Source organism: Amblyomma maculatum, chromosome 3, assembly GCF_055883805.1.
Source record: "Amblyomma maculatum isolate TAMU_Amacu chromosome 3, ASM5588380v1, whole genome shotgun sequence".
In the NCBI taxonomy this organism is placed as follows: Eukaryota; Metazoa; Arthropoda; class Arachnida; order Ixodida; family Ixodidae; genus Amblyomma; species Amblyomma maculatum.
The window spans coordinates 67470869-67615047 of NC_139346.1; the positions used below are offsets into that span (position 1 = coordinate 67470869).

Genomic DNA, 144179 nt, shown 5'->3' on the forward strand with positions numbered 1-144179 from the left:
TGAGACGCTCAAGCTTCGCTGAAGACTATACGCAGTAGCACCTTTATTATCGCCTTTTTATTGTTACCTTTTGTAATTTCTGAATCTGGATTGTTTGAAATTACCGCGCTATATCATCTGGTTGCGAGATCATGAACCTGTTGACTAATCAGGAGTTTTTCCGACCGCAGTCTTCGGTGCCGTCTTGGGGGGCTTTTCGGCGGATCGAGGCTGCTCTGCTGTGAGAATATAGGAACAAATCAGGCAGAATTCATGCCATGCCTCGCGTGCGAATATTTCAAAGCGCGCGCATCGGTTGTGGCTGAACGCTTCCTTCTGTTTTAATGCGAAAGAATTACTTCGCTACGTTGACAGATTTCTGTCCGCAGAACGCGTCCGCATACCGCGTCCGCAGACCGTGTCCACAACCGCGTCCGCACACCGCGTCCGCAGTCCACCTCCGAAGAACGTGTTCGTAAAATTGTGTCCGCAGCAGTTGGTTGTGAGTAATTGAGAAGTGGTAGAGGTTAATGAGTGACGTCAATCGATAGGGGGTGACGTAATGTTGGGTCCGAGAAAGCTATTAGGCCGATAAATTAATTAGGTAATGAATTAAAGGCGAAAATTTTAAAAGTAAAGGCGGAACAGGTCTCATTAGCCAATGGCTTGGCTCCACAGTTGAATGCATCAAAAATACTGAAATAGTTAAGTCAGTCAATTAGGGTGGCGTGAAGGTGTATCAAATACTAAATAGTTAATTAAATCAGTCAAATAATGTGACGCCAAGGATGTGCGTCACGCAACCTGAAGTCGAGCCAAAAGAGGGCATAGGAAGGAATTGGCGCGCAATTTGAAAGTACCGAAGTCTAAAATAGTCAAGTTAATCAGTTAGGGTGATGTCAAGAATGTGACGCCACGCAACCGGAAGTAGAGCCGAAAAAGGGCAGAGGAATAAGGACTTGGCGTGCAATTTGAAAGTGCCAAGGGCTAAAATGAGTAAACAAGAAGTGAAGTAAGCAAGTGGAAGCAACTAGAAGCAACCAGAAGCAACCAACAAGAGCATCCGTACTTTCGCATTACTCCAATGCAGATTCTGCAGTACTCGGTATTGTTATTTTTTTTAGTGGGGTTCAACGTCCCAAAGCAACTGAGACTATGAGAGACGCCGTAGTGGATGACTCCGGAAATTTCAACCATCTGGTGTTCTTCAACCTGCACTGGCATCGTACAGCACACGAGTGCCTTGCTTGTCTCGAAAAGCAGCCGCCGAGGCCGGGATTCGATCCCGCATCCTCGGGCACAGTAGTCGAGTGCCGTAACCACTGCGCCAACCCGGCGGGGGCCTCTGCTTTTTTGTTTTTCTGTTATGCGTGAATAGTAATTCCACACTTTGCCACCTTTTCGCCCTGCAGAGCGCTGTATCCGCTTCCTTTCCCCCTTCCGCGTTGGCAGCAACAGCGGGCATAACGCGGCAGACTGCGTTTACTAATTGAGTGAACATGAGAAAGCGTGCGGTGTAAACATATCATGTGCAGCTCTCAACTTCCGAGCTAATTGACCAGCCTTCCCTTATGTGGAACCTTGTATGTTTATACGCTCATGAGTGTCTGTCCGCGAGGAGTGTCACACTTCTCGAAAGTCCGCGTGATACAGCGAGATTGTGCCGTCATCACCTGGCGATGCCATCGACCATGCCGGGATGTGACGTCATCATGACGGAACATCCGGTCACGTATAATAACCTGAACTGATGTCCTCGTGACGTCACATTCGGTCATCACCGAAGACGTCACCAGGCGATTCACGCATATAAAAAAGCTGACCTCGCCGGGCGTCCTATCCAGATAGCCATCCATGCTCTTCCTCGCATATGGCGCTTCCTCGAACCCCGCACAGCGCAGCATACTGAAGCGCACGCATTAAAGCAGAAATAAGCGGTGTTTTAAACAACGGCACACGCATTCTATTCTTTTTTTTTTTTTTTTTTTTTTTTTTTACCAAGCCATTCCCTGCTTTGAGAAGTCGGACAGTTACATTGAGTGAGCAAACGCCATCTCTCTGTTATTGCATTGCGGAATGCGCTAACAACTTGCCTGACTGTGCTAGATGAAAGACACGTTCGTTGTCGGAATCTAGGGCTTGCTGCACCTGTGCTGCATTCACGGAGGCTCACAAGCGTGCTTTTATGTTGCTCTTATGGCTTTTGTAGAGTAGCACAACCACCTAAATAGAAGTTTCCATAGAATTTGAAGCGAGAATTCGTTCAGTCCTAGACATCTAAACTCATTCCACGTATTCGAAATTTATTTTTACAGATGCGGTGTTACCAGATCATGCCTTTTAGTGTGGTATAGTGTACGTTCCTCAGTTTCTAAGCAGTCTGCAATCAGGAAATACAGATAATTATAGTACACTCTTCGTCATTAAATTAGTTCATGTCCTGGTTAACGTCCTGGTTATAAGGGGTACTCTTCGGCATGCCCCTTTGAGGGAAAGATATATTGAAATGTTACTTAACGAAATATATTTGTGACGGTTTTTATTTTGGAATTGAGCATTTAAACGGTTGCTACGCCCTGGTGCAAACCGATGCGATGGCGGTACGAGGTATTTCATTTGTTTGAGAAATAAAGATTTCGATTTCTTAGGTGCTGCGTGGTGGTTACCAGAGATTGAAAAAGAAAGCCGCTTCTCGGGTTCTTAGCATGAGTAATGCATTATGTTGTGCTTCATGGCGCACCACCAACGGCCACATATAATGCGTCAGGACTGCATGCGTTTCCATCGGATGATAGTAGTGCTGCACTATGCGAGAATGTAAAGGGAACTCCAAAGTGCAGCGAGAGGTTTTCGCCACCGTTTCGCCGAGCAAATGACAGGTCTGGTATACGACTGTTGCATGTGTAGAATGAAGACACCTGTACAGGCTGTCCCAGCCAAGATGGACCGGCAATGTGGAAAAAAAGAAAAGCAAAATTAATGTAACCAAAGCAATCAGCTTGAGCGTAGTGTGATGTACCGACCGGTATTTCTTTGTCTTCAGTGTACTTAATTAGGGAATATTAATTCCCTTCTTTTCAAATGATTGCTTTAAACGCTCCGACGTGAATGACAGAGAAAGAAGATGGTACGAGCTGCGCAAACACCAGAACCGGCGGCGAGGCTAAATGCTGACCTCAATTGAAAACGTATTAAATGCGATGTTCAACCAGAACATCGTGCCGCTTTCGCCAGACCATTGGTTTAATCATTGTTAAAACTGCCAATACACTTTACACCGAAATTAAAAACAGAGTTACGCTAAACATCGCTAGTCGCAATTGATTCAGTAGAAATTCTCACAACAATAGACAACTCACTATTGATACCTAGGCGTTCAGGCAATTTTTGATGGTTGGTTAAAAAATGTAGCCTAATTACATATAACTCCAAACAGTGGTCGATGCTTAACTTATTATCTAAGTAAATTTACTGGATTTGAATACGAAAAAAAAAGCTATTTTGAAGAGCGTTAGCTCTTACTACTTACGTCTCTGCATTTCATGTCCATCTGAACGATTCAAGATGGCGGCCACAATCACCACAGGTTAGCCAGATAGATACAATGTGTGACGTTATGACCTACCCATAACACGAGACCACGTGCGCACGGCCATCTGGCCGGGCACAGGAGCCAGTTTACCTCTATATGCTGTCGTTCCGCTATATGTATGCTCTAGGCGGGTGCAAGGATTAGTACACTTAAGCCGCGTTCAGACTACGTGCGCAACGCACGTATCGTTCGTAAGGATCGTAAGCGTAAGCGCAAAAAACGTAACGTGTCTGTTCAGACTGCTGTCGTATTGAGCGTAAAATGCGCAACGTACGCAGCAAGCGTGGGCGTAAATGTAGGAGGACCCGCGACTTTTACGACTATTACAGATACGTCTGTTACGCGCGACCAATGCGCACAGCCGTTTCGGTTTTCCCTTTCCGGTCACGGGGCTTCCGGTCCTTTCAGATTTCGCGCGCAAACCCGCAAACCACTAGTAGGCGGCATCATCCAACGCTCCTACTCTGCTGCAGTGTCTCGGCTCGCCGGTGTTGTGTTTTGTCGGTGATTGTGTCTGTGTCGGTGATTGTGTCTGTCCGCAGCTTGATCATGTGCAGTGCGGAATCTTCGCTGTGGAATTATCAGCCTCTCATAAAAAAAGTTCGGCAGAGGCTGGCTCTCTACTGTCTCTACTACGAGTAGCTGAAATCGCACAGAGAGAAGTGCAAACAAATTGCCAGTGCGCTGAGTCAAAGTAGTAAGTGGTTTATCAATCCGTTTTTTCATGCGCGAACAAGCTCTCAACAAGCAAATGTTTCCTCTAGCTTAGAAAAGTGAGGTTATGGAGGCGGGGGATATGCCCGCTTCATCCCCGTGCATTCTCGCAGCCCATCGGCTCCGTTGACAAGTGAGGAAACAGTTGGCCTGCAGCGAAAGGCCGATGCGGGGAGACGTTGCGGTCGGGCAGCAGAACGGAGCTGGTGCGGATTCGTCGAAGTTTGAAAGAAGCTCACCGTAAAAGAGAAAAAGAAAACAGCATTTTCTGAGGGGGGACGGGGTTCCGCTGACGTTTCCGAGTCTGCCGCGCGCCCCGGCTCATTGTTTGGAGTCAGTAGTACGGCCTTTGAGTCACCGCCCCGGCCCGTCTCCAAGATCGCTCCGGGGCACTGGTAAAATCGCAAGCAGGGATGCAGGCGGACCGTACGCCTGTTTTGGTGCGAGAGAGTGCGATCACGGGACACCGAGCAGGAGTGCGCAGTACGTCGGCAATGATAGCGGGCGCGTGAAATGTGCGAAGGAGTGAGCGGTACGTCAACACGGTGAGCGGACGTTTGAAAACTGTGTGCGAACGTGCGTGTGTGAAACGAAGTGTATTTATAATCGAGTTGTTAATTGTTAATATACCCATTGTTCTTTTTCGTATTTTATTTGTGTGTCCAGTCTTTTCTTTCACATCTCATTTTGAGCTTGAAGAGCCCAGACCTCCGCTATCAGCCGCTTGCTAACCAGCGCCATGTTGAGAGCGCTGATTGGCCGGTCGTAAAGAACGCATCTTACCGAACGGCCCAGTGTGAACATGCGCGGTCGCAAGCTACGTAAACGGGAGTTCCAGCCACTATGCGCACTGCGATAAATACGATACTTACGACGGATGCGCACGTAGTCTGAACGCGGCTTTAGAGCCGCAATTGGTGACCGAATTATGGCCCACCCGCCTGACGCAGAGGGTTCGGAATGGTTGTAGACGAATCGGCACGATACGGCGCACAAATTAATAGTTCAGTTGGAGCCTGGTGCGCGCGACGGATTCCCACCGACATTTGATCTTCAAAACGATACTGGGGGCGAGATTCGGGGACATATGGTGGGCAAACCAATGGTCATAAAGGGACGCGGGTGGCGCCAAACGAATCGTTGTTCGGTGGTGTACACGTTAGTATCCGAATTTGGGACCTGGGATTTCGGAGCGAAAATGTTTGTTTGGAAAACTAGGAGGCGTTGGTAGATGAGCGGACGTGTGATGCATGAGCTCCGTTGAAATAATCTGTTTTGGCGGATTGGAGCTGTGCATCATCAAATGTTCATGATCAGCGGGCTCCCTTCTGCACCCGGCATCGCCAGGAACCTCCAGCGAGCGTGTGAGTGACTATTTTCGGCGTTGAACCTGTTGGACTCTTCGTAAAGCGGGACAAGTGCTAACCCTAACAGCCGTGGAGACGCAGGGTAGCGACTGCGGATGCGCGGCGTGGAGTTCGCGCAAAGCTGAGCAGCGTTCGCTCAAAGCCAGCCTGTAGCTCTGCCAATGGAGCCTTCCGGGGCGTCTCGCGGCAGGGCTCGCAAAAGCAAGGCTGAGGTCACCACAGCCAGGAGAGCCCTGAGCGCGTGCCGCCCGGCGATTGAAGAGTGCTCCGATCTGCTTCAGCAGTTCCTTGTCGCTGCCCAACGGAAGATGCTGGCGACCCAGTCAGCGGAGGCCGCCAAGAACGCACTCCGCTCTTTGCGCTCGTCCAACATCCCGTCTGCTATCGTCACGCGACACGGGCTAAGTGCATGCGCCCCCGATCAAGCCTTGCGCGGCGCACCAGAAACAGAAAAGGCACAACCAGACACTGTAGTTCCCACTTCAGTGCACAACATGGCGTCCCAAGACGAAGACGCAGGTTCCGCAATTGATACTTCCGTGTTGCGCAAGAGGCGGCGTTCGCCCAGCCCCAGACGAAGCGACACTGACAGTCTAGAGGCAGCAGGTGGCAAGAAGGAGGCCCACCGGCCCCCTGATTCTGGCTCCTTCTCCCGCTTTACCCCACCGGAGGGACTTGCAGGCCCAGTAGAAGCCGCTCCAGTCATGGGCATATCCAGCACCCTGCCTGCTGGAGCGATGCCTTTGGTGCAGCAGGAGCGACCGGCAACCTCCAGCACCTGCTCCACGGCGGAGACCAGCACAGAACGGCAGCTGCCTAGCGCGTGTGTCCAGGCAGCAGTGGACCCCACCAACCTGGTGCCATGGACAATCAAGACAACCAAGGCCCAGCGGCGCCGTCAGGCGGCCCTCCGTAGGGCTGCGTCGGCTGTGGTGGCCCCCACCGCGCTGCCACACAAGACGGTGCTTTTCCGCCCTGCAGTCCGGGGTACTGGGTTCACCAGAGAACAAGGCTGGGACCTGGCGGAGGAGCTTCATCCACGTTCTGGCGTGCTAGCAGTGCGCGTGAACACGCGTCGCAACGTAGTGGCCGTGGACGTGGCCGACGAGGGCAATTTCAATGCCCTCTTGGCCACAACGGTCATCCGTGGCCTGCCCGTGCGGGCCAAGGAACCAGCCCCGCTGAACGAGTGCAGCGGGCTGGTATTTGGTGTCGACACCCGCCGCACGGCCGAACAGCTCCTTGCAGCGGTGGACTCTGCTGTGACAGTGAAAGCGGCCTCATTGGACGGCAGCACCCTGAGGCTCAGGTTCGCCGCTACTGCCCCGCCGCCACATATATCCATCCACGGCCGGGTCTTGCCGGTCCGACCATGTCGTCCTCGTCCACTACAGTGTGCTCGGTGTTTTAGCCTGGCCCACGCAACCGAAGCCTGTCTCGCCATGGAGCGTTGTGCCCGTTGCGGCGGGCCACATCCAAGTGCGGAATGTGCCAGAGCCAAGCCACGGTGCTCAAACTGTGGAGGCCGCCATGCTGCCACGAATCCAGTCTGCCCTGCGTGGCAGAGAGAGAGGCACGTGGCCACTATCCTCGCGACGTCAGAAGTGCCCCTCTCCCGGCGGGCCGTTCGCGCGGTTGTCTGTGAGGGAACTACTCCTTCGGGTGGCCAGAAGCACCAGCGTGCTCCCAGCTATGCGCAAATGGCCTCCCGTGGCGTGCACCAGCGCCCGCCCCAGCAGCCCCGACAGGACCAGGGACCGCGCCAGCAGCAGGGGCGTCAGCAGCGGCCATGCCAGCAGCAACGCCAGCAGCACCCCGGGGGCTCCCAGACCACAGCTCGCACCGCACAACCCATTTTCGGTGCGGGCAACATCCACACCACCTCTCCGGACGAGCGAGATAAAAAGATCGAGCAGCTGATGGCTGCAATTCGCGTCCTCGCCCGGTATATCCCGGAGGACTCTCCCGACAGGCGCGTCTGCTTAGAAGCAGCAGGCGCCTCCTTACAGGATGTCCAACATCATGGCTAGTCGCCGGACACCTCCCCGAATTCCTTCCATCCTGCAGTGGAACGTACGTTCTCTTGCCGCGCGCTATTCAGAGCTGCGCTTACGAGTGTCTAACGAGTCTCCTGAGGTTGTAGCGCTGCAGGAGACGTACGTTCGTGCACAAGAGGGGGACCCTCAAATGCGGCTGCCCGGCTACGTCGGATACCACTCCCCGACAACCTGTGAGGAGGTTACATGTGCTGCAGTGCCGTGCAGTGATCCCCAGCACAAACCAGGGAAATCTCGGTGCGCGGTTTATGTGCGGCGCGATGTCCAACATGTCCTCGTTGACTCGGCGGCGGCGACGAGTGATGTGCAGGAGTGTGTTGTTGTTACAGTCCGCATACGTGGTGTGGACACGTCTGTGGCTAGTGTTTACGTGCGTCCAGCTGTGCAGTGGAATGCCCAGTGGTTCAGTGCAGTCTCTTCGTGTTGTGCCACCCGACAAATCATCCTCGGAGATTTCAATGCCCATCATTGCGCGTGGGGAAGTGCCCGAAACACCGCGCGAGGAGACGACCTACACGCCATGGTAACACAGCTGGGACTCACACCGCTGAACACCGGCGAGCCCACCTTCCGGCGACGCGGCACACCCGGCTCCTGCATAGACGTCGCGTTCGCGTCCAGCGGCATCGAGGCGACCTGGAATCGCGCACCATCACTTTGGGGCTCTGATCACTTCTCTATCCTCATTGAGCCCACTGCCAAGGAAGCTCGCGCCACGCGCACTTACTCCATTGTCAACTGGAACCACTTCCGCAGCGAAGTAGAAGCCGCAGCTACGTCCGGCGCGGATTTCTTCTCCAGTCTCGTCCGTAGCGCGTTCGCAGCCACTCGCCGCGTAGAGGTTCGGGCAGGGCAACCAACGCCCGACAACAAGCTGCTCGACCTGAGACAAAAACGCGACAAAGCTGAGCGACGAGCACGGCGGACGGACCGACCAACTGACTGGACAGTATACAATCGGCTGGACGCAGCAGCGAGGCGGCATTCCAACAAACTTGACCGCCGGCAGTGGGCATCGCTCTGCAGGAAGATGGAGGAGGACTGTAGCTCGCGGCGGCTCTTTACCACCCTGCGACGCATCACAACGCCACAAGCGAACCCGCAGCCTCTGGCCGCTCTCGCCATCTCTAGCGGCCTTAGCTACGAGGAGCTAGCTGAGCGGTTCGCGGACCGCTTTGCGCCGCAAAGCCCCGTGAACGCAGGCAGCCAAACTTCACCTCTGAGTCCCGGAGACAGAGCCAGCGCTCCTACCCCTGGTGACCCTTGTGATGCCCTCTTCACAGTGACAGAGCTCAACAATGCGCTACAGCGCTGCCACCGTCGCTCGGCGCCAGGGCCGGATGGGGTGACCTACCAGATGCTGCGCAACCTGGACGCAGATCAACGGCTGGTTCTCCTGCAGCAGATCAACCTAGTGTGGGAACGCGGGACCCTCCCGGAGGACTGGCGCACGGCAGTCGTCTGCCCCATCCTCAAGCCAGGACGCCCACCAACCCAGCTCGCGGGATACCGTCCAGTGGCGCTAACATCTGCGGCTGGTAAGCTCATGGAACACATGGCTTTACATCGCCTTAACGAGCAGGCTGCGGCGGCGGATTTGTTTGATGAGCGGCAGACGGGCTTTCGCGGAATGCGGTGCGCTGCGGATTCCATCTCCGATGTTGTCAGCGCGCTCGAGCACGCGAAGGCAGTGAGGCAGGTTGCGTTGCTTCTACTGCTGGACGTGTCGGGCGCGTTTGATAACGTCTGCCGCGCTCCCATTCTCGCGACGCTTGAGAGGGCTGGCGTGGGCGGACGCTTGCTACAATACATCATCATCATCATCAGCTTGATTATACCCACTGCAGGGCGAAGGCCTCTCCCATATTTCTCCACTTAACCCGGTTCTGTGCTAGCTGCATCCACTTGACCCCTGCGAACTTCTTAATCTCATCCGCCCACCTAACTTTCTGCCGCCCCCTGCTACGCTTTCCTTCCCTTGGAATCCAGTTTGTTACCCTCAGCGACCATCGGTTATCCTCTCTTCGCCCTACGTGTCCTGCCCATGTCCATTTCTTCTTCTTAATTTCCACTAGAATGTCGGTAACTTGAGTTATTTCTCTGACCCACTCTGCACGCTTTCTATCTCTTAATGTTACCCCTACCATTTTTCGTTCCATAGCCCTCTGGGTTGTCCTCAACTTAAGTAGAACTCTCTTGGTTAGCCTCCACGTTTCAGCCCCATAGGTGAGTACAGGCAAGATGCAACTGTTGTATACTTTCCTCTTGAGCGATGCCGGTAAGCTGCTAGTCATAATCTGCGAGTGCTTGCCAAATGCGCACCATCCCAATCTTATTCTTCTTGTTATTTCCTTTTCATGGTCCGGATCTGCGGTTACTACCTGTCCTAAGTAGACATATTCGCCTACTACTTCCAGTATTTCGCTACCTAATGTAAACTGCTGTTCCTTCCCGAGGCTGTTGAACATTACCTTAGTCTTCTGCATATTGATTTTCAAGCCTACCTTTCTACTTTTTCTGTCTAGGTCATCAATCATTATTTGCAGTTCATCCCCGGAGTTGCTTAGCAAGGCAATGTCATCAGCAAATCGCAGATTACTGAGGTATTCTCCATCTACCCTTATCCCTAACTGCTCCCATTCCAAGTCTCTGAATACTTCCTCTAAACAAGCTGTGAATAGTACTGGGGAGATTGTGTCTCCTTGCCTAACACCTTTCTCTATGGGAATTTTGTTACTTTCTTTATGCAGAACTATGGTTGCTGTGCAGCCACTATATATATCTTCCAGCACTTTCACGTACGGCTCGTCTACCCCCTGATTTTGCAATGCCTGTATCACCGCCGAGGTTTCAACTGAGTCAAATGCTTTTTCGTAATCAATGAATGCTATGTATAAGGGCTGGTTATACTCCCAGCATTTTTCTATCACCTGGTTGATGGTATGGATATGATCGATAGTAGAGTACCGTTTCCGAAACCCTGCTTGATCCTTTGATTGATTGCAGTCTAAGGTTGTCCTGATTCTATTAGCGATTACCTTAGTAAATACCTTATACGTAACAGACAGTAAGCTGATTGGTCTGTAATTTTTAAGGTCCTTAGATTCCCCTTTCTTGTGAATGAGGATAATGTGAATGCTACAATAAATTCGGAGCTTTTTCCAGGCGCGCTCCATGCGCGTTCGCGTGGGGGGTGCTCTCTCGGCGCCTCGCCCGGTCGGGCTAGGCGTGCCGCAGGGCTCTGTCCTGTCACCTTTTCTGTTCAATGTGGCGATGTCGGTGGCGCCGGGCTGCCTGCCTGCAGGCTGCCGGCATCATGTGTACATCTCCATATACGCAGATGACATTGCTCTGTGGTGCCTGGGACCGCCGGGCGAGACAGCACGGGTGCGCGCGTGCCTGCAGGCAGCTCTGACGGCGGTGAGCGACTGTTTGCGCGGCCTAGGTCTCTCGCTCAGCGCGGACAAATCCGTCGCAATGGCCTGTGTTCCGAGCTCGCGCAAACGACCACCGCCGCTCACACTGGACGGGACCCTCTTGCCGTGGCGACGTTCGGTGCGGTACCTGGGGTTGGACATAGACCAGCGCCTTTCCTTCCGACCCGCGGCGATCAAGGCCTGCCTGCAGATGAAGAGAACCACCGCCGCCGTACACAGGCTCACTGCTCGAGGCCAGGGCATCTCCCAGCAAGCAGCGTTACGGCTGTACAACTCCGCGGCTCTGGGGGCAATACTCTACGCGCTACCGCTCGTCACACTTCGCAAACCATGCTGGAAGAAGCTAGAGGTCGAGCATCGCAAGGCGCTCCGCATTTGCCTCGGCCTTCCTCAGAACTCTCAATGCGCAGCTACTTTGGCCGAGGCAGGTGCGTGGCCTTTACAACTTCAGGCCACGCGGCGGGCGCTCCGACACATCGATCGCCTACAGCGCGCAAAGGACGGCGGCCCGCTATTACATCGGTTGCGACATCATCGCCACTCACGCATGGGAGCGGCGCTGCTCGAGTACGAGCAGCTCACCAATGCAACGCCCCCCTACGACCTCTTCTCGCCCTGGCCCGCTGCTACGGAGGTTCAGCGAGAGATTGTCGGAATCGCGGGGAAACGCACCACACCGCCCTGTGCAGTGCAGCAGCTGACCAGAGCCGTCATCTACGAGGAACTCCAACACCCCCTCCTCGTTTACACCGACGGCTCCGTGGCCAGAGACAGTTGCTCGCTAGCAGCGGCGGCTACCATCCCCGCCCTGCAACTGCACAGACAGCTGCACCTGTCATACCTGGGTTCTTCCACCACGGCGGAGCTGCTGGGCCTACGCCTAGGCCTGGATCTACTGCTTGAACTGACTCCGCCGCCACCCAGGTGTGCCGTGCTATGTGACTCCCGCGCTGCCCTCAGCCGCCTTCGAACCACCGGCCGGGGAACTCCGCTGCTGTGCCAGATTCGCGCACGTCTCAAGCACTTGGCGGAGCGTGGCTGCGCTATACGGGCACAGTGGATCCCCGGGCACTGCGGCATAGAGGGAAACGAACGTGCCGACGAGCTCGCGACCGCAGCACATGAACTCCCTCCTAGCCACGAGCAACTCGCTTTGGAGGATGTGCGTGCGGTAATCGACGATCACCTCCGGACGCAGCACCCCGACCCACGCATCGCAAGAGGTGAGCGCATTCACAGTGTCAGCGGCCGCTCGCTGACTCGGCTGCAACGCGCGATGATCCTCCGTGCACGCAATGGATGTGTGTGGCCTGGGGAACGACGGATGCGCCACGGACTTGCCAATAGTGACGTGTGTGACGGCTGTGGCGAGGTAGAAACCCTCGAACATCTACTGCGCTGCACCGCGTTAGCCGAACCACGACGTGAGTTGCTGGCGGCTTACAGAGCGCAGGGGGTAATCCCGGACAGCGTAGCTGTGCTCCTGTGGCCGCCGGGCTGTGCGCGCGCCCGCGAGCGAGCTCACGTGAGCTTGTGTGAGTACATCGAACAGGCGGGCTTGATGACCCGCCTATTTCACCTCGCCAGATAGTGCGCGCTGGGACTGAACGCTCCACGTGTGCTATTTCCCACAATAACGGCTGATAGCCCACGACAGCCGTCAGTGTTTTGTACAGTGTGCAAGTGCGTGCGTAGTGAACAGTTGCCTGGACGTGGAGCTATTGCGGAGGCCCGCCCGACGTGCCGAGTACTCAGTGACCTAAGACATTTGCGGGTGGGCCTCATGCAAACTACTGTATACTGTACCATAGTGTATATATTTCTTTTATTTTTACCTACTCTTTTCTTTCTCCCTATCACTCACCTCTTTGATTTCCTCTACCTTCTCCTCGCTATCCCTTTATTTCCACCGCCCCAGTTCAGGTGCTTCAGATATAAGATAGCAGATACCGGGGCTGGCAAACATCTTTTCTTTCCTTTTGTACATACAATAAATAACCACTACAACAACAACCTGGGATTTCAACTCAGATAGAACCAATGTGAGCCTCGGATATAACGACGGTTGTTGTGAGCTGAGTTTTGTAAATTTTACGAGAGGCGGCTGCGTTTCGATGGAGGCGAAACGAAGTGGCGTCCGTGTGCTGTGCGATGTCAGCGCACGTTAAAGATCCCCAGGTGGTCGAAATTACTCCGTAGCCCTCCACTACGGCTCCTCTTTCTCTCTTTCCACTTTCATTCCCACCTTCCTCCCTTCCCTTACGGCGCGGTTCGGGTGTCCACAGAGCAAGTGTGACAGTTACTGCGCCTTTCCCTTCCTGTGAACCAATTTAATTTAATTTAAGCAGCATCGTTTATTAAACGATTATCAAACGAAAATGTTTATACTAACGCTCTACATCGTACGCCGATCGGCGGTCACAGCATTTCTTTTTTTTTTTTTAAGTCCTTGTCATATCTCGCAGAGCCTGTATAGTGAAAAACACCCTGAAAGTGAGCTCGCGACTTTTGGACACTGATTATGTTGCACTTTAAGAGCACGCTTTCCCTCTTTCTGAGCATTCGATGTGCCTCTGATTGGTTAAGACGTTCAGCTCCCTTCCGCGCGGCCGGATGTTCAACTCGAGAGGCGACGACGCGGCGGCAGCTCCGTGTACGGCTAACTCCTTTGTTGGTGAAATGCGGCGGTGTAAGACAACACTTCGATATTTCGCCGCGCCGGACAACCACTTCAACGTCGGTGCCTTAGTTCTCACGGCTTGAATCAAGGCCGGATACTGATGATGAACACGTATGACGTTATCAGCTCAGCGAAGGTTGCCTGGGTTGTGCGGTGAGAACGCAGGCTCGACGTCCGGTCGAGTAATTGCACTCGTGTTGTGTCGCCAGCCAAGATGGTGTTCTGCCGGACTGGTATGCTCACAATCAAGGCCTGGAACCGTGAATCCGATGCACCCAGCCGGCGCCAAGTCTGAATCGCGGCCCGTGACTGCAAGTAGCCATAATATCTCCGAGACTGCCACATCTCCGAGATCGCCACAACATCCCCGAAATAGCCACAACATCTTTTGCGATATCATCAGCCGGGTCGAACATGTGTCTCCTGGACAAACGATGTGTGTGTGTGATGAATCACGAGGTGAGTGGAGCCTAAGTGGCTCGAAGGCTATTGGACGATGAAGAAGCAGTTGAAGTGCCCAACTCTAGGGATCTGGGGACGACGGACTGTATTTAAGCAGCCCACGGGCGGATTTTTGATATGCTCTATTGTATGCTCTGAATATGTCCCTCTTATGACTTTCCTGTACTCTTGTAAACACGTAGATAAATCTCTTGCAATGTCTTTTCTGCCGTAAGCATCTGCCCATTCTTGCAAACCCCCTACTGCTCACCAGCTCTTCGGGACGGAACCTGAGGGGATAGACCAGAGTGAGAGCCGAACCGAGGGTCCCACATCTAACAGCTTGCTGTGCCATCTGGCGTTGGGCTACCACTTTTCGCGTTTGGGCTTTGCGTTTAATCTGAGCGGCTGCATGAAGGTGTTATAAAGGATTCCGCCATAGTAAATGGCACGACGCGACAAGCAGGCGAAACACTGGGGCCATTTTTTATCCCACACCAGCTACACTAGAGTGGCTAAAAACCATTGAAGGTATGAAAACTTTCTACACATGGTGTAGCTAGTGTTGGTTAAAACAATGGCCCTACTGATGGCACATTTTTAACTCGCGTCATCATAGCTCTTATCAAAAGCCACGTCCCAGCAGGCGGGCAGGATGGTGGCCAAGCGTTTTCATTAAATTGCTGAGTCAGCTCATCGGTGCCAGAGCGTGCCGCCGCCAAAGAGAGTCGCAGAGCAAGGTACCGCTGCTATTCTGAAAGCGATAACCTCGAGTTTAACGTACATACCAGCGCACAAGACGATCGACACACGTTGATGGGTGACATTAAGTGCGGGTGACAGCATACGAAGCGAACTAGAGGTAAAGCGGTTCCTGGGCAGGCTAAATTGCAAATTCAAAGGTATACAGAAACCTTTTGTATTTGCGGTGCGCTGAAGCCGTTTCTGTAGAGGGATGTTTTCGTATTTCGATCTAAAATTAGTTGTATGGGGCCGCTGCAACTACTGAGACAGCTTTGAGTGTGACGGCTGTTCTCGGTCCACCGATGATTCTCACCAGCCAGCTGCGCCTTACCAAGAGTATTGGCACGCATACTGCGGACATAGCTCAGTACACCACGCTCGCATCGGCAAGGCTCTTTTCGCTTTGTCTCTGGTTGTTATACTATGTTTTTATGCTTGTTTACTGACTGCAAAGAACTCTACATATGATGATGGGAAACCGACACATGTGGTTTCGAAATAATAAGTGTTCGCCCATTGGTTTTATTCCGTACTTCAGTGAGGGTAATAATGAAAAGAAGGCGATAAAGAGCCTAGCATGGCCAAAAAGCAGTTGCAATCGTTATTAACTAAAAAAAATCCTAATGGTACAGGAATCTGATATCGGCGCATCAATTTAATCTAACGCTCTTGAGATGCTGACCGATACAACAGAGGCGTAAGGTCGTATCTGGAACGTTACACGATTATCAGTCCAAATCCTCAAACTCGCAGCAGATAAAACCGTTAGGAAACACTCTCAGCACTCAGCATAAAAATGGCTTTGCGGGGTTGCTTCGGACGAAGCTGAACGACAATCCGACGACGCTGCCTCGAGCAGCACCAACATTGCGCGTGTTCGTTCTTTCTCCCAATTTCAGCTGTGCTTCGACTCGAAGCCACTGTGTTACACTTTGTCTTCCGGCTTTATTTCTGTTGCCTGTGCAGTTTTTCTCTGTGCATAAAATGCGGGGACTGTTCGTAATCCTATGATCTGCATTTGTGTTGCACTTTGCGCATGATACGAGTAGTACCTAAAGAGAAAGTATCGACCTGGCAGAAACAAACTCGCAATAAGTTGTAAAATAAAAGTAAAATGTAAACCGATTGACGCTTCGGGGCATATATGGGTGCTTTGAACACAATCAAGGAACGGACGGGAAGGTTAATTGTGCCCAGTCGATATACATTGCACTCGCCAGACGGGGTTCCATCGAGCCCTGGGTTTCATTGATCTTCGTGAAAGTATAATCAAACTTCCCGTACTTCGCTCCATTGTGATCAAAGCACTTGTATAAGCACCGAAATGTCAACTGCTCTTCATTTTCTTTTTTCCTTGTACAACTTTTGACGAGGGTAGATTTTTGTCAAGTCAGGATGAATTTCCCATACCAGACGGAATACTGTCGAACCCTATACAATTATTTAAAGAGGAGTGCGCTTAAACGTTATATGTAGGCTTATGGCGCTTAAGCAACTATGGTTATCATGCTCTAAACGCAAGATTAAACATTCTATTTTGTCAAGCCATTTCATTTTGATATCAAAAGAACAATTAAGACGCTGACTTTTTTAATAGACAAACCTGAAATACTAAGTGCTTCTTCACCTAATAGCAACATTGGATACAATGTGATGTATTGAATTAAAATAAACAAAATTAGTTTTGTTTCACTTCTCCTTACTACTTCGAGTTTTGTGCATAAAAATGAAACGTAGTGTACTGTGAGTTCTTCAGTGTGTGTTTCATATTTTGTTCTTTTTATTTTGTTATCGAAAATTTGTCTGTAAGGTATATTACCCCTGAGCATACACGGCATTAAATTACTTGAATAAAACGTTGCTGATGTGGGCAAGACTTTAATTCTTCTAAGATAGCCTTTCCCGAATGCAGTTGTTGTTTACTGCACTTTTCCAAGCAATGTGCCTTTTAGCTCTCTTACAGCTGTGTACTAACCCCGAGCGACTTTTTTGTGGCGTCTTCACTTGCTTTATGTTTCTGCTTCTCGTTCGTGCAGCACAAAGTTTGCTCTCTCGCGTTCGCCCTCATCTCAGCGTGATACGCGCCAATTCATTCTCACAAGTAACAACAAATGGTCACGCGTTCTAAAGTTCTTATTGTTTCAAGTTATACTTAGAGAAGCATGGATGTCTCCCGCTAGATGTGATTACCGCCCAAGAAAATATGCGTACCCATCTCCGACATGTCCTCCAAGGGACGAAACACTTCTAACACCATGTCCACCTAACTGACTGCAACTCTGCTTTGGTCAAGCTGTGCAGTTTCTGCACCCCCCCCCCCCCCACACTGTTATACAGCCATGAAATCTACTACCGCTCACCTTTCCACCATGTACATTATCGTCTGTAAAGGTGAATATGTCTAATACCCAGAAATGTAGCGCAATAGACACATTTAAGGGTATTATACAGCACCAACTAACCCTTCAAGCCGTTATTTTGTGAATATGTCTGTTTCTGGTGGGTATTCGAAGAGCCGCATACCACAGGCATAACTCTGCAAGCCGCTCTCGCCAAGGATATACGCAGCACATCCACATAATTCGCCGACGATTCAACTGCTCACGACACTTCTTCCTGTGGCCTTTATGTGCCCTCAACAAACCATGTCCTGTCTTGCCAGCTGCAGCGGAAGACATCATCTACGACAGCTGTGCTCCATGGCATTAAAGAAGTTGTTTCTTATATCCTGCGCCAAACTCCTGGACGATGGGTTAACTCCAGAGCATCTCTGCAAATCCTGAATAACCTGCTGAAGAAACCCAATCAGCCTGTTTCCCTTGACATCGGGCATCTACATCATTTGGCTATTGCTGCAGGTCAGTGCATAACATTTTATTTATTATTTATTTATTTATTATTTATTTCCATATACTACATATATTACATATATTGAGTGGATACCAGCTCACTGTGGCATTAAAGCTAATGAAAAAGCAGATGAAGCGGCTCGTAAAGACAACAGCAAAGATGCATCTTCGCGAAATCTGATGCATCCCAACTGGCTAAAAAAATTTCTGGCGTCAGACCGCTACGCCAACCACAACGAGACGGCACACGCCGAGGCGCGCCCGCGCTACCGGACCGCGTCTCGGTCGACTGGCCGCTGTGGTTCAGCACCAAAGACCGAATGACCGACTACAACGAAATAACCAAGGTGTTCCGCCTAGCTCGCAGAACTCTTCCACCCCCTTTCTCGGGGCTCAGTAGAGAGCAAGCCGTTTTATACCCCAGTCACACGGCACTTCTCCAAGGTCTTTACTGAAAAGGAGCTGTATTGCATTAAAGGAGTAAAACCAAAAAGGAGAAGCACTGCAGCTACACGGCAAGTGCAAAGGAGATAGATGGCGATGATGACGATAATTCGGTTATTCTCCGTGAGCGTCACCTGTCGAGCGGCAATCACAACGGCTGTCAACCGCTGCGCTTGAAATGGCGCTAGTAGCAACTACCAAAATTTAAGTAGACGATATCTTTCATCCTAAGTGATAAGTGAACAAGACTGGCCTTGTTTATGTTAGGAAAAGTAACCGACCCATAAATATAGAAAGATTCAGAAGGTTTGATGAAGGGTTGAAGCCGATGTTTAGTTACAAGTTTTTCCTTTTTCCTTTCCATTCTGACCACGGTAGACACGCACTCTTCAGTCCGCATGGTTCCGCATGCTCGCGTGCAAAGCATACTTTACTTGTGTGAATTTCAAATAAATTTTGTTCTATCAACGTAATCAACGTGTGAGTTACAACTATGAGCGACGAGAACCACCTGCCGAATGGCGCCTTACGGACAACGAGGCTTGGGAGATCGCGGTCTCCAGCTCAGAACCGGCTCCACAAAGGAGGCTGGTCGACTGGGCTGAAGCGGTCGCCGTCAGGCACTGCCTGCTGGCCACCACCTGTGATCAGGAGCCGGCCCAGCCCTTGTAACGAGTATTTCGCGGCTCCACTAAATAACGTTTTTCACCACCACCACTCAGGACGTGAAAGCAAACTGCGCAATCACAAGGAGACATCGTATGTCGACGCGGCTGCGGAACCTTTCGAGCTCAGAATTCTATCAACACTCGGAGATTTTTAAAGTACATTGAAATGCAAAGTTAACGCCAAAAATGCCACCCCATGGAGCGAACTTTCTCTGCGAACTTCATGCGGTGCGGCGGAACGCCGACGCACCGTCGCCGTGCCGTACCACATGCAGCGAAAAACTGGCGGCGTCGGCGCCCGAGTGAGAAAACGCACGAGCTGGTCCGCTTCAACAACGCACTTTTCACACTAAATGACATTTCAAGAGCGACACATAAAATAGGCAGCGTCTAAAATGGCGCCCGACAGCGCTTGCATACAGCCTTCGAGTACGCCCGACGCCGCAACAGCGTACTGCAGGCGCGACGCTTTGCAGCAGAGTTTGAGCGAGTGTTGTTGAGCGGAACGTCGAAAAAGGTCCTGCTTCAACTCTATTATCAGAGCAGGCAAAATCGCAACGCTTACAGCACCTTATGACGCGACCTTACCAAAGCGGTGCAGGCCGATAGCGCGGCGAACAACAGTGCTCTGGCCGTGCGCTGCTCCCTAGTCGTCGCTAGGCCTGTTTTGTTTCGCATCGATGGCACACAAAACAACTCTATAAAATTCCTTCGTGCTATAGTAAATGGTCTACTCATAAAATTGCCAAACTCTCAGTTCCATTCTCTAGTAATCAAAGCAAATTGTGATTAATTTCGGCTCATTTTTAACGGAGCTGGGGTGCAAGCGGGCCGCAGCAGCCGCGCCGCAACGGCGGCAGCTGGCGGTGAGCAGAAACTTGCTTGCAAGTTGTCGCTTTTATACCAGTGACCCGGTATGGCTCAGCGATCTTCAAGAAGGCCTCAGTTTTGACATTCGACTTATTTGCGGCAACAGCAAAATTTATCAGACTTTTTCTGAGTTTTTTTTTTGTACCTCCGGCACGCACGACTCCAAGCAGTAGCCGGCTTGGTCAGCGGCGAACGGCCGCCGAGCGGCTGTTCTCATGGTTTGCTGTGGGAAAATCGCTCCATGTGGGTTAGCCTTAAGTAGCGTCAATTAGGCTTAAATATAATGTTAAAAATTATATTTGTGTAAGCTTTCTTTTTTCTTTTTTTTTTAAGTCCACTCCGTGGCGTTCATGTTCGGGCTGCTCCTTTACGAAGCTGAAGGCCACTAACGACCGCTTTTCCCGCTACGTGCCTTTATCGCAAAGGGCCCACGACTTTCCCGTGTAGCTGCGCGTCAACCGCCTTTAGAGCAAAGAACCTTAATTTTCAAGGCCTTACAAGTGCCCGTGTGACAGGGGTATTATTCAGACAGCTACAGACGGGCTCACACCCCAGCCCGTCGCCGATGCATAGAATGTATCCCGAGACGCACCCGACAGACAAATGTAGAGTCTGCCGAACGGAGACGGCCGGCTTCGCACACATGCTGTGGAATTGTAGCAAGTACCAGGAAGAAGCTAAGTCTGTGAGGATCCCGCTGCGACTGGAAACAGCCGCAGGGAGCGACAATCAAGAGGAACAACTCTGGGCCGTCCAGCAGGTAATCAAGGCGCTGGCCCGGCAGGGAACCAGCGAGCCGGCAACGGCGAGCGGGGACCCAGGCCGCGCGGCCGGTGCCCAGAGGTCGACGTAAGCCCCGTCTGGAGCGCGCGCGCGTGAGCGCGCGTTCTACTGCAGGCCCCGAATAAACGTTTTACCGATCCAATTCCGAAACAAAGTATCAACTTTGAGCTTGTCGGCATATTACTACCTATTTCTTTACTCAGTTGACCCACATCTAGGATCAAGACTCCCTCCGAAATTTCCTCGCCAACTATACTCCGTTCCATACATCAGGTGCAACGCAGCGAAAGCTGCGCAAGCAGTCCGCAAGAAAAAGAAAAAAAGGAGGTGTATCACTACGCGCTCGTTTCGTGGCCGAATGGTTTCGGCGGAAACGGGCTTTATTCCGAGCATGCACGTTTGCAATGAATTGCTTCGTGTGCCTGGATATCTTCGCAGTGCGGATCTTATAGAAAAACTTCGCTCAGAAGAAGCATTCGAGGTCACCGCGTTGCGCAGCGGGAGGGCACCGCTGGCAGGGTTGCGGGCAGCGAAAACACGACACGAACGAAAATGGCAAAGAAAACATACAAATTAACCGAATCCGATTTGTTCTCCCTAAAAAACGGTGCTTTTTATGGAGTTGATGGCAAATGTAAGATGTATTAAGATTGCCAGACTAAGCAACTATTATTTGCTCTCGTCAGGAGCAGGCACTATTTTCTATCGCGGATCCGTGGAGCACAACAAGAGCTCCAGCTTTGGCAGTGCTGCACTTGATGCATGAAACGGAGTATAGAAACTCTTTACCATCGATTTCGCCTGAACTGTGCATATACGAATGGCTTGCGATACCGCTTCGGTCAAATGAACAGTCCGCATTGTGACAACTATGGCTCAATTGAAACTGTGGAACATATCCTATACTTCAGTGCCCTGCATACGCTGACGAGCGTGCGTACTATGAACATCGCATGAAGCTCTCCCTTGTGCTTTTAACAATGGACATTGTTTTAGGTCCCTTAGCCTGGCCTAGGCAACAGAGACTTGCAATTCACTATTTATTTACGTATTTAAAAGATATTGGACTTCTAGACAAACTCTAAACTCACCTTGCATGTTAACCTCAGGGAGTTTTCACGCTGTGAACTCTCTAAGCCCATTTGTCGGATTATGTATTTCATCATCTCATTTTATGCCATTACTCCACGATGCACCTTACAACGCATTTAATGGCGCATTTTATCTCCCCAATCATTTCTTTTAATTCTCTCGCCATTATTTTTCAATTTTTCCCTCCCTAATGCCCCTTCCTACGCTGAGAAGCATGCCAGCGAAATCTAAACGCTGGCTAAATTCTGTTTTTCATTAAATGATCTCTCTCTCGCTTGATGAATATCATCATTCAACTGCAATAGCTGATTCCGGGATTAATGCGTCATGGCCCATTGGTTACGAGTACGAATGAAGGTACGTCCGTATTCGTGGATTATTACTCGACGTTGTTTAGTGCCACTCCTCCTGTGAGAAATTCTGACATTATCATGCGCTTCACATCCCTGGTGACCCCTTTATCAGATGATGATTGTTCTGTAATTAGTAGCTCTTTCACGCAGCAGGAGGTAGAAGTGGCAATCGATCAGTTACCTCTCTAAAAAAACGCCTTGTCTTGATGGCATTTCCAGTGAATTTTACAAGGCTTTTAAAACTCTTCTTTTTCTTATCCTGCTAGATGTATTCGCGATGAGTTTTGATGTAGAGGCTCTACCCGAGACTTCTACAAAATGTCACACAGTCTTAATTCCAAAGAGTACTGATGAAGAAAAATTACGCTCAGTGGAAGGCTATAGACCTACCAGATTGGTAAATGTGGATTACAAGATTTTCGTCAAAAGTTTATCAAATCGTCTACAGTTCGCAATGTCGGTTCTCACTGGCCCTCACTAGATGTGCAGCTTGAGGGGCCGTGCCATTCAAAGTAATGTACACATCGCGCGCACATTCCTCGAGTCATGTTCCTGCTCTAATGATCAGGTTGCTTTACTTCAGGTCGACCTCGCAAAAGCATTTGGTCGAGGTCGCCATTAATTCTTGTTTTAGCTACTGGAGCGAGTGAATGTTGGTTCTGTAGTACTAAAGGGGGTGCAACATTGCTATAGGAATTGTTCGACTCGCCTAACTGTAAATGACCACCTCTCAAGCCCCGTACCAATCAACTCTTCTGGGAAGCAAGGCTGTCCGATGTCTCCGCTGCTTTTTGTCCTTTGATCCACTTTGTTTGGGTGTTTTACGTAACAGTAGTATCCACGGCTTCCCTCTCCTTGGAAATGAGGCTAAATTGTTGCATATGCGGATGATCTTGCGTTTTTCTGAACTGACAAACCAAGCATAAAAAACGTTGCATCCAGCATAGAACAATTTGGCGTCGATTCTGGTGCTCAGATGAATCACTCCAAGAGTTCTGGCTTTTGGTTTGGTTCATGGAGCTCAAGACCACCCCTATATGCAGGAGTGGAATGGTCATGTGCGCCCTTTAATATCTGGTTATTTCACTGCATGCAAATAAGTCACGTGCACGTTACTGAAAAGATAAGAGTTCCAGTCGTCCAGCGTTATGCTAATACGTTTGTCATCTTCGGTCGGGCTCAGGCCTGCAACATGTTTCTGGCGACAAAAATCTAATACGTGATTCAGGTCCTCCACTGTGCTTGACATTACATCCAGCGTTTCCAGCGAATATTTGCGACGTTTATTTGGTCATCAAACCGATTCGACGTGATAACCTATTCAGACCTATTCGTGCAGAGGGGCTCGGCTTAGTGCACCTGTACGCGAGGCAGTTAGTTGCCCGTTTCTCCTTTCGTGATTGTTCACTTCTGATTATTAGAGCTTTCTGCAAGTTAGTTTTATGAATTTTCTTCCTAACTTAGTGGTTCCTTCAGATGTTACTGACCACCCACATTTACTAAGGTTTATGCAGGAAGTTTATGCTTCAGTGCAGTTTTTGACAGTACGGTTCACGAATGAGGACTTATATTCTGTTCCGCGCAAGTGTGTATACAGGGAATAGATAACAATGTTTTTTTCCGGAACCATTGTATCGTTCTTTGTACTTTGGTCTTAAGGGTCATGATGTGCTAAAGAGGATGCGCAAAATGTCGATTTCTCCTTGCACGGAAATATTTTTGTTTAAGTTACACACCGAAGCTCTACCTGTTAACACATGGCCCCATAGGAAAAATATTTTTGTATCTTCTTAAACTGGCGTCTGTATGATGTGCCTGAAACAATTGAGCACTGTTTCATTAATTGCAAAGACGCAATTCTCTTTGGGAACGTGCTGCAAGAACTCTGAAGAAAGACTTTGTTCTAAATTCGTACAGTGTGCGGTATCTTGCTGTTACACAATATTATTACGAGCCATATGACATGCTTTTCTTCATTGGAATCTATAGGTTGTGGAAGACAAGGATGTTGGATCGCAACACTGAACCTGTTGTTCCACCTAGAATTCATTTTAGCGAAATGATGCTGCAACTGAAGGACACTTATGAAGAAAATGACTTTCAACCTGATTGGTTTCCGCTGGTGACACGGTGTTTATCGTTGCCGGCGTTTTAGTTGTTTTCTGTTGTGTAGATCAGCAACGGCTGAGTGCTTTGTAGATAGTCTGTGTACAAAGCCCTTTCTGTAGATAACCGCGTGTAATGAATACCTTGTCTGAAAAAAAAAAGAAAGGCGATGTGGCCTAGTGGTAGAGTGTTCGTCTGTCACACGATGTCCTGGGGTTCAATTCCTGACTCGTTTGCATTTGTTCTGTTGTTGCTGTTCTTCTATTTTGTTGGTCGTCGAGTTGTGTGATTGTAGAAGGGTTGCAACGTGCGGGCATGGTGCAGTGCAGCGAGAGGTAATGTGAAATAGAAAGCTTTTTTTCTTTTTTTTTAAACTGCTATATAGGCCGCATAATTTACTGCTCCCATAATGGCGAGACGCTCATTCTATTGGCCGCTTATATGACTAGCCAGTGATTATGAGGCTCATGCAGGATGCACCGCTTGCTGTGCGAACAGCAAGCGCTTTTGAACAGTTGGTCACTTAATTTCTGAGCCGCATATAGTGTGAGTCGTATATCACTTCAGCCACTTGCTCAGCAGGCCGCCAAATTTCGAGCCGCAGATTGGCATGTTCGGGCGCCTAGACTGGCCGTTTAGGAGCGGCGAAATTTTGGTCTCAATTTCCGGCATATTTTTAGGCCACAAATAGAGCGTGCTGCATCCTTAGTTGGCCGGTTGAAAGTGCCGGGTAAAAGCCGCGAAAATTTTATTTTGAGTTCCGGTATATAAGTCGTGCTTTGTGGGGGACTTGACTAAGAGTACAATACCACTGCGTGACATTTCTTACACCTTAGCGATATTTACAATCTCCTTTTAGGAGCGACGTTGAAAGGGCATTAGTTGAAGCTAGCGGAAGAAAAAAAGTTACAGAACTGCACTCATTCTGCTTAAGAGGGGAAATGGTGAAATCAACTATACAGAAATATTTTCCCTTACTCTATCGTCATTGTCGTTCCTACTATCATCAACATCATTATCGCTATTATATCATCATTATATACTAAATGCGGCTCGTCATCGCTGCTACCGTCATTATCGTTATCACTGGCTCAGTTCAGTTCAGTCGTTCAGTCGTGTCCGACTCTTCGTGATCCTATGGACCATGTCACGCCACGCTTTCCGGTCTCTCACTATCTTCCTAACATCACATAACTTCACCTGCAGTGACTCGAGGATGCCATCTAACCATCGCGTTCGCTGCCTACCCCTTCTCCGGCGACCCTCAACCCTACTACGTCATTATTATTGCCGATATCATCATCATCATCACCACTAACTGCATCATCATTGTCACCACTACTATCATCCTGACGCTAGGAAGGAGAATGACAATCGCATTTCACGAACCCGGCTTGAAGAAGTAGTTTGCGCGCTCAGCTGGGGATCGGAGGGTTTTGATTCCCGGCGGATATATATATATTTTTTAAGTAAAACTTTTACCGGCCTAGTAGGAGTCAAGGTCATCGGCGGCCCAAATTTGAACTCAGGTGCGGCGCAAGGAAGCGGCGCCGCGCTTCTGCTGCCGCTTCTCTTCTTCTACTTCGCAGCGCGCACAATTGCTGCTTCTTGCACGGAGAAAATGTGATTGTTTCCTTGACTATAAAACCAATATACAATGTCAGCGTGGGCCAGCAGTGAACCTTCAAGGAGCCAGAAGGCAAAGTGTGGCAATGAGTATACGGCGCCGACCGTTCCCCGAAACCCCCGGCTCCATGACCTTAAACAGGCGTGCGACCTTGGCCTGAACAAGTGTAGGTGCCCACCACTCCGCGGTGTCCAAGCAAAGTATTCTGTGCCTTCCTTTCTTCAAACCTAACTTGAAGAAAAAATGGCTGAGGCTTAGCTTGGTTAAGCCTCGTCAGATGCGAAGCATTGTTGTGACGCTGGGGCTATGTCGACCCGGCCTTCACTTGGTAGCGTGCAGAGACTCCGGGTTGAAGAAGGATTGAATCTTCGAAGTTGGTGAAATATGTACAAGCAGGTTTAATGGCACTTTGAGAAAACTTATTTACAAGATTACAAGAAAAAGAAGGGTACATTAGCAAAATGGCAAGCGTTAAGAGTTCATAGCGAGAAGCGACTGGATGAGCCGTTTACCCAGGGCTCAGAGCGCCATTTCGTGCTCTGCAGCGTCCTTAAAACCCCCTATGTCCAGCCCCTCTCTGAAGATGCTGACCAACCAAATCCAGGGCACGCCCCTCAGATATCGGTATCCAATCGAGCACATCACTGCACTGATGGTCTGAAGCTCTGACTGGTCCGGCATTGATTCGTTGGGCGTGATCACTAGTTGGCGGGAAAAGCTTGGGGAACGGCGAGGAGGTACATTTCTATTCTTCAGCCAAGAATCGGTAGGCTGGTTCCGGCAAGTGGATTTACTTCTCAGAAACCCAAGTGCACGTGCGCGCCGCATACGGCTCCCAGCATTGTCCCTTTCCAACAATTGCAAATCTTTCCTGCATTCCCAGGAAATCCTCTAATGGCCGTATGCGTCATGCTCCTTTCTTGTCCTGCACGTCAGCGGACGTGTCACTCTGTCGTCTCCTTTGTACAGTAGGCATTCCTCACTGGACGATAGGGCTTCTCGACGGGAAGGTGAACAATTGAACCAAAGCACTTCCTGCTATTTCCCGCAGGGGGACATTTCTTTGTGTTTTTCTAGACGTTCTCTTGACAGGGTCAATTTGGCATTTGCAGGGTGTCCACAAAGCAAAACAGGCTTACACAAAAGGATTCGTGGAAACAGGCTCGCTTAGCGCCCTTGTACCAACAGCACATATCCACAGCACTTATCCTATGCCCACAGGCGAACAATAGAGCGCGCAAGTGCGGATGATGCACGGTCGTAACAGCCTCCTCCCCCGCCAGAAGAGTCACGGAGAGCAGCAGTCGCAGCTGCTGCATGAAGAGACGACTTGATGGCCTGCACGTGAACGCTTGAAGCTCGCTGTTGCTTGTCGCGTTGTCTTGATTGTTGTAGGCCAAATTGCTTGAGCTATCTGAAACTCGACCACATGTCCAAGCAAGCACTCGGCTCCCGTCTGAAGAGACCAGGTTAAAAGAAAACTGCCATCGTTGTTCGAGAAAAGCCCACACTCAAGACGTTAGGACCCACGTATGCCTAGAAAACCAAACGTGCTGCTTTACATAGTCACACATATACAAGCGCACGAAAAAAAAAACCTGATTATCAATTTGGATACATGGTGAGGAACACCTCGGACTGCTTAGAAACAGCGGCTAAGCGCGTCCGCATTCCCATTTAACTTCCCCTTTTTGTATCTTATTTCAAAATTGTACTGCTGTAAAATCAAGCTCCACCTAAGAAGGCGACTGTTCTTCGATGTCGCAGTTTGCAGCCAAGCCAGGGGACAATGGTCCGTCTCTACGGTGAATTTGGCCCCTCCAAGATAGCACTGCAATTTTTGAATGGCCCATACAATGCAAGCGCACTCTTTCTCTGACGCGCAATAAGCCCTCTCTCTAGAACTCAGTTTTCTGCTCAGGTAGAACACGGGGTGCTCATTACCGTCGTCATCTCTCTGGCAGAGAACAGCACCTAGCCCTCGATCACTGGCATCACACTGGACCGTGAATTCTCGGTCATAGTCTGGAGCTCGCAATACCGGACGGCTAATCAGCACAGCCTTCAGGTTTACGAAGGAGGCTTCCTTTTGTTCGTCCCAGACTACATTTGTCGGTTCTGTCTTGCGGAGAGCGTCGGTCAGAGGGCTGGCCAAAGCTGAATAGTTAGGGATGTAGTGATTGTAGTATCCAGTCAGACCCAGGAATGCTCGAATTTCCGTCTTCGTGCTCGGCCGCGGGTAGTCTGCTACCGCAGAAATCTTAATCTCGCTGGGTTTCCTGATTGATTGATTGATTGAAAACATCTTTATTTATTTAGTATTCTCAGAATATGTGGGTGGGCCGCCTAGTCCGGTAGTCCATTGGCTGCTGCTGCTGCGCTGGCCCTCCCCACCAGCCAGTGCTGACGGTCAGGATCATCGCTGAGCAGAATAGCCTCCCACTGCTCCTCCGAGGGGTTGGGAATGGGGTCAACTAAGGGATTAAATTGGCATGCCCACACCATATGGTAGAGGTTAGCTACCTCTCCACAGTGTGGGCACTGCGGAGAGTATAGTGTAGGGTACCACAGGTGTAATTTAGCTGGTGTTGGGTATGTGTTGGTTTGTAGTCTCATAAGGATGTTCTCTTCTAACTTATTGAGGGATTTGTGTGGTGTTGGGTACTCCTTTCTGGCTGTTCTGTATGGCGCGAGATTGTCAGCATACACTGCTAAACCTATCAGGTCACGGCACCCTTCATGGTCATCATAGGGAGACGCCCGGTATAGAAGAGCTCGGGCATGCCTGTGAGCGGCTTCGTTTCCTCCTGGTAGTTCCAGGTGACCGGGAAACCAGATGATTGATGCTTGGTTGGGTGGGTGCTTAGTTAGCAATGACAACCCTGACTTATGAATTAATCCGTAATTGAAGTTGCGACAGGCGTTTTGAGAATCAGTGAACACAACGGCATTGGGGTTAGATGCTACAGCTAATGCAATAGCTGCCTCCTCTGCGTGAGTGGGGTTAGATGTTTTCACCGAGGCGCAGTTCACCATCGACCCTGCAGGCGTTGAGACTGCGATAGTCATGACTCCATTGTGTGGTCCTGCTGCGTCCACGTAAAGGGTGTTAGTCTGCTTGTCCCATTTCTTCTGCAGAAGAAATGGGTTTCCTGAAACCTTGACCTACATTGCGACCCAAGTAGTCCACGGTCGCCCTTGCCGGCAACATTTCTCGGCCTTTACGGTTAGTCCAGCTTGACGCAAAAGGCTCAGTACAGCTCTTAGATGTACCATATGGTCCGCCCATGAGGCGGAAAAAACCGCAATGTCGTCTAAATAAGGCACCGCGAATGTTTCACACCCCTTTAAAACCCTATCCATGAGTCGGGAAAAACAAAATGGAGCATTTTTGAGCCCGAAACTCATCATTGTTGGCTGGTAGCTGCCCGTCGGAGTGACGAAAGCCGCGTATCTGCTGGCGCGTTCAGTGAGCGGTACTTGCCAGTATCCTCGAGTAAGTTCCAGCGTAGTCACATATGCCGCTCTACTGACCTGTTCTACTCTCTCCTCAATATTCGGAATAGGATACACTTGATCCCTGGTGAGAGAATTTAGCTTTCGGTAGTCTACCACAGGCCTAGGGTCTTTACCTGGAGCTTCTACTAAGATCATAGGCGAAGCATAATCGCTTTCCGAGGGTTTTATTACTCCCAATTCCAGCATGCGAGTTACTTCCCTATCCAGAATTTCTCTTTGCCTTGGAGAAAATCGGTAGCACCTTGATCGCACTGGCACGTCTGAAGTCAGCTCAATATCGTGCTCAGTCAAATCAGTTCTGCCTGGCCTGTCCACGAAGCAGGCCTCAAACTCTGTTATTAGCTCCCCCAGATCGGACAGCTGAGATTTCTTTAGTACTCCTATCTGCTCCGTCCTTTTGAGAAGCTCCTGTATCTTAGGATCATTGGCTTGCTCCATAGCTAAGTCCTCTCGAGTTCCACTTAAAAGTCTCGTGAGATTACTAGACACTGGCGGCAAGAGGTTACTCTCAAGAACGTCCTCATTCCGCGTCTCATCAAGCTCACTTTCAAGTTGACTTATCTGAGATGCCTCGCTCTCAAAGTTTTCTGACCTGCTATCTTCCGCATCTACCACTGTTTTAACTGCCATTTCCTCCGCTGTGGATTCTTCTGGAATGAGCAGTGTAGCTAGTTCTCGCGCCTTTGAACGTGTTAAGGCTTGCACAACTCTGTCTCCGAAAAGGATGCCCCTCTTTCGCAGTAGCATGTCCGATTTGTTGGAGAACAAATACGGATAGCACTTAGGAAGCTTTCCTGAAACGGCAGCCTCGGTTGTTAACTTGCCGAAAGGGCCCTCGATGACCACGTTCGCGATTGGCAAGCACACACTCTGTTCCTCCACTACCTGGCGGATCCATGCACACTGTCCTGTATAGTCGGAAGGCGACACATACGCCGGATGGACAACATCCATCGTTGCGGCCGAATCGCGCAGTACCTTGCAAGGCTTCCCGTTGACCACTAGGTCATGCATGTAAGGTTCCAAAAGCTGCATATTTTCATCGCAGTCACTGACGTACGAGAAAGCAATCTTTTCTTTCCGGCAGTTGACGGCAATGTGACCCTGCTCATTACACCTAAAGCATGTGAGCGGCTTCCTAGCCCCAAGCTTGTTCTTTGTGTTCTGCGCGTTGGTCACTTCCCCACTTTTCTCACTGCCGTCCTTTCTAGGGCGTTTGCCTGAAGAAGCCTTCCTTTCTTCGTTTGCTAATCTGGCAAAGTGCCTTTTCTGACGGTTATTCACACTCAACTTGGGATTGCGGGGCCTATCCACTACTGGGTTGTTGAATTGTCGGCGCGAAGCATACTCCTCAATGAGTTCAGCAGCTTGAGTTGCCGACTTAATGTCGCCTCGGTCCTGTAACCAATTTCTTTCTTTTTCTGGGAGGCAGTTATAAAACTGCTCCAAAAGAATTCGCTCGACTACAGTGTCCCTATCACTGTAGGAATCAGTGCTCTTTAGCCACTCGCCCAAATTGACTCTTAAATTATACAGGAATTCAGGGTAACTCTCGTCTCTGGACTTAGTAGCGTTCCGAAAACGTTGTCTGAACGCCTCGGCGCTAAGCCTGTACTTTCTCAGAAGGCAAGCTTTGACCTTCACGTAGTTGTCCGCGTCCTCCTTGCTTAGCCGCGCGACAACCTCCGCTGCCTCACAGGGCAGAACCGTCAATAATCTCTGAGACCAAGTGTGTCGCTGGAAGGACAGTTTTTCGCAGGTTCGCTCAAAGTTAGCCAGATACAGACCGATATCCCCTGATATCACATATGGCTGCATGTACTTTGACATCTTGAAATCTGCCTCCTTGTTGAGAAGAAGTACCGCTAGCTGGGGACAATTGCCCGACTTCTTGCTCAACTCTAGTTCTAATTTCCGGAGCTCAATTTCTTGGTCCAGCTTTTTTGCTTCTCTTTCACGCTTCTTTTCCTCTTTTTCCCACTCTTTCTGCTGTCTGAGCTGTTCCTTTTTTTGACCGATGAGGTTCCATGCTTCACTGAGCTCCTCATCATCGGTTCCCAGATCAGTGATTGCCTTTATAATCAAGGGTTTTCGTGCCAAACCACTTGTATCAATTCCCAATTCCTCACACAATAGCAACAGGTCCGGTTTCTGCAGCTTTTGTAGGTCCATGATCGCTCCGAGTGTCGGCTACTTCCAAAACAACTGTGCAAACTACCAAACCTAAAGGCGTTTCCACACTCTCTTTAACAGTTCTAAAATCTAACCCTGTTCTAGAACCTGGTCCACATCAGAAGAAAAGCCAAGCACTCACCCACACATGCGATCGATGTTCCGAGCTGCTCTCTTGTTGGCCGATTGTTGCTCCTGCTTGTTGCTTGGGATGCCACCTCCGATCACAAGATGTTGTGGCTTGTAGCTTCAGATCCACCTCCAATCACCAGATGTTGTGGCTTGTAGATTCAGATCCCAACGCTGGTCACCAGTTGTTGTGACGCTGGGGCTATGTCGACCCGGCCTTCACTTGGTAGCGTGCAGAGACTCCGGGTTGAAGAAGGATTGAATCTTCGAAGTTGGTGAAATATGTACAAGCAGGTTTAATGGCACTTTGAGAAAACTTATTTACAAGATTACAAGAAAAAGAAGGGTACATTAGCAAAATGGCAAGCGTTAAGAGTTCATAGCGAGAAGCGACTGGATGAGCCGTTTACCCAGGGCTCAGAGCGCCATTTCGTGCTCTGCAGCGTCCTTAAAACCCCCTATGTCCAGCCCCTCTCTGAAGATGCTGACCAACCAAATCCAGGGCACGCCCCTCAGATATCGGCATCCAATCGAACACATGACTGCACTGATGGTCTGAAGCTCTGACTGGTCCGGCATTGATTCGTTGGGCGTGATCACTAGTTGGCGGGAAAAGCTTGGGGAACGGCGAGGAGGTACATTTCTATTCTTCAGCCAAGAATCGGTAGGCTGGTTCCGGCAAGTGGATTTACTTCTCAGAAACCCAAGTGCACGTGCGCGCCGCATACGGCTCCCAGCATTGTCCCTTTCCAACAATTGCAAATCTTTCCTGCATTCCCAGGAAATCCTCTAATGGCCGTATGCGTCATGCTCCTTTCTTGTCCTGCACGTCAGCGGACGTGTCACTCTGCCGTCTCCTTTGTACAGTAGGCATTCCTCACTGGACGATAGGGCTTCTCGACGGGAAGGTGAACAATTGAACCAAAGCACTTCCTGCTATTTCCCGCAGGGGGACATTTCTTTGTGTTTTTCTAGACGTTCTCTTGACAGGGTCAATTTGGCATTTGCAGGGTGTCCACAAAGCAAAACAGGCTTACACAAAAGGATTCCTGGAAACAGGCTCGCTTAGCGCCCTTGTACCAACAGCACATATCCACAGCACTTATCCTATGCCCACAGGCGAACAATAGAGCGCGCAAGTGCGGATGATGCACGGTCGTAACAGCATATTGATTGCTAAACTCGGCTTTTCTTTCCTTGGTTACACGTGCTTTACACGGTTTAAACTTGGAATGCACAAGCGTGCAACCGCGGCCGACTGCGCGAGCCGGTCCTAGTTGTTGTTGTTGTTGAAAACCTTTATTTCCACCGAGAAGAAGCTCCGTTTCGGACTCCCCGGCACGCAGGCCTGATGGAGCCTTACTCAGGAGCCTCGCGAACTAAGGTCTGGTGAATATACATTGTTGCTTCACGGCCTCAGCCGCCAGGCGGATGGCTTGCTGCTGCTGAGCGGGATCCTCGCTTCGCAGCAGGGTCTCCCAGGCGTCTCTACCTATATTTTCTTTAGCTCCTGGGCTGTTGTTACATTCCCAAATAATATGATCTAGAGTGCCCCATCTCCCACATGTTATGCAATGTAGATCCTTTTCATCTTTTGAAATTGTTGCATATACCCAAAAGGGACTAATATGATTGCCCCCTTGTAGCCTCCTCCATGCAATTGCCTCCCCGTTTCCGAGGGAACGGTCTGGCGGCGGATAGACCCTTCTGCTTAGTTTATAGTGCTCTGTAACCTCTTTATACGAGATTAGGCTATCTTTTATATCCATGCAAGAGGGCTGCGCGGCAGCCGCCCGGTGATAGAGAGCTCGGGCAAACTCGTGAGCAGCCTCATTCCCTGCGATGGATTCATGTGCTGGTATCCATATAATTTCCACGTTGCGCTCAAGCGGCCTCGATTCGAGGACTCGTTTAGCTTCTTCTGATATTCTTCCCTTCCCAAAATTTCTGACCGCATTTTTGCTATCGCATAGTATGAATTTAGCCTTGGTACCGACACAAGCGAGCGCTACTGCCAATTCCTCCGCCGCGTTGACGTCTCTCCTGCGGCTTGAAGCCGATACTACAGGTGCTCCTGTTCCGTCGACTACTGCGGATACGGCTGCTCCTTGCCGTCCACATGCAGCATCTACGTAGGCCACTTGTTCTGCTGGTTGTTCTCCCATTCTTTTCTTGTAGGCTCTGGCTCTATGCCCGCGCCTCTCTTTGTTATATTCGGGGTGCATATTTTTTTGGCATAGGCGGGACGCGTATCCTGGCTCTTATCTCCTCCGGGATATCCACTGTCTTATGAGCAGTGTATCCCGGTTTGATGTCTATCCATTCTAGTATTTTTCTTCCTGTTTCAGATTGGCTAAGTCGCTCTAGCTGAGCTATTCTAACTCCCTCAGCTAGCTCGGCCCATCTGTTGTGGGTACTCATTTTCTCAAGACGTTCCGTTGATGTGGATACGGGAAGTCCCAGAGCCCTCTTGGCACATTTCCTCAGTATCCTGTCTAGTTTATCTATGTTCTCTTTGTTCATATTTAAGTACGGCGTTGCATAGCAGATTCTGCTTGTTATGTACGCCTGTGATATTCTTAGGAGGCTTCTCTCTTTTAGGCCTCTCCCTTTTACTGCTATCCTTCTGAATATACCTTGCACTTGATCCGCATATGTTGCTAATTTCTTAATGGTATTGGTATTGTTGCCTTTATGATTGATAACCATACCCAGGACCCTCATCTCTTCGACCTGCGGCACCTCTAGGCCCTCTACTACCACTTTAATGTTTATTGGCTTTTTGTCTCTGCTGTTGGTGTTGTACCTAAAGAGCTCCGACTTCTGCGGTGAGCATGCTAGTCCTCTGTCGGCTGCATACTTCACCACGGCATCTGCAGCTCTCTGCAGGCTCCACTCAATTTCTGCATCACTTCCATTGTTCATCCAGATGTTAATATCGTCAGCATACATGTTGAACTTTATTCCAGAGATCTCATTCAGCTTAGCTGGGAGGCCTCTCATCGCTATGTTGAATAGAAATGAAGATAACACGGCACCTTGAGGGGTTCCTTTGCTTCCTAGCCTTTATGCTGGGAGACTCTGCGTCCTGAAATTTAATCACCGCCCTTCTGCCCTGAAGAAAGTTCTTAATGTAATTGTATGTTCTTTTGCCTACGTTTACTTCCTCAAGACCTTTTAGTACCGCGTCATGTCTGATATTATCGAAGGCCTTCGTGAGGTCTAGGCCTAGGATCACCTTAGTGTCTAGCCCTTTCTTGTCTATGATATCATGTCTTAGTCTGAGCATTATGTCCTGCGTGCTGAGATTAGGTCTGAAGCCTACCATCTCATGCGGCCATAGGTTTTCATCCTCCATGTATTTTGTTAATCTCGTTTGCACTACGTGTTCCATGAGCTTCCCCACACATGATGTCAGAGAGATTGGTCTTAGGTTTTCTAACTTTGGTTCTTTCCCCGGCTTAGGAATGGGAATCACTTCTGCCTTTTTCCATTCGTCCGGTAATTTACTTTCTTTCCATACTTTGTTTATGTATCGTGTGATTGCTTCCACCGAGCCTTCATCTAGATTTCTAAGCATGACATTTGATATCTTATCTGGTCCAGAGGCCGAGCGAGTTCTTAACCCCGCAATAGCTGCTCTGACTTCTGCTACCGTGATATCTGCATCTAGTTTGCCATTCTCTGGACCCCTATATTCCGCTTGTTTAATTTCTGTTGTTTCTCCTATGTATATTTCTTTGAGTCTCTCCATTAGTTGCTTATCCGTCCCATGGAAAGCGTGTCTCGCCTTCACTTGGTTGATGCTAGCTGTCTGTTTTGATTTGTTCGGGTCTAGGAGGTGCTTCAGTAGGTTCCATGTTTTGGCTGAGCTCATATTCCTATCCATTTCGTCACATGTGCTGCACCAGTTTTGCTCGTTAAGTTTTATCGCGTAGGTTTCCATGTCTTTCATATGCCTGGCTAGCGTTCTTCTTAGGTTTCTGTTCCATTTTTGGGATTTCAGTTTTTTTCCAAGTCTCTCCTTCTCCTTCCACATACTCATTAGTTTGCTGTCCATTATTTCCGGCGTGTCTTCTCCTTCGGCAGCCATTTCCACGCTCTTAGCATCCTCTCTAAGCTGTTTAGCCCAGGTATTTATATCCTCAATTTCTTCAATTCCGTGGTCTCCCCGAATTGCTCGGAATTTATCCCACTCCGTTATTTTGGTCTTTTTGATCTTCCTCAGTTTCACCCCTTCTCCCACTTTGGTGGCTATTATGTAGTGATCACTGCCCAGGTTCTCCATGGTGTTGCTCCACTCGACTTTACTAGCATTTTTACTGAAAGTGAGGTCTGGCGCCGTGTCTCTGGTAACACTGCCGCCAACTCTAGTGGGCGCACACGGGTCTGTGTGTAAGGTTAAGCCAAGAGTTTGGGACTCTTCCAGGATAAGTCTACCTTTTAGGTCCTGCCTTACATACCCCCACTCCTGATGCGCCGCATTAAAGTCTCCCACTATCACCAGCGGGTTCAACCCGGCCAATTTGATGGCTTTCGTGAATATCGTTCCGAATTTGGTTTTCTTTTGTCTTGGGCTGCTATAAATGTTAAGCAAAAAGATACTTTTTGCTTTCTTCCGCCCTGTTATCATTTCTACCAAGACTGCTTCTATGCTTCCAGTGCTGACATCGTGCTCTAAGGTTGCTATGTTTCTCTTGACCAGCCTGGCCACCCTGCATTTTTCTCCCAGATTGCTGCAAAAACTTTGGTATCCGGTCAATTTGACTTGATAACCTCCGGTCTCCTGCGGTGCTATAGCAATCGGTGTCGTCGAGATTTTCTAGGTGCTGTTGCAGTAGTGCCCTTTTGCGTCGGTACCCCCGGCAATTCCATTGCCATATGGTAGCGTTCTCTTTCTTATTTAGGTTCTTGTCCATTGTTGGAGTATACTATTTGTTCTAGTTTCGTCATCCTATCAGCGATGCCGCTTAGCGCCACAAGGATTTGGTCTATCGACCCCTTTATGTCGCCCAAGGCGTTAAACCTGTTATTAATTTCTTGCATTTGTGCATCTATTCGTCCCTCTAGCTGTGTAAACCGCGTGCTTAGTTCTTCTACTCGCGTTTCTAGCTTTTCAATTTTGCTGCCGAATCTGCTTGTTAGTTTCCTTTCGAGTACCAAGAGAGGGTCTGACTCGCCCGCCTTCCGTCTTACTAGTGAGGGTTTAGTTACCTCCGCGTACATCTTTTCTTCCCCATTTTCTGTTACCTGTTTCGCCTCTGCTGGTTTTTGTATTACCGCAACGTGAACAGGAGGCGTTTCCGGTCTAGATCTGTTATTGGTAAGTTCTCCTATCATTTTTCTTAGCTCTGCAATTTCTGATCCTTGCCTTTTTATATCGGCTTCCTGTTTTCCTATTTTTGTTTTTAGCTCTGCGTTTTCTTTTTTTAGCGCTATAGTTTCTGGGCTAGCCTGAGAGGCCTTGCTCGCGTAGCTTACCGCTGCCGTCTGGTGCCCCGTCTTGGGTAGTCGCAAGTCCTCCCTGGAGGGTAGGCGCGATTCTATTCGAGGGGAGCCGGTCCTCGTCTCTCCTCTGTCGTGACGTAAGCGTATCTCGTGGTGTGACGTCACCATACCACGTGGTCCGCACAGCGTGCAACCACAGCCGACGGCGCGAGCCGGTCCCCCGTCTCTCCTCTGTCGTGACGTCAGCGTATCACGTGGTGTGACGTCACCATACCACGTGGTCCGCACGGCGTGCAACCGTAGCCGACGGCGCGAGCTGGACCCCCGTCTCTCCTCTGTCGTGATGTCAGCGTATCACGTGGTGTGACGTTACCATACCACGTGGTCCGCACGGCGTGCAACCGCAGCCGACGGCGCGAGCCGGTCCCGCGTCTCTCCTCTGTCGTGACGTCAGCGTATCACGTGGTGTGACGTCACCATACCAAGTGGTCCGCAAGGCGTGCAACCGCAGCCGACGGCGCGAGCTGGACCCCCGTCTCTCCTCTGTCGTGACGTCAGCGTATCACGTGGTGTGACGTAGCATTCCACATTCTTTGCACGGCGTGTAACCATCACGAAGGGCTGTGGTTTACCTCTAGCAATATGCTTCGCATAAAAATATGAGAACGTGATAATGACCTCATTGGGTGTAGATGGCCGCTATTCTTCGGTGTTCATGCAAAAGTATACTGCGCCTGCCTTTCCCAATACCGCTCCTTTCGGTCGCTTTCGCTACGATCCGACTGCGAGAACTTTTGGAAACTGGTGGAATACCTTTTTTGTGCTCTGCGGTGCAACCAGCGCCATCTCAACCTGTCGGCATGTAAAGGAATATGTCCAAAAACATGAAAGCATAGTACATTCATAAAGGAGGGTCCCGACTTTTGCTTACACAACGAACGTCACTGTATAGACGCCAGCACTGCAGCATCTCTGTGAGTCGCGGCTTCACGCTTCTCAATAGTGAGCCCAGATAGGCAAATCCTTCGTAAAATCACATTGCTAGGGCGTACTGAGCCTTGTCCTCAGGCCACGTAATTATTTCTTTCTGCATATTGCCGCATGTCACTTCTTGCAGTATTGCGCACTAGACATGGCGATTAGAAAGAAAAAAAAATTTGCAGATTGAGCAGTTTTAAATAGTTTAATGCCCCGAAGTACACAACGTACGTCTATATGCATGGAGGTTTCCTAAATAGTGAGAGTCATAAATAAGCACAGTCGGCGTGATAGCTACCATTCTTCAATGCCATCACAGTTATTAGGGAGTAAACAATGCATAAAAAAGTAATAACAAAACACTAAAGAGTTCCTGGAAGCACGACTAACATGGAAGCTTAGTTATGTACACATAAAATTATCAAATATTAGATCATTGGTAAAGATGTAAGCCTAGCGACCTCTTCGGCTTTGAGCTTCACTCTGGATCTCTGTGAAAGGTCCCGTCCGCACATGCGCCGATAAAAGTTTACAGCCAGTGCCTCCTGGTCCTTCGAAGGTCCTGCGTCAGAAGCAAAAAGAAAACAAAAGAACAGTAACCATAAACATCACTCGTCTGCGCGTGCCATGCTATCCACAAGCTTAAAGCAGCCCACAATCATAAAAAACAAAAAAAATAATTCCAAGAGCACTTTGGAATCTACACTACAGAACTACAAAAGCCTGGGCGCTGCTAGTGCACACGGTGCATTGCTCTCATTGTCATATCAGCTAAATACACCGTCATTATCGTTGCTAAGGTCATCATCGTCACATCATTTATTGCAGCGTAATTGTCATCGCTACTTTCGCCCTCACGGTATGCAAGGTGAATTATGATGTGCGTTTCACAAGAGCTCGACTGGGGATCCGTGGGATGGAGGGTCGATTCCCAGTGCAGATATCTTTAATTAGTTACGAATTATTCATTAATTACTGTTATAGTTACGAATTATTCAATAATTAGTGTTATGATATTACTAGTACTAAATTACTGAGTTACGTCGACGTCATCAGTTTGATCGACCAGACTCTTATTGAATAAATTTTTGAAATTGCTGCCTAATTGGATGTGACGTCACCGTAGCTATAGTGTGACAGAAGTGTAGGACAGAATCGCGGCCGAAAGTGTGAGCCGTTAAATGCTTTCGCATTAAAATAGGAGAGGCTTACCCCTGTTAAGCCAAGGGCAGTGTGCAGAATGCCTGGCCTTATGACCTGCCAACCATCACCTGAGGCTGCAAGCTTCAAACAGGGGTCCTAGGGTTGCTATGGCAGCAGCTAATGACATCATTTGCACTGATGACATCAAAAAACTGCTTAGCCAATCAGAGCGACCGCACACAATTGCGATGCTCCGCTTGGGTGATCTTAAGAGTGCACTTCTTAGCAGACTGAAACCAATGACCACGGTGAAGTTACTGTGGCCATCGAAAATCACGAACTTGAAACGTTCCCTTATATCCGCATGCATGGAGTTTTCAGAATATCGCGAATGCGTGATACATAAAATTGTGTGCACTCTCTGCACGTTTTCCATCGACATCAGGTGCCCTATTTATAGTTACAGTGTTGTTTTCCTGCAATCTGTGCATGCTATGTATGACGTCATACGAACCCAAGGTGTTTTCCCCATGAACTTCTTAAATTCACTGTTTTGTACGGGTCCTCTGAAAAGAGATCGCCCCGCCGGGGTGGCGCAGTGGTTACGGCGCTCGACTACTGTTGCCAAGGATGCGGGGTCGAATCCCGGCCTTGGCGGCAGCTTTTCGCTGACGGCGAAAAGCAAGGTGCCCGTGTGCTGTGCGATGTCAGTGCACGTTAAAGAAACCCAGGTGATCGAAATTTCCGGAGTACTCCACTACGGCGTCTCTCTTAGCATGAGTCGATTTGGGACGTTAAACCCCACAAACCAAACCAAACCAACAAAGCACAAGTACAGCCCTGGAAAGATGCCAACCAACAAAATACCAGATAACTTCGCGCTGAAGCACAGCCTTCGCAGTGGACTACAGTGAACTGTCATTGCGGCCGATCAGCGCGGTAAATACATGCGCCCGCAAGCGCCGCTTAAATATGTGCATTTCGTTATTCGGCGAAGAGGACATTACATAAGAACTACATTGATAAAATTGGAAGCCGATTATCGACGGCACTGCTATAGCTCACTCGCCGAACAGACTACTGTGCACAAAAAACAGCAATGTGCCTGAAGGCTTTCGAAAGACACCTTTCTTCTCACAGGTAGAATTGATTAACACTCGCATATGTGGCGTTGACTGGAAAGAAGCATTCGCTGCTAGCTCGGCACACGACTTTCTTTTTCTCTAGTAGTGTGCTCGAACTTCTTCATGCTTATCGCATGATGTCATTTCGCTCCGTGGTTAAATTCAAGCGTAACTCCGTCTCCTCAACGGTTTTGTTCCGCAACTTCTTTCTCCTCACTGGTTGCATCTCAGCGGGTTAAACGGTGATAGTTACCGAAAGGTGTCTCTGAACGCACTCATGCACTCACTGAAAGCAGGAAATGATTACGGGGAAAGTAATTGATAAGAGTTGCCATTGTCATTCCATCACCTCGTGGCTCTCTTCACGGCCGGTTTTGCGGCTCTTAAGAAATAAATACTCTACATATTGCAACCTAAAGGCGAACACTCTCCAGGAATGAGCTTGGTAGCTTATTTTAGTGTTGCACTAAAAAAAAAGTCGCTATTACAGGAATCGAAATGATGTTTTATTCGCTTTGTGCTGAGGTACGTAGTGTCAACCCATTGCGCCACTGAAGCAACGAGTACGGAATGCTTTAAAGCCGCTTTTATTCCTTTTTACAATATTTCCGCTATCGGTCGCCAGGTGACACTGCTCAGAGGACCCTACCATTGAGGGAACGGAATCGAACTAAATACAAACGTTTAATCGCTTTTTTTTTCTCTTCACAACTGTCAAAAATCTTTTACCACTCAACCTGTTCGACACTTGCGAGCTTACTAAAACAATTCAAAAAGAGTTTCCACCAATAACAATTATGTATTCCGAAAATCGCATTTTAATTATGGAAAACTAACCAGCCTTTATTTTGCTTTGTTAGATGTCACCAGCTTCTCCGTGACATTAAACGTTCAATATCTTTGAGTACTTTAAGTGTACGGGGGGGGGGGGGGGCATTCTGAATTTATATGCGAGTACTTGTGGGACCAGGTGGGGGGAGTTCTGAGAGGTGGCTGCTCCTGGCTCTACGGGGCTGGGTCTGGTAGGTCGCTGTCCCTTGCGGTGGGGGCTAGCCTGCCAACCGATTTCTATCTGTTATAGGCCGTTATTGCACCCGCCACCACTTCGGTGGTGGAAGACGGCTGTTCGACCAGGTGGGGGGAGTTCTCAGAGATGGCTGCTCCTGGCTCTATGGGGTATTGATATTTTGTGGCCTTACTGGAATTTTCTGCTGATATTTTATGACGATTGTTACTCTGGTCCACTTACCTTATTCCTGTTGGTATATACTGATTTTTTTATTGCTAAAGCAATACTACTCTAGGTTGCGAGCCATCAGTGTAGCGCGGCGGTAGCCACGTACGTCTTACGCACGTGATGCTGTGACGTCACACCCCACGTGACACTAGGGTGAAAGCTGGGCTACCATAACCACGTCTTACCCACGTGACGATTTGACGTCAAACCCCACGTGACAAAAAACCGAGAGATGGGCTCCCAACTAAAGCGGTTGGCGTGGCACCGTCGGAGACGCGGCTCAGTTGGCAGGAGCTGCCAACTTGGGTATCTCGTTTCACATGGGACGGTTATGTCAGAATCGGCCTGCTAGGACCCTGGCATTCACATTACCCTTATAGGCCACTAAGGTACGTTCATACGGCTTCGTTAAAGCGGGGCTTTATATGTGGGTTGAGGAAGAAGAAAAAAAGAAGAACGCTTGGTCACCGCAGTTAATGCTTTCGCTCAATACTTGGTTCAGCAGCATTGAACTCGTAATTTTTTTGTCCTCTCACTGTTGACCTGCTGTTGCTTTTCCTTCACATTGGAATTCATAAAGCTACACACAGGAGGTCCGATTAAGCCTCCCTCTGTATAGTCACTGATGTACTGTTTATATTGTTGCACTCAGCAGAGCGATCATCACTAATCGCTCTGCAGAAGACAAGTCCACTTGTCTAAGGAAGGCAGGAAGAACTTTATTTCGCACATATTATTTTGGCGGTTATATTATTTTGCGAACTGAGGCTTCCCCTTCTACCCTTGTTCAGTGCTCTTTCGTACTGCTTCTGTCGTTTTATTTTATTATTTTTGTTTGCATTCGAGAATTAGAATTAATTATGAAAGCTTAGAACCAACTTACAGGTTCAGTAGCAAATAACAATAAAAACGCTAACGTCTATTGAAAGCCCCTAAGGCATATGGTCTGTTCAATCATTATGAATGCGTCTTCCGCAAGGGACTCTTCTACGTGAGACAGATAGGATCTGGTTTTGTTTGGTATGTGGGGTTTAACGTCCCAAAGCATCTCAGGCTATGAGAGACGCCGTAGTGCAGGACTGTGGAAATGTCGACCACCTGGGGTTCTTTAACGTGCACCGACATCGCACAGCACACAGGCGCCTTGCTTTTCGCCTCCATAGAAAAGATGCCGCCGAGACGGGATATGATCCCGCGTACTTGGGAACAGTAGTCGAGCGCCGTAACCACTGCGCCCCCCCCCGGCGGCGCAGATAGGATCTACCTTCGACATATCTGAAACACTTGACAGTTAAGCTACTGGAGATTGAATTTCCTTGGATTTTAGAAAGGCGTTTGATGTCGTTCCTCATGAGCTATTATTAGTAAAGCTTTCGCGATATGCTACCAATTCCAAAATTATTTCTTGGGTTTAAGAACATCTGCACCCAAAACGTAAGTCATTTAGACGCTCCCTTCTCTTCTCAATCTGCTTTCCCTTGTTCACTTCCGTTTTTAAGGTAGTGGAATTCTCGATTACTTAATAATAATAATTGGTTCACAGGTAGGGAAAGGCGCAGCATCTACCACACTTGTCTGTGAACACCTGAACCACGCCGTAAGAGAACGAAGAAAGGTGGGAGTGAAACTGGAAAGAGAGAAAGAGGAGCCGTAGTGGAGGGCTCCGGAGTAATTTCGACCACCTGAGGCTCTTTAACATGCGCTGAATCGGAAAGGTAGGTGGTGAAGTGTGGCTGTTCCTAGCCCGACGGGACAGGACGGTAGGTCAACGTCGCTTGCGGCGGGGGCTAGCCAGCCACCGAATTTTATATGTTGCAGGCCGTCATTGCGCCCGCCACAGCTTCGGCGGTGGACGACGGCTGTTGTTGCGGCGCGCGCCTTCCTCTCCCCTCTTCTTTTTCTTTCTTCTCTATTTTCTATTCTGTCCGCACGAGGCAGCGGATGTGGGAAACGAAGAGGCGTCCGTGTGCTGTGCGATGTCAGCGTGTTGTTGTTGTTGTGGCTGTAGGACGAAAGAAAAGAAAATGCACGGGCCTGCTACTGGCTCTGTAGCTGAGCCACCTCCGCTGCCTCGTGCAGATAGAAGAGAATATAGATAAGAAAGAAAAGGAAGAGGGAAAGAAAGACGCGCGCCGCAACAACAGCCGTCGTCCACCACCAGCGGTGGCGTGTGCAATGATGGCCTAGAACAGATAAAAATTCGGTGCCAGGCTAGCCCCCACCGCAAGCGGCGGTGACCCACCTGTACCAACCTCATCAGGGGAGACAACTCAGCGCACGTTAAAGATCCCCAGGTGGTCGAAATTACTCCGTAGCCCTCCACTACGGCTCCTCTTTCTCTTTTTCCACTTTCACTCCCACCTTTCTCCCTTCCCTTACGGCGCGGTTGAGGTGTCCACAGAAAACAAGTGAGGCAGTTACCGTGTCTTTCCCTTCCTATAAATGAATCAGTTTTTTTATCAGCGGAGGTGGCTCAGCTACAGAGCCAGGAACAGGCCCGTGCATTTTCTTTTCCTTCTTCCTACAGCTACAACAACAACAACGTTTCGCCTCCATCGAAACGCAGCCGTCAGACACTGCATTGGCCAAACACCGTAAATTGGGGGACCAGGTGGGCCGCATGGTCCGCCGGGTTTCAAACAAACGCGGGGGGTTGCGAAGTAAGGATGCCTTGCGGCTGGCAAACGCCTTCGTGACCAGTCGGATTCTATATTCGACACCTTATCTCCACCTACGGAAACAAGAGGAGGATGCCCTTGAGGTTATCCTTTGCAAAATTGTCAAGCGCACCCTGGACCTCCCCATCACTACTTCAAACAGCCGCCTATGGCCCTTGGGATGGTGAATACTTTCCGGGAGCTCCGGGAGGCCCACCTTACAAATCAGCACACGCGTTCGTCGCAAACGGAGTCGGGTCGCCGCCTTCTTGCTCGACTCCATATCCAACACACCACACTCATGGAAGGCAGGTTTCGCATCCCAGAATTGTGGAGACGCGCCCTCTGCATGCGACCTCTGCCAGCGAATATGTCACACGAAGATCATAATGGTCGGCGCCTGGCACGAGCGGAAGCCCTAGCCCGACATTATGGCAACAAAACAGGTGTATACTACGTGGACGCCTCCGGCCCTCACCACGGGGGATGGTACACGGCCGCTGCAGTTCACAACAGCAAAACGGTTAACGGTCTCACCTTCAGAGCCCACAGTACAACACACGCAGAAGAGGTGGCGATTGCTCTCGCGGCCTCTCATTCCGACTCAAAATACATTACCGACTTGTGAGGAGCCTGTCGGAACGTCAGACAAGGCTGGACTCCCTTACTAGGCTATAAAATTTACTTAAATTGCATACGGGAAACGGACCCCGCACACCGCTACCTTATATGGGCCCCTGCTCATCAGGGTTTGGCAGGAAACGAGGCAGCAGACGCAGCCGCCCGCGCGCTCTGTCACCGGTCTGTTTTCTCCTCCCTACCCGATCAGGAACCCGATTTTAATCCGGCCTAGACCTTCAAAGATATCACGACGTACTATCAAAATTGTCATCGCCTTTACCCCAGCCCATGTAAAGGTCTCAAAAAGGAGGATGAGCGGCTCCTTCTCCGCCTTTTCACCAATACATTGCTGTGCCCGGCAGCCCTAAAACATTTTGACCCCTCCTTAGTGGCAGCTGCCCACACTGTGGAGCGGTGTCTTCTGACATCTATCACATGGTGTGGGCCTGCCCCTCCAATCCGGCTATTCCCCCCAACCCAACCCGGGAGAACTGGGAGGCGGTCCTGCTCGGCTGCCACAACTTACAAGCCCAACAAGCCTTAGTCGGACGCGCCCGAGCGGCGGCAACCGCCACTGGGGTCCCCAACTAGGGACCTCCACCCAGTGCTTGTAAGGACCGGTCCCTTATGGGCCGATCCAAACATCCTTGTGTAAATAAATGTCCTTACCACCACCCACCCCCACGGTCGGGATGGAACCCGGGTACTCGGGCACAGTAGCCGGGCGTCATACCACTGCACCACCGCGGCGGGGAACGATTGCTTGACAGATTTTACTTTCTACTGCGTATAGGTCAGGAAAATGTAGTGCTGGAACTCACTTGCCTCCAGTATTTGTTTTATTGCGAAAGCAATACTACGCCAGGTTTCGAGCCTTCAGCGTAGCGTGATCCGGCAGTTACGCTTAACGCCACGTGACTACTGACGTCATACCAGCGCGAGAGCTGGGCTACCAAGTCGGCTCTTCAGCGTAGCGTGGCTCGTAGCCACGCCGCGCGTTTCGAGCTTCTCCGACTAGGTGCGCTGTGGTCTAACAGGTGGCGTCATCTTCCATTGGAGACACTTCGCCTCTCTTCTCTCTTCGGTAAGTAGAGGAGGGGAGGCTGCGCTGTATAAAGAATGCCATTTCAGCGCTTGTAATACAGTTCGTCATGCTGTCTGAGAATGCGTGCTGCTTCTGAAGCCACCGAAGCAGATTGCTTTCACGATCTCCTAGGCAGCTAAGCCACTGTGCATTTTTCAGTACGCTACCGGTAGCGTGGTCGCCCACACCACAGGAGAATAGGTTGGTTGGTTTGTGGGGTTTAACGTCCCAAAGGCTATGAGAGACGGCGTAGTGAAGGACTCCGGAAATTTCGACCACCTGGGGTTCTTTAACGTGCACTGACATCGCACAGCACACGGACGCCACTCCGTTCGCCTCCATCGAAAACAGCCGCCGAGGCCGGGATTCGATCCCGCTTCCTTGGGCACAGTGTACCGAAAGGGCACTGACTCGCAGTGGCGGAAAGGAACCAGGAAATTAACTAGTAAGGCAGGACGGAGAAATAGTGAACATTAAACGACAGGTAAAGGACATAGAGGCTAAAAACTGCATCAACTCAATGGACAAAAAAAAAAGCTGACGCTGGACATACATAAAAAATAAGAAAATTCGGATTAAGAAGGGAACCCTTTTTGACAAATCAAAAGGCAGCGGCCTTTTCTTAGAAGCTATAGATCAGAATGTCTTAGAACCCGAAGCAACAAAAAGAAGTTTATTTAAGAAGATGAAACTTGTGCTATGTGCAGTAGACGCCCAGAATCATTTGAACATTTTATACAAGAGTGTGGCAGTATCCGTCCAGATGTAGATGCGGACAAGTCACTCTAGCAAGAGGCAACGAAGGAAACGTGAACGAATCGACGGTAGACATAAACAGAAAGCGTTTGGAAGAATGGTGGCTTAATAGCAGGGCTGGGATGCACGGAAGCTAAATCAAAATTAAACAAGGGTAGTTAGGATAACCACGTCTAAAAGTAAAGTCGTTAAAGTTGATGAATTATCCAAGTTAAAACGCATAAAAAAAACACAAAGCTTGACCGTGGTGATGACGATGATCACCCCGTTTCTCAGGGCACCATCGTTCATCAGTGTCGGAATCGGGCGTCGCTGCTAAGCCACCAGTACCTTTCGCCCTCATACGTGTAGGCGTTCCTAAATGTCTCGAATTTTTTTTTGTTTCTATAGTTCTCATAGATCATTGATTACTGCAAGAAATACTTTTGTGGTGAATACTGCGTTGGCAAACATAAATAATGCAACAGCGCTAGTTAACCAGCTGCCTATTCATCTTTTTCTCAACGCACCGCAACAACCGCTATCTGTTCGCCGTTTGCGCAGAGAAACCGCTTAAAGTATACGAGGACAGTTTAAACTTGATGGTTTCGTTTGGTTTTGGGGTTTACCGTCCCAAAGCTACTCAGGCTATGAAAGACGCCGTAGTGGAGGGCTCCGGAAATATCGATCACTTGGGGCTCATTAACGTGCAAGGACATCGCACAGCACACGGGCGCCTAGCTTTTCGCCTGCACCGAAAAGCGGCCACCGAAGCCGGGATTCTTTCCCGCATCCTTGGGCACAGTAGTCGAGCGCCCTAACCACTGCGCCACCCCGGGGGAGTACTTCAACTAGAAAATCATGAAACTAGATAATGCTGAGATTCTGCGTGAATATGGTGATTGAGGCGTATTTGAACGTCTCGCTGTTAAATCTCGAGATAAAACAAACTGTTTCCGACGGCCATAGGAAATAGAGAAATACCTAATGTTCGAAATTTGCGCCGTGACTCCAAGCGCTTACCGCCACGTGGTAAGCGGCGGCAGCCACGAAAACCAGCAGTATTGTCCAAGTTTAGTAGCATCGGATAACAGCGCTCGTGCATCACAATTCATATTATATGGCATTAAGAATTCCTGATAGAAAAAATACAGCAATCAATTTGCAGTACATATTCATTGTAGTCGCTGAAGTTGATTCCAGTGGTGTACAACATAGCATCTTGGACTTTCCAAAGATAAACATATTTTCATGATTCACAGAAGCGACGACAAATATATTTAATATATTGAAACGCCGTTTGCCATGTTAGTAAGAAAAAATAACACTGTTATGTCAATGATTTAAAATAAAAATGAAAGTATGACCAAAATTTGAACCTGGATATTATTTGCCGCTCTCTAGGTTGTTCAATATTGCAGAATCAAGGAAAAATGTACACTTGGACAAGAAAACCTCAATTTACACCAAAGTGAGAGAGCTGCATCAGCAACTTAACCTTTCACATACGAAGCGGTAAAATGTAAACCAACAGATTGAGCGACGTTAAAGCCTTCAACATACTCTTAAGGATTTCAAACAATAAATTATAAGGTAATCTGCAGCTGCTTTGCTACATGCGGTCCAGTCAGAAGCGAGAAACTGTTCGGACGTGTATTCAAGCAAACTAAGGAATATAGTCAGTGATGTTGAAACATTCTGTATCGACCCTGGCGCAGTAGAAATATTGCAATAACAGGTATCTACTAGACGCGAGTACAGACTGCTTGCACTGAGTTCTGTAGTTATCGAAGTCGATGTCGTATAAGACGACGCACAGCTGCCTTCTATTCCCAAGATTAGACATCTTCTTTTTGAGGGTTCCAAGATCGTCAAACGCAAACGTGACGTTGAGGTAAGGACCAGAGGTTTTCCTCAGCACACAGCCCAGTTGTGCATCCACAATATCGTCGAAGGCCAGCTTGGAATCACATGCTTCGAAGAGAGCCATGTAGCCTTCAGTGGCGGAGACGGGCTGTGGTGGCGCGGGACGCTCTAATCGGTAGCCCTGGCGAGCGTTGAGAGCTAAGGACATGCTGATGCACAGTCCATCGTATTTATCGGGCTCCGGAGCATTTGCGCTCGGTACTGGTGGCCGAAAGAAAGGTTTGATGCGCTCAACGTGAGACTGGAACACGGTAGCAGAGTTCGCGCAGTAATCAGCTAAATCTTTCGGAGGCGACGTCTCGTGGGTTTTGAAGAACGTCATGTTCAAGCGAGAGCGGAGGTAACGGAACAACTCCATCTCGCGTCCCTCTCGGGTGTCTACCATCGCGGCAATCTTGAACGCCGAGTTGTCCTCGTTGAGCGATATCAGAAGCCTGAGACTGTCGATGAACTCTTTCAGCCGCGGCACGCGTTCCCCGAAAGTGGACTCGCAAAGGCGTTCATTCGGCACCCAGTGCAGGACAATGCCGGACAGGTTGTACTGGCGGTAGGCGCGGTACACATCGTGCACCAGTTTGTGCCGAAGAGTATCGTCTTTTCCGAGCAAGTGAAAATCGCCGCTGTCTTCGGGATAGCCACCGAGGACTAGTAACAAGTTCACAGTGGTACTTTGGTTCCGCGCAGCCTCATGCATGGCTGTCAGTCCATGAAGTTGGTCAAATTCCTTCGCTCTACTGCTAAGGTTCCCGCCACGCAGGCGCCAGGACCAGTATACGATGTTTGGGCACAAGCCGAATGGCAAATGCAGCGGCAGGAAGTAGTAGCGTTTAGCACGCCTAAAACGCGACACATTGTAGATGCAATGGACGGGTTGACTTTGACCGCCTGCAGGCTCCTTGACTGGGTAAACCAAGCGTTCATACGGCACGTCAATTAAGTTATTGGCACCTGGAACGTCCGGGCTTTCTCTCTGGCAATTTATGACAGTGGGTCTGGGTGTGGTATGAGCCGCTAGCGAGGTCGCCACGACATTCATCGTGAACGTGGTTTTCGAAGGTGTCGGATCTGTCGAGGCCAGCGAAAGAACGAGGTCAGCATGCGTAGACACAATCAAACTTGCCTTGATGAATGGAAGGAGGAAGAACACGACGGGAACCGCCAGCGTAGCGACGCTCACGAAGCAGAAAGCCCACACAGTGACAAAGCAACCAGGGGTGTGCCCAAGGACGCGCACCAGGGAATGCGTGCGAGAAGGCCAAACGGCGTCGCCACCTCGATGTCTTCTGGAGCCATGCGTAGGGATCTCGGGGTGCATCCGGTTATCCTCAGCGTTAATGCCATGCCCCATGGGGCCACGGTGTGCCGACCATGGCGCTGCCGGTTCCGCAGGACGTCCAGGCGCGGTGGCTCGCTGGTCTCCCGGGTTCTCAAAGCCTCTTTCATCGCCATACATTTGCGATGACTTGCGTGCTGCTCCTTGTTGGTTTCGTTGCGTGTTTTTTTTTATAAGGCAGGTAAACTCTTCGTTCCAATATTGAAGGTAAGCGACTTCAGGTAGCTGGCTTCCGCAGCAACTGCCTGGAACACGGCATCTTCCAATCTTCTTCTTCTATTAGTGTACATGCCACACACACACACATACACACTGAGGGATATTGGCCAGGGTTTGTAGGAGGCAGCTGCAATGATTCATTAATCCTGACATAGGTTGTACCGCACATGAATTGTGAATTAGGAAGCAATGTAGCTGAAAAATGCTTTAAAAAAAAAGTGCCCAGAAAGCGGTGGTGCGACGGCCGACGAAGAAGAGCCCGCCACGCAGCAGGACGAACGCCCATTCAAAATTCGATGATGATATTAGCCACTCCCACGTTGAAAATGTCTTCGAACTGCAGGCGATTGGCAGCGTTTGGGTGGATGTCACTGAGTAATTATTTACTCTGTTCTTGTAACTGGAACAACTGCTTTGCAACCAATGCGTAGAGCGGCTCGCATAAAAATGATGAGGGACACTTCAGCTCCGCCTTTAAGGGTATGATGTGATAGCCGAGGCTACCACCAAACAAACAGACCTCCACTTTGACCAAGCCGTATAAACGCTCCTGTGCAGCATGCCTGACTTGGCATCGACAAGCACTGGAAGGTTGATTCTCATATACCACTTTCCCGCCTCAAATAGTCAATCCGATTTGACAACTTACTGTTGTCACGTAGTCGCGTTAAGTCGCACAGACCAGCGAATAGTCAGTGCTCGGCCACGTCAGCTGCTAGTTACCATCTGCCAGCGTCAGGACCTCGATGTTTCGCTCAATACGCCGTTGCCGGTGCCAGATGTTCGGCGTAATGTGCTCTTTAACGCCGTCGCGTTATAAGAATGTTTCACGCAGCGATTTCTTCGAGCATAAAACGCCGCTAAAGAATCAGCGACTTAGAGGAATTCGAAATCACGAATGATACGGTTGGCTAGTAGCCACAATGTAAGAATGATTTAGCCAGCGCACAATGACCGCGCGATATTGTATTACTGGGTTGTCTTGAACGGATCATTTCTTTTTCGTTGTTTCTGGCAAATATATCCTTGATCGGAAGCAGTGTGAAGAGCTTATGCGCTGCAAGATACTTAACCAGGTGCGTGGGGAAAAATGCAATGACCTAAACTGACATCTTTAAAAAAGTGTGTATTTGTGCGTGCGTGCGTGCGCGCGTGTGCGTGTGCGCGCGCGTATGTGTGTGTGTGTGTGTGTGTGTGTGTGTGTGTGTGTGTGTGTGTGTGTGTGTGTGTGTGTGTGCGTGTGCGTGCGTGTGCGTGCGTGTGCGTGTGCGTGTGCGTGTGTGTGTGTGTGTGTGTGTGTGTGCGTGCGTGCGTGCGAAGTGTTGGCTAAAATTCTAATATCTTGCGAAAACTGCATCGTAAACGTTCCGTTCTTCCATCCCGTAGCTTTGTGCAGTTGGCTGCAAAGAGACAAAGATTTGCCTGCAATTAAATATCTCTTCTTTTTTCTTTGTCTGCATGCACGACTGCAGCGCCGTAGTGCGGTGCTTGTTGCTACCTCTGCAACACGTTACTCTGCAGCTGTAATGCGGTTGCTATGAGTAGCGACGCTTTGCTAAACAGCCGTTTTTATGCGGTTGTTGTTATTCGGCTGTTAGCAAATCACAATTCTTCGACAAGCAAGGTAATATTTTTTCGGGGTAGTAGCCGTGCGATTGGCGTAAAACCTTGCTCACTGTTTCATCGGGCTCAGTTCGTAGTAAAGGTCTCTCTTGCATGTGTATCAACCCTGTGTCTTCGTGCATTTCTGTAATGAGAGGCAAGGAGGTGCAAGACAGGTCTTGCAACCGGTTTTCGTCGAACGCGTGTACTTACCACTAACATCAACATGAGGGAGTAAAGCTTATGGCAGCATTACCCCGTTTTCTTCTCTTTTAAACTGTTCCCCTTTGCTTAAAATAGAAAGCACCAAGTAGTTCTGTCAGAACTTATATCTGCAGGCTACCTCCCTGCGTTGACTTCAGCAATAACTGAACGCGTTCAAAGAAAGCCGGTCAAGAAGGTCTATATATAACCTCACTGCCACTGATAACAAGAACACCTGAAAGGCAGCGATTGGAATATACTGCTCCAAAGAGCTTCACCATGATATGAAACTGGCACGTCAGTCAGTGGTGCTTAATTTCCAACTGCAGCAGCAGTGACCCAACTCTTATGAACTTCCACCTTGCACGCGATAGGGGCGTGGTTCGATCCCCTGCGCCACCGGGTACCCACCCATGATATACATACATATATATATGGGGTTAACTGCATGGCCAATGCTTCTCCGACTCCACCTCGTGTACAGACCAGTACCATGCGCTATGACAATTTCCCTGAAGCGGCCTTTGCGCCGTAGAAATTCAGCATCATAAACCATTTTCGACCCTTTCAGTAGAAAATTGGTTTGGTTTGCTTTGTAGGGTTTAACGTCCCAAAGCGACTAAGGCTATGAGAGACGCCGTAGTGGAGGGCTACGGAGTAATTTCGACCACCTGGGGATTTTTAACGTGCGCTGACGACGCACAGCACACGGACGCCTCTTCGTTTCGCCTCCATCGAAAAACCCGGGTACTCCGGCACAGTAGTCGGGCGTCTTACCACTGCATCACCCCGACGGGTTCTTTCAGTAGAAAATATCGGGATAGGACGCGCCAAAGTAAATCTACGAAAGCAACAATATAAGCCCTTGTGATCAGTGCCAATGCAGCATCACTAGTTTTCCTTGTAAAGGTCAAATTAAGGGCATTACTAAGGACTAGCCCAATGCATGTGCCGAAACAGGTAGCCAGAAACATGACCCTAGAAACACAGTTCTTCGTGTTTTACAATGGCACGACGTATGAGGAGCTTCGCTACGAGAGACCGTGGAGTAGTAATTTTCGGTTCCAATTATTTCCCATCCATCTCTGTTCTGATGCAGCAAATTATGCTCGGTTTTCCGCCTTCGGCACGCTTCGGAAAGATCGCGGACTTGTTGAGCATGGAGTGCGTGTTGTACCCGCTTTCCTAATAACTGGAAAAGACAAATTAGGATGCTTAATTTCTGGAAAATTTTATCTCTTATTTTAGAATATGTTCGAGCGTACTTTGGATATATGAATATACGTAAAATATTTGCTCACACTAAAGAAATCACCTGCCACTGCTATTTTGGTAGTGCTGCCGGTGTACGACGGCGGAAGCTCGCGGCTGACAACGGGCTTTTCACAACGCCAACAGCATTGATAATTAGGCTTTTTTCTGCACCTGACTTGACTTCTGCACCACCATCGCCATTGGGCTAACTACGACCACTGCAAGGACAGGGTCCTCTTCTGTCCCGCTGCTGCGGCCAATTTAAACAAGAACTTAAACAAGAATTAAACAAGAATTAAACAAGAACTTAAACAAGAAACAAGAATTTAAACAAGAGTGAGTGAGTGAGTGAGTGAGTGAGTGAGTGAGTGAGTGAGTGAGTGAGTGAGTGAGTGAGTGAGTGAGTGAGTGAGTGAGTGAGTGAGTGAGTGAGTGAGTGAGTGAGTGAGTGAGTGAGTGAGTGAGTGAGTGAGTGAGTGAGTGAGTGAGTGAGTGAGTGAGTGAGTGAGTGAGTGAGTGAGTGAGTGAACTTCATTAACTGCTCGGGGATCTTTTTCGCCTCTTCAACCGAGGCTGACGAGCGGTTGGCGCCCCTAGTCCAGGGCACCACTGGCTTTCGCCAGTTTAAGAGCCCTTGTGACCAGGTAGAGCTGAGCCTCCGGGTCAGAGCTGGCCAGCAAAGCCTCCCACTGTCTTTCATTTGGGTTTTCAATTTTTTGTAGTTTATGTGAGCTGCATTCCCATGTTATGTGGTGCAGGGTAGGGGTCTTCCCGCACCACGGGCACTCGTCTCTGAATGTCGTGGGATGCATCATGTGTAATATGTGTAAATTAATGAAGGTGCGCGTCTGTAGCCGCCTCAGATATATGACCTCCTCGTTGCTGAGCTTTTTATGCGGCTCCGGATATACTTTCCGCAAGCCTCTGTAGTGTTGTAGTATTGTGGTGTAGTCAGGGTCAAGCGGAATCAGGTCCTCTGTCGCGAGACTGTTGGGCGCACGGTAGGTTGCATGTCCTCGTGCTACCCTGTCTGCGTACAAATTCCCCGTGATCCCTGCATGCCCCGGAATCCACACTAGTGTGTTTGAGTGTATTGTTTTGTTGGCTCGCTTGTGGAAGTATGGATTTGGTGCGCTACCTTAGATAATTTAATTTACCCCGTTGAAAATTTCTCCACGCAAATTGAGAGTCTGACAGCATCGTCAGACTCTCTCCCGTTTCTCTTCCTTGCCTAATGGCCAGTGCGATAGCTACTTCCTCTGCCTCCGTGACTGTACAGTTTTGGATCGAGGCGCTAACTATCTCCCGGCCTTCGCAGTCTGTGACCGTGGCTATCGCCCTCTTTGCGTTGGTTTCGTACGAAAACAGTTGTTGATAATGATGCAGTGATAATGATGATCCACTGCCCACAGCGCATGATGATCCTCCGCCTACCCTTTAAAACATTAAACAAAATGATATATTTGACGTTTGACTATATCAAACAAGCCTTGCGGATCTAATTACATTTGTGATTAGATTATTGTTTGTTACACATTTAACAGCGGGCTACTGCTGTCGCGGAGGAATATCGTGCGGCGGCCTCTGTAGACTAGGGCCACCTACGTGACCCTCTGTCGCCTTTTTTAACACTTGCCTTCCCTTGGAAATCACCTTGTTACGCCAAGGCTCGCTCGATATTTTAAGGCAAAAGACTTTATATGCTCATGAGTGTCCGTTCGTGCGTGCGTCCGCGAGAATTGTAACACTTATTCTCGAGATTCTGCGGGCTACCGCGAGAGACGTCATCGGCCATGACCAGATGCCACGTCATCACGACATCACTTCCGTACATGTGTAATAACCGGAATGTACGTCATCATAGCGTCCCATTTGGTCATGACCGGTAACTTCACCAGGCAATTCCCGCGTTTACGAAGCTGACCCCGCCGGGCGGCCAATACAAGCGTCCGTGCTCCGCCTTTCATTTAGAAGCTTCCTCGAACGCACACGACTACAGCGCAGAAGCAGACGCAGTAAAGCAGGAATCAGCGGCGTTTCCACAAAGGCTTTCGCCTTATCGCACTCTTGTGGTTCAAAGTGTCCCCTAGAATTTTTTCGGACCTTGCGTATTTCTTTTTTGAGAAGTAACACGGGGGCTATTAGAGGGAAAGCTGCACTGAATGCAAAAGTCGACCTTATGGTCTCTCGCTTCGTATAGCAGCGCTATGCTCTGTCGCGATGCTTCGCTTTAATCGGCGCAACGTAGCAAGGAAGACCACGACGTAAATGTTAGTTGGGATGCTGAAATTGCGCGAAATAGGTAACCGTCAAGCGAAGTATATGGATTGTTAGGATTTGGACAAACGGCAAAAAGAACTAAAGAAAAAGGCAAAAGGTGGTGAGACCTATACTGATATACCTGAATAAAGAGCCTTCTGGTATATCAGTACGTCACACCCCATTCTACAGTTATTCTACATTCTATAAATCTTTCTACAGTTGGTTTAACTAAGCTTAACGCACCCAACATCTTTTCCTTACATGGTCTGCGCATTTGTTTCCCATTTTATTAATTCGCTTTTGGTATGTGGTTCTTCCTGTTCTACCCCTTCCATATCCGTTTTAATGTTTGTACATAAACATTCACTAATCTTGCTAACAGTTTTGTATTCCCAAGTTTTATTAATGCACGCGACAACACTGCGCTCCCTTTGACAAAAATATAAGGCATCGGTCACAAATATCGACCGACCAAACGTCACCAGAGCGGAAGTTACAGCTGTACGCTTCGATGCATCTGCCATCCTCGCTGTCGCAACCTCTACAAATACTGGGGAAACACCTAGCCATCTTATAAGACATCCCGAAGAAGGGGTGTCGCGTTGTGTGCAGGCAGGGCCTGTAAAGGCGCGTGAACACAACCATTGAACAGTGCCACTAAACTCGCTGTGAATGCATCAACAGCTTCTAATGATCTCGTGCTACCAACGCATATTGTAATTGGGCTGCGCCCCGAAATTTTTACTTCCCTAAAGACGGGCGCTGGTAACGCGCCTGTGCGAGCGCCACGCACACGTTATCTGAAGCAGAGAAAACTATAGGCTCCTGCGGCCCGCAGCAGAGGAATCGGCCACGCCGTATCGACCAGCTGGGCCCGTACACTGACCGCAGTCGCCGGGTAGAGGCGCGTATGGTCATGCTAGACACGTCTACCGGCGCCAGCCGCGTCGCACGGGCGCCCACGGAGGCGCGGAGGGCTACTGGCCTGGAACGAAGTAGCCTCGGAGAACGAAGGGCCGTGCATAAGCCAGTCTGTACATCATTGGTCGGTCACGTTATTACTCGATACGTTGAAGTCAACCTCATTTCAAGTGACAGCGTAAGAAAATGTAGCGGGGCGGGGCCGAGAGTCGTGCCTACTTAATACATGTACCCACTTTATGGACATCATACAGGTACACCCCACTGCACCCACATTCATTCTTAATGGATAATCAACAGTCAGGTTGCAGAAACTTATTATTTCTATCCTATACTATTAAATTTGCTATCCTATACTGTTAAATTTCCTAATCGCATCCACCTGACTCTCTGCCTCATCTATTGGGTCTCCCCAAACAAAATATAGCTCGACTAAAACGGCCCTACATTAAGCACATATCTGTGTAATTAGCCGCAGATTCTTGCTGTAAAACATACGAACGCGAGTAAAGGATCTCCGAAATGAAACATGTCGATTAACAGCACGAAGAGGTTAATCTATGTTGAACGTTCGAGATGACTAACTCGCAAGTACCGGTGCAGCTTCCGGTGCCTCAAGCGCTTGGAATAAGGTTCAGATTGCGTTTGAGTTTGCAGTATCACAGAGGCATAATATATTTCCGAACCTACTCGGCTCCTGATAGTGCAGTTGAAACTGTCTGCTTGGCAAAGGTTTGGATTTAGCTCACAAATTACACCCATAAAGGGTGATAGTCTGTTTAGCTTCGAAAACTACTGTTTTGTGCAACTATGGTTTCTTCTGCATACGTGTTTCATTGGTCGAAACACCTGTCGCATAGTTAATCGACGTCCTTTTAGGCAACATGTGTGCTGTGCGTTGAAAAGAAAAACGAACACTTTCAAGCTTACAGGTTTAGCTAAAGCCGTATAGGCTTCCAAAGCACCGTCGAGCGGCGCTGCTGCTCCTGACAGGGAGCGCCATCTCTGACAGAAAAATACAAACTGGGGATAGACGCGGCGGCCCCACCTAGGCATCCCGTGCAAGTTTTCTCCTTTCGCTCGCTCGCTTCCGCGCACGTGCAGGCGTCTCGCGCTGCTTTGTCGTGCGGGCACACACTGGACGCCGCCGGCTCAGCTCGCAGCCTTCATGGCGTGCGCCGTGCGCTTTCTCTCGCACGAGCACGCGCCTTGACGCGCCCCCGCAGGCGCACCGCGACATGCCACCTGCATTCCGTCTTGATTGGGCAACCTGACGCGTACTTCCATGAAGGATACTTAATTATAGGCGGGAAACTTTTTATTCACGTCTGCACTGTAGAGCAGACAACAGGCGGGGATGAGTAAATATTGATTGCGAATGCGTCCCACGTTAGCAAAAACGTAGGAGGTGCATCTCGAGGTAAGTCTGCTATGTAATTATATTGTCGTATATAATATGTTTAAAAACTGCTAAAGTATCATCAGTACTGTGAAATAAAGTGGCCCGCTTGTTGACCATCGTTTTGACCTGTAGCATATGCGATCCATATACGGATTTGTTTTTATTATTATTACGCCGTTGCTAAAGGAAATCTTGCAGTAGAAGAATAAGTATGTAGTCCGAAGGAGATGTTTCTTTTAAGACAAGAACGCTAGCATTAATCTCATAAGCGCATGCGTGCTCCGTGCGCTGCACGCATAACCGGCTCGCTGGCTCGGAAGACTGGGGAAATCCAAGCTCGTACTACATATTGTTTTATTTAGGTTCTTATTAAACGGTTGTACTTCATTTATGATATTTGGTTTGCCCTCACGAACCCTGTGACGCGAATGGGGTGCTACGTGCGAGTAGTGTCAGTCGAGCCATTGCTAGGATCACTTTTCTACTGCACTTCCAACATATCTCTGTTATTATTAATAATAATAATAATTGGTTCAATTATTGGCCAAATTGCGAAAATCTGTAAAAGCGTCCAGCATGGCATGTTTTCCAACGCCGCCCCTACCCCCGAAAAAAAAAAGGCCTCGTTCCTAGATATTTTCTTGGTCAATCTAAAAATGAAAAGACAGCTGTGGACACATTAGGGCACATTCACACATCAGTCTCGATCGCGGTTGTCGCATCTGTTAATTTGGTTGCTTTCATAGCACTCACAAAGCAGGGAGTGAGCCTAGAAAATCAGCAAAACTAGACACGCGGGGAGCCAAGAGTAGGATAATCTTCCATCCTCTTCACTTTTTATGCATGGTGTTAAACCACTGTATTTTTTTTTTATTCCTCTCCAAGCCATCTTTGTCAACTGTCAACATTTCTGAGTTTACGAAGAAAGGGGAAATTGGCTCTTTTCGTTTCCACAAAGAACGAGAGACTTCTCAGAACGCTGTCATGAGTAGGAAAACAGGTCTTGCGGACACGCTTCCAAAGGAATCTGCAAAGTTTCACACGTGAGCCTCGTCTTTTGGTGCTTCGCCTACTATAGTGGCTTCCCATGACACAATGCTACTTAGTACATCCGTTTTGCATCAGCGGAAGCGTTTTTGTATCGCCAAGTAACCTCCAGGCGCAATGCGATCGCCGTGCGTGCACAGGAAGCTAGCGGAGCGTCTGCTCCGGCGAAGCCCCATCGTTTCACATTTCGCCACCACGCCAAGGATGCGGCGCTGCCGTCGCGCGGCGAAACTTGAGCTTGGGCTCCCTATACAGGTGACTAACAACCCCTCGGTCGCCCTACCACACCACTGCGTAGGCAGGCCTTATGACTACGTACCCTGAGGCGCTGCGATCTGCAGCACCTTCTTGAGTGTTGCAGGCCTTAAGCGCAATACCTTGTACAAGGAGAACAGTTGCTGGTTAGAAAACACTTAGGTTGCAAGCGGTGCTGGTAACGCGAAGACCACTTTAGAGAATATGTGCGACAACACCGTTTTTGAAATATGTCGTGGCCACCGGCTTTCCTGCCTTCTGTGCCACGCCTCCAAATCCAAAGAATTAATCACGGTTGACATTTCGAGTGAGAGGAAGACAAGGAAGAAGACTGAATGGAATATTATCCAAGTTGTCCTGGATGGAGGAGCAGGAGGAGGAGGAGGAGGAGACCGCAAGGAAGAAGTAGAGGAGATAAAGAAAGATAACGCCGAATAGAAGACGTAACTTCCAGTAAAATTTTTAATGCGGAAGAATTTCTCTCCTGATGAGTGGCCACATGTCCCCACCGCGTGTCCTCGCGGCGAAAAAAGGATGAAAAACAAGTTTATTGTTTCCACGGCAGGCTCGAACCACCATCCTTCCCTCGGAAGGGAACCACAAAAACAGCTCAGGCACGGGAACGAAGGGACAAACGCATCGGGGAAACCGAGCTCTGCGTCATTGAGAGTGCGCGTCAACACGCGAATGAAGTGGAAAATGAGTCCCGCCTAAATAACATAGGCACTCGTCCCACCGATAGCGATAACTTTGAGGCGTTTTTCAACGAGACCACAGACATCAACAAATGTAAAGATCATCAGTCCACACGCTTGATATCACAGGCCTTTCACAATCACGAATTCGGTGACATGATTGCCAACTATATCCAAGGTTTCTCTAGTCCCGCACGAGCCGGCCTTTCTTAATCGAAGACGGGTTTTGATAGCTCAGAAATGCATGTCGCCTGCCATGCTGCTTTATACTGCTCGCTTTTCACAATAAACCATATGGTCGTTAGCCCTACTTTCCCGCCCCCTTTGTCAGCGCTGTTTTCGCCGTTCACTCCAACATATGAACTAACATGAACCAACCAGCCAGACTGAGCCCTCATTTGGTTCCCCAGCCGAACGTGCAAACCACCACACTATAAACCAACTTTCTGCGAACCAGTCCAATGCGTAAGGACGCCGCCGGCGGGGCAGTGAGGGAAGGGAAAACATCGGCAGTGATTTAAAGAAAAAAGATGAATAAGAATAGAAACATCAAGCAAAAAGGAAATAAAAATGAAAGAAAAAGGTTGAAATATTGCAAAAATAACAACAAAAAGAGATGGCTAAAAAGAAACACTAATAAAAGCAAGGAAAGTAAGTGAAGTAACATGCAGACGTCATAAAAGCAACAAACCGCTGAAGCAGCTCCTAACGGCCCGGAACACGCAATGTTTTCGCATTTTCAAGCGTAACGATACTAGAGTGCACCTCTGTAAATGTTTTTTCTCTCTCAGCTCTTTAGAACTGCCCTGAAACTTGGCAAATCGCGCACCTTGAAAATCTGGCTTCTTCCGAAGCCAGAATAGAAAGCAGGCTGTTTCCCAGCCATTTTAAGCCGTATTATTTTCTAGTATATAAAAAAAAAAAGTGCAAAAAATATAAGCGCTATTTACAACCACCCATTTCACAAACGCCACACCAATCAGCCAAGCATTTCAATAATTCATGTTCGCTTTACACTTCTTCAGCTAATCATGCCTACTAAGTCCCATTCCATCTGAAGCTGCTACCGCAACAAGGAATTTGCTGGAGCGTCCTGCAGTGTCTTTTAGTAAAAGCATTCCACTGTGTCATAGAATAACGAAGTGGCACCACCAGAGCTCACTTTACAGGTGCTCCGCAAAGCATCGACACACCCATCTTAATTGTTTTCACATTGCAATTTTTATTTACCTAGATGCGCAAAATAGCCCATGTACTACAGCATGGATCACAAATGTATCCGCAATCGCTGACTTTGTGAAAAACAAAATCGCCATACTTGCAAATTTCAAAATCGCGGCACAATCTTAGAGACCTAGCAGCAATAAGGTTAGGAAAGGCACATGTTCTTACAAATATATACTAATGCGTCTACTTAGTTCCATAAATATAGAGAAGCCTCATCACACCTTGCCTTGCAAAAAAAAAAATACAATGAATGAGATTGTCTAGCCTTTTCATCGAATATATTCGTTACTGGCTGCCTTGTTCGAGGTCCATTAGGAATGTAGCGTTGTTCATATTAGCCTTTCTAATGCCCGTCGACCAAGAGGTATGTAGCAATAGTGTTTCATAAATATGTTCAATAAACAAGCATGTTTTTTACTCGTTTGTGTCCGACAACCAAGGTGCGAAGCGAGATAAAGGGTCAATAATCTTTTAGAGCCGTCTCTTTTGAATATTGACTCGCTAATCTGCCCTTCCTGCTTTGTCTCTGCAAGCCTTTAGTAGCTTACATCGCACACTCTGACATTGTAGAGATGTGCTAAGGCCTATGCCGAAATGGCCTGGAAGGAGTGGGGTGAACAGGAACTGTAAAGACCAATACCGCGGCACGTAATTCAGTTCTGTGTGCCTGCCGATGGTGCTGATGCGGGCAGCGGGTTGGTCGATAACAGAAAGGACCAAGAAAAAAAGAACGAAAACTGACATAGAGCAAAGGCACGACAGAAAAGTAATTTTGCAGAGTGACTCCCGAGTAAAAATGCGTGCTCTCCAGAAGCTGCAGCTCCAGCGAAAGCTCTCTCTCTCTCCCTGTCTGTCTGTCCGTGCGTGCGTGCGTGCGTGCGTGCGTGCGTGCGCGCGCGCGCGCGCGTGTGTGTGTGTGTGTGTGTGTGTGTGTGTGTGTGTGTGTGTGTGTGTGTGTGTGTGTGTGTGTGTGTGTGTGTGTGTGTGTGTGTGTGTGTGTGTGTGTGTGTGTGTGTGTGTGTGTGCGTGCGTGCGCGCACGCACGCACGCACGCACGCACATACATTATACATACTGGAATGGACTTAATATTCTTGAAAAAAAGAGTGCAATACGAGGTGCTGCATTTTGCAAAACCAAGATAATTAACAGGGCTCAGTACTATTTGTGATTTCAGCTTACCAAGTTATTGAAGGGTCACGGGCTCTTTGCGACTATTGTCTCTTTTTTACAACCGCTTATTCTCATCGCTAGCAGTGGGTATGGTACTGTAGCAATCTAGAAGTAATAGCAAAAGTAAAGTTACTGGTTTTCACTTTCTGTTTGTCATCGCGGTTCAGTCGTCGAAATTACACTGATGCACAGCTCTCTTTCAGGGATCATTACGAAGCTCGCTGATCATGCAGGCTTTCCAACTGGAATGAATTTTGCTGAGCAAAATTACTCCTGGACAAAATGGCACCGGCGACGTCGCTCTTCAGCATGCTGTACATTTCTCTCGAAAACGTTTCTGCGTCAGGTTTCAACCATTCGATCGATGCCAACGTCCACGTAGGAAAGAGAAGATTCTTTCCGGACAGTCGCACGTGGACAGCACCACAGGAAACCGCTTTCTCGTGTTGCCTAGTCATGCCATTGTCACGACGTAGTCGCCGTCTCTGTTCGCCCTTTCAGACTCCGCAGTCTTTGTTCGACCGGCGCAGTCCCGGCTCACCGGATGGTAATACCAGAACTCTGTAGGCTCGGTTTACGCGCTCTTGGCTCGTGCGATATGAAGCCACGCGAACGATGGCTGCCGACGTGAGCAACTACCGCCGCCCCCAATGGACAAGCGGAGAAAGGGATACCTGAGTCAGAAATTTTACGGCCGTCGCCAACGCAATGTATAAGTATGCACCGGGTTTCTTGTCTTCTCAGAAATGGCGAACATGTCCTTATTAGGTGCGGGAACGCTGTCAATATCCTGCCGCGATCTGCCTTGCCATCTTCCAAATATCGCCAGAGAATACCATCGACAGCGAAAATTGATTTCTTTCTTTGCAAAGAAATGTTCCTTAATATATACAGTCATATTAATAGAATACTACCTTATTATTAGCGGCGAAACGTGGAGGCTAACCAAGAGGGTTCTACTTAAGTTGAGGACAACCCAGAGGGCTATGGAACGAAAACATTAAGAGATAGTGTTACGACCAAGCATCCGCAATTGCGCGCTCTATTGTTCGCCTGTGGGCATGGATAAGTTTTGTGAATATGTGGTGATGGTCCAATGGCTCTAAGTGAGCCTGTTTCCAGGAATCCTGTTTTGTAAGCATGTTTTGCTTTGTGGACAACCTGCAAATGCCAAATTGACCCTGTCAAGAGAACGTCTGGAAAAACACAAAGAAACGTCCCCCTGCGGGAAATAGCAGGAAGTGCTTTCTTTCTTTTGTCCACCCTTCCAGTCGAGAAGTGCTATCCTCCAGTGATGAATGCCTCCTATCCAAAGGAGACGACAGAGTGACATGTCCGCTGACGTGCAGGACAAGAAAGGAGCATGACTCATACGGCCATTAAGTGATTTCCCGGGAATGCAGGAAAGATTTGCAATTGTCGAAAAGGGACCATGTTGGGAGCCCTATGCGGCGCCACGTGCACTCGGGTTTCTGAGAAGTAAAACCCCTTGTCAGAACCAGCTTGTGGTTTCTTTGCTGAAGAATAGAAATGTACCTCCTCTCCTCGCCGTTCCCAAGCTTTTCCCGCCAACAAGTGATCACGCCCAACGAATGAATGCCGGACCAGTCAGTGCTTCAGACCATCAGTGCAGTGAAGTGTTCGATTGGATGCCGATACCTGAGGGGCGTGCCCTGGATTTGGTTGGTCAGCATCTTCAGAGAGGGGCTGGACATAGGGGGTTTTTAAGGACGCTGCAGAGCACGAAATGTCGCTCTGGGCCCTGGGTAAACGGCTCATCCAGTCGCTTCTCGCTAAGAACTCTTAACGCTTGTCATTTTGTTGATGTACCCTTCTTTTTCATGTAAATATTCTTGTAAATACGTTTTCTCAAAGTGCCAGTAAACCTGCTTGTACATATTTCACCAACTTCGAAGATTCAATCCTACTTCAACCCCGAGTCTCTGCACGCTACCAAGTGAAGGCCGGGTCGACATAGCCCCAGCGTCACGACAACTGGTGGCAGCGGTGGGATCTGAATCTACAAGCCCCAACACTGGTGACCAGCGTTGGGATCTGCATCTACAAGCTACAACATCTGGTGATTCGAGGTGGATCAGAATCTACAAGCCACAACATCTGGTGATCGGAGGTGGCATCTCAAGCAACAAGCAGGAGCAACAATCGGCCAACAAGAGAGCAGCTCGGAACATCGATCGCATGTGTGGGTGAGTGCTTGGCTTTTCTTCTGATGTGGACCAGGTTCTAGAACAGGGTTAGATTTTAGAACTGGTAAAAAGTGTTGAAACGCCTTTAGGTTTGGTAGTTTGCACAGTTGTTTTGGAAGTAGCCAACACTCGGTGCGATCATGGACCTACAAAAGCTGCAGAAACCGGACCTGTTGCTATTGTGTGAGGAATTGGGAATTGGTACAAGTGGTTTGGCACGAAAACCCTTGATTATAAAGGCAATCACTGATCTGGGAACCGATGATGAGGAGCTCAGTGAAGCATGGAACCTCATCGGTCAAAAAAAGGAACAGCTCAGACAGCAGAAAGAGTGGGAAAAAGAGGAAAAGAAGCGTGAAAGAGAAGCAAAAAAGCTGGACCAAGAAATTGAGCTCCGGAAATTAGAACTAGAGTTGAGCAAGAGGTCGGGCGATGGTCCCCAGCTAGCGGTGCCTCTTCTCAACAAGGAGGCAGATTTCAAGATGTCAAAGTACATGCAGCCATATGTGATATCAGGGGATATCGGTCTGTATCTGGCTAACTTTGAGCGAACCTGCGAAAAACTGTCCTTCCAGCGAGACACTTGGTCTCAGAGATTATTGACGGTTCTGCCCTGCGAGGCAGCGGAGGTTGTCGCGCGGCTAAGCAAGGAGGACGCGGACAACTACGAGAAGGTCAAAGCTTGCCTTCTGAGAAAGTATAGGCTTAGCGCCGAGGCGTTCAGACAACGTTTTCGGAACGCTACTAAGTCCAGGGACGAGAGTTACCCTGAATTCCTGTACAATTTAAGAGTTAATTTGGGCGAGTGGCTAAAGAGCACAGATTCCTACAGTGATAGGGACGCTGTAGTCGAGCGAATTCTTTTGGAGCAGTTTTATAACTGCCTCCCAGAAAAAGAAAGAAATTGGTTACAGGACCGAGGCGAAATTAAGTCGGCAACTGAAGCTGCCGAACTTATTGAGGAGTATGCTTCGCGCCGACAATTCAGCAACCCAGCAGTGGATAGGCCCCGCAATCCCAAGTTCAGTGTGAAAAACCGTCAGGAAAGGCACTTTGCTAGATTTGCAAACGAAGAAAGGAAGGCTTCTTCAGGCAAACGCCCTAGAAAGGACGGCAGTGAGAAAAGTGGGGAAATGACCAACGCGCAGAACACAAAGAGAAAGTTTGAGGCTAGGAAGCCGCTCACATGCTTTAGGTGTAATGAGCAGGGTCACATTGCCGTCAACTGCCGGAAAGAAAAGTTTGCTTTCTCGTATGTCAGTGACTGCGATGAAAATATGCAGCTTTTGGAACCCTACCTGCATGACCTAGTAGTCAACGGGAAGCCTTGCAAGGTACTGCGCGATTCGGCCGCAACGATGGATGTTGTCCATCCGGCGTATGTGTCGCCTTCCGACTATACAGGACAGCGTGCATGGATCCGCCAGGTAGTGGAGGAACAGAGTGTGTGCTTGCCAATCGCGAACGTGGTCATCGAGGGCCCTTTCGGCGAGTTAACAACCGAGGCTGCCGTTTCAGGAAAGCTTCCTAAGTGCTATCCGTATTTGTTTTCCAACAAATCGGACATGCTACTGAGAAAGAGGGGCATCCTTTTCGGAGACAGAGTTGTGCAAGCCCTAACACGTTCAAAGGCGCGAGAACTAGCTACACTGCTCATTCCAGAAAAATCCACAGCGGAGGAAACGGCAGTTAAAACAGTGGTCTATGTGGAAGATAGCTGGTCAGAAAACTTTGAGAGCAAGGCATCTCAAATAAGTCAACTTGAAAGTGAGCTTGATGAGACGCGGAATGAGGACGTCCTTGGGAGTAACCTCTTGCCGCCAGCGTCTAGTAATCTAACGAGACTTTTAAGTGAAAACCGAGAGGACTTAGCTATGGAGCAAACCGTGGTAAATCTAACGTTAAACCTTCCCGAGGAGATGGGGGATAACTTGATTTGCCTCAGCGGAAAAGGAAGCAACGCTCAGGAGCTTCTCAGAAAGACAGAGCAGAGAGGAGAACTAAAGAAATCCCAGCTGTCCGATCTGGGCGAAATAATAACAGAGTTTGAGGCCTGCTTCGTGGACAGGCCAGGCAGGACTGATTTGACTGAGCACGATATTGAGCTGACTTCAGACGTGCCAGTGCGATCAAGGTGCTACCGATTCTCTCCAAGGCAAAGAGAAATTCTGGATAGGGAAGTAAATCGCATGCTGGAATTGGGAGTAATAAAACCCTCGGAAAGCGATTATGCTTCGCCTATGATCTTAGTAGAAGCTCCAGGTAAAGACCCTAGGCCTGTGGTAGACTACCGAAAGCTAAATTCTCTCACCAGGGATCAAGTGTATCCTATTCCGAATATTGAGGAGAGAGTAGAACAGGTCAGTAGAGCGGCATATGTGACTACGCTGGACCTTACTCGAGGATACTGGCAAGTACCGCTCACTGAACGCGCCAGCAGATACGCGGCTTTCGTCACTCCAACGGGCAGCTATCAGCCAACAATGATGAGTTTCGGGCTCAAAAATGCTCCATTTTGTTTTTCCCGACTCATGGATAGGGTTTTAAAGGGGTGTGAAACATTCGCGGTGCTGTCGTGACGCTGGGGCTACGTCGACCCGGCCTTCACTTGGTAGCGTGCAGAGACTCGGGGTTGAAGTAGGATTGAATCTTCGAAGTTGGTGAAATATGTACAAGCAGGTTTAATGGCACTTTGAGAAACTTATTTACAAGATTATTTACACGAAAAAGAAGGGTACATCAGCAAATTGGCAAGCGTTAAGAGTTCATAGCGAGAAGCGACTGGATGAGCCGTTTACCCAGGGCCCAGAGCGACATTTCGTGCTCTGCAGCGTCCTTAAAACCCCCTATGTCCAGCCCCTCTCTGAAGATGCTGACCAACCAAATCCAGGGCACGCCCCTCAGGTATCGGCATCCAATCGAACACATCACTGCACTGATGGTCTGAAGCACTGACTGGTCCGGCATTCATTCGTTGGGCGTGATCACTTGTTGGCGGGAAAAGCTTGGGAACGGCGAGGAGAGGAGGTACATTTCTATTCTTCAGCAAAGAAACCACAGGCTGGTTCTGACAAGGGGTTTTACTTCTCAGAAACCCGAGTGCACGTGGCGCCGCATAGGGCTCCCAACATGGTCCCTTTTCGACAATTGCAAATCTTTCCTGCATTCCCGGGAAATCACTTAATGGCCGTATGAGTCATGCTCCTTTCTTGTCCTGCACGTCAGCGGACATGTCACTCTGTCGTCTCCTTTGGATAGGAGGCATTCATCACTGGAGGATAGCACTTCTCGACTGGAAGGGTGGACAAAAGAAAGAAAGCACTTCCTGCTATTTCCCGCAGGGGGACGTTTCTTTGTGTTTTTCCAGACGTTCTCTTGACAGGGTCAATTTGGCATTTGCAGGTTGTCCACAAAGCAAAACATGCTTACAAAACAGGATTCCTGGAAACAGGCTCACTTAGAGCCATTGGACCATCACCACATATTCACAAAACTTATCCATGCCCACAGGCGAACAATAGAGCGCGCAATTGCGGATGCTTGGTCGTAACAGCCTCCTCCCCCGCCAGATGAGTCTCGGAGGGCAGCAGTCCCAGCTGCTGCATGAAGAGACGACTTAATGGCCTGCACGTGAACGCTTGAAGCTCGCTGTTGCTTGTCGCGTTGTCTTGATTGTTGTAGGCCAAATTGCTCGAGCTGTCTGAAACTCAACCACATGTCGAAGCAAGCACTCGGCTCCCGTCTGAAGAGACCAGGTTAAAAGAAAACTGCCATTGTTGTTCGAGAAAAGCCCACTCTCAAGACGTTCGGGACCCACGTATTCCTAGAAAACCAAACGTGCTGCTTTACATAGCCACACATATACAAGCGCACGGAAAAAAAAAAAAAAAAAAAAAAAAAAAAAAAAAAAAAAAAAACCTGATTATCAATTTGGATACATGGTGAGGAACATCTCGGACCGCTTAGAAAGAGCGGCTAAGCGCGTCCGCATTCCCATTTAACTTCCCCTTTTTGTATCTTATTTCAAAATTGTACTGCTGTAAAATCAAGCTCCACCTAAGAAGGCGACTGTTCTTCGATGTCGCAGTTTGCAGCCAAGCCAGGGGACAATGGTCCGTCTCTACGGTGAATTTGGCCCCTCCAAGATAGCACTGCAATTTTTGAATGGCCCATACAATGCAAGCGCATTCTTTCTCTGACGCGCAATAAGCCCTCTCTCTAGAACTCAGTTTTCTGCTCAAGTAGAGCACGGGGTGCTCATTACCGTCGTCATCTCTCTGGCAGAGAACAGCACCTAACCCTCGATCACTGGCATCACACTGGACCGTGAATTCTCGGCCATAGTCTGGAGCTCGCAATACCGGACGGCTAATCAGCACAGCCTTCAGGTTTACGAAGGAGGCTTCCTTTTGTTCGTCCCAGACTACATTTGTCGGTTCTGTCTTGCGGAGAGCGTCGGTCAGAGGGCTAGCCAAAGATGAATAGTTAGGGATGTAGTGATTGTAGTATCCCGTCAGACCTAGGAATGCTCGAATTTCCGTCTTCGTGCTCGGCCGCGGGTAGTCTGCTACCGCAGAAATCTTAATCTCGCTGGGTTTCCTGAAACCTTGACCTACATTGTGACCCAAGTAGTCCACGGTCGCCCTTGCCAGGCAACATTTCTCGGCCTTTACGGTTAGTCCAGCTTGACGCAAAAGGCTCAGTACAGCTCTTAGATGTACCATATGGTCCGCCCATGAGTCGGAAAAAACCGCAATGTCGTCTAAATAAGGCACCGCGAATGTTTCACACCCCTTTAAAACCCTATCCATGAGTCGTGAAAAACAAAATGGAGCATTTTTGAGCCCGAAACTCATCATTGTTGGCTGGTAGCTGCCCGTCGGAGTGACGAAAGCCGCGTATCTGCTGGCGCGTTCAGTGAGCGGTACTTGCCAGTATCCTCGAGTAAGGTCCAGCGTAGTCACATATGCCGCTCTACTGACCTGTTCTACTCTCTCCTCAATATTCGGAATAGGATACACTTGATCCCTGGTGAGAGAATTTAGCTTTCGGTAGTCTACCACAGGCCTAGGGTCTTTACCTGGAGCTTCTACTAAGATCATAGGCGAAGCATAATCGCTTTCCGAGGGTTTTATTACTCCCAATTCCAGCATGCGAGTTACTTCCCTATCCAGAATTTCTCTTTGCCTTGGAGAGAATCGGTAGCACCTTGATCGCACTGGCACGTCTGAAGTCAGCTCAATATCGTGCTCAGTCAAATCAGTTCTGCCTGGCCTGTCCACGAAGCAGGCCTCAAACTCTGTTATTATCTCGCCCAGATCGGACAGCTGGGATTTCTTTAGTTCTCCTCTCTGCTCCGTCTTTTTGAGAAGCTCCTGAGCGTTGCTTCCTTTTCCGCTGAGGCAAATCAAGTTGTCCCCCATCTCCTCGGGAAGGTTTAACGTTAGATTTACCACGGCTTCCCTCTGCACATAAGGCTTCATAAGATTGCAATGATAAATGCGCACTTCTTTACGCCTATCGGGGATTTTCACTGCGTAGTTAGTGTCAGAAAGCTCTGCAACGACTTTAGCAGGTCCTTCCCACTGCACTTCGAGCTTATTCTTGGGATCATTGGCTTGCTCCATAGCTAAGTCCTCTCGGGTTCCACTTAGAAGTCTCGTGAGATTACTAGAGACTGGCGGCAAGAGGTTACTCTCCAGAACGTCCTCATTCCGCGTCTCATCAAGCTCACTTTCAAGTTGACTTATCTGAGATGCCTCGCTCTCAAAGTTTTCTGACCCGCTATCTTCCGCATCGACCACTGTCTTAACTGCCGTTTCCTCCGCTGTGGAATTTTCTGGTATGAGCAGTGTAGCTAGTTCTCGCGCCTTTGAACGTGTTAAGGCCTGCACATCTCTGTCTCCGAAAATCAGAAGGCAAGCTTTGACCTTCTCGTAGTTGTCCGCGTCCTCCTTGTTTAGCCGCGCGACAACCTCCGCTGCCTCGCAGGACAGAACCGTCAATAATCTCTGAGACCACGTGTCTCGCTGGAAGGACAGTTCTTCGCAAGTTCGCTCAAAGTTACCCAGATACAGACCGATATCCCCTGATATCACATATGGCTGCATGTACTTTGACATCTTGAAATCTGCCTCCTTGTTGAGAAGAGGTACCGCTAGCTGGGGACAATTGCCCGACCTCTTGCTCAACTCTACTTCTAATTTCCGGAGCTCAATTTCTAGCTCCCGCTTTTTTGCTTCTCTCTCAAGCTTCTCACGTTCGTGCTCCCTTTCCTCTTTTTCCCTCTCAAGTTCACGCTCTCTTTCCTCTTTTTCCCTCTGACGTTCGCGCTCCATTTCCTCTTTTTCCATCTGACGTTCGCGCTCCCTTTCCTCTTTCTGCTGTCTGAGCTGTTCCTTTTTTTGCCCGATGAGGTTCCATGCTTCACTGAGCTCCTCATCATCGGTTCCCAGATCAGTGATTGCCTTTATAATTAAGGGTTTTCGTGCCAAACCACTTGTATTAATTCCCAATTCCTCACACAATAGCAACAGTTCCGGTTTCTGCAGCTTTTGTAGGTCCATGATCGCTCCGAGTGTCGGCTACTTCCAAAACAACAGTGCAAACTACCAAACCTAAAGGCGTTTCAACACTTTTTACCAGTTCTTAAAATCTAACCCTGTTCTAGAACCTGGTCCACATCAGAAGAAAAGCCAAGCACTCACCCACACATGCGATCGATGTTCCGAGCTGCTCTCTTGTTCGATTGTTGCTCCTGCTTGTTGCTTGAGATGCCACCTCCGATCACCAGATGTTGTGGCTTGTAGCTTCAGATCCACCTCCAATCACCAGATGTTGTGGCTTGTAGATTCAGATCCCAACGCTGGGCACCAGTGTTGGGGCTTGTAGATTCAGATCCCACCTCCAGTCATCAGATGTTGTGGCTTGTAGGTTCAGATCCCACCGCTGATCACCAGTTGTCGTGACGCTGGGGCTACGTCGACCCGGCCTTCACTTGGTAGCGTGCAGAGACTCGGGGTTGAAGTAGGATTGAATCTTCGAAGTTGGTGAAATATGTACAAGCAGGTTTAATGGCACTTTGAGAAACTTATTTACAAGATTATTTACACGAAAAAGAAGGGTACATCAGCAAATTGGCAAGCGTTAAGAGTTCATAGCGAGAAGCGACTGGATGAGCCGTTTACCCAGGTCCCAGAGCGACATTTCGTGCTCTGCAGCGTCCTTAAAACCCCCTATGTCCAGCCCCTCTCTGAAGATGCTGACCAACCAAATCCAGGGCACGCCCCTCAGGTATCGGCATCCAATCGAACACATCACTGCACTGATGGTCTGAAGCACTGACTGGTCCGGCATTCATTCGTTGGGCGTGATCACTTGTTGGCGGGAAAAGCTTGGGAACGGCGAGGAGAGGAGGTACATTTCTATTCTTCAGCAAAGAAACCACAGGCTGGTTCTGACAAGGGGTTTTACTTCTCAGAAACCCGAGTGCACGTGGCGCCGCATAGGGCTCCCAACATGGTCCCTTTTCGACAATTGCAAATCTTTCCTGCATTCCCGGGAAATCACTTAATGGCCGTATGAGTCATGCTCCTTTCTTGTCCTGCACGTCAGCGGACATGTCACTCTGTCGTCTCCTTTGGATAGGAGGCATTCATCACTGGAGGATAGCACTTCTCGACTGGAAGGGTGGACAAAAGAAAGAAAGCACTTCCTGCTATTTCCCGCAGGGGGACGTTTCTTTGTGTTTTTCCAGACGTTCTCTTGACAGGGTCAATTTGGCATTTGCAGGTTGTCCACAAAGCAAAACATGCTTACAAAACAGGATTCCTGGAAACAGGCTCACTTAGAGCCATTGGACCATCACCACATATTCACAAAACTTATCCATGCCCACAGGCGAACAATAGAGCGCGCAATTGCGGATGCTTGGTCGTAACAGTGCCTTATTTAGACGACATTGCGGTTTTTTCCGACTCATGGGCGAACCATATGGTACATCTAAGAGCTGTACTGAGCCTTTTGCGTCAAGCTGGACTAACCGTAAAGGCCGAGAAATGTTGCCTGGCAAGGGCGACCGTGGACTACTTGGGTCACAATGTAGGTCAAGGTTTCAGGAAACCCAGCGAGATTAAGATTTCTGCGGTAGCAGACTATCCGCGGCCGAGCACGAAGACGGAAATTCGAGCATTCCTAGGTCTGACGGGATACTACAATCACTACATCCCTAACTATTCAGCTTTGGCTAGCCCTCTGACCGACGCTCTCCGCAAGACAGAACCGACAAATGTAGTCTGGGACGAACAAAAGGAAGCCTCCTTCGTAAACCTGAAGTCTGTGCTGATTAGCCGTCCGGTATTGCGAGCTCCAGACTATGACCGAGAATTCACGGTCCAGTGTGATGCCAGTGATCGAGGGCTAGGTGCTGTTCTCTGCCAGAGAGATGACGACGGTAATGAGCACCCCGTGCTCTACTTGAGCAGAAAACTGAGTTCTAGAGAGAGGGCTTATTGCGCGTCAGAGAAAGAATGCGCTTGCATTGTATGGGCCATTCAAAAATTGCAGTGCTATCTTGGAGGGGCCAAATTCACCGTAGAGACGGACCATTGTCCCCTGGCTTGGCTGCAAACTGCGACATCGAAGAACAGTCGCCTTCTTAGGTGGAGCTTGATTTTACAGCAGTACAATTTTGAAATAAGATACAAAAAGGGGAAGTTAAATGGGAATGCGGACGCGCTTAGCCGCTCTTTCTAAGCGGTCCGAGATGTTCCTCACCATGTATCCAAATTGATAATCAGGCTTTTTTTTTTCGTGCGCTTGTATATGTGTGACTATGTAAAGCAGCACGTTTGGTTTTCTAGGAATACGTGGGTCCTGAACGTCTTGAGAGTGGGCTTTTCTCGAACAACAATGGCAGTTTTCTTTTGACCTGGTCTCTTCAGACGGGAGCCGAGTGCTTGCTTCGACATGTGGTTGAGTTTCAGACAGCTCGAGCAATTTGGCCTACAACAATCAAGACAACGCGACAAGCAACAGCGAGCTTCAAGCGTTCACGTGCAGGCCATTAAGTCGTCTCTTCATGCAGCAGCTGGGACTGCTGCCCTTCGAGACTCTTCTGGCGGGGGAGGAGGCTGTTACGACCAAGCATCCGCAATTGCGCGCTCTATTGTTCGCCTGTGGGCATGGATAAGTTTTGTGAATATGTGGTGATGGTCCAATGGCTCTAAGTGAGCCTGTTTCCAGGAATCCTGTTTTGTAAGCATGTTTTGCTTTGTGGACAACCTGCAAATGCCAAATTGACCCTGTCAAGAGAACGTCTGGAAAAACACAAAGAAACGTCCCCCTGCGGGAAATAGCAGGAAGTGCTTTCTTTCTTTTGTCCACCCTTCCAGTCGAGAAGTGCTATCCTCCAGTGATGAATGCCTCCTATCCAAAGGAGACGACAGAGTGACATGTCCGCTGACGTGCAGGACAAGAAAGGAGCATGACTCATACGGCCATTAAGTGATTTCCCGGGAATGCAGGAAAGATTTGCAATTGTCGAAAAGGGACCATGTTGGGAGCCCTATGCGGCGCCACGTGCACTCGGGTTTCTGAGAAGTAAAACCCCTTGTCAGAACCAGCTTGTGGTTTCTTTGCTGAAGAATAGAAATGTACCTCCTCTCCTCGCCGTTCCCAAGCTTTTCCCGCCAACAAGTGATCACGCCCAACGAATGAATGCCGGACCAGTCAGTGCTTCAGACCATCAGTGCAGTGAAGTGTTCGATTGGATGCCGATACCTGAGGGGCGTGCCCTGGATTTGGTTGGTCAGCATCTTCAGAGAGGGGCTGGACATAGGGGGTTTTTAAGGACGCTGCAGAGCACGAAATGTCGCTCTGGGCCCTGGGTAAACGGCTCATCCAGTCGCTTCTCGCTAAGAACTCTTAACGCTTGTCATTTTGTTGATGTACCCTTCTTTTTCATGTAAATATTCTTGTAAATACGTTTTCTCAAAGTGCCAGTAAACCTGCTTGTACATATTTCACCAACTTCGAAGATTCAATCCTACTTCAACCCCGAGTCTCTGCACGCTACCAAGTGAAGGCCGGGTCGACATAGCCCCAGCGTCACGACAATAGGAAGCGTGCAGAAGGGTCAGAGAAATAACTCAAGTTACTGACATTCTAGAGGAAATCAAGAAGACGAAATAGGCATAGTCGGGACACGTAGTGTGAAGAGAGGAGAACCGATGGTCGCTTGGTAACAAACTGGATTCCAAGGAAAGGAAAGCGTAGCAGAGGGCGGCAGAAAATTAGGTGGGCGGATGAGGTTAAGTTCGCAGGGGTCAGGTGGATGCAGCTAGCACAGAACTGGGTTAATTGGAGAAATATGGGGAGGCCTTCGCCCTGCAGCGGGCGTAGTCAGGCTGATGGTGATGATGATTAGCGGCGTAAAACTTACTGGGCGAAGGGGGTAGGGGAGCGCATAAGGTCAAGTGGGCGTGAGACTAGGACATATCGAGGATAACGTGCCTGCTGCTGACGCAGCCTTAGTTATCTGGAGATCTACTGGGGTGGTCAGCATGTTGCAGTACATCTACTAAGACAAGTTACGAATTAGTAAGTAAAGTTTTAGCAATGTCGTTAAAGTAAGAATAATTAAGCACGTGTGAGGAAAGCCATATTGTGTATATTATGTGGCAGACAATACACAACCACTACGTTGAGTTGGGCTAGCTGGCATTTATGGGGGCTATTTACATCATGGACACAACCACCATTTCACGTTACTTTCGACCGCGTTCACAAATATTTCGGCCAATGATCTTCACATTATTAAAGCTTCACATCGGGGCTTGTGCTTTTTGTGTGCGGTAAGCACAAAGGTAACGAAGCTTTAAGGCAACGACAGAAGAAGGTGGCAAAGTTGGCTTTCATAGTCGCTAGTCGCGTCTGTTTTGTTTTTTCGGCACTTCATTAAGTTTGGATTTCGAATTTGGAGCGAGGATGTTTTTGCAACTTTAATGACTACAGGCTAATTAAACGTCACTTCAGAAACCTTCGTCGCAATTCCTCGGATAAATTCATCGAGTTCGTGCCCTGCTTCTGTATACACCCGTGAGCAGTTAGTACAAGCGGCGGTCATTGCTAATATAATAGCAAACCCGGTAACGGTAGCAGTGGCGGTGATTATAGTATAGCAAGAGTTTAAGTACTGCCGTGGTCGGCGGGTAGTAATAATGGTAGCAGTAGACGTCATGATACGGGAAGCAGCGCTTGCGGATAAGGCTGTTCCTGGCGGCTACTGAGTGCCCTGCATTGCTATGTACGTACAGTATCAGTTAAAAACTCGGCACAAGGAATGCCCGCTTCTTAATTCGATCAAAGTAGCTGTCACCACAAAGCGTAAAAAAAAAAAAAAGAAATACGCGAGAGCTAAAGAGCCTGAATCCACTAGCCTGCTCTTCAGTGAAACCTACTTTTCTCAGAAGTAGGTATATAACACCTCTGTAGGTATAACACTTACTGTGCATGACGTCACGAAGCCTCTTCGCACGTTTAAGACCTAGCTGTCAGCCAACTGCTAGGAATGAGCGCTTACATCCCCTTGGAAACGAGAATGTGAGGTTTAATTTTGAGCCAAGTGCCTCGGCGCTCCGTCCTGCACCACTGCACACTGAGCCAGCCCCGTCAAATCTTGCGCAAATGCGCGCTTTCGAAGACAGTGTGCATACACGTACTGCCGTACTTAAAAATTCTCAGCCCACAAGGTTGGCTGCTTAAATTTACACTGAGACTCGCACAGCCTCTCGGAGAGGGGTGCATGGACCGGCAGTAAAGCGTAAGCTGACCATCAAGAAGTGGAAACACTAAATATTCCATATTGCATGAATAAACGAGCACGAACCTCCGAATACCAGGCCCAGGCACAAGTCTTGCCGCTTAGCAAGCAACAAAGGCTGCACTTGGGCCCGCAAGCAGTATTTTTTTTTACACCTCAGCCTAAGTAAGGCCAGGAATGACTTGCTCAGGGCGAGGATCCGAGCGATATCAGCGATGGACGTCTATCGCCCTGGACGCACCCGAATCACGACTAGAAGAAGCACGCAAGCATTTATGTTTCAGCGGAAGCCTTGCTTTTAGGGGACCCCTGGACCGAAAGCGGCGGCTGTGTCAATACGGAAGCACTTACTCAGAGTTTCTGCTGGCAGTCTGCGTCGGCGGCGTTGTTTCTGTTACCATAACCTGAATGCACCTTCAAATATGTCCTGTTTCGCAAAACGCGAGGAGGTTTCGCAGTACTTTCAAGCCCTGTGTTGCGAGAAAAACGCCCACGCTAAAATCTTGAACCCGTTAAGCACTGCGTGCAGAGCGTCCATGTCAAAGGCAGAATGAGTTGAACATGACCAATCTCACGGTCGGCCTAAGTGGGTCAGTGACCCAAAAACTGTGTTGTCTCATCAGAGGGAGACGAAGCAGATTTAAAGAGCCTCGCCTGGATCTCTCAACATGTAGAAGATCGCAGGGGAGAGATAGTGAGACAACTGCCTTCAGATGTGACTCAGACAAGCACCAAACCATGAACGTGGTAAGAGCCGGCACTATTGCTGTAAATATTCGATATTCATCGATGTAACTGTGACGAGTAAACACTTGCATTAACCGGACAGAGTAAGCGCAAGCTGTGAACACTGCAGTACTTTTTGAAAAAATCGGTCTTTCAATAGAAATTCGCCGATTTTCATGCTGTGAACTCGAATATCAGATTGAAATTGGGCAGCAGAAATGTGCAGCCAGCGCGACAGGGCTCACCGCGGGTCGCACCGCGCCTGTGATTGGCCAAGACATCGCGTGACGACATTTTGAGGACCAGGAAAGCTGTCGATGCAGCACCGTCGTAGCTCTGCGTGCTGGTCGCCGTTCTCTGCGGCTTTGCGAAAGTCATTATGGCCCACCATTTCCACTCAAATACCCATCGGGTTTTTCACCACATGTATAAGTACCAGATACGCCCATGAACGATGCAGCACTTCCGCAATGGGCAGCGAAGGCTTTGCATGAAAACTTGCTGCGGTATAGAGTAAAGCATTTTGAAAAGTGTGCGTGTCATTATTAGCAGAAGCTACATGGCCCTCGGCAAAACCTCGTGCGCACATATTCCTGGGAAGGAAGGGTAGAGGACAATGCACTTGCCGACTGCCTTCGCCTCAGGCCCCCCGCCCTGCCTGAAAAGTCATTATTGTGAAGAAAGGGCAAAAGGTGTGGTGTATTAAACCCTGCTTTATGTAACGGGAGTGTAGGTTGGGGAAACGAAACATTTTATGGGAAAGATGAAGGAGTGCGAAGCTGCCACCAGACAAATGAACAGTAAGCGAAGCGCAGTTACCGAGCTTTGGGATACATGCGAGGCATTGACTGAGCTATTGTGCTGGAGACAAAGTTGAACCCGCGCAGAATGCTGCTTCATCCATTGCATATTTAGACTACGTAAATAACATTTCCCTTTTATTGTACGCTCACAATATAAGTTTAGTGAATTGAAAGCTGACGTATATTGATAGACAAGCTTCAGCTCCACCACACCCATACCTCCATGAGAAAACCATGTCCCGAAATGTGTTTTCTTACAAAAGCTTCGTCGGTTTCATTTCCAACTTAATTTACATCCCCAAACAAGACAGGGCTATGTAAAATGACGAGGCCCACATAACTTCGATGATAACTTGAACCAAACCTTGTTCAGTGCGTTCCATTCAGGGTGGGCCCATACTCAGCTGAGAGGTATACGCCTGATCTAATGAAGCACTCGTGAGGGTTCCACGATCATGACAGCTACGTGCCGTGCGGGATACGATCTCGCAAAGCCGTCACAGCCTAGCTGCGATACAACCGTGGGCTCTTAATCATATGCTCGCTAGCGAAGAATCATGCGGCTGATAAGTTGAGCGATATTTTACTTTTGCGAAAGGAAACGAGACCCACAAGTACAACCACGCGCCGATGCTGTCTGCCCGTCCATTGCGAGATTGCTCCGTAAATAGATCGAAATCAACGCTTAACGCTACAGTTCACATCTAGATGAGATCTGTATCGCCAGAAAGTAATGGAATGACAGTAAGAAATACAGTTCCTTACCTCAATTTTCCTTATTTAACAAACGCGGTTCTTTGGGATGGTAACTCACAAGATTATTTAGTGCATGAAAGTGAAGAAACTGCGTCATGGTTCAGCCATGCCATTTTGACAAAGCCGTATAGAAGCGATAGAAATCGCATTAGGAACAAATTACACAAGTAGTCAGTGTCACGAAAATGCTTCGAGTAGAATGCTTCCTTTGGTTGGATTGAATGTATCGTTCTTTTCAGCAGCGTCCCCCTGCGCCGCGAGCTTTTTACATTGCGAGTAACGGTGAAAGACGACATCGTCGCGAAAGCATCCGAACATAAGTAGAGCAGTGTTGTATCGGGCGCACAAGACTAAGCTGACATGTTTTGAACTCGAACAACGCACTCAAGATGAAGACCAGCGCAAGCCGAAACCTTCTTCGGGTGGCTCTAAATGCCTCTGGCTCCTCAGAGTGACGTCACAACGGATGCAAGGGGGAGGTTTCTCTATTAGCTTTACTCCTGAGTAGCACTCCCACGGGGCGCGGAAGATTTGAATGGCGCATTTTAAGTCGGCGATTGTGCAGGCGTTTTGCGCATAACAGAAAAAATTACTTCACAGACGTGATCAACAAAAGATTTACTACAAAAATCTAGAGTATTAGCACATTTGAAAGCCGCCTCCATGTCCTGTTAAGTTGCTTTCTAGAGGCGGATGCACCTCCAGGGCGTTACCCTCAGTCAAGGAGACACAAAATCACAGTCGTGCACGCCACAGCCAGCCGGCATGCGACAGCGAGTCGCCTGGTGGAGAGAAGCGAATGTTGTCTCCCGTTGAGAAGATTAAACGGAGGTCGCAGAAGCTTTGACCGCGCCAAGGTCGTGTCTCGTAAACCGGTCAGGCTCATTAACCATGCGCGTGTTTTGAGCGCCAAGGGGGGCGATGGGAGTGTAAAAGTATCTTAGTGAACAAAACGAAGCTCCTGTGGTCGGTAGTTCCATCTGTGGTACAATGTTCACTTAAGCATAATTAGTAAAGAAAGTTGGGAATGTTGTATGTATGATGGAGCAATAGCGCAGCAAACAGCAGCAGACGGAAGACTGGAGTAAGACGAGCATTTGTCGCGTCTCAGTCTTCCTTCTGTGCGTGTTTGGTGCGCTGTTGTACACCATAAATAAACTAACGATTAGTTTGTCTGCTTTCCTACAAGGACATCCCCGCCGTATTTTCAGGGGTGGAAACAGGCTCCAGCATTTTGGAGCAGCTTTGGGAGCAGTACTAAAGCCATTGTGGAGCAGCTTTGGAGCAACAAAACGAGAGTTTTGGATCATATTAATTATGTTTTGGAGCACGTTTCTGAGGTAAAACGCATTTGATAATTGAAGTTTCCTTTTTCTGAAATAAAAAAATCTCCAATCTAAGTCCTTTTTTGCAAGCTCAATGCCTTTTCAACTTAGCACTCATGGCTGACAAGACAAACGGCCAAAGCATATAAAGATATATAACACAGGCTGACCTTAGTAACTACTTGGAAAAGACTAGCAACAAACGTAACGCTTGTTGGTGCGCTTCATAGCTGAACATCTAGTCTGACCTAATGCGTTTTGCCTATTTTAACTTGATAGATTCAAATGTAGAGTCTACCACTTCGATGCGCTCTAGCAGCAATACTGATTTGAAGTTCAGATTAATGGGCATAGCATTTCCGCTCCATATCTTGTGCATATATATTTTATTTATTTAGAATACACCTCAAAGCCCCCAGATATGTGATATTACATGATCCTTTTTGATTCTGTGCCAGTGCTCATAAAAACCTGAGCACATGAATGTTTCGTCTGCCAAACAAGCACCTTCAGACCACAATTACGCGCTTTGACAATCTAGGCCCAAGTGCCTCTCCCGTGCTTTTTGCCTACCGTGGGATCGCAGACGACTGCAGAACGACCTCGATCGTCTTGTCCGTTTGTAAATGGCAGAGGTCTACAGGGGTGGAAGCAGACTAGGGCATTTTTGGAGCAGCTTCCAGATATACTGATGGCACTGAAGGGTACCCTTTCCATCCTACAGCTTTTTTACTGCCTCCTGCCAATAGGTCATCATTCTTTGTTTGAGCAATGATGGGGATCAATTTTAATATTTTGGCTATAAACCCCAGATGCCTTTCCAACATTCTTGAGAAGCTTCCTAGTGATTGACAGCTTTGGCGTACCAACCTATAGCGTTTCAAGTATGGTTTTGTCTGCGTAGGTCTGGCAAGCTCGTCACTGACAAAGAGGCCCGATGGGGAAGTACCTGCTTGTTTTCACAGCAGAATCATTAGAATAACACATGAAGTTTTTTCAGTCGGACAAGTTTCCTAACGGCTCACAGTAGTTTGCGCTACGAGCTTCGCTTGCTGATCTCGGTTCTCTCCACTGGCGATTCAAAAGGCTGAGAGGAGGTGCTACGTCACATGCACAGTGCATTTTTTTATTCGCAATTATCTCCAATCGCCGGTGGCTCATATTAAATTTACTTGCGAACAAATATTTATTATGCTCCATGCTTCCTTTTCTTGCAAAAATTTCATTTGTATTAAGACCAGTGCAAGATACGTTATATATTTGCCACTGGTGCAATGACATATAGTTCTAGTGTTGTGCTAAATTTGATGGCAGAACATCAAAACAGCCAGTTTGGAGCAGTTTTGGAGCAGGATGGAGCAGGGATAGCAGTTTGGAGCTGAATGAAGCAATTGGAGCAGCCACCCCTGTATTTTATAGCAAACTGTCCGTGGGTGATTAGCACCCCTCAAAATTCGCGCGCTCACAGCTGCATCGCATGTACGGGCACAGGAGCGCGTCTCAGCAATATTCTTTTACTGTTGAGTAACATACATTTGGTCAATGGGGAGTCAAGAAATGACATACGCTCCATAGCGTTCGTCAATGCAGGCATTGTGCAGGATGTGGAGATGATTTAAAACTGCACTCGCACTGTTACATTATTTCTTCCCGAGGGCATTTTGCGAGTCCCCCGCCGCGCTGGTGTAACGTGGTTAAGATGCCGACTACTGTGCCGGAATACCCGGGTTCGATCCTGACCTCCGGCGACTGTGTTTCGATGGAGACGAAACGGAGAGGCGTCCGTGTGCGATGCGATAGTCAGTGCACGTTAATGATCTCCGGGTGGTCGAAATTGATCCTGTAGCCTTCTATTACGGCCCCTGTTTTTCTTTCCGCTTTCACTCTCCCCTTCCTCTCTTTCCGTGCGGCGCGGGTCGGGTGTCCACAGACCAACTGTGACAGATACTGCGCCTTTCCCTTCCTTGAACCAATTATTATTATTTTGCGAGTGTTGAAGTTGGGAAGTTGCTTATATTGCTTACATTATAGTGTTGCTTATGTTATTTGCGTATAGGTTCGCTGTCCTGTCTAATCTTTGTGCAAACTCGCCGCTGTCTCGCACCGTTCACAGCTGGCTTTATGCCAATTAGTGGCCTACTTATGTAGGGCCCTGTGTAGTGTCCTGGTCACTTTCTAACTATTCCCTTATAGCTTTTCGTTGAGGGTACTCAGCTCCTTTTGAGAGGAAAATACAGAATTTCATTCATTCATTCATAGGCGGTGGTAAATTTGTGGAGGACGGTGGGTGCACACACGAAGTAGCTCGTCAACCACTCTGGAGAGGAAGCAGCGACCACGATCCGTGAGTAGTTACGAGGGGCACCGTGTTGTAGTATCACGTCGTGGAGGAAGAAATCAGCGACGTCTGTAGCGCAGCTAGTCGGGATCGCGTTGGTAATAGCGTAACGCGTAGCAATATCTGCATTCATCCAAGGTAACGAGCTGCTAGACTACAATAGCGAGTTTTAAAATTGACTTAGATCGTAAAAGTAAACGTAATATGCTGCTTTGAAAAAAGTGTTAACAAGCTGCCAGGAAGAGGCAAAAAGCAAGAGCTCTGGTCTGCTAGGGAATCAGCACTCAGATTTAACAGAGAATACGACGCAATGTAATCCCAGATTGCTCATTCCCAGGCAGCACATTTCATCGGCCCAATAATGGGGATTGATTGCGGATTACTGGCCCACAAGTGGCCCAATGGTGCCATTGAGCTACCAATAATGTGTAGCCACGCTATACCATAATCATTATTGGCCCAGTGAACTCCACCCATATCCGTTATTGGCATTCAACCGGCTAAGAGCGGTCAATAATGCCCATTCATATTGAACAGTTTGCCATTATTGTATACACAATGAGGCAGCCTGGTCATTATTGGCCAACCAGCGGCAATTGTTTGCCAATATCTTCCACACCATGGTATAACCTTGTAAATATTGTCCGGTCAATAACAACGGCTTCTCAATATTGAATATATCTAGGCATACAGTCGTCAATAATGTCCAACCAACTTTGGCGGCTTCCTAACATTGTAATATCTTGGTTTCTAGTGGTCGATATTGTCTAATGAGCCTTGATGGCTGACCAGCATTGCCCATATCATGGCATAGCTTGGCTAATATTGTCCGGCCATTATGATTGCCTCGTCAACATTGAATATATCTTGGCATACATTGGTCAATATTGCCCCACCAGCTTTGGTGGCATCCTAACATTGTATATATCTTGGATTATAGCGGTCAATATTGCCTAATGAGGTCTGCTGACTGGCCAGCATTGCACATATAATTGCATAAATAGGTTGATATTGTCCGGCCATTATGGTTGTCTTGTCAGCAATAAATAAATCATGGCATATATTGGTCAATAGTGACCCGCCTGTCATGGCGGCCTGCCAACAATGTATACATATGCATTATATTGTTCAATATTGTTCGATGGACTGTGATGGCTGGCCAGCATTGCACCCTAATGGCATAGGTTGGGCAATAATGTTCTGCCAATATGGATAGCTTGTCAACATTGCATATATCTTGACATATATTGGTCAATATTGTCCCATCAGCTTTGATGGCATCCCAACATTGTATATATCATGGTTTCTAGTGGTCGATATTGTCTAACGAGCTTTGATGGCTGGCCACCTTTGCACATTTCAGGCTGCGGCGGCGCTAAAAAAATAGTAGAAGCAGCTCTGACCGACAGACATTTCTAATGCTTGCATCTCAATATGACAGTGTGTTGGGGCTAATTTCGTCGCAACTAAATTTTACGCTGGCCCGGACGTCAGTTTACGTTCAACTGTAGAAGATATTCATACGCAATACGTAATTTGGGCCACCATATATATAACGTTTATTGGGATTAATGTATAGATTGTACTAAAATTGTTTGACTGAGCTGACCAGACAAAATGAACAGAAGTGCCCATCACGGAAAATGTAGAATATATTTTTCTGAATACATTTTTCGTGATTCGCTAATTGTTGTGGATGACCTGCGATTATACTTGACAATTTGGTAGAGAACTCTTTTATTTACGACTTTAGGCACGATTAATTGTTATGTAAAATTCTGCATATAACATCTTCGAGACAATTCCTGCAGACTAGAGGCCCGGATGTCGATCACGCGTGGACGTAGCTAACACAGATAGTGTTCCAAACTTTAGCCAAGTGTTGAAAAAATTCTGACAGCACATGGAATCTACACTGCAGAAATTAGCGAAGGCGAGATTAATGCTACTGCATACGGTGCATTACGTATCATTGTCGTTATCAACTAAACGCAGCGTCATTACCATTGATTCTGTCATCATTGTCATTATCACTAATTGCAGCGTCATTCTCGTCGCTATCCTCACGGTAGACAATGAGAATTACGTATGGTGCTAGTTTCGCGATCCAGGGTTTAGCGCAGTTGGTTAAAACGTTAACTAGGCTAGGAATTCGATTCCCTGTGGAGACGATTTGTTTTTCTGATCTCGTCAAATCAGGATGATTGAAAGTGATTGACACATCAATGCACAGATCCGATGCACAGATATATCCATGCACAGATCTCGAACACATCTCGCGCACAACTCTCGCGCACGGGATTTCGTTCCATGGGCCTATTTATACGCATACAAGTACGAGCATAGGCAACCTGCAGTGGCCAGGCGGCGCTAGTGGAGCGCAGCGTTCAGCGCCGCCAACGGCGGCGCCGAGTAATCTGAGTAGGCAGGCGCGGTCGGGTTGCGTTCGCGTTGTACGGCTGGAAGCATCTCGGCTCTCAATTTCTGCGGTTTTAAGGCAATCGAATGTCTTCAGAGCTACTTCCGAAAACCAATACTGACGAAAGGACACCTCCTGTTCGAGAATGCTCATGTTTAAAACGTGAACGGTGTCGACGTCACCGCGAAGTGCGCGCCGCTCGCGACGGTACACCCGCGCGCACAACTTTGAATTTCGCTTGAGTAGACGGAATTTATTTTTAACGAAATTTATTCTCTCAGGGCATCAGTCGGATGCCCTGAGAGAATAAATTTTTTTTGAAAAAAGAGAGAATTTTTTTTTTTTTTTAGAGCAAGGAACACATGGGTCCAGCTACTGCTGATCGCACCGCGATTTTCTTAGCTGGGATGTCTTTATTTTCATTTTATTGGCGCTGTTGTGCGCACATCATGTCCGAAGTCAAGACCTTTGCTCCATCAGTCCATGTATGTCTAGACTCGAGTGTGACCCGATTCGGAAATCCGGACTTGCCGTGGGACTGCAGTGATCTCTGAGAAGTGAACTTCATCAGTGACAGTGAACCTTTACGTCTTTCGACACGCTGGCTTAAAGCGTTTCGCACTTGAAACAAGGCATTTTCTGAGTTTTCGCGTGTGCAGGACACGACTCGTTTTCAGTTTTGAACCCCGTGAAACACGGTAACTCGAACCACCTTTGCAGGCTGAATGTTCGAAACTATTTTGCCCCAGAGGGAGCGCAGCGGGGTTTGCGGGATATGTGATGATGAATTAAGAAATAATTAAATGAATGAAAAATGTTGTAAACGTAGCTTTTCATTTACCTATTGCGTTCACACCTCATACCCAAACATTGAAAGTGCAGAGAGAACCTGAGAAGAGATTGATCGCCGTTTTTTCTTTTTTTGTTCTTGCTGTTTGATTACAGCAGCATAATAATTTCCTCAGGATTTTGCTTTACAGTTTAATACCATGACGAACACTTTTGTTCGTGGTGCACATTTCGACAGTGCCGCGGAAGTTACAGGAGGCATGGTGCGGTACCCGCTACGGATGTGGCGATTGCAAGCACTGTGCGGTTGTAGCGTGCGTCATCAACGAAAACTGTGCGTGCCGGGGGCGGGGAGTAGGGGGCCTCCTACACCGTTGAAAAAATAAAGCTCTTAACAACAACAACTGGCATGCATTTTGTACCTCCGTACCTCAATCTTGGAGAAAGCCGGCGGGTAATGCTGGCACTCAAAGGCGAAGCTTTCGTAGAGGAGGTCGTTAAGAGTTACAATTTTTTTACTGTTGCTACTAATGATGAAATAGTCTATCGTCTGTGACAATAGACTCTTGAGTAGCTTGAGCAGTCGGTGAAAGAAATATTTGGCGCGGAACGATAGAACGAAGTTCCATTCTCAGCGTACACAGTATCACGGGCCTCTACACTCCGCCACTTCGACTTTTTCAGCACCTTAAGAACTAATTTACAGGTTAATATGCTTATTGGAATTTGCAATTGGAAGTTTTGAAGATATTTTGGCTTTGTGGTTCCGAATAGACACCGCATTAGAAATCCGGTTCACAGATCCACGAACATTATTTTTTTTATTTCGCCTCTGTTGAAATGTGGCTGGAATACGATGCTGCGGCTGCGCGGCTTTGTTGCTTTTCTGGACGTATGCCACTCGATCTTGCACAGCATATACCAGTACACGCCAAATTTTACAGCGCGGAGCGCGTACTGAGTAGCGTGCCCCAAGCAGCGTGCGACTCCCCGAGTCAGAAGTTTATACCGTTTCCTCCGCTCACGGGCAATCGTCTTATTTTAGCTTCTTGGCGTCTGTACACCAATGGCCCCATAACAAAACGAATTTCAGTTACATTACTCTCTCGCAGCCAATATCTCCTTCTCTCATCATTCTCCCCAGGTTCTCCCAGCAAGCGGTACGCTTAGGTTTCCTTCGTGATTGTGGCAGTCTTTCTCGACGCCCTTGCGCTTATTTTTATTCTTGTTCACATCCGTTGTAGTCGAAGCATCGCATGAGACCACTGAAGTCACTAAATGAGTAAATCACACTCACTGGGATAACAAAACGCGAACGCAGAAGGAACACAGCGTCCGCAACATATACGGCGTCAGCTTCTGCGCCGACTCAGTATTAGATCCCGTCGGCCGCCAGGTGGCGCCACATGTCTCAGCAAACTCCATTGCAGGTTGCCTATACGCGCACGCTCGAGCACACATCTGATCTGGCAAGCAAATGTTTAATAGATGCGTGTCCGCGAAAAAAATCCTGCGCAGTCAAGAAACGCAAGGTACTCAAATGCAAAGAACGCAACAGAACGTGTGTGTCGCTTGAACAAACACTAGGGGTTACGTTTGGATAGTAAACGCAGAGACGATCGAATATATCCGGTGGATCCACATCCTCTAAACGTTTGTCCATGATTGGAAACACGCACGCGTAGCATCATTATTTCCGCCTTTTTTCTACGTGACGGAAAGAAACCCAACATGTTCAAGCTAAGCAGAGGTGGGAGAGATCGAACGCGCTAGCCAATCAAACACGCACTGCATGATTCGCCATTACCCTAACTCTTTCCAGCATTCAGCATAAGCACCGACTATACCACGCCTCGTTACTAGCTGTTCTTATAGACAGATATGTTGGGCTGCTTTCAGGGCCTTCAAGTTCTAATATCTACTAAACACAAATTTGTAGTGTACTGTTTTGCGCTCTGCTGTGGGCTTCAGCAACATACAAAGACTGAAAGACTTTGGCCATCGGTGCAGCAGCGCATAAAATATTTCAGCTCAAAGAAAAAATACAAGAAACATATATTCTACGTTATGTCTAGCTAATTCTCTTGACAAGAAAACAAATCTGAACTGTCCTGGAATGGTTCGTATTCTAATGCGACGTAAATCGCACACTGCCAAAAAGTAGTGTACATGTAAAAGATAATAAAAATAATCAACAGCACTGCATGGGGCAAGGCAAATGAAAAAAGAAATAAAAATTTAAAACAATTACCTACAGTGTAATGAATGCGCGCACATGTGTCGCCAGCATATATGGTAACAAAATTGAAATTGCATAATAACGATGTTCTTTACGGAAGTTATTTTTGTTCGAAAGCTGTAATATATGGCTCATAATGATGCATTTGACCACAGCGTTTGACAGCGCTCTCCTAAGCATTGTTCAGAAACTATTCTTCAAACATTCATTGCCTTATTATCCAACCATATAATCACCGCACCGAAGGCGTTCCCCTTCAGAGAACTAAATAATTCTATCCCATCATGTCAACCAGGCAGCTAATTGCAATTCATATATATTAAAAGTAATGCGAGTGCGTTACTTTAGCAGTTTTGAGGCATTTTTAGAGAACACCACTCTCGAAGAATTTAACACATGATTGAGAATTAGGGTTCCTTTGTGAAATATTCTGCCGCTTTCACAAGCGCTGCTTCCGCGGGCTGAAAGATGATTATACCGCGCTTCTTTCTGAGGACAACCTTGTCCCAAGTTCGTAGATATAGTTTCAATGTTGACCCTTGCTTTCTTTCTATTTTTTCTTTACTGCAAATTTAGTTCTTCAGATCTTAGCTCGTCGAGTATTTTGTATTTCTTGATATACCCACGCTTAGTTCTGCGCGGATTTTTTCTTGCTCTAAATGTCCACCTGATTTGAAAAAAAAAAAAATGAATAACATGGGAATTTTTAACCTTGAAGTACCCGTAGTTATGGTCGTTTTCGCTTTTCTTTTCCTTAATAGGAATACAGCAAGTATACGGGCTGTTGCATCGCTCAGTTGCGCGTGATGACGTTTCAAGAGCACTCCGTCATGAACAGCGACCTGCGTGCCATCTTTAATAAAAAAAAAAAAATATGTCCATTTGTTCGAACCGAGGACGATTCCGTGAAAACTGAAGATTGTTTTACGTATGTGATTATTATTTGAAACTATGAGGTAAAACGTATTTTGCATTAACAAAAAAAAATATAGCGAAATTATCATTCCATTGAAAATGTTACCGAGCCAACAGTCGAGGCGACCAAAGAGCTCCGAACGCACTCCTCGTTGTTTTAGCGAAGCCAAGGGCAAAACTCTGCGCATTCCTCCTCACACGCTTGGCGCAAAAGAACATATCGTTTCCATTCTCTCGTCCTTTTGTCGCCTCTCCGCCCGAGGGCCTTGACTAAAGCAATTCTCCAAACCGCTTTCAACTTCCCGTCTTGTAGCCTTTTCTCCCTGTAAAGGCAGTCATCGCGGAAGGGCAGCGACCTTCACTGCCCTCTCTTTCCTCCCGGCTAGGCAGGCGTTGCTCACAATGCCCCCCACTCTACTCCCCCTCACTCTTCCCTTCCTTCCCGCCAACTTTCCTGGCCGGCAGCCTTCTGGGCTCACGTGGTCCTACTGGACCTCTTTCATTTCTCTCACCCTTTTCGAGCTTTATGCCTACTCTTTGGACAAATCTCAAACAAACAAAAAAAAAAAAAAAGGGAGAGAAAACACAACCATCCTTCTGCCCCCTTCCAACCGTGCCTCAAAACTCGACACAAGCCGCTGATTCAGAGGCGTCTGGTCGGCCACACAATCCCCACCCGCTCGAGCTGCTCGAGCTCCCGCAGCTTTGGACAGCAGAACCGAAAAACCACGCCTTGTGAAAGTTCCGATTCGTTTTAATGGCCATGCCTGAAAGAGGATATTTGTGAGTACCACCAGCATTTTAAGTTGTTTGTTCATAACTGAGCTCTCTGAGATTATTTCTTGCTTTGTCTCCTTGTAAGATCGCTACTTTTTCTTACCAGGTGTATAAAGCATCAGATCCCTGGGATGTACTTTGCGTGGCAGCATTCATTTTGGATTGTTGCAACTGAGGTGTGCAAATCTGCGCTAGCCGTATGGTAAGATACTTTTTTTTTTTTTTTTGCATTATTTGGTGCAGTATGTTGTCAGCCTTGATCATCATGTCAATAACCGATATGCTTGCGAGAACGGAAAGTCATTTATTTCGACCGCACCACGCCAGTCAGTTCTGAACTGTATTATCAGCGCACTATTTTGTATGCATAAACTCTGGTCATAATGACAAAATTTACGGCGCAGAGGTGGCCAATTTGTATTGCAAAAGAAAAACGTGGTCCTGTAAAACATGACGCGTGTTTTGTGTGATTTTCAGGTTACAACTTCATCGCGCGTGTGTTGTGTGTCTGAAGTGGTCAGTTTCTTTTGCAAACTATATTCAAAACTCAGAGTTAAGTCTAGCTTTCTGGGACATGATTTTTAGTTGCGAGCGAATATTTAATATTGTAATTTGCCGTTATGAATGCGCTATTGGAATGGTCTAAACGACGCGTAGCTTATTCACGTGTTTGATCTTTCTCTTGCGCTAATTCCGAGTAGTAGAAGTGTCATAAAATAGCCGCTTAAAATAGGTTATTTACAGTTGCTACCATAGTTCTTATACTTTACCACACGTACAAACGTGTTTCCACCACAAACGTGATGCTAAGTTACGTAAGTTACGGGTTTCTTTATTTTTTCAGTTCGAGTGTATCATACAAACCCCAAAGCATCTGTCGTTCGTTGTTTTGGCTGCAGCTTTGACAACATTTAAAACGTTCTGTTTGCAGTAATGATGCGGTGCACACTAAATTTAGCAGCCGCGGTCGGAGTGCGACTGCCATTTTTTGTGTCTGTTTTTTCCTTTGTAGTTTCTTTTTAGTTCTTGCGGCAATATATTCAGAGGAAAGCTATTCATTTGAAGCTTCCAGTTATGACGACGTCTTTCTTCTACAGGTGTTCGATCACAAAGGCACTACAAGTATAAGGGGGCAAGCACTGACTACCGTTTAACGAATAGATAACGGCAAATATCATTTTGTTTTATGTTTCCAGCGTCAACAACACATCCACATGCGAAGCCGTGCACTGCCAGATGTCGCAACCAATGTAACCAATGTAATTTGGCCGGCCTCACTGAGCATGCAGCTTATTTCAACCTGAGTAAATCAGTCAAGAAAGTCGCCTGAGGGCCAACAGGTAGTGTTTTATTTTGCATTTTTACTCCACGGTCTAGCTGCACTTCCACTTTCCAAAAGTTTTCTGTCTTAATGGGATTTATGAATGTTGCTTTTATTTCCAGGTGCCATCTGCGAATTGTTATGCACGCTGCTCAAGTCCATATCTTTAAAGGCTGCATGGAGCTGCTGCCCCTACAACCGACCACAAAAGAAGCTGCGATGAACGCAGCGCCTTCCTCCAACCTGGGACCTGAGAACACCTTGCCAAGGGACGCAAAGACAGGAGGAGCACTGAAGTCTAAGAGTTGTGCCTAAATGTTTCCATGCCCTGTAACACGTGCACACCTAATAAATCACCATGCAGTGAACCTTTCAGCTGTATTATTTTCTGTGCATGGATATCCTCAGCATGCTTTATTTAAATAAAAAGCTGCATGAAAAATACCTGCACTGCATCAGTAGGGGATGGCTTTGCAGGTGCCTATTAGTCATAGCACGAAAAAGCAACTAGCCTGATTGCCAATTGCTCTGGCTGGATGCCAATAATGCAAAACCACTGGGCAAGATTGGTTTGGAAATATTGGGTAGCCGATAAGTCTGGCTGGATGCCAGTTGTGAATATCCAGTGAATAAGCATGGATACAAGATATTGGATGGCCAGTGAGCTTGGCGGGATGGCCGTGATATAACAACCAGTGAGTGAGCTTGGGTGGAAGATATTGAGTAGCTATTGAGTGCCGTTGAATGCCAGTAAACAAGGTAGTATGCCAATACTGGTTTTGATAGGAGAGCCGATTAAATTGGTTGTCATATATCTTGGCTCTTTGTGCGCCCCAATCAGACGCCAATATTGACCAATATTGGGACCAATATATCCCAATATTGGACCATTGGCGGTCCATTGACGGCGTGCTGCTTGGGTTAGAAGAAGGGAAACCAACACACAAGCAGCAAATGTTTGATTCACTAGAAATTAAGCTTCGTTTTTTTTTTTTCTTTTTGCAAATGATAAGGGCCTGACACGCTGTCCGTCAGTCCCGAGACGAGTGGTACATTATACAGCAAAGTAAATGTAATGAATTACCGAACGGGGTCACATAGTCGTGAGTTTACACGAAACCTGAACGCGCCGTAAGGGAAGGGAAGAACATTGAATTTTATATTAACCGCAGCGCCACCGCGGAGAGGCACAAGCCGCAGAGGATCAACGTCTCAATGCCTGGTGCTGGTTTGGTTTGTGGTGTTTAACGCTCCAAAGCGACTCAGGCTATGAGAGACGCCGTGGTGGAGGACTCCGGAAATTTTGACCACCTGGGGTTCTTTAACGTGCACTGACATCGCACAGCACACGGGCGCCGCCTTGCTTTTCGCCTCCATCGAAAAGCGGCCGCCGAGGCCGGGATTCGATCCCGCGTCCTCGGCAACAGTAGTCGAGCGCCGTAACCACTGCGCCACCCCGGCGGATTCATTGCCTGATGCCTCATTTCAATGCCTGATTCCTCATTTCTTGTCCCAGGAGACTCCCCTGAAAAATCCTAAGCTCATGCTGGAGAACAGTGCTAATGTACGTAGGCTGCATCCAGAAGCGGTCCTTTGTAGCGCCACCATACTTGAAACACAAATGTGTCATGCTGATCGAGAAAATCGTCAAAAGAGATGAGCCGGAGCGCAGGGCGCATTGTTTCTCCCAGATGACTTCCGCTTGTTCCGCGCACAATTCACGGCATGTCGAGGCCGGGCGCCCGTGGCCTGCCATCCGCAACCGTGGCGCCTACTGGAAACAATGACGCCATTTAGGAAACAAAGGCGTCTTTCTTCCTCCTCGCAACATGGCTGGTGTGTGCACAGCGGGCTACCTTGGCTCGCTCCGGCGCAGCGCGTTTGGGAGGAAGTTTGCAACATCAGCCGGGCGAGTGTGTTTGTCGGGATGGCCTCGTGGTACTCGCGCAACGATAAGAACGGTACAAGCTATAAGTGTGAGTCCTCCTGGCACATCGACAAAAATTAATCAATGGTGCATATTTGATCGGCTCTGAAGGAAGAACAAGAAGCCAAAGACGAAAGGAGAATCTCGGACGCGATCCACACGGGAACGCCTTTACGAAGGCAGTACCGCATACTACAGTAAGCGCCACCATTCAGAGACAACCGGCGCAGTACTGTTCCGCGGCAGTCATTCAGCGGCCCTTTACAGCTGCCAGCCGAACTCGACGTCATGCGGTGGCCCAGTGGAGAGACTTCCTGCACCTGCAGTCATTCCCTAGAAGATGCTGCAGCGGAGGCCCACTGTCTAGTCCCCTCTGGATTAACAGCTAGCCTGAACAATGCCTTGCGCCTTGGTCGGTACTTTCAACCAAACTCTGCTGCTTGCGCGGCCGATTCTTCGTACGCCGTGGCCTGAAGTACTCATCTCCCGCCTCTTCCGATTAGTTCTTCTTGGAGCACCTGGCAGTGTCTTTCAAAATGGTCCAGCATAGCTTTACGGTAATATATCGATGACGCAACAACAAGTACAGCAGTCATAATGCTCTATTCTAAAAGCCGCTTACAAGCAGATGTAAGCTGGTTTTAACATATATAGCTGGGAAAGGTTGTGCTATCTCCAGCCAAGCGGAGTGTCCCCGCTCTCAATCGTCATGACCAACTGGCAGTCCTTACTGTCCACTCCACCAAGCTGCGCAACGAGTGAGTTGGATGTTGTTAGCGCAAAAGCTACGAGAAATAGTGGCAATTTAGCATTCTACTTGTGTCCTATTTTTGAGGCATATTTGTTTTTTGTTGACTACAATACCGGCTAAAGGTACTGATCACGAAATTCGCTACTTGTGAAGTGGGAAACAAAAAGAAAAAAGCACTGTTTTCGCAACAGCTCCATAATGAATGCCAATATTTATATATAAATATGTCATAAGTAAACTGCACATCTAGAACAAACAAGACAAAGATATCTCTTACGTACGAGTATCGTGTATTTCTTTTTGCCTTTCATATAAGTTTGCCGCCTCTGGTAACGAAAATGCCAAAACAACTAGCCCAACAGTGTGTGTCCTATGTACCTCACTGTTACCTCCTGTGGCCATAGGGCTTATCAGAAGCAAGCAGCGCAGGTGTACAGCACATGGACGCAACTGCAGCTGGCGCCCAAACCAAGGGGTCGCTGCCCGGCTTTTGCTCCTGAATGCAGAGCGCTCTGGGGAGGGGGATTACTTTTTTCGACTTATCCACAGGTGCCAATCGCTGCAGCGTAGATCGCACTCTTCAGGATATGAAAACTACCGAACGAAAGAGGCAATACAAGAGCGGTTAAAACCCCCGCCGAAACACGATATTCCCTTCTTAGTTTTAGCAAATATTTAAGTCACAACTTGGCCTCGAAGACTAAATAGCACCAGCCGTAATTCCTGTAATGGCTGTAATTTTTGTCTTTATTGTACACACGGTTTAGAAATCTCACATCTCCCTGCCGAATAATATTCAAATAAAATAAGGCAAATGAACTTCAAATAAAATTCAACTAAAAAAAGAAAGGAGAGTGATAGTGGGGGGAAGGGGCGGGACAGCTGCACTTCCTTGGTGAGATAATTTCCCATAGAAAACTATAAAAAATAAAAGTATAATTTCAACCAATATGGGCCCAACAAATACATGGGTTAACGGGATAGTCACAGTAGCGCATCACTTTACTGCAAAGTTGCAGTCAATTTTTTTTAAAGCGAAAGAATAACTTCGCTATGTTCCCAGATTTCTTTCCGCAGACCGCGTCAGCAAACTCGTGTCCGAGTAATTGAGAAGTGGTAGATGTTAATGAGTGCTGTCATCATCATCAAATCTTTTTGTGTTCATCGAAATGAAACAACTCTTTTGGACCCCCAGCACGCAGGCCTAAGACAGCCCTACTCAGGAGCCTCGCAAACTAAGTGGTGTCAACAGTGTCAATTCATAAAGGGTGACGTAATGTTGTGTACCAAAAAAATAAGACCAATGAGTTCATTAGGTAATTAATTAAAAGTAAAAGCAAAGGCGAAAATAGTCTGATTAGCCAACGGCTTGGCACCACATTTGAATGTATCAAATACTAAAACAGTTCATTAAATCAATCAATTAAGGTGACGTCAAGGACGAGACGTCACGCAACCTGAAGTCGAGCCAAAAAAGGGCATATAGGAAAGGGTTGGCGAGTAATTTGAAAGTAGCAAAAACTAAAGTAGTTAATTAAGGCAGTCAATTAGGACGACGTTAAGGATGTGCAGTCACGCAACCGGAAGTAGAGCCGGAAAAGGGGATAGGAAGGGATTGACAGGCAATTTGAAAGTACCGAAGACTAAAACGGGTAAACAAGAAGTGAATTAAGCAACTAGAAGCAACCAGAAGCAACCAGCAGCAGCATCCGTGCTTTCGCATTACTCCAATGCCAATTCTGCAGTGTTTTTTTTTTTTTTTTTTTTTTTCTTTCCATGAGACCAGATATCCCAGTAAGTTTCCATACCACATCAGACGTAGGTTTCCGCTATATCGCCCGCCGGGTGTAGACACGCAAAATCGCGCTCGCCGACACTCGGCGCCTGGGATTGTAAGCAATCCCCTTCCGGGTTGCGCAAGGCAGAGAGAGCTCAGGCAGCCGCCGTATCAGCGTAACCCGAGCGAGACTGAGTCGTGCGCTGTGGCACTGCCTGTATAAAGGTCATGTTGCCAAACATGGCCGCTGGCTGGCGGCAAGCAGTAAGCACACATATGGAGGCTTAAGCACACATGAGTCGCCCGCCAGAGGGAGCAGCTGAAGCCGAATGTCAAGGTCATCGGCGGGCTGTCCGGTGGCGGCTGCCTGCCCGCTTTACACAGCGATGTAAGATAATTTACGCGACGACACCAGGCCCCCCCTCCTTTGCAAAAGAGAGAGATAGTGAGTGAAGAAGAAAGCTGAAGAAAAGGCGGCGTTCGACAAAGATTACTGACCAGACATTGGCGCCAGAAGCACGACACGACACGTGGCGTGCCTGCAGTTGCTACAGTGAGTGACGCACAAGGGCGGGGAGCTTTGGTTAGAGCTACCGCGACTAGCAATGACCCCAAGGCGCTTCATTTCCTGTTCCTCGCACATTCTTCTTGCCGCGGAGATAAGCTTCACCGCTACAAAAGCACACTATCTATATTTCGTTCCCAAAGCTTTAGAGCTACGGTCGCCTTGTAAGAATGCGGAACAAGTTCCCCAAGCACACAAGTGCTTCAAAAGCAAGCTAATAAAACTTCCAGCTAAAATGCCTTCAGTAGCTTAACTGCTGCAACGTCTGGCCTTGTATTCTCTGCCGCTATTACTGATTTCGCTATAAATTTCACCACACAAGACTAGCAAGCAAGTCACACTATAACAAGAAGTAGTAGTACAGGGTTCCCTATGAAATACCGAAGCGCCCTGCTTCGTGAACTCGATTAAGTAAGGTATCCTGCTAATCAGAAATGTATGCTCGGCAGCCCTATACTCCAATAAAAAACTGACCGGTACAGGTGTGAACCCTTCATCAGGAGTGGGCACTCCAAGAATAATTTAACGATCGCAAACACACACGCACACAGCTGGTACTGCGTAAGAAGGTCGGTATGTTTATCCAAGCCAGCTGCAAAAGGAGAAATAAGACCTGGCCATAAGGATTTACGACTTTTGCCAGGTGCTCCAAGGCGAAGCCCCTGAAGAACGAACAAACAGAACCAGGTGTCAATAGCCCTCGACGAACCGTTCAGAGAAAACGTGACACATCAAACTTGCAAGCGATGCAACGTCATAAGGCAGAATGTTGACATCAACTAGCATTTTGGCATGCACGGGATACACAGACAAGGCGTCCGTCTTGTAAATGCGAGACATCGAGCAAGGCAAACATTACGATTCTCTTTTCGGCCACGCGGTTTCTCGCCCACACGTTCTATACCATATCGCGTTTCCAAGACCAATCTGCAGGGCGGCTTTCACTTTTGGGAAGGTGGATCGAGGAATGCGCCTTACACAGGGAGTTGCCAAAGAAAATATGCCCTGCAGAAGACGGCAGCCATCCATGCTCTTCGACACGCGCCTCTAGTGTACATACTTGCTAGTGCCCGAACAAAAATTTGAAATAAACTTTTCTGCACTTGTTCTAAGATACGCATCTCTGCGCGCAGTTTCCTTTCTTTTTCTTGCTATTTTTAATCGAAAATGTTCACCCAGCTCACCCAGCATGCAGGTATGCCGCGTCGAGACCAATCAGTGAGTGAGCACTGGCGGAGCGTGCTAAATGGCCATGATTGCGCTATGCTTTAACTCTATAATGACGGCCGATTTAGCGTGGTCACGCCAAATGCGAATTAGCCGGTCCATTCGGTTTTGCGTCGCACGTAGTCATAAAGTCGCAATCGAGCGATAAAATTAGGTGAAAGATATCCCGACTAAATGCCCACTTTAAACAAGATATAGCGTAGCTAGCAGTGGCATGTCTGATTTGGGATCCAAGTTCACAGGCGGGTCAGACTCTCATCTCAAAAATGGCGCCCGAGGTGGCAACGGCATCAGATAGATAGATGTATTTATTAAAAGGAAAAGGCAGAGAGGTTGGCCAGAATAATTCAAATCTGTCCTGCTACTCTGCACTGGGGAAGGGGAAGGAGAGAAGAAAGAACGGCATCAGGCTGACTGTCGTGACGCTGGGGCTAAGTCGACCCGGCCTTCACTTGGTAGCGTGCAGAGACTCGGGGTTGAAGAAGGACTGAATCTTCGAAGTTGGTAAAATATATACAAGCAGGTTTAATGGCACTTTGAGAAAACTTATTTACATGATTATTTACACGAAAAAGAAGGGTACATCAGCAAAATGACAAGCGTTAAGAGTTCATAGCGAGAAGCGACTGGATGAGCCGTTTACCCAGGGCTCAGAGCGACATTTCGTGCTCTGCAATGTCCTTAAAACCCCCTATGTCCAGCCCCTCTCTGAAGATGCTGACCAACCAAATCTAGGGCACGCCCCTCAGATATCGGCCTCCAATCGAACACATCACTGCACTGATGGTCTGAAACACTGACTGGCCCGGCATTGTTTCGTTGAGCCTGGTCACTTGTTGGCGGGAAAAGCTTGGGAACGGCGAGGAGGTACATTTCTATTCTTCAGCCAAGAATCGATAGGCTGGTTCCGGCAAGTGGATTTACTTCTCAGAAACCCAAGTGCACGTGCGCGCCGCATACGCTTCCAGCATTGTCCCTTTCCGGCAATTGCAAATCTTTCCTGCATTCCCGGGAAATCATCTAATGGCCGTATGCGTCATGCTCCTTTCTTGTCCTGCAAGTCAGCGGACATGTCACTCTGTCGTCTCCTTTAGATAGTAGGCATTCCTCACTGGACGATGGCGCTTCTCGACTGGAAGGGTGAACAAAAGAAAGAAAGCACTTCCGGCTATTTCCCGCAGGGAGACATTTCTTTGTGTTTTTCTAGACGCTCTCTTGACAGGGTCAATTTGGCATTTGCAGGGTATCCACAAAGCAAAACAGGCTTACAAAACAGGATTCCTGGAAACAGGCTCACTTAGAGCCATTGTACCAACACCACATATCCACAGCACTTATCCATGCCCACAGGCGAACAATAGAGCGCGCAAGTGCGGATGATGCACGGTCGTAACACTGACACACAGACATCGGCGAGATTTGAGAATGGAGCCTCTTGTGCTAGCCTGCCAAAAAATTGTAGTTTGAACGAAGTGATCTTTGTTACCAATAGCATTAATCCGATCTGCTAAGGTTATTCAAAACGGAAGCGGGTTTTCCTTTGTAGTCAAGCACAATCTCACTGTAGTGTGAGGCCTTGAAAAGATGTCTTTATATTAGTGTGATGTGCGAGATTCAAACATAATGAACCGAATACCAATAGAGCCAGGTTGTGAGGTGGTCCTAATCAAAAGCGCACCTTAGATAACCAGCGCAGGGATAAAATAACAGACGTCTAGATGCCCATCCGAAATTAGATGCACCGAAACTATAGCGTACCGAACGGAAAAGGCACTGCTTCACATTGTTGACTGTAAATGAGAAGAATTGCACTATGTACTATGTAACAGTTGGAAGCCGTCAGTAGGTGCCCGCCGCTTTCTCTTTCCAGCGGACAGCTTTCCCAAAGCCTCGCAGTGATGGATAGAAATAAAAACGCCGCAAAACTGGCAAAGAACAAGGGAGAAATCGAGCCTCCTGTGGGGCTCTTCTGCGCGGTTCCTTTGTGCGACTGCTCCGTTCAGGGCGAGCGTGCGTGAAAATTGGCGTTTCCTGAGCCGTCAGCGTACACGGGCAAGCGGACGAGGGAGCGTGAAGGCCGCTGCCAGAGCGCCACGCCATGCGTGAAGGCTGCCGCCTCTTTCCGCTGAGCGCGAGCTTACAGCGCGCAGGAGCGAGCATTCGACGCCCGGCAGAACCAATTTGACAATGAAAATAGAGTTCACTGCTCTGAATACTTACACATAATTTACATACTGCCAGGCAGCGAAGAGTCTAGCTAGAGGCACGCCACCAACACGGCAAGATAGGGACTAGACATCAGAAGAACGGCCCGGCAAAACAGAATAATCACCGCCATGTAACCTACATCTCCTCCCATTGAGCTAGTTTTGGGTATCATCATCATGCGCTCGAGCAACAGCCAACATGTAAGAGTCTAGGGTAGGGTCATCCTGAAGATATCCCAGTCAAGGGCAAATTTGCATCGACGAATAGACGAAAATTTTCTTGTCCACTTCCACACAGAGACCGATTGACACGGAGCCATAGCTTCCAAACGGCCGATCCATGTTAGCACAACTCCCTTCCTTTAAAAGCTGCAACCCTTTGCGCACTTCCGCGAAAGAAGAAATGAAAGTAACTGGTGAGCTCTCTCCCTCCCCTGCTCTCCCCTTCCCGACCTCCGATAAAGATCCCGGTCACATGTAAGCCAAATGCATTGTCGCTTATTAGCCGAAACATATATGCGGCGACTTGCAGTTACGACATGCTGCACAAGCGAACCACCCTTTCCACGATGGGACTGCTGCATTGCGACTAACTTATCTAATCTTGTCCTTATTGCACGCTGACTTTGTGTCACCCACAGCTCGATGACCGCTACAATGTATTTCAGGTGCTGCTGGAGGTGCTTTCTCTATGTGAAAAACAGTTATGTGATCGAGGTCTTCTTTGGACTGCGCAAACAGGATGGGACGGCGGAAAAGGAGTACATAATGCTCATTGCGTTTCTGCGTCCCTCGTTCGTGTTCCCAACCTTCTCGCGTTGTTTGGGGAAGAACTTGAAGTAAGCTATGACATAGAAGCTGGGTTCCCTGGGTATATAAGAGGTGGCGTCCGGGTGGCACGACACGGCCATCCGAGCATGCGGAGATCTGCCATTAGGAGGGTCGGCAAGTGACATTTTTGTAGCTTGGTAATAAAGGATAAATGGTGGAAGCCGACCTAAGTGACAGTGCCAGTGGTGCATTTCAGTCGCTGGAACTGTTTCTGTCTACTCGTGTCAGGGGCCGACTTCGGTGAGCCGGAAGAGATAACGATAGGAAAGGGACCGGCCCGAAGAGGCCTTGTCCCGCAGACAGCGTTCGCATTGCGTAACGCTTCTATATGTCCCTTGTTTTTCTTTTTGCCATCATAGCTGCCGCAGAAGGCCGGAACGGGCGCTCGAGGAGCCGTTGCCTTTACAATTAATTAGAGCTCCAGGCTGCGCAAGTGATGAACTGCATGGGCGGGTCCACCAGGCGAGACTGTTTTGCCAGGGTCGTTCGTATGCGACGCTTACAAAGACTGCGCTTTCTGCTCGCGTTCCAGCATCGTTTGAGTACAACTGAGGAAAAAGAAAACGTGATGGGTGCACCCATAACGACAGCGCGGAAGGCGCGCCTCTAACAAACTGACACTACGCAAGCGCCGTCGCAAATGAAACGCCGGCGTGGGGAAAGCAAGCTAGATTTTGAGTGATTGTTTCCCGCGTGCGTACGAAAACACACTAGCTCAACAAAGGCTTCAAAACAAGCGCTATCGCCTCGCTGAGGTGACAGAGTCACACCGAAGAATGGCATCCTGCTGCGAAGAGTCGTCGCTATCCTTGCCACTACTATGTCAGGCCGCTCGCGTCCACTGCACAACATGTCAGGCGACCGGTGCGGGAACCCGAACTGCTGAGAAACTCACGATTTTATCTCCACGCACGGCTACACGCCGAGCACTGCATTTGAAAATAGAGCTTTGCTGAAAGGAGGCACATGTTAGCTTGTTGGCATACGTTGTAGTTACTGGAGCGCGCCTGTGATCCCGGGTGGTGTTCTCTCTCTCTCTCTCTCTCCTTGTAATTAGCACAAACGCTAGAATCGCAGAAGATATCACTGCTGCCGTTTTGATCTACAGTTGTCCTGAGACATCACCGGTTAATCTACTTGGTGCATTACGAGTCCTGATAATGGCAGTTGTGTGCATTTGAGTTCAAGATATCCTTTATCACTGCAAGCTGGATATCGTGCTGCGAATTGGTCGCGCGACTAAGTATTCGAAGTATGGAAATGCGTAGATGAAAGCACGGCACCTGCAGCGCGAAAGCTTACAAACAACAGCACAAGCGACAACACACGTCGATGGGGCTTCAACGTCGTTTCGAACTCCGCGGACGGAGCAAAAGACGGGTGTGGAAATAAGCCACATAAGCAGAATAAAAGCTGAAGAGTATGCAGGGCTAACAACCGCGTCATTCCTCGTGGTTTATAGGCCGATCCGCAATCCTCGCTGACTGATTTCGTTGTCCTAAATCGGTCCGGGGCTTGAAAGTGCAAATGTGCTGTAAGCGTGCTTGCTTATTTTCGTTTCCACAAAGAATGCGACAGTGTCTTTTTGGACCGAGACATTTTGGTTGAAAGACAAGTCTTCCTGAGAAAATGAGTGCCGATTTCCGCAAATGGTCATTTCCTGGGGCTTGCTTTCGTGAAAAAATGTCTTGCGATATCCGGTTCATATCAGATAATTACTCAAATCGACTAATTTGCGAAATTTCATTTCTTTGCACTGCCCAGAATTACGTCACTTTAATAAGCGTGGTCAGATGAATCATTGCTTACTTGCCTACGGTACAAAGGCTCTCTTTTACATAAACCGCATGCTCCATCAGAAACGTCTTCTACATATACTGCATATGCTGACTGTTTCTAAGCTTATAAATATTCCCTTGTCAGGCGCTTTAACCCCATTTTTTCTTAAAGAATTTATGCAAATAATGTCTTTACGCTAGCACGTGTAGATTCCATACCACTAGATACTAGATTCTGTTGTTGCCTTAAAACTGAAGCACATTTATTCCACACATGTGGCATACCGAATTCAGGACATGCCGCACGCATGAACAACATACGATCATACGGAGATGCTTCGACAAGCTTCCCCTAATCTCCTGAATCGTCTGCATGCGCGCGAAATTCAAACAGAAAATTCGGATCAAAAGCTCTACGCCCTTCTTATATTGCGCGCGTATAGAACGCTTTATATTGTATTTATTTTGCACTTTTTTAGAACTGCATTAATTTGGTTTGATTTACGTTCTTCGCGCTATGCTGCGACTCACGTTTATATACGTGTCGACATTATATACAGACTACACTGAATTGTATTCCCGCATACAGATTTTGTTTTGCTTCGTGGTCACCATAGGTACCTTGGATAGTGTAAACGACAGCCTCAGCTTTTGTCAGGTGAAATAGGCTTCACTACTTTGTGCCACCTTCAATCATTTTCTGAAACTGAAACGTGCTTTCATTTGATCCAACCTCAATTTCCACCTTTCTTCTTTTCCTTCTGACGAAAACCTACTTTGGCTAAACCTTTCCTGAGATTCACTCAAGTATAGTGTACAACATTTCACTATGTACAAGACAGCTACTAGAACACAAGAGCAATGGTCAATAAAACCAAGTAGAGGTTTGAACTCAAGTAGGCAGAATGAGTTCTGGAATGTTTCTACTGTTCGGTTTTTTTTTTTTTTTATCGGAAGTTGGAAGGAGGGGTCAAGGTATCTGACGCATAATGTGTCACGCCTGCAACGTAGTTTCACAAAACATAGTGTCACCGAAGCCCTCTCGAGAGTACCGCCGCACGAATGCCCTTCATTAAAACCGGGTCACAACCATAAGCATGGCGTTCATTAAGGACTGGACAAACGCTGCTTTCGTCTCATGAAAGAACCCCATCCCGACCTGCTTTGCGACCAGATGGTCATAAACAGCCAGGCTGAATACCGTCGTCAGAGGTTCAGTGATGTGCTGTAAATGGTTTCTCTGGCTCCCACTATCACCTTCCGCCACGGCGCACGATGAAGAGCGGATATATTTTTAATTTTGTCAAGGTGAAATGCGTATACCTGTTTGTATGTATGCGTGTGTGTGTGTGGGGGGGGGGGGGGGGGGGTAAGGAGGGGGAGATTGGCATGGTTCAAAAGCTTTCAGCCTTCAGTAGTTCAAAAACACTCAGTACGACCTATAAGGAGTTAGGTGGTGCAGTGGGACTTCCTTGACGAGGCACTACAAGGAACGTTGCAGTATGTACTCATGGCTGACTCATCAAATCTAAACAAACGGTTACAGGCTTGGCTTTTAGCATTCCAAAGTAATTGGTCCCTTTCAAAACAGCGACAGCGCGTCATGTATACTACGGTTACCACCTCGATCCTGGGCTGCCTGCCACACTCACGACGGCGCCGTCGTGAGTGTGGCAGGCAGCCCAGGTAGCTCTGTATAAGAGAGCGCTCTCTTATACAGAGCGCGATAACCTACACGCACCGCTACTGCAGAAAACACCGGAATGCTGAACCTAGCGGTAAAGCTCAGCACATTCATCTCGTCCCAGGATACGTCATGCAGTGAGCTGGCTTACACTTGCGGTGCAGAAAAATTGCGCACCTCACTTCCACCTCCTCACCTTCCACATCCCTTCGTCCCATTTAGAAGAGAGAAAAGAAGGAAGCGTGACTAATCGGGAATCTTATACAACATAATCGCCAGAGCTATCGACCATATGTGTGCTCGAAAGCAGGCAAACTTCCTCATCATCCTTGCCAGGTGTACGGTGCGCCGCGCCTCAAAAACCTTTGCTTTGTTTGCTGGTTTTCTTTTCTGCCGCTCCTTCGTATGCTTGTACAGTCAGCGCGTGCTGACGTGTGGGCCAAATGATCACTTCTTTCCTCCAACGTGTAGTTTAGCCGCTGAATGCTTTGCTCAGGCTTACGAGCGAAGCTTCCGGTAGTAAAGAGCGCTGTGAATGGTTACAGCATTCAGGCCCACGCAATATACGAGCCGACTGAGGCTACGGGCAGGGCTCACCTATTTAAAGCGCTATTATCGAAAAAGCTTAATTTTGTTACTATTATTATCTTTAGCACTTTTTTCTTACTATAATTATCATCATCATGAGCGTGACTATACACACTGCAGGGCGAAGGCCTAGCTCTCCCATGTTTCTCTAATTACCCCGGTTCTGTGCTAGCTGCATCCACCTGACCCCTGCGAACTTCTTTACCTCATCCGCCCACCTTTCTTCCGCCCCTTGCTACGCTTTCCTTTACTTGAAATCCAGTTTGTTAACAAAAGCGACCATCTTTTATTCTCTCTTCGCACTACATGTCCTGTCCCGCCCATTTCTTCTTCATTTCCCCTAGACTGTCAATAACGAGTTATTTATCCGACCCACACTGCACGCATTCTTTGTCTCAAGTTATACATGCCATTTTCCGTTCTATAGCTCTCTACGTTGTCCTCAGCTGTCCTCCCGTAAGTGAGTACAGGTAAGATGAAACTGTTATATACTTTCCTCTTGAGCATTACTGGTAAGCTGCTAGTCATAATCTACGAGTACTTAAGAAATGCGATCCGTGCCATTCTTATTTTCCTAGTTATTTCGCTTTTATGGTCCGGGTCTGCGGTTACAACCTGTCCTAAGTAGATATATTCACCAACCACTTGCAGTGCTTCGCTACCTGGTGTTCTTTTCCGAGGCTCCTTGAACACTACCTTACTCTGTCGCACATTAATTTTTAGCCTGCCTTTCTGCTTTCCGTAAGTCATCAATCATTCTTTGCAGTTCATCCCCTGTGTTACTTAGCAAGGCAATGCCATCAGCGAATCGCAGATTACTGAGGTATTTTCCATCAGCTATTATCTGTAACTGCTCCCATTCCAAGTCTCTGAATACTTCCTCTATAGGCAAGCTGTGAATTGTACTGGGAAGATCGCGTCTCCTTCTCTAACAGGTTTATTTATGGGAATTCTATTACATTCCTTATGCAGAACAATAGTTGATGTGCAGCCACTAAAGATATATTCTAGTACTTTCGAATACGTTAAAAAAAAATACTTGTAGACGGGCTAGGTGGTTTTCAGCTTCAGACGGCATTCTTAGCGCTAAAAAAACACACACGCATGAAAAAAAAAAAAATAGGAAGGACACGGGACAGGCGCTTCCCATGTCCTGTCCCGTGTCCTTGCTTTTCTTTTGTGTGCGTGTGTTTTTTTTTTTAGCGCTAAGAATGCCGTCTGAATTCGAATATAGCTCGTCTACACATTGGTTTTGTCATACCTGCTTAACTGCTGAGGTTTCGATAGAGTCAAACTTTTTTTTTTCGTTATAAAAAAATGCTAAGTACAGGGACTGATTACACTGAGATCTTTTTCTTCTATCATCCGGTTGATATGTACTGGTAAGGCCGATAGCAGAGCATCCGTTACGAAAACATGTCTGACTGAAGTATGACAACCCTCTGTCAACCTTTCTGGGCTGAAGTAGAGCTACACACGATGCTTACGCCAAAGTCAGCAACTCCGATATTTCAGTGATCAGACCCTTCCTTGTCCCCAAATATTTAGCCTAAAATCATGCAGAAAGGTCTCCAAACATAGATACATCAACTTCTGTGGCCCTTTTTAAGATTTCCGGCATAACGGTATCGGGCACATCCCATCAGATGCACAGGATCAATGTGATTCACTCGAGCTTTGCCTCAACACCATTGCCTCTCTGCTCCCATGGGGACGGCCAGCTTCGGGGTCAGTGATCTAGCAAGCTACCTTTGGTCTTTTCCGCGTCTAAGGCCCGTTTCACATGATGTGATTTTTGCCCTGCGACGCTGCGATTCTCGTCGGTCTAGCCGCAGAGGCGTTTCCAACAGGTTGGTTGGTTGTTGGTTGTACAACTTTTAATTCCATCGGAAACGGGGAGTCGTGCGCCCGCGGATTACAGGCTGGCAGGTAGCCCTTGGCTTGTTGCGGCCTCTTCCGCCAGATGGACGGTGCGGTGCTGGATCGCAGGGTCCGCGCTTCGCAGCAGGGTATCCCAGGCTTCTCTACTTGTAATATTTTGCCCTATCCCTGGAGATTGTGGGCACTCCCAAATTATGTGGTCGAAGGTCCCTCTCGCCCCACAGTGTTTGCAGAGATCATTGTCCCTAAGGTCTGGTAACGTGTGAAACGCCCAGACCAGGTTCATGAACGTATTAGTTTGTAGCCGCCTCCACGCGACAGCTTCTCTATTATTTAGTCTATAATCTGGCGGGGGTACCAGTCTACGTCCCAATTTATAATGGTCGATAATTTCCCCGTACCTTTGCAGACGCTCGTCGTATGCCCAGTGTTCGGGGGGCTCGACGGCTACCCGGAAGTAGAGAGCTCGGGCTAGCTCGTGAGCCGCCTCGTTACCAGGGACGGCAGCGTGAGCGGGTGTCCAAATTAACAGAATTTTCCTATTTATCGTTCTTTGGGTGAGGATTTTGGCCGCCTCCGGCGATATCCTCCCCTTCCCAAAATTTTGAATGGCAGTTTTGCTGTCGCTAATTATGAACTTGGCTTCTGTTCCTACGCAAGCTAGCGCTATCGCAACTTCCTCCGCAGTCTCTATGTTGCGGCCTCTGATGGCTGCCGCTGATACCAGCGGCCCTCGGCCATCGACTACCGAAGCTACCGCCGCACCTTTTCTGCCGCTTGCCGCATCAACATAGACTACTTCAGTTTCTCCCATGTTCTTGAACCGTCGCTCTAGAGCTTCTGCTCGTTTGACCCTTCTCTCAACATTAAATTCCGGATGCATATTCCTAGGGAGGGGGGACTACCAAGGCAATCCTGATTTCACTATTAATTGCGACCTTTTTTTGAACTCCCCTGTCTGGGTTGAGGCCTACTTTTGCAAGGATTACCCTGCCCGTCTCGGTCGTGCTTAGTCTCTAATTGGGAGACTCGCACTGCCTCCGCCAATTCTGCCCACGTGTTATGCCCCCCGAGTTCGAGCAGTCGTTCGCTCGAGGTACCGGCGAAAAAGAGAAGTTAGACTGCCAACAGGTTGGAATTCAGTCGCAGTGTCGGCGCGGTCGTTCTGCGACTGACCAACGAGGGGCCGAGGAGTGTCGCGATACTGGGCTGGCACGCCCAGTATCGAAAGAGAGCGCGCGCCCCCATAAAACATCCCTGTTTTCACGTCCGAGTGGTTTCCTTCGGCGCAGCAACGCGCTTTTTGTATGCTGAAAAACTGCACGTTTTCATACACACGTATGAATTGCCACTTAGAATCTAAAAATACATCAAATTATATAAATCAAACACGCTCTGCGTACGCGTTTTCTACGAAACATCAAACAACCCTGACGGTATCTCTCCCCGAATTCGCACGCGGGTTTGCTGCATGTGAAAGCGCTGTGCGAAATCGCACTGCGGCGTCACCGACTGCACCGAAAATTTTCGCTTGCAGTCGCAGCATGTGAAACGAACCTAACGCGTACGGACCGCCAGCATACTAATGATTCCTCCTTAAGCACGACTTTCCTCCACTGGTCGCAGTACTGAAACAAGCATTTTTTACCAGGACTGCATACCATGAGACGCAGCTTCTGCGGTCGCGACCATGTTGGCTCTTGGAAAATAAGCTGTTTTGCTCGCTCGATTATAAAGCTCAATACATAATGCTGCTGAATCTGTTCTCGGAAAGGTGGATGCCAGGCTGCTGAACAATGTTTAATCGAAAATGTTTAGGCTTGCTATTGTGTAAGCCAGTGCGCCATTTCAAGAATACCACTAAAACGCTCACATAGCTTTTGGCGGAGACCCAGAGCTTCATGCACAGCAAGACGAGCCGCACCACTGCAAACGAGAATTTACGCGAACCTGTGATTGACACATTGAGAAGCTGATGCTGTACATTATTGTGGAAACTGAAATAGCCAGAGCACTTGACCAGTACGCAAATGCCCCTTCTATTGTAGAGCAAAAAAAAAAAAAAAAAGTCTCTGTTACACATGCATCTCATGATCCATGCACACTTCTATGTCGCTCGTATATGATTTGCCTTCGAGGAAACAGCATGACAAACCTGTACAACCTTATTATAAACATTCACTCGTCCTGTGTTCTTAACCTGTCCTCGTCATCTGCTTATTTTTCTGCTGAAGAAATCGGGGTGCCAACTCCAGCGAGATCAAGCTTTCTGTCCTCGCTAATTACATGATGACTTACGATTAATTTTTTTTTTTTTTTTTGGCTCGGTGTGTTCGCGGTCAGCTGCAAAGGACTTTCGTTACAGCGAGCAACGCACTATCCCAGTTATCCTACGGCAAGTGGCGAGTCGTCGCCGCTACCAGTAAGTTACTATTACTGTCTTAGCTAGAGTTTCTGCTGCTAGCATAAAAATCCCCAGCGTAGTTTCCATAAGTAGCAAATGCAAATGTTTCACGAAGAACGGAAAGGCACAGCAACCTTTGCACTCCTGCCGAACACCTTTACCGAGCTGGGAGGGAAGGGAAACGACGGAGGGAGCTCAAGCAGGGAGAGGGAGATAGCCGCCGCAGCAGCCTGCAGGAAGTGCACACCGACGCGGAGACGCGACACGGGGAAGCACAATAAACTTTTAAACGTGTCTTTTTTATTTCTGCGATTCACGAGTAGCGAATAGCCCTGAATAGAAAAGGGACTCGCATGCCGAGTTACGTAACGAGTTTGAAACGAGAGCTGAAAACACAACGGCCGCGACGAGGAAGCCGCGCAAAATAAGGCCGGCCGGCGAACCCGTACCGCAGCCTCGTGGTTACGTGACAGCCCGAATACGCTGCTGAAACAAGCATCCGCATGAGGTCAGTCCGACTCTTGGGAGCAAAAAAGGATTAGAAGGCCCAGACAACACGAAAGCCCCCGTTTTGTGCGCACCGTTACGGGCATGATAAAAAAAAAAAAAAAAAAAAAAAAAAAAAAAAGCAGAATCCTCGTTACGTCTAAGGTATAGACAGAGTCGAGAGAAACTGCGCAGAAAAAGAAAACAGTACAGCCGCCTTAACAGGATAGGGAAAGCAAAGTTGGGTAGCCTCGCCTGCCGTCTGTAATGGCTTTGACGGCCCGCAATAGCATTGTGTATTCGTCATGCCGCTATACCAGCTAGGGCATTTTGTGACCGCAAACAACAAAAGGTACCCCACAATGCCTGCAAAAATAGTGGTTGTGATCTGGTAGACCATCTGTGGAAGCTGTCCTAGTGAAAAATTAAGGCTTCTGAAATTAAGTGCCCATGATTGCCGTCCTCGTCGCCCCCAACGCTGCATGCTTATCGAGACGAAATGTGATGTATTTGTACATCGTCATCAGCATGACTATACCCACTGCAGGGCGAAGGTCTCTCCCATATTCCTCCAATTAACCCGGTCCAGTGCTAGCTGCATCTACTTGACCATTGCAAACTTCTTAAGCTCATCTGCCCCACCTAACTTTCTGCCGCCCCCTGCGACGCTTTCCTTCCCTTGGAATCCACTTTGTCACCCTAAGCGACCATCGGTTATCCTTTCTTCGCGCTACATGTCCTGCCCATGCCCATTTCTACTTCTTCATTTCCACTAGAATGTCAGTGACTTGACTTATTTCTCTGGCCCATTCTGCACGTTTCCTAGCTTTTAACGTTATCCCTACCATTTTTCTTTCGATAGCCCTCTTCACTGCCCTCAACTTAAGTAGAACCCTCTTTGTTAGTCTCCACGTTTCAGCCCCATAGGTAAGTACAGGTAAGATGCAACTGTTGTATACTTTCCTCTTGAGCGATACCGGCAAGCTTTGTTTTCAAATATCTCTAACTTAAAAATAACAGCAACTTCAGTGCGTTAATTTTAGACGACTGAAGCTTAAGAACTGTCAGTGTTTGTAATATTGAAACAGTTTATTCATTGTAGGAGGAGATATGGCTCTACCCAGCGCAGATTTACCACACCAAATTCTCAGGTATTAGTGACCGTGAAATTGGAATCCCAATAGCTCGTGCGGCAGGCCATAGCAATGGCTTCGAATTGCCCGTGTATGCGCCATACTATTTTGTAAGAGGGGCATGTTTCCTAACGCAAATGCTTCCTTTCTTCTGTTTAAGGTGATTACGCAACAGCAATTTGCATACAAAGGAAGGCAAGCATATCCTGACTTACCCCGAATTTAAAATTCAGCACACAATAGACCTTTGTCTAGTACACTGACTAGGCATGAGCGAAGCCTCCTCGGCCGCCGTTTTCGCCGGTGTGCGAGGCGAAAATAGAGAGAGGCGTTCGCTGCAGGTGGTTTTCCATGCAACGACGTCCATCGCTCCATCGACGCGAAGAACGCATCTTCTAGGCCCTCGGAAATGCGCGCATTGTATTGTCCCAGTCTCCCCTAGTTCGCCTGAAACGCAAAGAGACGGGCGGGTTCGCCACTCGTCATCGGCGACCCATCCCGTCAAGCGCGTTTCTTCTGGTTGCCGCACCTACTGGAAAAAGGTCCATTTATTGCCAGAACGATGGCAGCAGGTGAACACGTACATTTCTGCGGAAGAATTACAGGACACCGCAATTCTGTGCGCGCTCCGTCAAGCAGCAATATATGAGTACTCACTCGCCCAAAAGTACAAAGAAAAAAATTAGCAGTAATACAAGCATCTTGTGAAGAAGCCAGCTGTTAAGGTAAAAACCCCGTCTGTAATTGGAAAGGTAATACCCTGTCACATTGAAGATGGCCTTGAAGTCATGCGTGACAGGGGGCCTCGACTGGTAGTGGAACTTCAGTTACAGAAAAATAGACCTTTTTCCAGTAGCGTATTTCTCTTGCAGCTGCCAGACGAAGTACGATTGACAGGAAGGGTTGCCGAGAATTTGTGCAGAAATTCGTTCCTAGTATGGGGCTGGGCTTACTTTCCAAACAGTAGTTGAGTGTAGGCTGGTCTCGCCTAGCCTGTGCAGGGACGCGTGAGCCATCTGTGATGCTGTAAAGACCCCCCCCCCCCCCCCTCCCTTTTAGTACCTGTTAAAACATAACAATGACAACAGGAAGCTGGAGAACCTGGCGGTGTCTTCTCTGATGAGGAAAGCTGGGGGAGGCGGGGACAATATAATGCGTCCATTCCGAAGGCCTAGAAGATGCCAGCCCTGCACGCAATTAATGCGCAGCAGTTCGTAGCGTTGTTGTTGTGGCTATAGGAAGAAGGAAAAGAAAATGCACGGGCCTGCTACTGGCTCTGTAGCTGAGCCACCTCCCTGCCTCGTGTTCGGGACTCTACTCGTGCGGACAGAAGAGAAAATAAAGAAAGGAAAAAGAAGAGGGAGAGAAAGACGAGCACCACAACAACAGCCGTCGTCCACCACCGAAGCAGTGGCGGGTGCAATGACAGCCTACAACAGATAAAATTCGGTGGCTGGCTAACCCCCACCGCAAGCGGCATTGACCTACCGTCCCAGCCCCGTAGGGCCAGGAACTGCTACCCCCCCCCCCCCCCCCCCTCTCGTCGCGTCGATGAAGTGGGGGACGTCGTTTCCTGGAAAAGCACGTGCAGCGAAGTCATCCCCCGACTTAGCGTGGCATCCCGGCCAAAATGGCGACCAAGGAGGCTTCGCGCATGCGCAGTAGCGCTATTTGAAAAAGGTCCATCAAATCACTCCAACTGCCCGGCATTGCCTCCTTAACGCGGTCAACCGTGCCGCCCTAGAGCGCATTTAACGGTATTCGTGATACCTATGGCATGCAAAAAACAAAACGTGAGTACATGGTTTCGATCCGGCAGGGACTGACGCACAACGCAAACCACTCGCGTAGTGCGGTCGCAGCGTAGGTGGGACAAACAGAGGACGAAACCAATCAGAATACTACCTACCACTGCAGTGAACTTCGCTAGCGCTCCCTCGGTTTCGACATGCGCGCATTAATTTATAATAGAGTTTTCAAACGATGTGGAATAAGGACCTCACGCTTCAGTGTCGGCCACCTTCAAAGCTCAGAAGAGCCCACTGTCAACGTAGTGAATTCGTAAATCTAATGAGAATTTGCCAGTTGGAATAGTTACGAGCCACTAGACGGTCACATCGGGAAATTTTTGCACACTGCGGTCACCGTGCAACAAGCCGCGGTTATCAGGCATAATTTTCAAGCCCTCATTTTGGAGCCCCAAAAATGAAAGGAAAGAATCAGTTTGCACTAAACGGTGGCTATTTTTCAACTAAGAATGACTTTTAGATATGATACGCCACAGTGAAATCTAGTTAGATTAGAGAGAAAACGGTCTTGTTTTATATAGATAATTATTTAACAGGATGTTCAGTCTTGGTTCCCTTTTATATTGGTGAACCCTATATCAGTTTGTGCGTGGAGCTGAGCTTTCAGAGGCTGTGTGGCTTTAGAAGCAAGGTCACTGCGCTTCGAGGCAACGATGACAGCAACAGCGATGGAACATGCCGGCGATTCAGAGCTCTAAAAGTATTCGTGCTTTCTCGTTTCGGTGTTAACCTTCAAAGTCCTTATCCACCTCTGTATAGTTTTTTTACGCGAGCGTTGCAAGTATGCGCGTGACGGAGGCATACGTTTCTCTCACGCTACGCCGAAGCTAGAGAAATCCGCTTTTTCTAACGCGATTACGATAATCATATTAGATGTGCTACACCGTACGTTAGAAAACACAAGGACAGTGCTGACAACTAAAATAAAAACTGCACAGTTGCTGAATATGAACGACGTGTAGGGTAGCTTCTAGACAAGTATTTCCCCGTAAGCGGCGCATCCCTGAGGGAAAATGCGAAATAAACGCAAGGTTCACCAACCTCCGTGTTTCTCTCCTAAGAAGCGAGACAGCAGCCGTTGCCGGCCGGCTGTCATCGTCTTCGCCGGCGTAGCGCATCAGAGCCGGTACTTGCGGTCGAAGAAGGGCGACTCCCAACGGAACGTGGTCTGGGGCCCGACTTTGTAGTTCTCGACGACAGCGCGGTACTTCCAGCGGCGTGGTATGCACAGGGGCGGCAGCACGAGCAGCACGAAGAGCACGGACACCGTGCCGGGCAGCAGCAGCAGCCAGCCCAAGATGCGCAGTGCCCAAGCCGAGCAGTTGGAGTTGGACAGCGTGTAGGTGTTGGGCACGTAGGCGCGCGTGTACGGCAGCGCTGCCAGGGGCGTCATGAAGAAGACGACCACGGCCAGCACGGCGAACGCGTCCCGCACCACGGTCTTGAGCAGCTGTAGCGCGTGTCGTGCCAGCGCCGCCGACGCTGATGCGGCGGCAGCCATGCCGCCTCTTGTCACTGAAGATGCCGCTCGGATCGGTGACAGAACGTTGCTTCGCTCGACGGAGTCAATGACAGGGAGCAGGCGGAGACGCGATGAGTGAGCTACACTCTCCCGAACAGCGTGTGGCTGGCGAGGGGCATCCGCCGACAGCGAGCACAGAGATGCAGCAGCCGGTTTACCAGCGATTGGTACTCCAATGTGGCCGGTCTGTGCACGCGGGTGGGCAGAAGCCGCCGGCGAGGAAGAGCAGCACGCGCCGCTGCTGGAGGAAGAGGAGGAGCCGCCGTTCTCTGGGTGTGACTCACTTGCCGGGGGGAGACGGCAGCGGAGGAGCGGCTCTCGCCGCCGTGGGCTGCGCCGCCTGTCGCCGATGCGTAGTGCTCCGCCAGCGGCGTGGCGCGGGTGCGGTTAGGAGGTGAACACGCGAATGGAGCGGAGTCGGGCTTCACTCCCCTTGTTGCAGAGAAAGGTTATCGGTGACTTATGGCGCAAAGGTCGGTCAATGACCAAAAGCGCGCGTGTCGGTGACAGTTTGGAAAACCCGGACCTCGAGAACATCGATAACAACGATGGCGCATTGCTGTGGATTGCACCGAGCTACCCCCTGCTTGCTCATCAAAACGCCGGGGAAAGTTTCTTTGTTTACAAGCGAACCCAAAGCGATTCTTTTGGCTGTGTTCAACACCATACCTCCATGCTTTCAGGAAGAAATTGGCCTTCAGTTCCTACACGAATGCGGGGAGGGGTCCCATACAGGTTCGTTTGCAAGGCTGTCATGGGCCACAAATTGTTCGGGAAGGCCACTTTTTTATTCCGTCACTAGCTCTAAGAGGAGACATGTGCGCGAGCGGCACCTAGCAGTTTCTGCCTTCACTTTGCGCGTGTGTTTGTGCGAATATGTCCATTGTACATTGTTGAACGCACAGGGGTAAGGAAATGATGGGTTGGCCGCATCCATTGTGTTTTGTTAGATTAAATACTTTTCTCCGCTGGCCCCTACCAGAACCCCTCCCATCTTTTTTCCGTCTTCACTTTCTGGCCGTCCTTTCTTTTCTTTCTGCACATCCACTCCCAAGAAACCTCAGTTCCTCCTTCCTAAAAACTGCATTTTTCTTCGTTTTCAGTCACCGTTTACATAGTGTTGATAGCATTGAAAAATGTCGGCGCCACAAGGACAGAACCTCCCAAGCATGGTTGTCATCTGAATACCACATCCACTGTCTGCCACTTTGTATTGGGTAGTGTTCAACGGTGGACTGCATTCAAAATCCGCTGACCTCATTATGCCAGCGGATGGATTTGAGCCCTGCCGCGGTGGGTGAGGGGTTAGGTCGCTCGACTGGTCGGTGTAGTCGAGTACACCAGTCGAGCATCGAATTCCAGCTACGCCGGCCGCTTTTAGATGCAAGCGAAAATCAACAGTCCCCTGTGCTTTGCGTCGACAGACAGTGGTTCTGAGAGAACCGCAGGTGGTCGAAATTTACTGTGGTCTTTACTATGCGCTTCCTCGTAGCCATAGTCCCTTTAGGACGCTAAACCCTTTAAACCAAACCAAATGCTTTGTGTTAAAAGCCGATATCATTCGGGACGAAATTGGGCATCATCGACGTTATTCTTCATCTTATCAAAACTCGTGTCGCTGGCCGGGACATAGATAATGTTCACACAAATATAACGTTTTTTTTTCTTTTTTTTTTTTTTTACAAATAGAACATAATAACGCCCAGTCAGCATGGTTTTAGAAAAGAAATTTTCAACAGAGACTGCATTGCTAACACAAAAAGAGCTAATTTTAGAGTCTTTTGAGCACAAACTTCAAATCTTGGCATATTCGTTGTTTTTTTAAAAGCATTTTATGGCATAAGTCACAAAATAATGTTGGCTAAACTTCAACACTGCGGTTTCCGCGGACAGGTTCTTCATATATTACAGTCCTATTTAAGTTCTCGATCACAACAAGCAAAAATTAACAATGACTTATCAGATGTCAAGCTCGTGATTTCTGGTGTTCCGCAAGGTAGTACCTTGGGACCGTTGCTGTTTCTTCTTTACGTCAATGCATTGTCCGTATCAGTAATCTACCAACTTTTGTTATTTATGCTGACGACACCAGTTTATTTTTCAGAGAAACAAGCCTCAAAATGCCTACAGTCGCTTCTAGAATGGTGCCAAAATAATCTTTTAAACATAAACACTGAAAAAACGAAAGCTGTGCTGTTCAGGCCCCGAAACAAGTTGACAAACATGTCCCCACTCAGTTTAAAGATCGGTGTGTCACGCATACAAACGGTCTCGGCGGTAAAAAGCTTGAGCGTTGTTTTCAACAAGAATTTGAGTTGGAATGATTATGTTGATATGGTGGTGAGCAAGCTGTCAAATGTTGTCGGTATCTTGTGTCGACTGAAATATTTTATGCCGAAGCGTATTAAGGAAATATTGTATAATGCTTTGTTTCCTTCTGTTGTTAAGTATTGTTTTTTGGTGTGGGGTACCACGACTTTTACTGATATTACCCGCTTATACCTCCATCAAAAGAAAGCCGCTCGAAATGTTATGAATGCTCCCCGACTTGGACACACTGAAACAATTATCAATGAACTTCGAATTACCCGTTTGCCATAATTATACGCAACTTTACTCCTGCGGTGGTATGAAATCGGCGTTCACAATAGCAACTGCCTGGCGATAAAGCTGTCAGGATTGCAACGCAAAGAGTCAATATACGCTACACGAACGACACCCAAATGGCTATACCTAAGATCCGAACAAATTATGGTTACCAAATGCTGAGCTACACTCTCCTGCATAATTTGAATAAATAGTGTGAACAAATGTACAGATAATGAAAAATCGGTTGATTATATTTGTCCTTGTTTGTAAAAGTGATATTATGCTATGTACCACTGCAATGGCTCTGTAGGGTGTGTCGGCCTCGTCAAGCCTTTCCACTGGCTTTTTTGCCAGTGCACCTAACATTCTCAAGATGGTAAATAAACATTATTCTTATTTTTATATAAGAACAATAATATACCGAACGGCTGGAACCTCGCACGAGCCCACTGAGCGGCGTGCACCTGAGTAGGCGTGCCATCTGCGCTGAAAGAGAGAAGGAAAACGCAACTGCCTTCCTTTCCGAGAAGTATCAATAATTTCCGAAAAGTGATAAGTTTCCTATCGCTCTCTACTTTCCGTTTCCTTCTTCCTTGTCTGCAGGTCTCCACGTTGGTGTTGTCAGTCAGAGGCACCTGTTCAACGGAGGGCTTAAATCAGAGTGCGTTTTGAAAAGGCTGTGGTGGTCGGGGTTCACTAAAATAATAATCTTAAAGAAAGGAAAAGAACGTTGACGGCCGCGGAAATTCCGAGCTGGCGGGAAAGAAATGGGAAGGATAGCGGATGGAACAAGCAATTGGCAGCGGGAAGCAATTGAAAGTGGGAGCCTTTGTAACAGACTTCCTAATTTACTGACCGGCTTTTTAACAGGGGATTATTAGTCATCTGTTTGACTAAGTTAGCTATTGTATAATGCAGAAATATTGCATAAAATCGCATTTTATTTTGAGCCCTTTGCGACGATATGATGGGCAATATTTGATGAGAGTTAAGAGCGCTGTATTTGTGCTCTTTCCTTAGGTCATAACAAAAGAAAAATGGACACGTTACTTGTTTGATCGTTTGTGCACCTTCTTCAACCATTAACATAGTGGCTATGTTTTGTTAGTATGTTGCCAATAGTAAACGCGATGACTTAAACATAATAGTGTAATCACAAGCGTATATGTGATGGCATACGTAATGGTCGGTATTGGTACGAGGAAACGTGGTGGGCACAGTCAAGCGTCAGCGCTCCTTGTGTGCACACAGGACGATGGCACTTGTCGACATCCAGGTATTGGCGGAGTGTAAAACATCTGCGGAGGCTGTTGGAATGGCTGGCGAACAGCGTCTAACAACTGGTGAGTTGAGACTGCAACCACAAAGCCCGCGTGTGGCAAAAAGGGAGATGCATCTGCTTGGAGGGGTCGTTTCAGCAACAATAGCAATGCTGAAGGCCAACCATGGTGCACAGTGGCACGCGTAGGAGACAAGGGGTTACCGAGGAAAGAGCTGAAAGGATCCGGTATTTGGTTTGTTGTTGTTTCCTTTCGCTGTAAGAGGCCACCACACTGTAAGAGTGTGGTGGCCTGGGTACAAGTTAAGGTTATGGGCCTGAGACCCGGATTCGCAAGCTAATATGGTCCCTGGGGTCACTGACATTTGTATGCTTTGACATTTGTTGCTCTTTGCTAGCATATGTGTCCCGGGAAAGATTTGACAGTTCTGGGAATCTAGGAAAGTCCGGAGGGGTGTGGTAAGCAGCAATCAACCAATCACGGTTCTATGTTCGGCTAGTCGGAGCTAGCCAGATCCATGTGTTACCCAACTTTGCTCTACATGTTGTGAAGTTTGTTTCTTTGTCTTGCATAAACTTCAGTTAATCTCTTCGTTTTATCTCATCAAGTATGTAATAGGCAACAGTTCTCAGGCAGACTGCATTTTCTTCGAAGTTACTAAAACTCTGAAACAGTTAATTACAAACTTCTCCATTTAAACTCTCTGCATTAGAACTGGATTCTAACATACATAGACCAGTTGCAAGCCTAGAAGTCAGCTTCCCTGTGCGGCAAGAATTCCTGCCCAATGGCGGCATAGACTTACCTTAGTGTAATAGTTGGGTGCAGTGCTGACACATCGACTGGCGCGTAGGGTAATTCCCGCACCCATTCTTCGCAGCATTCCACGCGTGCGCATTGTCGTCCCACTATTGCCCTATCCGGTTAGGGTCCACTATTCTAATGCCCCAGATATTTTCAATCGCGATCGAACTCGAAGGAGTTGAACCGGTGCTACACTTTGTGGCGCCAAACTACTGCAGCGCCGCTATCATTGCTTTCGGTTTTGCTTAAAGAATTAAAATCTCTCTATAAATGCAAAATAAAATATAGCTGTTACCTATTTTTTTTAGTAACTGCAGGTGTTTCGTTGTTATTCAAGGAGAATTTTTTTTTTTCTAATGCGTTCATAAGGCTGGGCTTTTCAGTGTGCTTGCTTTTCTCGGAGGCGTATGTTACAGTCGCAGAGAGTACATAAATAATGAGCCTTAAGAAAAGAGCGATGCTATTTTAAAATTATTACCGATATTAATATTTTATTGCGTAAATTACAGATATACAATAATAACGCTTGTTCACGTTTTGTATCGTAAACACGCTGTACACGTGTGTGCGTGACGCTCCTCGGGTCAACGCTAGCAACCTTGCGTGACGTTCGAAGGCCTTCGAGATCTTGATAAAGTTCTGAGCTGTTCCGTTGACTTTTTTCTTTGAAAAGTTTGCCACAAGGCATAAGTTGAGAAAGGGGGAATGGGATGCAGGAGATAGAAAGTTAAAAGCAGGAGTGAAGTCCAGTTGCGCTTAGGTATTCCCAGAGGTTGGCGGTGTAGCTATTGTCCATTGTGATTACGAGAAGTTCCGTGTACTTGATAGACTATCGACTCAATGGCCATTGCAAACGCTTGTGTGGCAGCTTTCGCAGGCATTCGAGTCGATAGGCATTCGGTTCGAGGGCCTTCGAAATGCCCGTCTGACAGCGGTATAAATCTTTTCCTCACCCCCAGGGTGACAGCGCTTCCCCCCTTTATTTCCGCGTTAAGAATGCCCGAAAACATGTTCCCTCACAATGGCCTGTGCGACGGGAACTGCAACCGAAGCAGCCTGGACTGTAGTAGATGCATGCACTGCACCTAACTATAGACCCTTTGCAAAACTCTGGAAGTCAGCTTCTCTGCACAGCAAAAACCCCTTCACCATGGCGGCCAAACCTGTTTTGGGGGCAGAAGTTGGGTGCAGCGCAGAATACTTCTGTGTCAAGCCTGATGTCATGCATGAACATGGGGAGCGGTATTCCTTCCCTTTTGAAAACGAGGAGGAAGCATAAGCACGGGAGAGGCGATATGAATGGCACTTGAGAGGAAATGGCTTCCCGGATGGCCTCTAATACCATAATTGCGGCAGTAACAACAGGCAGAGAGGTGCAGGAAATGGACGTGGACGTTATTGCCACAATAGACATCTCCTGCACTGTACCCAACTTCGGCTCTCAAAACAGGTTTGGCCGCCATGGTGCAGAGGTTTTTTGCGCTGCAGACAAGATGACTTCCCGGAGTTTTGCAAAGAGTCTATTATTCCTGAGTCAGGTTCTGTCGCCATATTGTACACGAATTCCTGCCTCACAGGGAAGCTGACTTGTAGGTTTTGCAACTGGTCTATTAATATAACTTGAATGTTTTCTAACCGTTCTCAGTTCAATAATACTAACAGCCATGACTCTCAATTAATAAATTTAACGGCGGGTGTGCCTGAGGGCTCTGTTCTGGATCCTTTCATTTTTTAAAATATATATTCATGTTGTGTCTAACTGTGTCTCGTCTCACACACACTTATACGCCGACGACTTTGTTGTATATATATCGTGAGGTTAACAACGATTGTTACAGACTGGCCCTATAAATAGACTTAAAGGGACACTAAAGACATCCAAAGATGGTATGAAAATCTAATAAACTACATTTGGTGACACTGTCGCCGCATATCCGGCAGCAAAACATCGAATAATTGCTGAGATATTGCGATAAGAAGTTGAGGTTTTTTCTTGTTCCCGCCGGTCGAATTCAAACTGTGGCCTCCAACTACGTAGTTGGAGTTGAGTGACGCACGCTATGACGTAAGCGGAGACTCCGTGATAGCTAGCGAGCCGGCGCGGCCCGCGGCGTCGCATCCCTCAAGGGCCAACTTGGCAACAGCGTACTCGCAATGACGGCCTCAGCCGAAATAAATAAAACGATGAAGAGAGTAAGTTATATGGGCCCATAAAGGAAGAAAAAAAAACAGAGCGCTTGTAATGCACAATACTTTAAATGTTTCTCAAGCTTTTGCGCTTCTTCTTGCACTGTGTATAAACAAACCGAGCCCTCGGTCATCGCAACGCTTCCTGACATGTTTACATACAAATAAGATTTAGTTACCAGCAAAATAGTGTCCTCGCTGCTGCGCTTGTCAGTTTTGAAGCTTCGTCGCACTTTTTTCCTTCAAGGTTTGTGCTACAGCTCCGTGTTCAGCGAAAATTACATCCACGGTAGCAGAACATGACCGAAGTGCCGGCGCCACTACATTTGCCAGCGCTGTAAAATTCCATATGTTAAAATGGATCCAGTGCACAATATAGTGCGCATAGGCATCCAGAACATTAGTTGCAAGACGTGAGAGCAGGCAGCATGCGCCGATGATCAAGAAGTTGTAATTTTTAGACCGGTAGCAGAAACACTTTATTGTAAATGGGGTCATGACATAAAAACTAGAAATATTTCCAAGGTTCTTGTGACCAGAGAACACTAAAGAAAGACCTTCCGTTAGATCCGTATGGCATACGGTTCCTTCCAGTCGAGAGTGAGGGTATTCCTTTGAATTTAGTCATGGTCTTGGGCCTCCACAGCCTGTGGAAAACAAGGATGCAAGTGCAACATGCAGATGTCAACACGCGTTCTGTACGCGAGAACTTTATCGAGTGTGTGCTGCTCCTTAGAGAAACGTACCGGGTGCTTTCTGATCCACCTGACTGGATCAGTGTGCTCGATGAACTGGCTGTCCTCAAGAAATTTTAAACCTTTCGTGACAGCCGAAGTCTGGTTGTTGCGAGTTTTACCATTATTATGGACCTTTTTTGAATTGATGTGAACTCAAAACAGGCAATAAAGAAAAAAAAAAGCGGCGTAGCCGAGCGGTTAGCGCCGAACGTTACGGAGCAAGCAGTACTTACCGCTTCTGGCGGTTTTTTTTTTTCTTACAAATCGATTTTTTTTAGCCTTTTGTAATGTGTTTCTGGTGCTTCGTTATTTTTAGTTTTTACTTTTTACCCAAGGCCCTTTTTTTCGCCGGGCGACGAGCGCAATATATCGACGCTCTTTTTGGTATGAGCGGCAAGTATGCCCCTTTTGTTTACGACGCCTGCAAATTGCACGTTGAAGGTCTTGTTGACGCAGTATATGTTGGTCAGATGTGCCATGATTTAGTGAACAATTGAATGATAATGCGTTTTTTCCTTCGGTACTTAGCATATGTATGCTTTTCGTGGCGTACGTAGCTGCAGTCAAGCGGTCAGGTCGCAGTCGAAGCGGCAACGGCGGCGATATGTTGGCGCAGAAGTGTGAACGAAGGAGTGTGTCGGCGGTAGCGGATTTCGCTCGCTCGTGCCTCCGAATGCTCAGACGGGAACCATCAAGGCGCATCTGCTGCTCCAAGCTCGTAATTCAGGCGCTGCAGGTTCAAACAAACTATCCGAGTGCGCACGAAATGCCTGAGCCGAAACATAACCAAAACTGAAGTTGGCGCCTGTGGCGCCTCCAAGTATATTTTTGTATTTGCCTTGCAACGTTTACATTGTCTTTTCGCCGTCGTTTACGTATGATAAAAGCGTGTTATCATTTTTGAGAAAAAACGTACTACCGCATTCAAACATGCAACGTAATTCGCATTTGTCAGCCTCCGGGATCCCTAGCGCGTCACGTGATTTGTAGTTGCGAGCCTCGGCCGTTTGGCTGTGGTGGCGATACCTGTATTTCTGTTATTCTTCTTTACTGCCTTATAAAAGCCCTGTTTTCAGTAAGAGTGGTCTTTTTGTAATCAGGAACTGGCATTCTATCGATGCAAACCCACTTCCTTTCTCTCTTTAGTGTCCCTTTAAATAATATCCCGCTGTGGTGCAAAACGTGGTCGCTGGTATTAAACCCTAAAAATGCTAATTAATGGGTATATCAAGACGTGCGGGTTGTACGTCCAACTACACATTAAATAGCATCAAATTTCAGTATGTCTCATTATATGGTGATAGCGATGCCGCGGACGTGTATCTTCTTTGTCTTCCTTACAATTTATTGATTTATTTTAAATATACAGGAGAGGGCAAACCGTGCATATCTATTTTTATTGTCTACGGTTTCAATCTTCAAACCCTGACGATATTTAGGCGTACTAATATGATCCACGTTTAATTGCAAGCGTCATATATTCAACGCATAATTGCTAATGCTAACCGCAAGTAAGATTAATTGCGACAAAATTGCAGTAAACTTCAGGTTCCGCTAAAATTACTGCTTTACAAATCTCTCGTACGCTCCAAACTAAAGTACTCTGGTATTCTAACACCGACACTTCAAATAATGCTCTTTAATTGGTTTAGACTAACGCGATTAGCTTCATTCTTTCAAAGTACAACCGCGCTGTCAGCATTACTAACATGAAGGACAGATTGTCCTTGTCCTGTCGGTCACTTAGACATCAATTGTATGGTCTTTGTCTTTCAGAAGGTTTATCATCATCACTACTTACCCAGGCACTTCATATCAGCGGCAACGTATCGTTGTTCAAGAGTAGATCACCAGCACAAGGTTCGTGTCAGGTCACAAACACTTTGTGTTATTCGTTCATGCCACATATATCGAATGACTGCAACAACCTTCCCGCAGATATTGTGCCAATAACCGATTTCGATCTTGTGTGCATTTTTGTTTCGAAACTTTACTTAGTTTCATTCACAGGTACCCTGATTATTCTTTTTATTTTCTTCCTTTCTTATGATAAGTATCGCTAATGTTTGTATGGAGTCCTAGTTTATTGGTCAGAAATATTGTACTGCGCTCGTTTTTTAAAGCTGTCGCCTTTTGTTTGTTATGATTTATGTAACCCCACTCCCCTCGGTAAAGCCCATAGATGATTGGGGGTATAAAAAAGAAACAAATAAATACGTTTTGCACTTCTGGGTGTAGATGCACTTACAATGAACGGTATACGTTTGGAGTACAACGCCGAAAGGTGTGTGATGCTCGCTTCCTTCAAGAGAGCCCTTCACAGTGCATTTCAAAGCATTGTCTACCCGAGTGGAAACCAGACTTGCAGACATGCCTTCTTTTACAATTTCTGCAGGACACTGATCTTGACTCTAGATAGCGACAACTGGAATGGACTATGGTCTACTGTGAGTGAATGTGTGCGTAGATGGTGATTCTGGAGTGGGCTATGTTATACTGTGAGTGAATGTGTGTATATATGGTGGCAGTCGGAATTCACTGTGTTTTACTGTGAGTGAATGTGTGCATAGATTGCCACTTCTATAGTGGATTTTGTTATACTGTGTACTGCTGGTGACAGCAGGAATGGACTGTATTCTACTGTGAGTGAATGTGTGCGTAGATGGTGACTTCTGGATTGGACAATGTTATACTGTGAGTGAATGTGTGCATAGATGATGGCAGCTGGAATGTGTACTAATACAAGTGACTGTGCGCGTAGTGGAGCAGATTTCACAGATATTCGGACATTTTTAACACATAAGTGATGCTACGGGGGAGCAACTGCCGGCAGAATTAGCAAGGCTAATCCCACGAAATTACACGCGAATATTTTCCGAAGTCGTTTTTCTGAATTCTGAGGTAAGGCGACGGGACACGTTTTCATCCGAAAGAGCTGCATACACTTCGCGTGAAACTTGAAATACTTCGTCACCAATAGTTTCCAGTACCACTAGTGTTCTGCTGAATGTAAGCTGAGGAAACCTATTTGTGGAGGCAGTTGTGTCGATTGTCATATCGAAGTATATATGGGTTTTGATTCGCACATAGCAATTAAAGCGACGAATATTGCAATAAGGTAGATACTGGGGCTTGTTCGTTCTGGCATACAACGATAGTGATCAATCTGAATATTAATCCTGAAAAACAAATGCAGCGTTTTGTTGAGCTTTACATTGAACGCACGGTTGGCAACAACAAGGCAGAAGCCCAGAAAGAGCTTATCGCGATCCCGAGAAACAATGAGGACGCTTTCTGTCCATGACGATGGAGCAGTTTTCATTTTCATTTTATTTATTTGGGTCTATTTACAAGTAAATGAAGAGGACCAAGATAAAAGCAGCTTGTTCGCAGCTTGAGGGGTCCTTCGCCTCCTTTGCTGATTGGCGGACAGATGGCAGAGAGGCGTATTAGAAAAAAAAAAGTGACATCTTTGCACTGTAACATTAAAATGTATACGCAATAGATTTCACAAGCCAGATGTGCTCCGATGGTCTAAATGCATGATTGTTTATGCCGGCCTCTGGGTAGGAAATTAGTAGTTGCAGCAAGGTGAAACAGGGATGAAATATTTTTTCTGGCTGCGCATATTATATTTTTCAGCAGTCTGACATAGGCTTGCGAAGTTTGTTAATAACTTATTAGTAAGTTGTTTTATAGAAAGTAGTAGGTACGCAACAGATTTTCATGGTACAGATGAGGACTTTTCGGAATGTTGTACTTGGTGAAAAGGCCTTGGATGTGTGAATTTTAGGGCACGTTTGTAATGGCACGTATCACGTTATTGCATCGATAACATTTGGACTGATTGGAGGCTGATGTGCCCCAATTGAGGTGGATGGTAGTTTACATTTGAGGCAAAGCGTGGATCGTAAATGATCGGTTTAGCTGACATTGGTAAGGTGTTGCGGTTTCGATTTAATATATCTGTTATGCGACTTAGTTCCTGCAGTATAAAATCCACATGAGCGACCCGTTGCATTGTGCTTGTGACTTATACACCAAGTACTTTTACTGAATTGACAACTCCTATATTCTCACAGCTACATAGTGTATTGTGTGTCATTTGGTTTCACGTACCTCTCGTGTTGAAGTTGACTGCTTGTGTTTTTTTTTGAAGTTTACCTTCAAAGGATTATCCTCGCTCCCTTTTGAGAAATGGGCTAGAAAATTATTTGCTGCGCTAATAAGGCCTGTAATGCGAATTTGACGATAAGAAAACACTCATATCCTCTGCATAATTTACGAATTTTGCATCTTGTTGGATAAGAACAATGTGGTTAATGTATAAGTTGAAGAAAAAAAGGACTAAGAATACCACCCTGAGGAAAACCAGCTTTTATCTTTTGTGTGGATGATATGTGCGCTTTTACGGACCAATACTGCTGCCGAAAGGATTTTATTAGCTGTAAAGAAGGGCTTCAGATGAAATATCTTTCAGGTTTACTGATTAAGAGGTCATGAATTATGCAGTCGAATGCTTTTGTGAAGTCGACCAGTAGGCCAATTACAATTAAATTAGTTCCAAGATATATGTGCTCTTTCATCGCTAAAGCGCTAGTCCTGTTTATTTACCTTGCTTTTCTGCAAGGCAAATCAACAGGACAATGGTTTTTCAGCCATTGAGCGTCTGTAATAAGGCAGCGTTTTCTTGCAGACAGATAATTGGTTGACAATTACTTTTTTAAAAGCCTTTGTATCACGGTTGTCTCCTTTCTTATATAACACACTACGTTCGCGATTTTCATTTTTTTTTTAGAAATGTGCGTGATGATATGCATAAGTTGTATATGTGAACTAGCAGAGGTGCAAAGTCATGTATGACGTGTTTGATAGGTTTTATACCCCAGTCACACGGGCAAGTTTAGTGACACTTTCCCGAAGTGCACTTACTTAGGAAGAATGACACTTTCGGTGCTATCTGTCACACGGCAAAACCAAGTGTCATTTTGAAATGACGGCTAGTGCCGATGCGGATGCTGTAACTCTATGTGGAAATTAATTAGTTTTCACGGAAACACCCTAAAATTCAATTGTTTTGCAAGCACAATGACCCCAAGCCAATATTTAGTTCATTTGTGCATTTGAGTACATATGGATTGACTAAAAAAACATCAAGATGTCGCACGGGCATGATAGCTTGACCGCGCTTTTCGCTAACGTGCATGGTTACTGCTGTTCACATGCAAAACTGATCTCGTTTATGCTATATAGTTACGCTGCTAACCGCGGTTATCGCGAACGTAGCTTTGCGACTTTGATTTACGTCGTTAACCGAGAAAATGCCGGTAGCGAGTATGCATATGGAGCGGTCACCGGTGTTCGAGCGCCAAAAGTTATCGAGCTAGTATGATTCAGAGCAGCGTGCATTTTTAACGCGAAATCAAGTCCGACAGCGCTTCTATGCAGCCTAAAATGTCCAGCGGCGCAGCACCCACGTACGGCAGGATCGTCACGTCTTCACGGCGTTTGCTTGCCGTTGTACACAACGTCGAAAAAGGTCCGGTCTCCGTAGCATCATGAAAATAGACGAGATGTTCGCAGCGTTCACAGCACCGGATGCTACTAGCTTTCCACTGCAGTACCGCCGATCGAGCGCCTGCGAACGGCAGAGCGCGCGGTGCAAATATAGCGCTTGGCCGTGCGCTCCTCCGTGGTCGTCGCTAGGCCTATAGTTTGTTTCGCATCGAAGTATCAGTGGGCGGCGCATTTGTATGGCCAGCTTAATAGGATATATGGCTCACTCGTGGCACTGCCTTATTGTCAACCTTGCTGTCTGTTCATAAGAAGAGACAGGTGGAATTCAAATTGACGACGACTTAGCGCATACGTGTACTGCAAGGGTGAGCTGCGCCACGCCGCCGGCGACGATGCATGGCTATGAAGTTGTGAGCAGACATTTGCTTGTGAGCGATTACACCTACTATAGTGAGCGATCACACGTATACTCGACTCGGTATAGGTCAACGATCCCCAAGAAGGATTAATTACTGACATTGCTTTACTTCAAGGATCATTATTTACAGGAAAAACAAATTCTCGCACACTTTTCTGACGCCGGTGAAAGCGGGGCAGGATGCGCCGTAAAGGTGCTGGCTTGGCGCTGGCTTGGCGCTGGCGGCTTGCGGGAGGAAAAGCGGCGGTGTCTCCGGCCGGCGCTTGAACGAAATGCGGCCTGTCAAGTGACGACTTCCTAGAGGTTGGGTTACAAATAACTGCAACTTCGTTGATGCAGCTTGAGATACCGCATACCATCGAAGTGCAGCAGCAGACAAACGCCTTCGCCTTAGCGCAAGCACTGAGTGCGAGGGTAGCTATATTCATGTGTACGCATCGTTTTCAGTTGGTGACAGCTTAAATCTCTTACCTATTAATAGAAACACTCATGAAATTACGATAAACATTTCAAAACATTGCATTTCTCAAAAAATGTATGAGTGATATGTTACTGCCCTGCTGTCGAGACTACACACTCGCCTGCGGGACAAAGTGTAGCAAGTTCGCCAAACTCACTTCACGTTCACGCCGAGTGTGTTCGGCAGCGAGTAGTATCATTAAAGTTAGTCGTGTGACACGATGCGAATGACAATAAACGCGAGTGCACTCGTTGAAAGTGACACTAAACTTGCTCGTCTGACCGGGGTATTATTTCAAGATAATCGGCGTCACAGCTGCATGAATTTTCAATTTTGAGAAATACTGAACGAACTTCAGCTTGTAGTTATTGCTTCAAAAATAAAATCTAGTCCTTGATTGCTGGGAAATGAAATGTATATGCCGAGCTTTGATGTGCTAGGAATCTGCGTGTGTAAAGTAGGGATTAAATGCATTGTTTACATCATCTACAGTTAAAAAGTTTAGACATATTTCCTTTACAGGTTCAGTGTTTTGCCTTTGTCTCCTTACTTCATTTAACTTCGTCAACAGCTCTATATAATGTACCCTCGCATGATGAGAGTATATTAAAATAATAGCCCTATTTAATTTATCTCTAGATGCTTTACACTATATTAGACCATCGCAGTTTTGAGATTTTACAAATCTGCCATAAAACGTCTCATTTTTTATTTTTTATTGCGAAAGCAATACTGCTAGCACTTCGAGCATTTGACGTGTTGTGGCGCTTTCATGCATGACCGCGTGATGTCACGCCAGACCGACAGACGGGCACCAGCTCGCGCCATCGGATGGTGGCAGTGAGCCCTTACAGGAGCCGCAGCGGTGACGTCACGCCAGACCGAGAGACAGGACCCCAGCTCGCGCCATCGGATGGTGGCGGCGAGTCCATACACGGCGCTGTGTCGCAGCCGAGAGAGGGCCCTCGCTGTTTGTGACGTCACGCTAGGAGGATAAATGGGGCTGTGGCTCGCCTCCTCGCACTAGTCGGGGCGCAGCCACCGAACAAGGCGCAGCCAAGGGTATTGTTTTCGCAATCTTCCAGGCTTAACCAAGCTAAGCCTTCAGCCAACGTTTTTCAGAAGGTGATCATCTTCATATCTTGACGTTCGGTCTGAATATCAGGCATATAAGGTAAGGGACAAATTAATAAAGGAAGGTCTTACAGTTGAACTCGAAGTTCATTTCATTTCCTTGCAATTTTTTCGTTGAAGAAACTGCGGGGTCCTGAACAAAAGGTGCTTTCTTGCACCTAGGTGGCAAGGTTCAGGAGCCCACAGGATATTTACTCTGGGGAATGAGCGGTATACAGTTGTAACCAGAAAATAGCATTTTTTTTCTCCCCAAAAAAGTACAAATAAATAAAAAGTAGAGAAACAACATAGCAAACACTCAAAATACTCAAAAGAAATTTTGACATATCAGTTATCTCAAAGCAAATACACACTAAAAAGTTACATAAGTAACCAGAAAGAAGAAGTACGATTTAGTGCATGTGTAAGACAGTGTGCATGTCCACACTCATTCTAACAGATTTCTTTCTGCGAAAAAAAAAACTATATTTCATTCAAACCACGCTTGAACGCATTATGGGATATGTCCCGTTCAATTAAGGTAATCGCGAGCAGCGCCAAGCTTTGTTACTTGCCGCTCCGGAAAGACGACACTGAAGGTAGCGTTTTTTTTTTTTTTTTTTTTTTTTTTTTACAGCAGTGACTATACCCTTTGTGGCTGTGTCGTGTTTGAATCGTCCCACTCACGTTTTATTTGTTCTCGATGTCACGCTCTTTTGATAAAAAAAATATGGAGGAGACTTAAGCTCCGCCTTTAAGGGTATGACGCGATAGCGTAGGCTATCATCTCCCATATTATAAAGCCGTAAGAACGTGCCTGCATGGCATCGGGTAACATGTCTGACTCAGCATACAAGGGTCCTGGCAAGCTAATACCACTCTGATATATGAAAGGAGGAGCCCCGTTAACGGACTCCTGTCAAGCGTTACTTCAGGCAGCCCTTTGCCCAATCTGTGTGCGGCCACGTCTGCTGCCAGCAACATGCTCGTGATTTTTCGGTCACAATGCCGACGCCGAAAACGGTTGTAAATTTGCAGAGAGTCCTTTGTTTCCGAAGACTCCCTGAAGACTTCGGCACCATAGGTCAGAGACATCTTGGAACGACAGATATGATGCCAGCAGTACTGAGAGATCATTACTTTCAGTTTTATGTACAAATGATTTACACAATTACAAGCTCAGACATTTGAGACATACTTGCAGCAAATAGGTGAATTAAAAAAAAAAAAAACTAACTGCTTAAAAGCAGGGGAGACGCTTTACTCGACATAGCTGAAGAAGCTTTACATCTCACCTTAGCCTGGAACGATGGACTTAGGTTGAAAGTCTCGAGCTCCAACTATCATCAAATTCACAACCAATCGCAACAAACGGCAGCGGGATTAGTTATTCGCTGCTGTAACCCCCAACCCTCTCTATCAGTTTTAGCAGCACTCACGCTCTGTCCCTAAAATACACACATGCAAAAAAAAGAAACAACTAACGACCAAAATGAGGAGTGTAGAGTTGGCACAGCCAAAGTGATTGGGCCGCCGAATCGTGCATACTGTCCGTTACTTCGGCACCTTTTCCAGAACAGCAACAACAAAATAACACCAAGAGCGCACCGTGCCACCTGCGCAACCGTGCCACCTGAACTCCAACTTCAAAGAAAGGGAACTAGGTTCGGTGCACTAGCCCGTGCTGTCATTTTAGGATAGCAGTATATATTGATACGTTTTCAAAAGTGCGCCCCTTTTGTTCGACGAGCTTATTCTGCGGGCCCTTGTGCGCTTCCGCGAACCTGTCCGTAGCCACCGTTCTAAAGGGACATTTTCGGGGCTCTTCACGGACAGCGGTTACTTGGTTCGGGCCACGGGGGAGCAAGGTCTTCTGGGGTGAATCTTCAGCCGTGAGCTGCAGCGTCCTCAACCTTCGTTTCCTACGACATGCCAACTGCGACTATGTATTTCCCACGTGGCTGCTAGCATCCGGAAGCTCTTGCGATCCACGGGGGTGGTTATGGGAGTTGTTTATTGAAATAACAATCAAAAACAAGAAAAATAATGTTGCCGGCAGCCTGACCGCGACTTACAACGCCAATGCAGGATTTTCTGGTGAACGCAAAAAGAAACGCAGTCTGAAATAATGTGAAACATGTTCCAAAATCGGGTACAAATGGCCTTTTGGGTGCCTTATGGAATCTGCGAGGGGCGCGTAACGATGTGGCCAGTAGCTGGCAGGGGTAAAGGCGCTTATTCTTGTAGCGTTAGCATCTGGCTCCTTGGCGTATATATATATATATATATATATATATATATATATATATATATATATATATATATATATATATATATATATATATATATATATATATATATATATATATATATATATATATGTGTATATATATATCACCTCCTTTATTTAGGCTTGATTCATGCAGAATTTTGGAATCCTTACCTGAATCTTAGGAGGGGCGTGTTAGGGTCGGTGTTGGTACTCGGAAACACAGTGGGCAATGTAAAGTGTCAGCATTTCTTGTGTGCACACAGGAGAAAGAGGCTTGTGGACATCGAGCTATTCACACATTGCTGGGTGGACAGCATTCACGGAGGCTGTTGGACAGGCCAATACCGTCGCTGGGGTCACTGCCGTTTGTATGCTTTGACTTTTGTTGCTCTTTTGTGGTATATGTGTCTCGGGAAAGAGTTGATAGTTCTAGGGAAGTCGGGAGGGCTGTGGTAAGCAGCCAGCAACCAATCAGGGTGATGCTATTAATTATTAAAATGGGGGCTGAACCCGAGGCATTATAACTGAGCCCCAAGCTGCAGTCCACTGTTCTGTGTTATGGATTAACTCGTCATCTTCGGCTAGTCCGAGCTTGCCAGATCAGTGTGTTATCCGTAATTTTTTTTTGCATAAACTTGTGTTAACCTCTTCGTTTATCTAGTGAAATTTACTGTCACATTTAATGTGACTGCTATAAGAGCGCTGCAAATCTCTCGCGATGTTGTTTTGCTTTGACGACATGATCCTGCCCAACAAACAGAACATTTTGATCGAGGCCTACGATGCAAACTGACGCAAACATCATCTGAACCTGAAGAGGAATATAGAGATGAATTTGTCTGGCGAACACTGAGCTTTGCTATTACCATTGGAGGAAGCAAAATACCAGCTTCGTGTGAAACCGAAAAGCACTTGTACCAGTATTGTATTTTAACAGCATAAAAGAAAAGAGCAGCCTCGCTAGCCCTCGTCGGCACTTGCTGATAACTTTACACCGACCCCCTTTCCTGATCCCTTTTGGTAATTATTGTCCATTTCCCTTAATTTAAAGCGGCAGTTTACCGCTTCGGAGCTCCACCTTTCCGCTCACGTCATCAAATTTAAAGATATATAAAGAATGTTATGAAAGGCTCTCATTGTTTAACCGGTGCAGTTATGCCTGGTTGCTCTGCGCCCTGCAGCTGAAAGTGACGTCTTTCGACTAAAACTCAAAAATCACTGCGAATTCATTTCTTCAGACGCAGACTTCATCCAGCTGGCATTGAGTGGGAGTTATACTTAATCTGAATCGAAAACTACCAGAGTCACGATTATCGGAGGCCACGATAGACCGACCATAAAGAGTGATATAGCGTTTTGAACTGTTGCGTCTCCACATCGGACATGAACACCGCCTCGTTAAGCCTATCGTGTTTCCTCACATGTTTTTTTTTTTTTTTTTGACAAGGGGTCTTGAGGCTGGCGGTATCAACCGCCGCAAGCTGTCATCAGCGTGGAATATATTATATATATATATATATATATATATATATATATATATATATATATATATATATATATATATATATATATATATATGTGTGTGTGTGTGTGTGTGTGTGTGTGTGTGTGTGTGTGTGTGTGTGTGTGTGTGTGTGTGTGTGTGTGTGTGTGTGTGTGTGTGTGTGTGTGTGTGTGTGTGTGTGTGTGTGTGTGTGTGTGTGTGTGTGTGTGTTTAGCAGCACTCTTTGTGTATTTCGATTCCTAACCTTTTTCTTGACAAACGTTTGCTGCTTTCATAGCTCCTGTCGTATGTGGAGCAGTGAGCCGCTTGTCGCAACCAACTGAACTCCTATTTCTTGCGACCGAAAAAATTACGGGGCTACTGCGTGGAGTCGGTAAGATAGAAAAGTACAGATCAGCACGCCGAAACGCATAGATTTAGTAGAGTGTAGCAACGGTGTTTCTTTTTCTTTTTTCTTTGCACCTTCGGTTGCTTTTACGTTAAGCGTATACAGCCTGTTTGATAGACAAGGCGTAGAAGTCACCATGACCCAGAAGTGAGAAGAACGTGTCTAAAAAGAACGAGAGAAACGCACAATATTTCATATCAATGTTCTGAATCGAGCGATGTGCCAAATGCACAGAGGCGAGGAGCAGAGCAGACAAGCGTTCTTTGTGTAGCGTTGACGGTAGTGTCACACCATCTCGGCGCCCATTTAGCGCCCAGCTGATAGGCAAGGTGGCGCCTGGTTTGCGAAATAGGGATTCGAACCGACAAAGTATGCGCTTCCAATTGTATGTCATTCATTGTAAGTTGGAGGTGCCCACCGAGAAGGGGGACAGATGCTGCGCTCCCCTCAGAAATTAACTGAAGATGTTTACCATTATTCTAAACTCTATGACAATCCCCCAATTTCGAAAATTTGCGTAATGAAAACGCCGTGAAAAGCCACAACCGAGTCTACTCTAACGACAAAGCTGAAACCTTCTCTTAATCTTTATTTAATTTTTGCGCAGACCGTTTTCGATAAGCGATTCTCGCCTATTGTTTTGGCTTCACGATCATGTGAACAATTTCTTCTTGAAAGTTCGTATGAACGTACATTGATGGCATGCGATTTTTTCGTGCTAACAAATCAATCAAGCTTAACTCCATGTGACCTCTACGCACGGTGGGAAGCCGCGGCAACATGCAGAACAAAATCATTATTATTTTAAATTAGGTGATAGTAGCCTAAAATAAAGACATCTTCGAATGCTCTTTTAGGGCGCCCCGCATTTGCTGTGCAGTGGTTAGTTAGGGCGCTCGACTGCTGTGCGCAAGGATGCATGATCGAATCCCAGCCGCAGCGGCCGCTTTTCGACGGAGGAAAAACGCAAAGCGCCCGTGTGTTGTGCAATGTCAGTGCACGCTAAAGAAGCCCAGGTGGTCGAAATTTCCGTAGCCCTCTACTGCTAGAGCACTGTAAACACAGCATCTCTCATAGCCAGAGTCGCTTAAACCCCATAATCAAACCAAATTTGTTGCAAGGTGGACACAAGAAATAATATATATATAACGTCTATTGGAAGCTGCACCAGACTTTCACAAAACAAAAATCTAGCAATTTAACCTTCAATAAAAACTACCTGCACCACTGTGCATGGTTGGGTATACATATACAGGTGCGGACATAATAAACGGAGCACACTTTTCTGTTCAAATTGAAATAACACCTTCTGCAGTGTAGATATGAAATTTATATTGGTCCAAGTGAAAGGGCACTGGCGTCTACTACCGATTACCACGACTGCAAGTTTCAATTATGAAACGCGTGAAAATTTTTAGAATGAAATTGCGTGCCCTGTTTACTTATGTCCGCACCAGTACATGTTTCTGCAGCTGTTTGAGAAACGCAATGGCGCCTCTTCTTGTTCTTAAGGAAGCTTGTGATAAGATAAAAATTGTAACAGCACCGGAAGTTAAACATCTTCGGTGGAAGGATCGCGGGCTGTGGTAAGCTCTGGGCGTTCTTCGTGGAAGCTTCTTATCGACCCGATAAGCTGAGCCCACGTTGCTTACCTTGCAGCAAGTCTGAAGGACGACCCAGTTCTTTCTGTTTTGCACGATATGCTTGACAACTGCGCAACCATTTATGTATCTCATTCTTTACGGAAAAGACTGAATGAGATGGTTAATCCTTGGAGGATTACGAGGATTACTGGGAAACGCTCGCCGGCGCTGAGCAAAACGCGAAACAAGTGAGGCATGCATGTCATCAATATGGATACCTTATTCTGACGGTTGCAAAGTGGGCTTGCTCTACTCAGAATGCCCTGAAAACGCTTTTGTTCTCTTTCATATATGCTGTACTTAGCGCTCCGTACTTAGCGCTCAACCCAAACCATACTGAAATGTGGATTTAATAGTTAGTTCGAGCGTCTAACACTGGCAGTAATTCAGGCACAGCAGGATCGAATTACCAGCCGCAGGGCACAGCTGCAGCGCGAGAGAGATGGGGGCCGGAGACCAGCGATGGCGCGGCGATGCCGCAGTGGTGTTTGTTCTTTGTCTGCTTTACAATATATGTACATATATATATATATATATATATATATATATATATATATATATATATATATATATATATATATATATATATATATATATATATATATATATATGAATATATATATATCCAAGCTACCTTTAGCCGACGCTTAAAAAGCAAAAAAAATTAGGTAGGCCAGGGAAACTATTTTCATGACCTTCCAGTCGTCTTGCGCCCCACATGCGATTTTTATGTTATGCAATTTAATAATTAGTAAGCAAGATAGTTTTCCCAAGTTACTAAGTATCCCCTTTGACAACAAGTATGATTTGCGAAGTTCGAGTGCACCTTCAGAAACTCCTATTCCATTTATTCCCGGTAAAGAAAGCTGCATGAGTATATTTTTTTTTCTAGCTCTAAATAATTCCCGCGAAAGGCAAAAAATGGCATGAATGATGAATTTACGCGATACGAATGTGCTCCACTCACACATGTTTTGAGTGAATGAAATCAGTTGCGGTCGTGGCTCCACTGCCCCGTTGCAGCGGCAGGCGGATTCTGCAACTCTTTCTTTTCCCGAATCAGCCTATCGGTGTACGTGACGCTGCATGATGCTCACCGTGCTCGCTGCAACCATCCTCGAGATACTGTCCTCGAGTGACGGCCGCAGCTAATTTCATTCACTCAAACCACGATTGCGAACATCATATACGTGATTTGTTTTTGTATCTTTTTTTTAAAGAACAGTTCGTTCCTAGATCCACATGATCTTTAAAATGTTTTCTATTGATAGTACAAGACATTCCTGCGGCGCTCTGGTTATGATGACAGTCGTCTTACAGGAGAAAGCGGTCAGTAGTGAATAATTTCGCTTTGAGAAAGAAACATTTTTTTCCCCCACCACTATCGTCACGTCAGGATCTACAAGCTCGGACTCTGTGATCGCCGGCCGTGGCGATGTTGGCTTTTTAATCTTATTAAAACGCCGCTTTTAATAAATTTAGCTTGATTGCATTAAAATGCGATAATATATCTATGGAGACTAACTACAGTCCTTCTTTTATTCTCCTTGAACTGCGTACCGGTTGACAACTGGGCACCAGGGTAATGTTCGGTGTCAAAACAACCCCCGAAATTTCATTCAATTGAAAGCAGAAAAATGACTCAGATGTTTGCTTGTGCGCAGGTTCTCTTTATTTACATATTTTTTCACCCGCGGCGTATTTAATTACATTTCAGCGATTTTGAGCAAGGTGATTAGTAGTGTAATTTAAATCATTTTCACAAGCTATGTTTTCATGACTAAGGTACACTTCACCCCTTAATAAAACAGCGTTAGACGTTCTCAGGTTACGCTGCCCAGTTCACAATACAGAATTCTGACACGACATGCCGAAGTTTGCCTGGAAGTAGAGATCTGTACTAACAATTATTAGGTAGTTGGGAGCATAGAACGAAAAAGTTGGAACCCAGCGCTATCTTGCACCTCCATCCACAACTTCAGGCATGTTCCTCAAGCGAACTAAGAAAAGTTAGTTTAACTCAGTGTAGTAAATTTGCGAACTAAGTTAACGCTAGCCAGAACATATGCCGGCAGTTCTGTCGAACACTGAGCGATATAACGGAAGCCCCACAAACGGGCAATTTCGCTACACCTCAGTTACTACACAAGTTATACGTGCCGAACAAGCAGCATTAACTCTGTGTTTATGGTCTCCGCACATGTCCTCCTTGCCGAGATATGGCTGTTAAGTCGATCCCTTTCTTAAAGAGCCTTTATTCTGGGGTGGAACACTGGACACTTCAAAATACTGGGCTCGAGTCTCTTTTCTTTGCATCACTTATGCGAATGTCCCCGTCATCGTTACGCGGGACCATGAGATAACGATAAAGGATATCGGGGTAGGAAAGTTGGAAAAACCTTATCGCTCCGAAAGGAAAACCAAGCCGCAAACTGTTGAGCGGGTGCCAATGGGAATTTCGTTCTTTCTGCGATCGTGTCTCGTGACAGCCGCTGCGCTATTTGAGGTCTCAGTAGTTCGGGCATGGCGGAAGTACAATGGTGGCGAAGGCTGGGCCCAAAAGCGGTTCAGCGGTACCGCAGCATAGCCACTGGTTGGGGGGGGGCAACCACTCAGATTAAGAAATTATACTACTACAAATTAAAAAGTATCAATCAACATAAAAAGAACAGGCATTTCGATAACTTCGCTTGTGAATGAGGAAAGGTATTTTATAAAGACATTCTTAATTTTTTTTAAATCTTGCAACCTTCTTATCGCCCCACCCCCTTGATGTTGCATCGGTCAGGAGGCGCTGCCAGAGGTAACCAAGGCAACGGAGATAACGAAGCTGACGAAGCACGAAACGGTTTTTTATCGCTGTCTGCTGCTCGTCTGCTGTGGTGCGGGCCTTGGTACGCCCGGGAAAGCGTATAAATTCAGTTCGCAGGTGTGAAAATGTCCCTTTTGCGAAGATTTAGACGTCCTTGCTGGTCGCGTCTCTGTCGCCGTTTGGTGAGATTTATTATCCCCTGCAGCAGTGTTTTTTTGCTTTCGTCCCCCTTCGTGGTGCGGACAGTTCGAAGTCTTTTTGCAGCATTGTATTACGCTTAGCGTTTTATCGCAAGATGAGCCCGCACAAAGTGAGGAAGCGATGCTCTGTGGCACGTTGCGACAGCGTGGACTCAACCGTCGGTGTCTTGCCGCTTCCTGACTGACTTTCACCGGTGAGCAGATCTGGAGGTTGCACACAGACCCAATGTATGCTCTAATGCTCCTGTGTTAAGCACGTTTGTTGATGCTAAAGCTGTCTGGACTGGTGCAACCTTGAAATAGCCTTGTAAACTGCTGTATACTTTCTGCCGAAGCATTTAAATGTGAAGAGTGATCCCAGTGCTCTATGCTCCACGTATTTTTTGATGCAGCTACTAATTCAGGACATTTTTATTTCAACTGCAGCTGTCATAGCTTTGTTTTCTGAGCATGCATGTTTCGTTCTGTGGCAGGCACTTCAAGCCTTTTCCATGCCTCGGCTGTGATCATTTAGATGATTAGCCCGCTTAAACAGCACTACTGTTTGTGCTGTCTGCGACATGCATTTTTATTGTTGTGATTTGTTGCTGTGTTTTATTGGTTGATGCAATAAACTATGGATATGAAAGTCATAATTGTTCGCTTGGTACACTCTGTTGCAAACCGGGCACGACTGCCCCGTTGCACCAGTGTTTCTGGACCGCACCTTACTGTGCTAAGGGACAAAGTAAATGGCCAAAGTACTTGCATGACTTGCAGCAGTATTTGTATTATGAATTTGCATGCGTGGCCTCTATTTGGAAGTGTTGCTGCCTTTCTATGCCGCTACCTTTGCCAACCACTTTCATTGTGCCTGGAGCAACTGCTTATAAACAAGGGCGTAAACAACAGAAACTCGAGTTCTTTTAGATGGCAAAGGTTGGCGCGCGCTGAAAGGCAACCACCTTCAAAAGATGCAGGCTGGTCAATGCAACGCGGCGGTTTTTTTAAATTAACTTACTTATAATTCGCGCCAAAGTAAACGTATGCGTGACGTCATTTGACGTCACGGCCCCCCAATTTTCATTGGTCGCTGGAGCCCATGAGCCGCCATGTTTGAACGTATGGGCGTCTATGGAGCCTTCGCTACCATAGTACACATACCTTGGTTCGGGCGGAATATGCATCGCCACACGCGCCACAGCGCTCGTTTATATTGACGTCGGCCTTCTTCAGTGCTGACTCTGACTTGTGTGGAATGCGTGGTGTTTGATTTCAATCGATTCAATGGTAATAAGGATCAGGTAAAAATTAAGCGAAACGACGCTCTTTTCAATGAAATCTAGGCCGTGAAAAATTGTTTGTCGCTGCACAACTAGAAGAAAGAAAGAAAGAAAAAAAGAAAGATAGATATGTTGCTTAAGTGATTAACACGAATAGCCAGCATTATTTGGCGCAGCAAGTTTAGGGAGAAGCAAGCCTGTAGCGGCGCCAGCGATTGAGACAATAATAGGCCTTTAACAACGGCTGCAGACAAGAATGCAGTTTTTCATCTCCAGATTACCGAAGCTGCGTCTTTCTCCCGAATTCGCGGTTATGGAGAACGCAAGGTCAATTTCTGTCTAGCGGTTGCACCACATCGTGTCGCCGTGGCCGAGTGGTTTGGGCGCCCGTCTCGACTGCGGGAGGTGGCCAGTTCAAAACCCACCGCCGGACACCCACCGGTAAAATGGGTACAAGCGTCCCCCGGCCCGGAGCCCGGCTCTCTCAGGGGTGTGCGTTTGGAAGAGGTTCTGCTAACCCTGCTGTGCTCTTTGGAGGGCTTAAAGTTTCGAACAACTAATGACCTGCAAAGGTCGGGTGTGCTCATTGATTGTTACGTTTGCTTGTGTATAAGCCTGAAAACATTTGTTACATGTCCTTTAGCGTGGCTCCACTGCTGTGCATATGTATGTATGTATGTATGTATGTATGTATGTATGTATGTATGTATGTATGTATGTATGTATGTATGTATGTATGTATGTATGTATGTATGTATGTATGTATGTATGTATGTATGTATGTATGTATGTATGTATGTATGTATGTATGTATGTATGTATGTATGTATGTATGTATGTATGTATGTATGTATGTATGTATGTATGTATGTATGTATGTATGTATGTATGTATGTATGTATGTATGTATGTATGTATGTATGTATGTATGTATGTATGTATGTATGTATGTATGTATGTATGTATGTATGTATGTATGTATGTATGTATGTATGTATGTATGTATGTATGTATGTATGTATGTATGTATGTATGTATGTATGTATGTATGTATGTATGTATGTATGTATGTATGTATGTATGTATGTATGTATGTATGTATGTATGTATGTATGTATGTATGTATGTATGTATGTATGTACGGGCCTAATCAAGCTTCGGCTATTGGCCCAAAATTTTTAGCAATTTGTACATTTATTGAAATAAATGATTCATTGATTGATACATTATACTAGCTTCCCGTGCATGCGTGGCGAACGAGTTGGGCAGGGCGCGATTGTTACGGTAACGGAAACAGTCTCGCCAAAGCAAAACAGAGGTACCAATTACTGCTGTGTCGTCGACTGGGACAACAATGCCGGCAGCAGTAAATGAGGTTGCCCATCAGTGAAACTATAGCGATTCCTTTGCCATCTTTTCTGCAAGCTTGTTTTCCAACCGAAATGTCTCGTACCGAGATTGTTTATTGAAATGGAAATCGTCCCCATTTGCGTAAACTAAGGAGTGTAATCAGTGACTCCATGTTCTCGAAGATCGCTAGGAGAGAGGTGTCGAAAAGATACAATGGTTTATTACCACTCCTGGAACTACAATGCGAGGGATGGTTCTCCTGCCCCTCGGTCTTTTGGAATCACTGGAATTGTCCGATTCGTTACTCACCTTTCCTGCTTACGTATAGTGCTCTGAAACCAACCGAATGGAACGAAATAGGTCGCGCGACGTCCGCGACTCACAAGCATAAATGTCCCCAAAGAGACAGATGCCTCTTCATTTTGACAAAGGCTGTGGAAGTGTGGCCGGGAAGAAAACTTTTCGGTTGTAAAACAAGCAATGCTGAAAAGCTGAATTAGAAAGGTGCAATAGAGAGTGTTGCGGAAAGTTTTATTTTCGCTTTTGTTTTGCTTTTTTTTAGGCTTCCGTGAATAAATAGTTTTGGTTTGCTTCAAGATATATCCGCGAATAAAACAAGCGGATCAAAACATGCGCGTCCACTGTTCTGCTGGGCCACAAGCACCCGCCTCAAAAAACACCATGCAGAAGTATACCAAAACAACGAAAATCAGAAAACCGAAATTAGTAGCCTTTTTTTTTCTTCACAACTAGGTGGTTATGACAGATCAACGAATTTTGTCGTGCGTAGAGTCACACGTAGATCGCGGGAGCGCTAAATGGCCAAACTATTACACAATATGACAGCTACGATTGTTATATTTGTGTGAAGTTAGGCAGAACCCAACTCTAGATTTCCTTCACACGAAAATCGAGAGTGGATATCAAGAGAGCGTTGCAAACTTCGAGGTTACCTAAGCAAGACTTTGTAAATCGCTCTAATCACGTCCTCAAAATGCAAATTTAGAAAAAGAAAATTATTTTGGCTAGAAAAAGAAAAAACCTACCGCCTGCGCAATTCGACGACAAACATCATAAGCTTGTGAAAAACGTTCCGCTAAATGTTTAATAGAGAGGAGTGGAAATTAAAAAAAAATATATATATTTGTGGTTTAGCTCTGGTGATCCCTAGTTCAATGGCGAAAGCAACGACGAAAACTCATTTTGCCTGCTACATTATTCCCCTATCACATCCTATCAGTGTAAGGTGCTACACTAAGTGTACGATGCGAGAGCGTAGGCTAGCAATATAAAGTCACGCTTCAATCAAGCCGTATGGACTTGCCTGCCTATCCTAGGGGCAACGAGAATGCTAACGGTTCTGGCAGGCTGATTCTAATATCACCCTCCCATGTGAAAGGAGCCTCCCGAGTTGGCAGCTTCTGCGGTGGCTTTGTGGTAGTGAATTCAAATGTCATGGCAGGCTGAATTTTTTGTGAGGAGAACATAGCTACGCCTCTTCACGGCATAGCTCGCTTTGGCTGTCGTAGTATTGCGTTCGCAATAAAATAAAATAAAACAAAAACAAAGCCAGAGTTGCCTCTAAACTGCGCGCCCACTTGCGCCACTTTACCGTGAAACAACATGAACAAGAAATGTTGTGCTCAGATCCTATTCTTTTTTTTTTCTTTTTTTTGTTGCAACTGTGCTATCTTAGTTCGCTTCATCCCGCAACGAATGTTTTATATGGCATAGCATGGTTATTGTACAGCTGCAAAATGCATGCTAATGGATAGTGCCGTCCGTCGCTGTTGTTGAACGTCAGCAGGAACATTAAGTTTCATATTTGACACTCAGTTCTCGCGAAAACGAGAGCTGTGTTATATTCCTTGCAGTAAAACTCAGGCTACCCCTATTGCAAAACCCAGCGCCACTGGGTCCCAGCGCCATACTAATTATGGTCCCAGTATGACGCTGGAAACTGGGCGCACTGGGATGCGGCGTACTGGCACGCTCGGCACTGGCGGCACTGTTCGCCCGGAGAAAAAAAGGCCTTGGCTAAACTCAAAAGGTAAAAAGTAACGAAGCAAGTTAGGTACATTAAATACCCTAAAATAAGTTAAAAAAAGAAAAAAAAAGAGTGGCACCTAGCGCGCTTGGAACAGCGCGCTAGGTGCACTCTTTTGTCTTTTCTTTTTTTTAGTTATTTTATGGTTTTTTTTTAATGTACCTAAATTGCTTCGTTACTTCTCATATTCCAGTTCAGTCATTCAGTCGTGTCCGACTCTTCGTGGCCCTATGGACCATGTCACGCCACGCTTTCCGGTCTCTCACTATCTTCCTAACATCACATAACTTCATCTGCAGCGCCTTGAGGATGCCATCTAACCATCGCGTTCGCTGCCTACCCCTTCTCCGGCGACCCTCAACCTTTCCCAACGTCAAACCTTTCTCCAGCGATTCCTCTCTTCTCATCAGATGACCAAATTAGCCGAGCTTTAACTTTCGAATTTCACCCTCCAATGAGCACTCAGGGTTTATGGTCGACAATATCGACTGATTTGATCTTCTGGTAGTCCAAGAAACTCTCAAGAGTCTCCACCAGCACCACAATTCAAACGCGTCAATTCTTCGGCGGTCAGCCTTCTTCACAGTCGAACTCTCGCGTCCATGCATCACAACTGGAAAGACCATAGCACGAGTTATACGGATCTTGGTTGGCAGACTAATGTCTCTGCTGTTTACTAAGCGGTCAAGGCTAACCCTGGCTCTCTTTCCCAGAAGCAGGCGTCTCCTAATTTCATGGCTGCAGTCTCCTTCTGGGGTAATCTTGGAGCCCAAGAAGAGAAAATTTACTTAGCACCTACTCCATCCCTAGCTCTTCACGCTAACCACTCGGCCACGCCGACGTTTTTTTTCTTTTTATTAATTGCCTGACGTTTTAAGACAACACAAGCACACACAATACATTGATATAATAGGATGCCAGGGGCTGGCTTCGTCGTTGTAAAATTCCTTTAGATCCATCAAAGGTTCTATCTTTGGCAACCACTCAGGATTATCATCGACAAACTTCACAATCTCGATAAACCAATGGTGAGCCTCGTGGAAAAATAATTCGCACATGATGCGCATCAGGATCACAGTGTTATCATGCCATGCGTGAACACCGTATACTGTGGAGGCCCATATTAGCATGATTGAATCATATGGAACCCCCTCCTCATTTTGCGTTGGTAAGTACCGTATTCCGTAAGGATTAGTAGGTAAATCAATCTTTACGGTTCTTTTAAGTACGTCCCAAAAATAAACCCCTTGCCAACAGCGAGGAAATACATGATCTGCCGTTTCTGGATGTTTACAAATTAAGCAATGTGCACCCCATTGAAGAAAGAATCCTTTTTCTTGCAAAAACACTTTGACTGGCCATGTTCCAGTCTGCAACTTAAAAAAGAAAGTTTTAGTCGCTACCGGCACCTTCATTCTCTTTACCCCCTTCAGTACATTCCTGCCAGGACCTCCCCTGTATATGGCCCTATAGATGGGCTCCGGAAGAACAACGTCGCACAAATCTTTGTACAACCTTTTCTTTTTCACCGTTGACAACCATTCCTTTGAAAATCTTGCAGAAAGAAATCGCACACTTTGAACAACTTCTCTAAAGTAACCAGAAATACCTCACGTGTAACATTCGGTTGGCACAAAAAAATCTGGCAGTGCACGTCCAAGCTTAATTTGGCTAACAGTAAACAAAAATGGATCATGAACGTCACGTAGGAACTGAAATATGCTGACAATCTGCCGCAAAAAAGATGCCCTAAGCCCACGCCCCATCCTTGACATAAATTTGTGCGGCTGCATCTTTCCCCATTTTGAAGCCCACACATAAACCGCGAATATCCTATGCAGCTTCTGCACACTCAATCTTGCACAGTGTAAAACTTGCATCACATACCACAGCCTAGGAATGAAGAGGTTGCGCACTGTTGCTCTGGCAAAAATTGATAAGCCAGTTTCTTTCCACATATCTGCCCTTTCCCGCATGTGGTCTGTGCATGCTCTGCAATATGTCTCGCTATCACGATCATTCTAGTGGCACGCCAAGGTACTTTGGCGGAGACGTCACCCAGGACACGTTTGCAAAATTATCAGGAGCACTTTGCCATCTACCATGCCAGATTCCCAGGGACTTGGACCAGTTTACCCTACTGCCTGTAACTTCGCTATAGGTTTTTACAGAATCAACAACTTCGGTTGTACCCTCCTGGTTCACCGCAAAAACCGCAACATCATCGGCATACGCCAGCAGCTTCATTTCCACGGCTTGCAAACGAAAACCAGTAATATTCTCATTGTCCATGATATTTAAGGAAATGTTTTCAATGCAAATGCAGAATAAAAGAGAGCTGAGAGGACAACCCTGCCGCACAGAACGCTGCACGCTAATGGGGACCCCAGATTTTTATTTACGACTAATCTCGTAGTGCAA

General features: G+C 47.4%; 1 protein-coding gene across 1 annotated transcript; it reads right to left on the reverse strand.

Moving 5' to 3' along the window:
* Positions 1-38235: 38235 nt before the first annotated feature.
* Positions 38236-113463, reverse strand: LOC146194899 (uncharacterized). Its single transcript, XM_084596148.1, has 2 exons — positions 112695-113463; positions 38236-38611 (listed from the first exon to the last, which is right to left on the reverse strand). Exon 1 carries the CDS (start codon positions 113152-113154, stop codon positions 112771-112773), a length of 384 nt encoding a protein of 127 aa, XP_084452274.1. The 5' UTR covers positions 113155-113463; the 3' UTR covers positions 38236-38611; positions 112695-112770.
* Positions 113464-144179: the final 30716 nt, after the last annotated feature.

What these genes read in the sequence shown, in the direction of transcription:
- LOC146194899 (XM_084596148.1), bottom strand. Translation starts at nt 113,154, where the DNA reads ATGGCTGCCGCCGCATCAGCGTCGGCGGCGCTGGCACGACACGCGCTA.